The 143,026-nt window shown below is 53.1% G+C and overlaps 1 protein-coding gene across 1 annotated transcript; it reads left to right on the top strand.

The window, feature by feature from the left end:
* The first annotated feature begins 36,343 nt into the window (after nt 1-36,343).
* Cdh22 (cadherin 22) lies at nt 36,344-104,286 on the top strand. The gene is made up of 11 exons (XM_059259766.1): nt 36,344-36,589; nt 45,995-46,289; nt 59,866-59,985; nt 69,716-69,883; nt 72,945-73,138; nt 74,872-75,125; nt 80,858-80,994; nt 92,229-92,350; nt 92,441-92,558; nt 99,369-99,620; nt 103,575-104,286. Exons 1-11 carry the CDS (start codon nt 36,344-36,346, stop codon nt 104,108-104,110), a joined length of 2,442 nt encoding a protein of 813 aa, XP_059115749.1. The 3' UTR covers nt 104,111-104,286.
* The last annotated feature ends 38,740 nt before the right edge of the window (nt 104,287-143,026 follow it).

Here is a 143,026-nt window from a genome sequence, read left to right as displayed (position 1 = left end):
CATTCATTCTGACTGGCGGACTCCGGGGATCAGCCGATGGGGGCTGGCTGCGCGGGGCTTCTGCTGGGAAGGCATGTCACAGCACAGCGGCCACCGAAATGAAAAGCTATTAATAACGATCCCGGAACTTCACTCCCATCAGCTGTTTGTTTAAAGGTGTTCGGTACTCGGGAGCCGCCTGATTTATGTGGGCAATAACGCGCCCCGGTCGGCCCCGCGCTTTTTAAAGCAGTGCTAATGGGGTGCGACGGGGATCCCCGAGGGACGCTGGGGAGTAAGGCCGGAGGGCCAGGCCCAGTCCGCCTCTGACCTCGACTCCCCGCCCCGGGGGGTCTGGAGGCGAAAACAGGAGAAAACAGGAGAGTTCAAACCAACTGGAGCACGGCTCGTTCCTTTCTGCCTCAGTTTCCCCATTTTTGCTTTGAGTAAGAAAATGCTTGCATTGCACCGTTGGTGGGAGAAGCCTGTGAGAAGCATACAGCCAATACTTGATGAAGTGTTGGCTTCTCTCTCTGCTCTATGTGTATATGCATGTGTATGAGGTGTACACGCATGTGTGTAGACTTGTAAAGGCCACAGGTCAACCTTGTGGGGTGTGGTTCCTCCGGTGCTGTTCAGCTTGCTTTCTTGAGACATGGTCTCTCCCTGAACTGGAGCTGTCTGGGTAGGCTAGGCTCGCTAGTGAGTCCCAGAGACCCTCGTGACTCCACTTCCCCAACGTATGTATGTGTAACCCGTACCACCATGCCTGGCTTTTGTCTCGGCTGCTGGGTTTTGAACCCAGATCTTCATGTTTGTTTGGCAAGCAGTTTATCTACTAAGCCACCCACCCCCACACCCATCTCTTTTTTCTCTGTAAAAAAGAAAAAAAACAACTGTCCCCCCACCTGCCGAGCCCTCTCCTGGAAGGAGAGTCGTTCAGACCACACTCTGGTTTACCAAGCAGAGACAGCTGTATCTGATGTTGAAATGACTGAAGGCCTGGAAGTGATTCTGGGTGAGAGATGGGGTCATACCCATTTAATAGTTCTGGAAACTGAGGCTCAGGAAGAAGAGATGTGTCTCAGGCCTCCCAGCCTAAAGCCTGCTGTGGGGATGGAAGATGTGCTGTCCAGCTAAGGATGCTTCAGGCACTTAGCAGGAGCCAGACACATGTTTGTTGACTGGAAAAAAAAAAAAAGGCACCGGACCTGGATCTTTGTCTTGGAGGTCCATGGCCCCACCTGTCCTTTAATCCCAGAAGATCCAGATCCTAAACCCAGCTTCGAGTGTTTATGGGGACACCAGTCTGCTCTAGAACAGGTCTTCTCAGCCTTGGTCCTACTGATGATTGGGTTGGACAGTTTGGTGCTGGGCCTTTCCCTGTGCTTCAGGGCATCTGGCAGCATCTCTGGCCTCTTCTCACAGATGGATGTCAGCAGCAGAGTCCCAGGTATCACCAGAGGCGGTATCACCAGAGGCGCTGTCTCTACATGCGGCAGATGTTCTGAGGGTGGTAAAATCCTCCATGATTGAGGACCACAGAGGTCAGAACAATGTCCGCCCAGCAGAGGTTTGCATTGTAGTTGGAGCTATGGCCAGTGATTTGTGTGTGTCACTTAGTCAGTGACCAGAGAAGAAATGTCATGTCTCACCTTCAGCCTCTCGGGAGTACTTCCTCTTTGTCAGAACTAAACACCAGGTACCTCTGTAAATGTCACTGACCTGGTCCATAGACAGGGTAGTCAGAGGGCACACAAAGATGAGCTTCCCAGAATGCACTGCTGCTACAGTGAAGACCGAGGTTCCCACCTAGATTCTGCGGTGAAGGAGAAACCTGAAGACTCTTGTGTGGTCAGGACTGGTAGAGTGTTCTGGTGGAGGAAGGTGCAATCCAGGCAAAGATAGGAAGACAGGAACGGGGCAGGGTAAGGAGGTGGGGAAGTGGCCTGTGCGGTCCTGAGGTGGATACCCGCACCATGGGCCCTCCTTCCCATCAGACATGCTCTGTTTCTGCAGAGGACACACAGTGCCATCTGGTCTCTGTTTGTCCCCAGTTAGTCTCCTCTCACAGGACTCACTACACAGAGGTAGCAGAGAGATCGAAGCTACAGGTTCCAGTTTCAGATTGCAGCTTACAGTCCCATGACCTTGGCAAGTCACACAACCAAAGTGTGACATCCAAGGTACTTAACAGCCACCCCAGTAGAGGCATCCACCAGGGGAAACAGGTGACACATGGAGTAGTCAATGAGGCTGGCTGGAGGTGGGCTTTGTGTCTTTGCTTGCATTTTCACAGAGACTGTGTAGCCAGTAGGTCTAATGGATGGAAAGCCCCAGTAGAGCAATGTGTATACAGTAGGTATTCAATAAAGCTTCCCAGAAGACTCAGTAGGTGCCAAGCCAGAATTCTCTACACTAGGCTCCAAGCTTGGCAAGGACTTATCTGTGTAGATGGTAAGGGCTCAGTGTCCTGTAGAACTCGGGCATAGGAAGCTGAGAGGTGGTCTGGGTGTGAAACACGTCACCCACAACCAGAGTGTGCTGTGGGATGGTCTGTATGTCAAGTGTGTTGCTGATTGGTCAGTAAATAAATCACTGATTGGCCATTGGCTAGGCAGGAAGTATAGGCGGGACAAGGAAAAGAATTCTGGGAAGTGGAAGGCTGAGGGAGAGACACTGCCAGCCGCCATCAGGACAAGGAAGATGTAAGGTACCAGTAAGCCATGAGCCATGTGGCAAAGTAAAGATTAATAGAAATGGGCTAAATATAAGAGTAAGAGCTAGACAATAACAGGCCTGAGCTAATGGCCAAGCAGTTTAAATAATGTAAGAGTCTGTGTGTTTATTTTATAAGTGGGCTCTGGGACTGGCGGGACTTGATGGCGGGAGCTGGAGAAAAGTTCTCCAGCTACAAGAGTGCATGGATCACCCACTCCACAGAGGCCCAGCTGAGGCTACAGGTCCTATATCCCCATCCTCAGAATCTTCACCCTCCCCTCACCAGGGTCCTGGAGCACTGACTGTCATACACCAAGGGGGACCGGATCCATCACTCCATCCTGGCCTAGCTAACCCCCTCTCAGCGTGCTTAGGCAGCTTGTCATTACAAAATCCATTTTCTTATCTCTCCTCCCGTATCTATTTTTTCTAATTCTTACTTAACGAGCTCCCCTGAAAATAAGAAAATCATTGGAACAATTTTCTTAAGTGTGAAAGATTAGTCTGAAATCGGCATTAAAGGGACTAATTGCCTTCATTCTCCTACCTTTCCGACAGCCGTTTGTGAGCGGCGAGAGCTCATTCCTGGGAGTCCGTCAACACTGGCGTGTTCGCCTTTGCTTGGGGAGGTGCTTGTGCATGTCTGTGTGTGCGCTTGTGACAGACAGAGGCAGGACACAGGGCAGATCATCCCACAACTCTGACTCTGTGTGAAGTGACTCCCTAGGACTCTGGGTGTAGGGAGGGAAGCAGGTCAGAATCCGGTATGGGTGTTTACCAGGGCAGGGGCAGAGGCAGGCTCAAGCCAGTCCGCCTAGTCTGTCACGCTTCTAGAGGTCTGAGCTCCCAGTTGCTTACATGTTCCCCTCCACCCCCCCGGCCCTCGGTCTTTTTATCTGTCAAATGGGGGGAATATCTTGTAGCTGTGATATTAACTGCAGTGTGTGGCTGCTGTAGAAGGCAGACCCAGTGACTCCAACCCCTGGATCCTAGTTCCCAAGGGAATGCTATCATTAGCCCAGTATATGTAGATGATAAAGTGGAGGATCAGAGAGGTTAGGTAAGAAGGCCAGATCACACGGGAGTTTGGTGTCCCCAGATCACCTGGAGAGACACCCGGCTTCCCTCTGAGCCTCACTTTTTAATCGGTGCTTCTTATGGTGGCCTGGTGTGATGAGATGCTGCATTGCACTCTGAACAGAACGTGACTTGGAGAAGCAAAGGAGAGCGATGGAGAAGCTCACTTGAGGGCGGAGGGCCCTGGAAAGGGCCAAGGTAGGCTGGAGCACATGGCCAAGCCGGAACAACCCTCACAACAAGACTCCACATCTCTCACCCCAGCTCTCTTGCACCTGGCCAGGTGCCCCCCACTCCTGCCTGCCACACGGAAGGGCCTCCCTCCCGAGTGAGACCTGAGTTGCAGGGCCTGTGACAGCAGAGTGGATGGACAAACGGGGATGCCCAGCAGTGGGCGGGGATTCCAGGCTCAGCCCCACACCTGGTGTGGGGGAGGGGTGGGCTCCCCAGCTCCCGCCCACTCCCGACTCCCTTCCCCGGGGTGGGGAAACTCACTGAGGGAGGTGGATAAGCTCTGAGAAGACCACGGGAACATCTTCCATTTTCCATTTAACCACCCGATATTGAATTATAAATAATTCATACACCTGCCAAACATTTGATTAAAAGAACCCAATTCGCACTGCATTTGTCAAGGGGTAAGAATTGCATGTGGTGTTTTTATTTTAATCTGTCCTTTAACTCTTTTACGAATATTTATTTATACTTGGCTGTCAGGTTTTATTCTATTTGCCCCGATTTTATTCGGGCGGTAGCTGGCATTTCTTCCTTCCCTTTTTATTTTGTCGCCAGTGCTTGGTAGTCGTGCATTGGAGAGCCCAGAGGTAATAAATAAGAAAGTGAGACTCCTTCCCCGCTCTGCTGCACTCCCGCCCCACCCCCACCCCACCCAGTGTTTGTAGACCCCTCTGTGCCACTCGCCACCCAGTGGATCATCTGCTCCTGGGCAAAGCCTTGGTTTTTGCCAAGGCCCATTTCTGTGTCCTTCCCTCACCTCTCCATGGCCTTCTCCTTCCTCTTTGCCAAGGGCAGAGTAGGCTCTCAGTAACGTAATTTTGCATGAATAAATGAAGCAGCATCACTAAATCATCTGTGTACAGTATCTCTGAGGATAAAAGGAATATGTTGGTATTCACGGAATTCAATGACCAGAGCAGCCAGTGGACCCTGGTGCTGGAGAAGGTCTAAAGCCAGCACTGTGGGCTTCGGCGTCTTGCAAAGGTCTGCAGAAGGCATCTGCGGCGCGGCACCCACATCAGAGATGGGCAGAGGAGTTAATACCTGTGCCCAGCACACGGCAGCAGTGAGAAAACGCTATTTGATCATAAGTGGTCCCCTCCCCTCTCATCCTGACAATAGTCCACCCGCCCTCCCTGCTTCTCCCTTGAGAGAGGGCAGTTCCAGGCATGCGTGGTTTTATCCTGAATGCCAAGTGTAGGTCGGCAGATGTGTCAAGTAAGAGAAGGGGACGTTGACCGTCCCTCTTTGGCTACCTGCCTTTGCAATAACACGCACTGTTTGTCGGAGGGCTTACATGGGTCGGTTTGTGAGTTGACATAAAAACTTGTTTCTGCCAAGTGACTTGGGTGAGCTGGGAATTTACTGGAGACCAGTGTCGATGCTGTCTGAATACAAAGGTGCAGGATGTCGACACCGAGAAAGGCTGTCACAGTGACAGCAGCCAGCTGGGCGAAGGGAATCTTTATTTTCCTTACAAAACATATTCTTTTTAAATATTTTATTATTTTATTTTATTTATTATTTATTTTTTTGAGACAGAGTCTCTCTATTATGTAGATCCACCTGTCTATACCTCCAAAGCCCTAGGATTAAAGGCATGCTCCACCACACCTGGCTACAAAAACATATTCTTTGGTTTTTGGTTTTTCAAGAGAGGGTTTCTTTATATAACAGCCCTGGCTCTCCTGGAACTCACTCTGTAGACCAGGCTGGCCTCGAACTCACAGAGATCCACCTGCCTCTGCCTCCTGAGGGCTGGGATTAAAGGCATGTGCCACCACTATCTGGCTGCAAAAATATATTCTTCTACACATAGTTTCTTCTGATGCCTAGAAACCCTAGTGACCCATCAGGTATGGTGGCACATACCTGTCATATCAGCACCAGGCAGCCTGAGGTAGAAGGGCAGCCAGAGGTTTAAGGTCAGCCTGTGCTACAGAGCATCACCATTTAAATTTTAAAAGGACCCTGCTGTTCCCTGACCTCCTCTAGCTTCCCAGATAGCTGGGAAGACCAGAGTGATCTCAGAACCCTGTCTGTCACCCAAACTGTTCGCTGTGTTCCTACTCACAATCTCCTTGCTTTGGGGCTGTCTCAAAGCCCAGCTCCACGTGGTGTGTTAAAAATCATTTAAAAACATTTATTTATTTATTTGTTTATGCATTTATGTGTGGGGTATACTTGTGTCCAGAGGTCAGAGGACAATCTGAGGGAGTGTGCTCTCTCCTTCTACCATGGGGGTTCAGGGGGTCAAACTTAAGTTGTCAAGCTTGGCAATGTGTCACCCCCTACTGTCTTCACGGTAGAGTTGAAGTTGGCCTCAGGAGCCTGGCCTGGTGGTGCAGGCCTATAACCCCAGGACTCAGGAAACAGAGCCAGGACGATCACCAGAAGTTCGAGGCCAATCTGTTCTGCACAGCAAATTCTAAGCTAGCCATGGCTGCACAGCCAGATCCTGTCTCCAAACAAAACAGAGGAAAACAATAACAGGTGATCTCCCGCAAAGATCTGACCCCAGGTACCACCCTTTCTCCTGGGTGAGTATGTCACCCACCTAGACTGTGGTGGCTTTGGTCAGCATTGGCAAATCTACCACCACAGATCAGAAGTCACAAGCTAGCCTGAACACCTGCTTCATGTCAGGCACTGTAATTGGCTCAGGGATCGAGAGTGAGTCAAACCCTGCCTGGGGTGACCTGGGTTCTGGCTTACTGTCAGGGAAGTTTGAAAGAGAAGGGAGCAGGAAGCAGAGCCAAGCTGAGGAGAGAGGGGGTGGGGAGAGCTCACCATGGACCCTCTGCCCCCAGAAATCTGCACACTGGCAGGGGCACTTTCTGGTAAGTGACAGGGCTGACAGCAGGTAAGTGACAGCAGCCCCCCCGACCATGCAGCAGCCCCCCGACCATTCAGCAGCCCCCCAACAATGCAGCAGCCCCCTAGCCATGCAGCAATCTCCCCGACCATGCAGCAGCCCCCCCGACCATGCAGCAGCCCCCTAGCCATGCAGCAATCTCCCCGACCATGCAGCAGCCCCCCCCGACCATACAGCAGCCCCCCCACCATACAGCAGCCCCCCCACCATACAGCAGCCCCCCGACCATGCAGCAGCCCCCCGACCATACAGCAGCCCCCTAGCCATGCAGCAGCCCCTCGACCATGCAGCAGCCCCCGGCCATGTAGCAGCCCCCCCGACCATACAGCAGCCCCCCTGACCATGCAGCAGCCCCCCGACCATACAGCAGCCCCCTAGCCATGCAGCAGCCCCCCTGACCATACAGCAGCCCCCCTGACCATGCAGCAGCCCCCCCGACCATACAGCAGCCCCCTAGCCATGCAGCAGCCCCCCCGACCATGCAGCAGCCCCCCCGACCATGCAGCAGCCCCCCAGCCATGCAGCAGCCCCCCCGACCATGCAGGAGCCCCCCCGACCATACAGCAGCCCCCCCGACCATACAGCAGCCCCCTGACCATGCAGCGGCCCCCCCCACCATGCAGCAGCCCCCTAACCATGCAGCAGAGATGCTTGGGGCCAGATGAGGAGGACTGTGGGACTTCTGCTTAAGGACTGTAATCTCATGACGCAGCTTGGAGAACAGCTCTCTGGCCACCGTAATCCTAGAGACAAGGGGGTGAGGGGACCCTAGACAGCTTAGAAGGCCTTTCCCCTCCAAGCTTGGGCAATAGGGCAGCCCAGATAAGGAAAGGGACAGCCCCAGGTGTGAGTCTCAGCTTGTCCCCAGGACTTCAGTGTTGTCTGGGCAATCAAGTTTGCCTCCCTGTGCCCCAGATTCCTCCCTAGTCAGAAATTATTCTCTGTCCCTCAAAATGGAGAGAAACGGGGCTGGCAAGATGGCTTAGTGGGTAAAGGCATTTGTCACCAAACCGGATGACCCGCCTCCAGTTTCTGGGATTCACGTTCTGGAAGGAGAGAACTGACCCTTGAAAATTATCCTCTGAATTCCACATGTCAGCCATGCATGCACCTGTGTGCACACACACATGTGCACACTCAAATAAATGAATGCTATGTCTTTTTAAAACTGTATAAGAAATGCAAAACTGCTGGGTGGTGGTGGCGCACACCTTTAATCCCAGCACTCGGGAGACAGAGGCAGGTGAATCTCTGTGAGTTTGAGGCCAGCCTGGGCTGCAGAGTGAGTTCCAAAGCTACACAAGGAAACCTTGTCCCCCTCCCCCCCAAAAAAAATGAATACAAAACTCTAACAGGTGTGGTGGCACATAGCTACAATTGTAGCACTTGGAACAACAGAGACGGAAGGATCCTTGTGAGTTCCAGGCTGTGTAGCAAGACCCTGTCTCAAAACATCATAGAAGGAAAGCAAGGAAGGGGGCGGGGCTTGTGAACTCCGAGGAGTGGGAGGCTAGAAGCAACTTGGCCCCTTCCTCATCACCTCCCAGTCTGGCCTTGTCTCCGCTTCCCCAGGAGCTGGGGCTGTGACAAGCTTGTGTGTCATCCTGTACCATTTTTAGACTTAAGCACGCGTTCCGTGCACCCACAGCATATAAGTAGCATTGTTTTATGTTTCTTAATGTAAATGCATTCATCCTGGGTGTAGCACCGTGCAATTTGCTTTTTTTCTTCCAACGATGTTTTGAAAGCTATCTGTGTTGACGTGTTTAACTCTTCCCTCTCGGCCTTGGCGATGCGGTCCTCGTGGGGACTAGGCGTCATCCTCTGTCCACCCACCACCCCACCTACAAGGGTGTGTTTTCCTTCCCCTCCTCGTCCACGGTACTTTGGGGACTGTTGTCTGTGAATGTCATTTGTGTTCCAGTTGCCAAAACATGTCACTTTCTCCAGGCTCAGGGACATGGCTTTGTATATTGTCCTGTGTGTGCGTGTGTGTGCGTGTGTGTGTGTGTGTGCGTGTGTATGTGTGTGTGTGTCTGTGTGTGTGTGTGTCTATGTGTCTGTGTCTGTGTCTGTGTGTCTATGTGTCTGTGTATGTGTGTGTGGGGGGGGTCTGTGTGTGTGGGTCTGTGTGTGTGTGTGTGTGTGTGTGTGTGTGTGTGTCTGTGGGTCTGTGTGTGTGTGTCTGTGTCTGTGTGTGTGTGTGTGTGTGTGTCTGTGGGTCTGTGTGCACACACACACACAGTAGGGGTGGGGGTGGCACAGACTCCAAGGCATTTGTGTGGAGGTCAGAGGATGACTTACAGAAGTTGGTTCTCTGCTTCCACCATGTGTGTCCGGGACACTGAACTCAGGGCCTCAGGCTTGGTAGCAGACACCTTTGCCCAGCTCACTGGCCTGACTGACTGATTTTGAGACTGGGTCTCATGTAGCCCACACTAACCTCAAACTTACTATATACGTAACTGGGGGTGACCCTGAACTCCTGATTTTCCCCGTTTCCACCCCTCTAGTACCAATTACAGGTGTGAGCCACCGCTGGGTTTTTGCAGTCCTGGGGATCAAACTGAGAGCTTTGCGTACTCAGTAACTCTACCGGCTGAGCTACACGTCTAGTCCGTTTCCGCAGGTTTCTGAGGCCCAGAGAAGCTGCAGGGTGTACTTCCTGCCGAAAGGCATAGGAGACAGGATGGTATCTGGTCCAGTCCTTGGCGACCCTCAGCCCAGCACAGCCTCTTCCTCCACTCCAGAGAGTTTAAGACAAGAGCCTCTAGGAACACAAGCTGGGTCGTGTATGTGGAGGACACTGAAGGTCACAGTCTATGAACCAATCTGCAGCATCAGGTGCCAGCCACCTGGGCCCCATCTGTGGCCCAAGGAATTGATAGAAGGACCTAGAAACATGGGCTGAGTCAGAAGTCATCTAAAGAAGCAAAGCTGGTCACTGTCTCCCAAAAGCCACCCCCAAGAGGGGAGATCTGGAAGATGGTCTCCAGAGAGACTCAGGAACCCTGTTGCCAGCATCCTAGCCCCCAGCATCCTTGCCCCCAGCATCCTTGCCCCCAGCATCCTTGCCCCCAGGATCCTTGCCCCCAGCATCCTAGCCCCCAGCATCCTTGCCCCCAGCATCCTTGCCCCCAGCATCCTTGCCCCCAGGATCCTTGCCCCCAGCATCCTAGCCCCCAGCATCCTTGCTCCCAGGATCCTTGCCCCCAGCATCCTAGCCCCCAGCATCCTTGCTCCCAGGATCCTTGCTCCCAGCATCCTGAACCCCTTCCCATTCTCCCTCTGCCCCTGCTTGCCACTTGTGTCCTTGGCCAGTGCCTCCCACCTCAGTCTCTGGCACACTGAACATTCCTCTCCCTCTTCCCTCCAGGCCCCAAAGTCCTCTGCAGCTACATCCCCTCTCTCCTTCCTTCCCACAAAGCTTGGATTACCAAGTTGTCGTGTTTCTCTCTCCCACTCACTGCTCAGTCAGCCCACCGCCATCTGCTGTCCGCCCCACCCCCATCACAACCCTCCCAAGGTCACTGGCCTCCCTCTTGCTATCCAGGAAGGCGCTGTCCTCACCTCAGATCTTTTCCCCCCTCACCTGGGACCTGCTTGGCACGCCTCCCCGTCCCCCTCCCCCTCCCGCCTGCTTCCCTCTTCTTTATGCCCACTCCTCTGGCCTCTTCACCATCTCATCCTCTACCAGCCCTTAATCTGTTCAACATTTATTACTTAAAAACACACAAATAAGTATAGAGGAAAACAAATAAAAATGACTTGAAGTTCTGCCAACTTGTGATTCTCTCCCTGGTATGTTCAGAGTGCCCAGACAGACGTGCCCGTGTACCGCACATAACACATTGTCACTCTCTCTACAGAGAGAAAGGATGGGAGAACGGTGCCTCCCTGACCTGGCTAGAGGTGACCTCTGTTCACAGCCCTGTGTTCACTCACCAGCCTCCCTGTCTGGGCTGTCTGAGTCCTCTGTAGCAGTGGTTCTCAGCCTGTGAGTCTCAACCCTGGATCGTATATCAGATGTTTACATTACGATTCGTAGCAGTCAGTAGCAGAATTACAGTTATGAAGTAGCAACGAAGATAATTTCATGGTCGGGGGGTCACCACAACATGAGGAACTGTGCTAAAGAGTCGAAGCATGAGGAAGGTTGAGAGCCACAGATCTGCAGGGATCTTTCTAATAGCCTGTTTTGGGAATTGACCACCCTTTAATCTTGGGCTGGAGACTTCAGTCCCCCCTCATACTGGCCCTAAGCCATCTCAGCTGCGGTTGGGCAATGTCTGTGGGGGTCCACAAACCCCTTCCTGCTGGCCGTGATTTCCTGAGTTTCACTGACCACTTACTTACCTCTATCTGATCATCTGAGATGCCTGCACCTCCCCAACTGAGCACGGGCTCCCCAGCCCAGTGCAGGCTCCTGAGAGGGACCCTTTCTGTCTCCCTTGATCATCAGATTGAGTCCTGGGTACATCACTCGAGCCTGGGGCTCCACTTCCTCTATTGTAAAGTGGAGGGGACAGGAGCTGGGGGTGGCTTAGAAGTCAAGAGCATGTTTTGCTCTTGCAGAGGAGCTGAGTTTGGGTCCCAGCTCATAACCTCTGTAATCCTAGCTCCAGGGGGATCCAATGCCTCTGACCTCTTTGGGCTCCTGCACACGTGTGCACATAACCCCATACACAGACACTCATAATCAAAATAAAATCAGGCTCTTAAAAAATAAAAGTAGAGACAATGGCCCTTCTTCCCAGTGTGCTCTAGGTGGGTGGCTTGAAGGACACAGCCCTGTCCAGCTCCTGTAGCAGCCCTTCTGAGCACGTGGGCTCTGCTCACTGTGCTGGCGGTGGTTGTGCTGTTACCCAGAATCCCTCCTTCCTCCAGCCTCCCACATCAGATCCATCACAGTGACTGTCAGTTCTCCCAGCCTGGCTGACTTAACAGTCTCCCACCCAGTCTTCTTGGATCAACTCCGGCCCCTTCTAAGGGCTCTTTGACAGCTGGAGTGGTCCTTTAAAAGGTAAATCTAATCACTGTCACTCCCCTGTTGAGGCTCTCCAGGGATCACCAGTGTGCCACTAAAGCCCCAATACCCTGCTCAGGGCCCGCAGAGGTGCCATTGGAGTCACTTGTCCGCATGCAGCCAATACCTTTCCACTGGTGCCTTGCTACGTTGATGTGACGCGTTGCAATGTGCTGAGGTCCTCCGTAGCCTGGCACCGCTTGCCCCACCAGTGACATCTCTCTCCCATGCCCTGTTTGTGTCAACTGGAACAGGTATTTTACATCTCTCTAAACGAGATGCTACTTCTCTCTTGCCTCTGGCCTTTGCATATGCTGTTCCCTCTGCCTGAACTTGTTCCTTCCTCTCTATTCTTTGTTTGTTTGCTTGCTTGTTTTGTCAAGATAGGGTTTCTCGGTTCAGCCCTGGCTGTCCTGGAATTTGCTCTGTAGACCAGGCTGGCCTCAAACTCACAGAGATCTGCCTTTCTTCCTCTCTCAGTCCAGTCCCCACGTCCCCAGATGTCACTTTCCAAGAGGATTTCCTACCCCCTGCTCTCAGAGCATCCCTGGTAACATTTAGCCGACCCTGGTTTCTAAGTGATGGGGTCTGGCATCCTGGCTTTGGTTTTTACCATGCCATAGTCCCCCTCCAAACAGGCAGTTCCTCTAGAGATAAAACACTCATCCAGCCAGGGCCACTGTGTTCAGCCTCTGGCATAGAGAGCTCGGATGTCGTAGAGTCTCTCATGAATTCAAATACTCGTTGGTCACCTGTCTGTGGCAGGGACTCATCTATGTCCTAAGAGCATGTGAGTGAAAAAACAAACAAGGATTCTTATCCCAGTGACACAGTGTACCATGGAAGAGGAGCAAGGCAGATATAGAGCACAGGAAAGGGGCTGCAGAGATGCCCCCCTCTCTTCCAGAGGACCAGAGTTCAGTTCCCAGCACCCCCATCAGGTGGCTCACAACGGCCTGCAACTCCAGCTCTGAAGGATCTGAGGTCCTCTTCTGGCTTCCTTGGACACCTGCTTGTGTACACATCACACACACACACACACACACACACACACACACACACACACACACATACACACACACACACTTAAAAGCACAGTAAATATGGGAATATAGGATGGGCCGGAAGATGATCAGGGCTGCATGAGACACAGAAAAGGGCAGGATTATTGGTGGAGGCTTGGGGAGAGAGGACCTGCTCTTCTTAGAGTGTCCGGGTTACTTCTCTAAAAGACGACATTTGGACAAGGGTGTTCAAGGCGGGGTGCATTGGCATACTGCAGATACTGGGGGAAGAGCATGGAGCCAGAGGGATGGACAATGCCAAGGTCTTCAGGTGAGAACAGAGTCAGCAAGCTGGCAAAAGGAGGGAGGAGAGAAGAGGCGGGGCTGTGGTCACAAAGGTCAAAGGGCAGACCATGTAGGGCCTTGTAGACATTCTGTCTTTGATTCTGAAAGAAGCAGGGCCATTTTCCCCTGACAGCTTTACTGAGTGTAATTTACATACTATAAAATTCACCCATTGTAAGTGCACACGTAATGATGTCCAGTAAATTACTCTCCGGCACCTGCCACCGCCATCCATCAGGCTGTCTCTTTACCCCTTCCTGCCCATCACATCAGCCCCACCCCCATTACCAGTCCCAAACAACACGAATGTGCTTTCTGTCTCAGTGGAGTTGCCTTTCTGGACATTTCTAGAAAGGAGGGCTTTCAATCGGCACGGCTTTGTCCTGTCTTTTGGCTTTTCTTCCCAGTTCCCATGGGGAGCTGAGTGTGTTAGAGATGTTGCCATGTTGGCTCTCAGACGGCCCCTTCGTGGGGACAGATCACATTTGCCACACAAGCCCGTCCCCATCGCAGAGGCACGGTATGTTTCCACTGTGGCCGAGCCGGGCTGCTGTCTCTTCCTGTGGACTTGCGCTCTCTTGTCTCTGCTGTAGATCCTTTGGAGTGGAATGGCTGGATGGTATGCTAAATTCATGTTGAACTTTTCAAGACCCTGCTTTCAATGGGCCGCCATGTGGAGCCTGCTCTAAAATGAGTGGATGGAGGCCACCTTCCCTGGGCTTATTAACATGATTAAACAAATGTGCCAGGCAGAGGACAAAGGGGGCCTGGCACAGGTACCCGGGCTCATGCTTAGGTTGGCACTAAAGGCCTCATGGAGGACTTGGTCCAGGCCACCCCAGGCTTCAAACTCAGTTTGCCCAGTCCTGGAAAGGAGCGGGGAGGCCTTCCTCGCCCCCCTCCCTCCATGGGACCAATCACCAGACAGTTTCCGCGCAGCCAAAGCGTGAAAACCTCCGGTTTGGAGAAGCAGCCGCATCAGGCACGGACTGTTCGAAGCTGCGGAGCCCTCTCCCCCTAGGGAGATGACAAAATTTTCTTTGCAATTAAAATTCCTTTGAAACTGGGACCAAAGAAAACGCAGAGCAGAAAGCTTTTCAAACGGAAGGGAACGCTCCTCTGTAGCAATTACCGTGCCTGCATTCCAACAGGCTGCTTCCTCCTCCCTCCTGCCAGCGGCAGCAGGGAACTGCCTTGCCTGGGCTCTGCTTCTGCGTACACCGAGGCCCCCAGGCCCCTTTTCCTGGATGGTCCCAGCTTTTCTGCTCACTTTTAGCTTCTGCCTCCCTCCCACATAACTAGCCTCAGTGCAGGCTTTGGCTTACATGGTCCACTTCCTGTGAGACGCCCTTCCAGCCCAGTGAATGGCTCATCTGCCAAGACGCAGCTTTATCTGCGGGCTCCCTAGTCCTTCCTGCTACCACTGCCTGCCCGTGCCCCTCCCCTCTCGGCTCACAGGCCTGCCTCTCACCACTCCCCAGCTCTGTTGGAAACTTGGCCTGAGCATGACGAGAAATGCCCTTAAAAGAGCCAGGATGCCGCCAATCTAACTTCATGTCCTCCTCCGTTCAATCAACAAATAGTTATTTTATTTATTTTTTGAGACAGGGTCTCATTTAGTCCAGGCTGAACTATAACCCTCAAGGTCAGCCCCACCCCCGGACCTATTTCTGCCTGCTCGCGCCTCCCCTAAAGGTCACAGAGCTTTCCTAACTCCTACCAGTTGGGGACCAAGTGTGCAAACATGTGAACCTGTGAAGGACCTTCGAGTTTTTTTGTTTTTTAAGATAAGGTCTCATGTACCCCAGGCTGGCCTTGAACTCAGTATGTGGCTGAGGATGACCTTGATCTCCTGATCCTCCTGCCTCTACCTCCAGAGTGCTGCAGGGATCACAGATATGTATCCCTATGTCTCATGTATACAGTGCTAAGGATCAAACCCAGGGCTTCCAGCATGCTAGGCAAGCGCTCTCCCGATTGAGCTAAATCTCTAGTCCAACAAATATTTATGAAGCCATTAAAATATGCCACATGTTGTGCCCAAGCCTTAGAGATTAGCCATCTCGGTGTTTAGAAACAGAGCACCGAGGTTTGGGGACAAACCCTTCAGCCAAAAAGAGCTAAGAATGCTGGATAAAAGACAAAAGGCATCTTATTAAAGCATCAAAGAGCTGACAAGTGAGCCCTTTGTAAGGAATTACCAGGAATTATTAGGTCAAAACTGAAGGGAAAACAGAAAGCCGCGAAGTTAGAGAGCAGAGAAGCGGCGTTCGCCCTCAGGACATTGGCTGATCCCAGGAAATGTGAATTCGGTTTTTAATGATCTCACAGCTTAAGGGAACGGAAGTCCAAGTTTATGGTCTGAATGAGGAGGCAGTCGGCTGCAGACCCTCCCCAGATCCACTGGGACTCTCCAGGGCTTTGCCCTTGGGGTACAGGTGAAGCAGAAGGAAGTGGCTAAGACTCACAGAAGCCGCTCAGCCGTCCAGGGAAGCCAGGGCTTCAGTTTAAAGTGGAACCCACAGTCAAATGCGAATGCTTTTTGAAAAAGATAAATGTCACCATGGCGGGCTACAGGTTCTCTCTTAAGATAAAAATTAAAATACAGTGGTCAACACGTAGTTGAAGATAACCAGACATGTCAGAGAACAATGTGGAATGAGTTGAACAGAGGGCACAACAGACCAAACATGACACCCTCGCCTCTCCGGATACACAGTCCACAGGCAAGACAGATGTCACTCTTCTCCAGGACATTCACAGCGCTGCTGAGCCTCGGTTTCCCCCGCCTCTCAGCAGCTTTGCCGTCTGCCCTCTGGTCAACTCCATGATGCAGTGTTTTAGGTGACCCTCGGCCCCCTGCTTCCTCCCCTCTCTGTTTCCTCTCTTATGTGGCAGGCCCTGATCCTGCTCTGTTCTCCTCCGCGACCTCGGCATCCCCTCAGCATTAAATGTCACCTGCAAGCTGAAGATGCTCTGATTTATGTCCCCAGCCTTGTCCTTGGAGTTCTTTCCAGACCGTCCCTTGCACCTGCCTGTGATATGTCTCTGTAGTCACGTCCCAGGAACGTGTCAGGCATAGCCCACCCGCATGCTCGCTCCCACCACAGCTCTGCTTTTCTGATTCCCTCCTTGCTAAACGCTGCCCCTGTCCACTGTGAAGCCATAACCCTAAATCCCTGGGAATTCAGTTGGAACTGAAGCGGGAGGCAGAGACGTGCCAGGTGGTCAGGTAGAAGAATGTTCGGGAGAGAAAGTGAGGGCTCCTGTCAAGTAGAGCTCCCAGCCAGCCTTCTGGCTCAGACCACTGGACACCACTTTGGGCTTGTTAGGGTTGAGGCTTAGCAGAGGCAGCTGAGTGAGGTGGGCATGGATCGCACATTTAAACTTCAGAGTTGGGACCAAGAACACTAAGGTTGGCAACCATCATGGTGTTGAGGGTAACTGAGGCCATCTGCATGGATAGGCTCCCCCAGGAAGGAGTGAAGTGTTTCACTGGGCACCGAAGAGGCTATGGTTACAAAGGAGAGCCAGAGGCATCATGGGAGAGGCAAAGGGTGCCAGCTGTTCAGTAAGATTTCAAATACCACTGTAGACGAGGAACGTGAAGACTGGGGACAGTTATCGGACTGGGTGGCATGGCGGTCATTAATGACCTCAACATGTTGAGAGTAAGCACCTGGTTGCAATGGGTTGAAAAGAGGATGGGATATGAGGCCAGGAGACAGGGTTCTCGCCAACCCGCAGAGTTCTCCAGCCGAGAGAAGAGGTTGGTATAGGGAGATGTGTGCTTAGTTGTCGTCGACTAGAAGTTTCTGGGGCCTTTCTGATATCCAGCAGGAACTTGCCAGGAGATGGAAGGGGAAGATATTTCTCTGGCATCTGGTCTGGGTCAAGGTAAAGGGGCCACTTCTAGTGATGGCTTTTCTTGCCACCAGATCTCAGTGTAGCTCGGGGCATCATGGAGGGAGATGGGACACGTGCGACCTAGCCAGAATGACCCCGAAGCACTCGATTTCAGACAACCCGGGACTGTATCCATTATTTTTCCCATAGCTGCGACCAAATACCTGACCCAAAGCAACTTCTGGGTAGACGGGTCTATTTTGGCTCATAGTTTGAGGAGACACAGTCCATCATGGTGGGTGGGGCTTCGGGGTAGTGACTCTGTGAGGTCTGGCACATGAGGCAGCTGCTTGATCACTTCTCTGAGAATCAGGAGGCAGAGAGTAGGGATTACCTGTGTTCATCTGGCTTTCCTTTTTTCCTTTTTAATTCAGTCTGGGACCCCAGAACACCGGAAGCAGCGTCACCCATATTGATAGCGGGTGTTGAACCTCCTTCATAGGTGTGTCTCCCAGGTGATTCTAGAGTCTAGTCAAGTTGACAGTGAGGACAGCCATCACATCTGCTAAGCTGGACATCACACAGATCCATCGGTCCGATCACAAGGGCAGACAGAACACCTCTTACAGGTTCCATATGGCCCCATCTCTTCAAACCTTGTACTAGGGGGCCAGCGAGGTGTTTCAGTGGGTAGAGGTGCACACAGCCAAGCCTGACAACCTGGTTTTGATCCTTGGAATCCATACGGTGGGAGGAGGGAGCCAGTTCCCTCAAGTTGTCCTCAGACCTCCACATAATATATATATATATATATATATATATATATATATATATATATATATATATATATATATATAGTGTGTGTGTGTGTGTGTATCTGTGTCTCTGTGTGTGTCTGTGTCTGTGTGCGTGCACACGCATGGGCGTGAGTGCACATGTGCCCCCCCCACAATAAATAAATAAATAAATAAATAAATAAATAAATAAATAAATAAATAAATAAATAAAATGTAAAGAAATCTAGAGAGCCTTGTACTGGGGTCAGGGTCAAGGTTTCACTGTGTGTTCCAGAAGGGATCCTCCATCTTCACAGGTAGCCACAGGGAAAAGAAGATTCCAGAGTGCCCATCTGGCTTTTCAGAAGCCTCAGTTCAGGAGGGGAGGGCTTTGCTACAAAACTAAGAGGAGGTGACGGTCAGACAAGAGGGCATACGGGCCCAGGCAGAGACACGTGGGCTACAGAGACAGAGGCTACAGGTGGGCAGGTGTTACCCGTAAGATGCGGTCATGTTGCCAGGGAGTAGGTGGGGGACTCCTGAGTCGGGACTCACAGGGGGCCCCTCCAGGGGCTCAGAACTGGAGGTGAACCCCCTCCCAGCAGCCGCTATGATCCCCTTTCACTCTCAGACTCTGATCCTCTCTCGCCTGTGGAAAACAATAATCACAGCCCACCTGGTTCCGGCACTTGACTTTCCAGAGAATTACTTTTGTATTCGCCATCTCCTCAAGCTTTAAAAGAAAAAAGTCTTGGAGGATTTATTTTCCCCATTTTACACAGAAGAACACCAAAGCTCAGAGAGGGGAAGTGACTTTCCTTAAGTCACACAGTTGGCAGGAAGAAAGCTGGGGACCCAGCACAGCCCAGGTGTGACTCCCACATGGATCCCACCAGCCCTGTTCCTGCCTTCTCTATACCAGTGAGCAGATCTGGGGGCTCCCCAAGCATCTCAGGCAGCCCTGTGTGTGAGCTGGCTTGCCATCAACAGCATCCTCCGGAGATGGCTACCAACACCCGTGACTGCCATCCACAGCTTTAAACGCAGGAAGAAGAGGATTAAGCCGTGAACCGAGTGCCAGGCTCGGCTTGCTTTCCTGTTCCAGCCTGAGCTGGGAGATTAGAGGAGAAGAATCCTTATCTGCCAGCTTCATCGCTTGTCAGGGGGGGAAATGGAGGAACACCCCTCAGGCCTGGCACTGGCATTGTCTATCTGTCACTCCAGATGGGACCTGGCTCACAGTCTGGAGGGCCACTGGGCCCAACTGAATTGTATCCTGCAGCCTCAGGCATCCAACCTGCAGCCATGACACCCGGTAGTGGCACCCCCATCCCCCTATCCCCAGGCCCTTTGCTTGTCTGTTTGGGACACATGCAGGTCAATGAGAGGGTTCCCAGTTCTGTGATGAAACCGAGGTGCTCAGTCTAGCCTCATCTCCCCCTCAGCCTTCCCTGGGCTGATACATCCTCCCAAGAGTTCACACAAGCTATTTTCTCTGCCGTAATTCCCTTCCCACAGCTCTCTACGCTGAGCTCCTACATAATCTTCCATGACAGTTCAAATGTCACCTCATTCAGAAGCCCACAGGAACTTGTATGTGAGCAGGATGGATTGAGCTGATGCCTGGGTTAGACTCCATTTGAGAGACGGACTGGATCCTGGCCCTGCCCTCCAGAGGTCCAGAGCTGCTGTAGAATAGAAAGTTATAATCCTAGAAGTCCCCAAGAGTGTGGATGGGAGGGGACAGTCCCTTGTGGCAGAGTCTGGGTGAGGGAGCACTTAACTCAGACCAGGCCCCAGGAGAAAAGAGATGGGCCATGTTTTCTGGCATGGCATCCATTCTTGCTTCTCCCTGGCATGCGGAGCAGAGTGGCATGGACCGTGGACCCCCAGGTAGAAGCATGGCTCGAACATCAGACTGTTGTGACCTTGGCTAAGTCATTTGACCTCTGAGTGCTTCATATCCACGGCCACAGGAGCAGGAACTGCCTCGGGGTTCCGTGTGAGAATTAAGCGGCTTCTCATGTAAGATGCTCAGAGCAATGGTGTCAAGCCAATGGATGGCCGGCTTTCGGAGGCTCTTCGTCGGCAGATCCGAACCCGTTGTCACCTCACCCTGAGCCTCTCCATCGGGAAAGTGAGAGCAGCGAGAGGTTTCCAATTCTGATATTCTGGGATGCAGTGAAAGGGAAGGGGTGGTGGTGAGGGGTAGGGAGAGCGAGGTGAGATGGAGAAGCCCCTGGAACCAAGCGGGAAAGACCTGGATTGAACAAGGCAGTGCTTACCCGGAAGGCAGAGGGCCTTGATGCTGAAATAGTGTCAGCAAGGGGCAGCTGAGCCTGGTCCATCATTAGGTAGCTGTGCTAATCCTTAGAGAAAATGCTCTCACCGCCAAGGGAGTGACCTGGTCGCTGAAGGAATGTGGAAGGGGGGCGCCATCTACAATGGCTGGCCTGACCCAAGACTGCAATAACTAATTCTGGAAGAGACGGGCGCCCCGATACAGCAACTGCAGCCCCAGAGACGGGCGCCCCGATACAGCAACTGCAGCCCCAGAGACCGGTGCCCCGAAACAGCAACTGCAGCCCGAGACGGGGGCCCCGATGCAGCAACTGCAGCCCCAGAGACGGGCGCCCTAATGCAGCAACTGCAGCCCCAGAGACGGGCGCCCTAATGCAGCAACTGCAGCCCCAGAGACGGGCGCCCTAATGCAGCAACTGCAGCCCCAGAGACAGGGGCCCCGAAACAGCAACTGCAGCCCCAGAGCCAACTGCTTTTCTAAGTGGACCTCACAGTCCAACGCCCAGGTGTTCATAAATGTACTGGGGACAAGGGTGGCATCTGTGCCAATAGTGAGCAGGAAGACAGGACGCGCTGGCTGGCGCAGTGGGTCAGCGATGGTGTCCGGGTGTGCCGTGGTGCTGGGGAAGACTGGTTTAAAAAAAAAAAAAAAGTACTCATTGTGGCTAGTGTTGCTGCTATCCCACTCCTAAGTTTCTAGAAGCCCATACTCCTGGCCTTTCCTCTCCCTGCTGAGGAGGCGGGTGGCCGAACTGAAGCCTGGGGCTGCGGAGGCACCAGCCCGCAGCCTCCCCAAGGAGCCTGCCATGGTTACCAGCTGCCTGCAAGGAAAGGCTATAAATCCTGAGCAGGCTGGGGGGGAAGCCACGTGGGGGGCGGGAAGGGGGGCAGCTAAGTGGAATTGAATCTTGTTTAAGGAGGAGACCCACGCCTCCCCGGGCCTGTAATTTACTGCGAGGTTGACAAGATGAAAGCGGAATGTTCAGTGGCATAATCGCAGGGACCTCAGGGAGCTGCGGGAGATGAGCCGGGAGGCCAGTGGTGGCGGCCTGGCTTTGAGAGAGATCTGGGGCGCTGATCCTGCTGTGAGCTCAGCAGGGGCAGGCCTGGGGCTCCCTCCTCTGCTACTGGTAGGGCCTGGCTGGCTAAGCCCCGGCTCAGGCTGCGTCCTGCCTGCTGTCATCTCTAGAGCTGAGGTCCTGGGTTTGTGGCAGATTTGATTCGGTGGAATGCGCCGTGAGTCACAGCTGCAGACAGTGGGTACTGAGGCCTTGATGGGGAAATACTGCAGCCACAATGGACATCTGACCCCAGGCTGTTCATGGGGTGGGCGATTCAGTGTCTGGCAGATTCAGAAGCCAGGCCTGGCCTGGCATCAGATGCCCAGAGGCCTCCATTGGACCTGTTGTTATCAACTGGCACACAGAGTGCTCAACCTCAGGGCCCCTTTTCAGGCAGCTGACGCCCATCTTGTGTTTGTGTGTGTGTGTGTGTGTGTGTGTGTGTGTGTAGTGGAATAGGACTGTGGAAACTTCTTTTGCAGGTGGGAACACTGTCCCAAGAGGAAAGGTAGCCACAGAATCTGGGTTTGTGACTGCCAGCTCCCTCATCCAGCTCTGCCACTTTGAAGAATGGAAGAGTGAGTCCCAGAGGGTTAGGGGTGCAGTCCAGGCTGGGACAGAGCAAAGGTGTAGAGAAAGTGGGCTGGGGAGCTAAATTCTGGCTCAGGAACTGGGCCCACACTAGAGTATTGGGCACAGCTCTTCATCCCATGCCTTAGTAACTAGAGAGAAATGCTTGTCAAATTGTGTGCCAGTTCCCAAAACCATAATAGTAAATTAGGCGTGGTGACTCTTGCCTATGATCCCAGCACTCGGGAGGCAGAGGCAGGAGGATCAGAAGTTGAAGGTCATTTTTTTTCTATATTGTGAGTTTGAGGCCAGCCTGGTCTATAGAGATAACATCTCAAAAAAATAACTAAAGGGCCACCAAGGATGTGGCTTAGCACCACTTGCCACATAGCTCTGAGGACCTGCCTTTCTTCGTATCTCCAGCACCCACGGGGAAGGTCAGGCACAGTGGTGTGCGCATGCAATCCCAGCACTGGGAAAGCAGACAAGAGGTTCTCTGGGCTTAATGGCCAAGCACTCTGGTCAATCCCCAGTCTCCAGTTTTTCTGAGAGGCCCTGTCTCAAAAGAATTAAGGTGCTGGAGCAACGGCTCAGCAGTTAAGAGCACTGGCTGCTCTTGCAGAGGACCCAGGTTGAGTCCCCAGCACCCACATGACAGCTCACAACCATCTGTAACCCTAGTTCTAAGAGACCCAATGCTCTCTTCTGTCCTCCACAGGCACCGTGTGGTACACAGACACGTGTGTGAGCAAAACAGCCACACACATACAAGGAAAGCTAAAAGAATAAAGTAGAAAAGGCAGATACTGGACATCAATCTTGGGCCTCTGTGTGCACTTGAGCGTGCATGCACATGCGCAGACGCACACACGCATGTGCACCCCCATGCATATACCCATACATGTGTACAAATAAACATGTACACACAAAAAATAAGTAGGCAAATTAATCAACAGTAAGCCCTTGCCCTGCTTACAGGAGGAAGCTGGAGCATGTACCCTTGGTTCAGAGTCACGCATGCACTGGGTACTTGATGCCCAATTCCCTGCCCAGGGCTGGCTGCTCTGTGCCAAGAACTGCTACAGAACCTTCCCAAAGCAGCCAGGTTGTGTGACCAGACTTCCTCCCCCAGGTCCTGGCTTGCCCACTTCCTGGCTAGCTGTCACCCCAGTCAAGTGACTCCACCTCTCTGTGCCCCAGTTTCTAGAGGTGACCATCAACTAACTCCCTGGTGACTTGGATAGCACCGGAAGCCCTGTGGAGGTCTCAGCCCAGTAGTCAGAAAGTACACGCTTTTACTTTGAATTCATCCAATGTTCATGTCTTCTTAGCCTATGGAAAGTTCTGAAGTACTCTGTGCCCTTTAACAATGTGATTGTCACAGTCACTATATCAGATGCTCCAGGGCGGGGTGGGGGGCCTGGATTCCAAATAAGCTCTCGATATGTGGCCACCATGGTCCAGAGATAAATCCTGGGAACCAATTATGACCTTCTATTGTAAAAAAGTCCAGAGAAGGCAGAGACTGGTCCAAGGTCACCCAGCATGACGGTATCAGAGCCAAGCTCCAGTCCTACCTACCCCATCTTCCTGCCCAGGGAGCTTTCTCCTATACCGCAAAGGCACAGACGCCTTAATGTCATCGGCTTGGGTTACAGTAAAAATTAACTACCCTGAATACGAGCCTCATCATGCAGCTTCTGAGACCGGGAGGCAGGCTGACAGGAATGTGTCACATGAACCCCTGGGGTATCCAGGTGCTCCCTCCATGATTCCTAGTCCCCCTCTGCTTACACTTCTCCTTTGCCTTGGCTTGGTGAGACCCCACGCAAGGTCCACAGCAGACAGTGGTTGAGACCTTGAATGGCAGGCTAAGGCAGGAGGGGTTAGGTTCCTGTCCCCATGCCCAGCTCCCTTCTGAATTTGGCTGCAGGGTCCTTCAGGTTCTCTCGCAGTCTGGGAGACAAGTTCATCTCGAGTGAAGCTTCTTGAACAGGGACCTCTCTGTGTCCCGGGGACCCTGTTCTGATTGTAGCTACCCTACTCCAGCAGCTTCGGAAAGGAGAGAGCACCCAAGAGGAGCTGTCAGGACCCTATTGGCATGGAGGAGCTGGGACCAAGTGTATGCTCAGCAAGAGTGTGCAGGGCCCTCAGAGTAGCAGACAGGGCACAGACAGGGTACAGACAGCCAAGAAAGTGAGACAGGGGAAGAGAAAAAGGTGTGAGGGGGGGGGAGGAATAGGCAAGCCGGAAGGGAGAGCAGGAAGGAAATGAGGGAGAAGAGGAAGCCAGGAAGACCGCAGAGGGCCGGAGCAGGGAGAGGATGCACTATACAGGAGTGGAAAAGATCAGAGCAATGTATACAGTAGGAGCTCAAAAGAGTGTAAAACAAGAAAACAGCCAGCTTTGCAGGAATGCTGTAAAGTGGTCCCACACAAGCAAATCAAGGGGCTGTTCTCAAAGGCCAGGCAGCAGAACCTGTTGCTAGGTCTCAGAGGACAGAGGGCGGGGCTTCTGGGGAGGGGGTGACTTGCAGAGTTTTGATCGAAGGCGGGAATCCATTTTTCCATTTTGTAATTATTAGTTACAGCATGTGTTAATGATTTGTGCCGTTTTCAGCATCGAGACTGAAATTCAATTTTAACCGATTATGGAAAATCCAGGAGGAGGGGAGGGGGAGGGGGAGAGAAAAGGGAGACGTGATCCACTGTGAGGGGGGACAGCCTCCTGGGGCCTTGTGGCTGGCACCTCAGCGGGTCCCTGCCCCCCATCCAGCCACGTTTGTAAAATGGAATAAATATTGACACGGCCAGGATGGTATTCAATTTGTCCTGATCACTGGGCTGCGGTGAGTTCTGACAGGGCGCGGTGTAAAACAGCAGCCGGGATGTAATTTCTACTGTCAACATGATGTACAGCGAGGCTCTGCCTGCGGCACCGCATGTGGGCAGGGCGGGGGCGGGGCACGAGGCAGGTATAACCCGGACACCTGGGACAGAGGGTGAGCACGCTGGCCCTGGCAGGTGAGCAGCAGTCAGCCCCAGGAAGTGCTGTGTGTGCGCGCGCGCGTGCATGCCTGCGCATGCCTGTGTACAGTTCCGTACCCACAGAGCTCCTGGCTGACATGGAGTGTGGACACAGGCTTGGGTAACTCACTGCCAGAGAAGAGTACGGTCCAAAGTCAAGTGTGCCCTTCCCAGCAGCCATTGCAGTACCCCCTCTTGCCCGTCTTTATCGTCTTTGCAGGCCACAGCCTGTGGGAATTGCAGATCTACCACTAACTAGCTGTGTGACCTTGAGCAAGTCCTCAGCCTCTCTGAGCCACTGGCCCTCCTTTCTGTAATAGAAATCTGAAAGAGAGCTGTTTAGCGAATGCAGCGAGAGGGCGGATGTGGCCTGTCCTGCGTTGAGCTGTCACCTCTTATTATTAGCTAATTGGGTGACTCCGTGCCTGGCACGAAGGAGAGGCTCCGTGAGTGTGGCCCAGCATAATCGACACTGACTCATGCTGCCTGCCTGCTCATCTTCCCTTTCTGCAGCCATGACCTGCGGAGGTTGTTTCCCCCAGGACCTGGGCCCTGGTTCCCATGGCCTCCTTCCCAGAGTGAGAGGAGGCCGTGGGGACGATGACTGAGTTTATACGGTCACATGAGGAACAGAGAAGGTGGTGCTTGTGAGGTGCAGGATGTGCCTGGCTCTTAGTAGGTGATCAATAAATGTCAGCGAAAACAGAAAAATAAAACCGGGAAGCCGTCTTGGGCTGCCTCCTCCCACCTCCCCTCAGGTCAATCCATCATGGAGTCTGCTCTGCTCTGCTTCCTAAATATTTCAGAGCTGTCAGTTTCTCTCACCCCACAGCGGCCTCCCAGGTCTGAGCCACCTCCGCTGTCTTCCCCAGACTCCACCTCTGCCTTCCACATTGTTCCTCAACTCACAGCCACAGCCGCCTCTTTAAACACAAGCTCACTCACGTCCCTCTACGCAGGACGATTTCCCACCTTCTGGCTCTCCAGCCCAAATCCCAAGCCCTGTATCCCCTCTACACTGTGACTACTTATTTTTTTTTAAGACAGAGTGTTCTGTAGCCCAGGTTAGCCCCAAACTCACTAAGTAACTGAGGATGACCTTGAACTCCCTCTCCTCCTGCCTCCACCTTCCACACACTAGGATTATAGGTCTGCATCACCTCATCAAACTAGGGTAGTTAATTTTTATTGCAACCTGGCCACGACCTTTCAGCTCGCCACCTTGGCCTGGAATGTTCTTTAGACTGTCCCTGAGTGCATCTCATGGGCCCTGGAGAGTTGTGCCTCCGAGTCCTTTCCAGGGGACCATTCTGTAACCAGTTGGTCCACCCACAGTGAGGTTGTGTTCCTTGTATATATGCGGGGATGCCTGTGTTTTATCTGTACAGAGGTTAACCCAATTGGGAATTGTGTGTGTGTGTGTGTGTGTGTGTGTGTGTGTGTGTGTGTGTGTGTAATCAGTACATGAGTGAGTGCATGCATGTACAGGATGGGAGGCAGTCATGGGACACAGACCCAGCTCAATGGACTCCTCAGCCTCCAGTAGGGGTCTGGCATGTAGTAGCTGCTCAGTTAATATTTCCTGAGTCCATCAATGGAAGAGGCAGAGGGAAAGGAGACTGCAGCCCTGCAGTCTGGGGAAGGAGGTGGAGCAGCAACAGCCCTGCCTTTCCTGTCCTTCTTACCCTGGACCATGCAGCCAAGCAGCCGTGCCCCCTTTCTCAAGCCCTCAAATGTCCAGAGCCCTGCAATAAAGTGGGAATGGGGGGTAGAGGACAACCCCTGAGGTCTCCACAGCCAGCAAGCCAGTGCTGAAACCCAGATAAAGCCAGTTCCTGAGCCCTGGCCTCAGGAGACTGTGAGCTCCCTAGGCTAGGAGGAGACAGAGGGATTGATTGATGGACAGTCTCACTGGGCAAGATGGAAGGGCATGCCCAGCCTTAAAGATAGGAGCAAAGGCCCTGAGGCATGAGTGGAGTTGGAGGGGAGTTTCTGTCCCACCAGCAACTCCCAAATACCCAGCAACTGCTTCCCAAATTACCACACAGAAGCTTATATTAATTATAAATGTTTGGCCAATGGCTCGGGCTTATTATTAACTAGCTCCTACATTTAAATTAACTCATTCCTATTAATCTATTTATTGCCAGGTGGTCCGTGGCTTACGGGTCCTCCAGCACCCTGCTTCTTGGGCGGCTGGCAGCGTCTAAATCGACCCCGCCCCTCTTCCTCTGAGTTCTAGTTTGATTCTTCCACCTAACCTTATCCTGTCTTGCCATAGGCCAAAACAACTTTATTATCGACCAATGAGAGAAATGCATATTCACAGTATACAGAAGGACCATCCCGTAGCACATGAGCATCCTAAACAGCAATGTCAGGCTAGCTGCTATTGGTCAGTGCATCCTGCTGCCGTGACGGAACACTTAGGAAGGTCTGCTGTCAGGAGCAAAGGTCTGCCTCAGGGTCTCAAAGGCTTTTTTGGCCATGGTAGACTGGTTCAGAGTGTCACAGCAGGGAAAGGGTGGTGAACCAAAGCTACTCACTATACAGTGATAAGGAAACAACCAGGCAGACAGAAGGAAAGTCTGTCCTGCAGCAAGCTTTCTCAAATGTAGTCAGACTTTCCTTTGTGGGACCACCAGCTCCCCAGTAATATGGAGATTTATTATTAATTATGAAAGCTTGGCCTTAGCTTAGGCTTTTCCCCAACTAGCTCTTATAACTTAATTAACTTGTATTTATTAGTCTACGTTTTTGCCTCATGCCTCGGTCACCTCTCCTCTGTACTGTATGTCCGACTCCCTCTGCAGCTCCTGGCATCTCCACACACCTAGATTTCCTCTCCTCTTCCTCTCTCTTTCCCGGAAATTCTGCCTATCCTCCTCTGCCTAGCTATTGGCTGCACAGCTCTTTATTAAACCAATCAGAAGGTGCTTTAGGCAGAGACGCATCTTTATAGTGTACACAAATATTCCGTAACAATATCCTTCAAAGACCCAATGACCTGCCTTTTCCCTACAGCCCGCTGAGTGAATCTAGCAATGGTTGGTCACTAATGAGGTCAAAGCACTCATGATCCAATCATCCCCCAAGGCCCCCACCTCTGGCCACCTCCTCACTGGGGTTGGAGCCTTCCATGCATGAGCACCTAGCAGGAATTTCAGATCCAGAGCATAGCCAGCAAATCTGTACCCAGAGATGGGCACCAGGCAGTGATGACGTGTAGAGAATGTAAGTCTGGGTCCTGAGGGGGTGGCCACATGTGTAGTGGCAAACAGTCTGAGCTTTAGATGCAACAGATCAGAGTTCAAATCTAGGCTCCACAGCAAGTCAGGGTGTGACCTGGGCAAGTCACACAACCTCTCTGTGCTTCAGTTTCCTTACCTGAAAAAGCAGTGGCCACCTCCCAAGGAGCAGACAAAGCCTGTGACCTACATGGAGACAGATGAACCCAGCTTGACTCCACAGAAAGAAGCCGGGGAGGTTTTGAACTCATTGATGGTGCCCCAGAGCATGCTCCACTGCTTAGATGAGGTGTCTGAGACCCTGGGCGGCCATGCACATGTGAGGTATATTGTGTTGGAAGGTGAGGGATCCAGCTCTGGTCCCACCTCCCTGTCTTCCCATCTTTCCTCACTGGGTACATCTGGCTTTCAAGCTGAGAAGTCCAGGAAGACCCTGATCCCACAGCAGCTCCAGTGCTGGGGATGCGACCCTGCTCTGGCAACACACGTATCTAGCGCTGCCCAAGCTCATGCTCTGTGTCTAGCAAGCTTCCTGAGGGCTGCACCAGCTGGCTTCTTGTTTACAGCACTACATTGCCTTCTACCCAGGGTTCTGAGAGGGAGGCAGGCACAGGATGGTCGGCCCAGTACCCTCCATGCCTCACTGCTCCTGCCGAGGGCACTGGGACCCATCCTCCCCAAGGATGAGAACTAAGCTGGTAGAAATAATGTCCCCCAGGGAGCAGGCTGCAGCTGGACACTATGTGCTCCAGGTCCAGGATCCAGCAGGCATGGTGCCCTTGGGACTTGGATAGGGCAGACAGGTGCCAGCCTGGCAGGCAAAGTGCCCACTGGCAGCCCTGGGAGCCAGGAGGGCATGGAGAGAGGACACCAGTGAGCCTGCCATGCCAGGGGAAGGAACAAGGAAATGAATGAGTGACCATCCCTACCCTGCATCCCCCTGCCCCAAACACCAGTCCCGTCCTAGGGCTCAGGCAGCTGTCTTCCACTGTGTCAACCAAATCCTGTCTCCGCTCTCCTTGGCACAGGACCCCCAACATCCGTCACATGTGGGCCTGGCTAGCAATTGTTCACACAATGTATGAGCGAATTAATGAATAAGTGTGTGGACACTTATGTCTGGACAGTCTCTCCAAGCCTCTTTTCCAGCCGGGATACTTGGTGTGTAATAGGAGCCCTAGAGAAGTCAGCAGGTGACCAGAAGCAGGTGTTGCTGGCCCTCCAACACTACTGATCAACACCAGCTTTCTCTCCAGCATCAGCCTCCGCATCCAACCTCGTCCGCCTAAGGTCAGCACAGCCACCCCCAGTTGCAGACAAGAACAGTGAGGCTCAGAGAAACAGTGGGGTACCCAGGCCCCTCAAAGTGCAGCAACAGCCAGAAGTCAGGCCCCAGCCCGGTCAGGTGGCCTCAGGGGTGCTAAGGGTTTGATCCTACCCCTCCGGCCGGGGCTGGGAGATGACCTGGAGTCTGGAGGAGCAGTCTGATGTGACAAGCCCCAGGCTGCACATTAAGTCTCTTCTACTTTGTCCTGTCTGGAAGTCACTGTGCCCAGACTGCTCCTGGCTCCTGGGAGAATCGTCGACTGGGAGACAAACGTCAAACAGGCAGGAAAAGCCCTTGTCTGTCCGCAGGGAGACAGCCAGATGACAAAGGAGAACTGGCACTCTCGCCTTGGCAGTGGCAGTGCCAGGGTCCTGAGGAATCCAGACAGGATGTGCCGGCCACTACGGCAGAATGCGGATGGACAGAAATAGCATAGTAGCAATGGTTATGCCCAGAGTACAGGCGGAGCTCAGGACAGCCGAGTCAGAGCTCTTTTGTGCTAGGGAAGGTCACCTTCTCCCAGGCGGTGGCTGAACTCTGGAGCAAGCCTCTCCTGAGTCCCTCCCAGGCCCCAATGTGTGCTTCACTCTGGAAATGAGTGTGGTCTCTGGTGCTTGGAAGCTTGTCCTCACAATGGACAGCAAGTCTAAGATGTAGACTCAGTTAGACCGATCTAAGGGTGTTCTGGGGAAGGGAGAATGAGAATCTAGAGGAAGCAAGCACTAGACCTGGACCCCAAACCAGGGCAGGTTAACGTAGTGGTTCCACAATACCCTTAGGCACAAATTTCTCCATCTTTTCTTAGGAGAACTTTCCAAGTTGGAATAGCTCTCTTTACCACTCCAAAATGGCTGCTGTGGCTCCAGTCATCACCTCCTCACACACTCAGAAAACAAAAACTTTCTCCTTAAGACATCCCCTTTTACTAATAGAAATATTTTCCAAGAAGCTTCCCAGAAGATAGCCCTTTATATTTTATTGACCAGAATTGTGTTATAGGACACTCCGTAAACCAATTACTGGTGGGGAGGAGGAAGGGGGCTCTTACTGGTGTACACTAGTCACTGCTCACAGAGCAGAGGCTGCGCACACAAGAGTGGGTGTTGAAACAAACAGAAACAAGGAAGGACAGAAGTCAAGCCAGCGCTTCCCAGTCAGCTGCGGCTTTTTACTCCTCATCACCCTTTCTAGTCACCACAAGCCCCAGCCAGGCTGCCATGTCCACGGCCCCGGCTCCTGTCCTCAGGCTCCTCTGCCCGGTCTCTCTCTCTCTCTCTCTCTCTGTGACTTCTTGCCTTCCCTCCCACCCACGCCTGAATCCTCTGCTCCCCATGGTCTGATCTCCATGCTTTGCTGTACTTGCTTTTTATTTCTTCTAAATGCTCTCTGCCTCTCATCCCGGGGCGTCTAACCCCCAGGGCTTGGCTCACAGTCAACACTCAGTACATACTGCTGAAGAGATAAATGGGAAGCGGTACATTTCCCCAGTGCAAGGAAAATGCTGGGAGAGTGCTCTAGCACCCAGATGGGGACTTCTTAAGGGAAGGAGTGTGTCTTTATGTCACCATCATTCCAGGAATCTTGAGCTCCCTGTCTGGCTTGTTAGGGGGTGTTCGGAGAGTTTGGGGAAAAATAGATAGATGGATAATTAATGTACGTATGGCTGAATGGATGGATGGATGGATGATGGATGGATGAGTGGGTAACTCGATAGATAGATTGGATGGATGAGTGGATGGATGAATAGTTAAATGAGTAGATGAATGAATGAATGGCTGACTGGCTAAATGAGTGAATGAAAGGATGGATGGATGGATGGATGGATGGATGGATGGATGGATGGATGGATGGATGGATGGATGGACAGCTGGACGGACAGACGGATGGATGGACAGCTCTCCCCTTTGGACAGTGGTTTCCCTATGGCAACCCGGAGGCAGACCACAACCCCTTGTGTCCTTGCTGGTCCCTCCTCTCTAGCTACGCTGCCTGCTCCTTGAATCTCACCTGAATTCCTTGTGCGAAACTCAAGCTCGCCCTACAGCTGGAGCTCAGCCCTGGGCACCTGAGCCTGGTGCAGCACAGCGCTGCTTTCCGTAGGCTGCCAGCTGTCCAAACCAACGTGCTGACACGCTGCATCCAGATGCGACTGTGAGGTGGCCTCATGAGCCTCCCCCTTTCCTCATACCTCTCTTCTCACAGTCTCTTCAGCTCCACCAGAGGAAACCTCACTGTGCCGTGCAGGCCACACGCACCCCCTCTCAGACCTGTCAATACCTCCCACTGTCAAGCCATGCTTCTCAGCACCCGCTTACACTCTCATGTGCACACGTGTGTGTGTCTGTGTCAGTGTGTGCCAGCCATACTCTTGTGCTCAAACCTACCTAGGGTCCCGTCTCCCAGTAAAAACTGGAGAGATCCCACAGTTTCGGCACCCCTACCTCCATGCTCTTTGTCCCCACCTGCTGCCCGTGTTACCACACCAGGCTCCCCGATAGTCTCTCACTTCCAACATGCTTGGTCTCCAGGGCCTGTGCTCTTGCCTCTCTACCTCAGGCCAGCATACTCACAGTAGTTTTATGGCATCCCCTCTCTGCCTGAACAGATCTCTTTTCAAATAGCATCCTAATGGCAAGGCCTTCCCCAGCCACTCTGTACAAATTATCATTCAAAATGATTGATAAGTTGATAGATGACAGATAAATAGATGGATAGATGACACAGAATGCATAAATACTTCCCCAGCCCTGTTACCCTGCCTTGTTTTCTCTGTAACACTTGACCGTCATCTAATACAGTGTTCTGTTATTATAACAGAACATTGGAGACTGAATAGGTTATAAATAAAAGAGGTAGCCAGGTGCAGTGGCGCAGGACTGTGATCCCAGCACTCAAGAGGCAGAGACTGGTAGATCTGTTAGTTTGAGGCCAGCCTGGTCTACATAGTGAGTTCCTGGCTAGCCAGAGCTACAGGGTGAGACATGTCTCAAAACAAACAAAAACCTCACAACAGTTTGTTTCCATCCATGGTCCTGGAGGTTGGGAAGTCCAAGGACATGATGAAGGTGCCGTGACGGGTGAAGGGCAAGTCAGAAACAAGGATTTGGGGGTCGCTCACTTACACTGTCTCCTAAGGAACTGATCCCAGTCTCGAGATCTGTATTAATTCTTCACAATGACCTGAGCCCTCCTTTAAGTTCCCAACCCCCACAGAGGCCCTCAAAACCAAAACCAAACATGTCAGACACGTCCATTGCTCACGCCTGTCTTTCCTCTTCACAAAGCAAGGTGTCTGTTTATTTCTGCTGAGCCCAGATCAGTGACTAGCAGAGTCTCATGACCTTTGTGACATATGAGGATGCCCAGTGTGAAACCGGTGTGTATGCGCATGCACCCTGAATGGACGGATGCGCTGCACAGGCCAGGCTGAAGAGCAGGTAAAGGCAAGGCCAGCATCCACTGAGCCTGGCCAGGACTCAGTTTCTTAATCTCACTTGGGGTTAAACAGCTTCGTGCAGGAAGTTGAGCTCCACGGCCAGGGGAAGGCCGCCAACACGCACAGAGGCTCACACAGAGTCAAAGGAGAGTGGGACGGAGCCTCCACGGCTGTCCTCCCGGTCAGACAGAATGCCAGGGCAGGGTCCTGTGGGGGCCCTCGGGCAGAGCTGAAACAGGGCAGGAGGGGGGAGGTCTGGCTGCTGCAGCCCTGGCAGGCTGTGCTGAGTGCAAGGAGCTGGCAGACAGCCAGGGAAGCTGGCCGGTTGCTGGAGGGAGGGGCTGGAGGCTGAGGTACAAAGGCCCCGGTCAGAGGAAGGGAGGGTGGCCGGCAGGGTCCTGGGGTGGTCAGCTTCCTCCTGCCACGTGCACCCCGTGGGGGCTTCATCCCCCTCGAGGGGTACCCTTTCCCACTCCCTTTGTACCGAGGAGAGTCCAAGCCCCGGGTTCAAGGTTTGCTCTGGCCTGGGTAGTCTTGTGCAACTTTCAGGCAGCGCTTTGGAACTCAACTCTGAAGTAGGAGTCTGAGTGCAGGCTTCAGCAGGGTCCCGCCAAGTGCACACCCCCACCTCATGCCCAATTCCACATCCACAAAAACCCCTAGCGACTGGGCTTCAGGTGAACCTCTGCTCGCTCCAGCCTCAGGACCTTTGCACATATCGCTGCTCTGTGTCTGGCTTCCCCTCACCCTTCTAGTCTCAGCCATTCTCAGTCACTCCTCTGAGACTCTACCACCACCCCTACCCATAATTCTCCATTCCTTCCAGCCTTTCCGCCATGTTTTGTCTTCTTTCCATCCCTACTCTGAATACTCGAAATGATGCTGTGGATTGAGTCCTTTATGCTCTGCTCCCCTCCCCACATACCCGAAGGTCAGTTCCCTGAAGGCCTGGACTCTGTTTATCGCTGTGTCCCCAGCGCCCCACGAGGGAGCTGGTATCAGGGAAGTGCTGGTAAATATTTATGGAGAGAGTAAAGGAACAACCAGAAACCGTGTTCCTCTCTCCTAGTAACTGGTTCCATCCTGCTGCCTCACACAGATGTTAAAAGTGTACTGAATGAGTGAGAGAATGAATGAATGAGATTCTTTTCTGTCTCCTAGATTGCGTTCGACAGTACTGCTTGATCAATGAACGAGTGATTGACTCCCAGGGTGCTGCTCCCCCTTACGGGAGGTGTTATAAACAAAGAAATGAAAGGAGGAGGAGGCAGAGCCAGGGGCAGCCCAGTGTCTGCAAGCGCTGGGAGAGCTTCCCCCGCCCACACCCACCAAGTGGCCCCAGCCTCCCTGTAATCTCCAGTCCCCAGCACCACACACCCCTGCCCCTCCCCCCCCCCACATTGCTGCAGCGCCATGCAGCCCTGCAACTGACCGTTGGAGCCAGGGGAACAGTTCCCGAGGCAGGCACATGCAAGGAACTCATAAGCTGCAGGAAATGAAATCTTCGGAGGGCACCCCCTCCTCACCCATAACTCCAGCCTCGTTACGACCAGCCAGGCCATCATGCGAGGAGGAATCGGAGCCAGGTTCCCCAAGGCAATAGCGTAGCAGAGACAGCGGGACACCTGGGTGGTGGAAGTCATACACAGGGCACAGAATGGGTGGGCAGGGTCTATGGAGGGAGTTGCTTGCAGAGGAGCCACAGGGCCCAGATCTGGGTTAGATCTGGGCAGGGCCTGGAGGGGCAGAGGGGACAGCACATCACAGCTTGTCCCCTGTGTTCCTGTGCGCTGTGGCTGTTCACCTAGGGCCATCATCTGCAACCCTTCAGCTCACCCTGGAGACACCAGCACTGAGATCCTGGGGAGTCGCAAATGTCACCCCACCGGGAGGCAGAGCCCCAGCTCCCAGACCCCAGCACTGAGAACCTGGGGAGTCTCATCTGTCACCCCAGCTCCCAGGGCTGCAGTTCATGTCACATGATAGCATGAGACTCTCCATTGTTCAAAGGAGGTGGTTCACATTTCCCATCCCAACCACTAGAGTGCTTCCTCGTCCTCCAGATGGCCCCGCCCCTGCCCGCTGCCCAGCCACGCCCTCCGTACTGTTACTGTACCCCTTCTAAACTAGCTTGCACTCAGAACACCACCCCTTCCTTCCCAGCTGATCAGGGGCCTCTTCCTCCAGGAAGTCGCCCTGATTGCTCTCCCTCCCAAACATTCACACCCCTCAGTCTTCTGTCTGTCTTCTCCCAACACTGGCCACATACCCCTCGTGTTGTGGGATACTCTTTTCTCTTGCCCACACTGGACTATGGGCTTATCTACCTTGGTTCCTAGCAGCTAGACTCAGCCTGGCTCAGAGCTGAGGCCCGTAGAAGGAAGTTCTTGAATGGAGCTGAACTGTACCTGAAATTCTTCTCTGTACCTGAAATTCCTGGTAGAAGCCTGGCCGTCCCACCAACACCCACATTAGGCCATTATTCCTCATTACGGCTCCAGTAGGCGTGAGTGTCTCAGATCCTCCCTTGCTGAGAGCAGAATCAGAGGGAAGACTAGATGATGGATCTACAGCCAGCCTGTGCTGGGGGGTAGGGTGGGAAGGAGATGAGAAGGCTGAGCAGGGGGAGTGGAGACACCAGCTCAGGGGATGTGTCTACCCAGAGTCACTCGGGGTGCTCCAAGCAAGACCCTCTAGGACTCCAGGAATCCCTTCCCATAAGGGCTATGGAGGTGGCAGCTGCTGACAGGCTTCCCCTGGGTCTCCTTCTGCTGGGGAGAACTAAGGAACAGCCCCAAGCCGCACTCTGGAGGCCTGGAGCTTCCAGCTCTGGGAGCTCTTCTAGAAGCTGCCTCTGTGGGGACTCCAGAGGATCCCACTGTGCTAGAGAGCTCAGCAGCAGAACGAGGCAGGCCACCACTGAGTCTGTTTGGGGGCCTGAGGGCTGGAGCAGCAGCTGGAGGAGTTGAGGGATGGGGAGCAGGGGTCTTAGGAAAAGGTTAGGGCTTGGGGGCCAGCTGGCCTACTACATGGTGGGCCATCAATGTCCCTATCATGTCTGTTCTTACAAGGGCTCGACACCCAGGTGTTTATAGTTCGTTACAGCAAGACCAGTGAAGACGATCGCAGCCTGCCCTCAGACAGAACCCTATCCCATGTTTCCTCTCTTGTCCCACAGGTTCCCGATGGATCTGGATGATGCCTAGTCCCAGAAGAACTTCAAGGTCCTTTTGCCCCCACTGACCACATCGTCTGGACACAGAGACCATGGCACAAACCCTACTCGGGAGCAGCGCCTGCGCTGTCTGTTGACTGGGTCAGGGGCCTCAGTGAGGGGGGCGCGGGCCAGGACCAGGTGTCCATGCCCCGGTGCGGCCGCGCCCCCTCCCAGTCCAGCCCAGCATCCCCGCGGCTCAGGTCACCATGTGACGCAGCAGCGCTGCGGTGCCTCCCGTCCATGCTCCGGGGCCTGGCCCGCGCCGCCAAGAATGAGGCCACAGCCCGACGGGGTGCTCCGGACAGGGGCTGCGCTATCGCCTGTGCTGCTGCTGCTGCTGCTACTACCGCTCCTGGGGCACCTGTGGGCCGCAAGCACCCCTGGCCCATCCTCCTCGTCACCGGGGACTCAGCAGGACAAACAGCTGGGCGCAGGCCGAGTGAAGCGTGGCTGGGTGTGGAACCAATTCTTCGTGGTCGAGGAGTACACAGGGACAGAACCCCTGTACGTGGGCAAGGTAAAGTGGGGCCCACTGTCCAGCCCCAACTCTGGGGACACCCATTGGTAGTCCCTGTCCCCTCTTGCTTCCAGCTATCTCCTGCCCCATGCTCCCTCCACAGGCCCCTACCTTTCCATGTTAGATGCAGTGGGGGAGCCCAGCTCATGCCCCAGTATTGTGGGGCATCCAGTAAGTTCACAGATCTGATCATGTCCAGGTGTACCGTACCGCTTTCCTGGACCTCAGTAACTTACCTGGGGTCACACCTGAATTTGAACCTGCTCTCTGCAGAGCTGGGGTCCTGTGTGGCTGTGCCTCCGCCACACTGTCACTCTCCTGGTGTCCCTTGCCCCTCTCCACAAGCTGTCTCCTCTCCTCCCTGCTCCTTCCTCCTCCTACGAGGTACCTGACACTCACTACACATCTCAATTCAAATGCTGCTTCCTTAGAGAAGCCCTCCCTGACTACACCAGGCTAGGACACACACACACACACACACACACACACACACCTGTGCACTCACCCCTGCGGTCCCTTTATCTCTCCTTCTACATGTGTTGGCTTGATTGTACAACTGACGCATGCCTCTCAACAAAGCACGTTTGCTCACCATGAGGTCCCCAGTGTCTGGTACCAATGATGGTCACACACCATTCTGTGAATAAGTGAGTGAAAGAAAAAGAATGAATGAAAGCTGCCTTCTCAAACTCTGAGCAAATGCTGGTCAACCTGACTGAAGACTGGGGCTCTGGGGCTGTAAGGAAGTGAGGACTGGTGTCCATCCTTTCCATGCCTGCTCCTCATGAGGCCTGGGTGTGCCACTGGGGACATAGTAGCATGATCCAACTCCTGTTATCTACGGCTCTCTAAGATTTTACACATCACACACACCCTGAGGTGTAAAAATCTTCACAAACCAGCCCTGGAAGCCAGTAGGCACCGATTAAATGGGATTGTTGGCTGGCTTCGTGGTGGGAAAAAAAAAAAAAAAAACCCTGAGCTGGGTTTTAGCGTAGGAGTAGGAGCTCACCAAGTTGATGAAAGGAGGCTGCAACCTATGTAGACTCAGAAGCCTGGAGATCATGGCTTGTTTGGAGATTTGCCAGAAGTGGAGCCGGTGAAGCAGAGATGGTCATGGATGAAGCATCGGATGAAGGTGGTACCTAGGGCCGGTTCTCTGGGTTTTGTTCAGGCCATCAGCTTGCCAGCACATTTTGGTTGGCAGTGGGACTCCACCTCAAGAGCACATGTGTGCTACCTGAACCTGGGATCTGGCCGGCGCAGATCTGAGGCTCGGAGACTAGCCCCAACAGTGGCAGGAGTCTCTGCTGCTCAATCGCCACCCTCCATGCATGGGCTGAAGGAGGTCCCCACGGCTGAGCAAAGCCTGGATCCGACAGACGGCACTCAGGCAGGCACAGGCCTTGCTTAGGATGGCCCAGCAACTTAGTGGCAGAGCAGAGACTGCCAACTCCCTGCCAGGCCAGCAGAGGAGGGGCAAGTACTTGGGGGTCTGGTAGCTAAGAATGCAAGCTCTGGAAGCTTATTCTGGCTAACCTGCTCCCCACATAGCCTTGAACCCCAATCTTTACACACACACAGACCTCTCTCTTCATCTGTACACAAGATCTTAGAGTCCCTGTGCCCAGCTTCTTGATTAAGAAAGAAAGCGGAGCCCACAAAGCACTCAGCCCAGGGCTTGTTTGTCTTGGTTCCTCTTTCTTACCCCCATATAAAGTATTTAATCGCCCACGCGCAAGGTAAAAAGCATTTCTCTTTTTGTAGATAGAGAAACGAAGGGCAGAGAGGGCAAGAGACCTGGAGTGGACAGGGGCATCTGCTAGGGCCTGCCCCTGCAGCTTCTTGAGTGTTGGAAGGCCAGAGGACGACTTTGGCTGTCACACTTTAAAACTGTCTGCCTCCTTTGTTACAGGGTCTTTCACTGGTCTGGAACTTATGAAGGAGCCTGGGCTGGCTGATTAGTGAGCCCCAGAGATCCGCCTTCCCCTGCTTCCCCTGGCCTGGGATTACAAGAGCATAGTACCATGCCTGGCTTTTTATTCGAATTCTGGGATCAAGCTCAGAACCTTATGCTGCTTGGCAAACACCTCACCAAGCTGTTGTTGTAGTTTCTAATGCCCCAGGGAGACAAGGCTAGCCCGAGGCTGAGGGTCCAGACCTGGAAGGCTTAGACAAAAACTTTGGCCTGAGGTCCCCAAAGAGGCCCCAGAGGACTCAAATGTCGGCTTAAAGCCAGATAGGGTGACTGGCCCAGGTAGTCAATGGCCCAACAGCTGGATTCTCTGCAAGGGGCACCCAGCCAGCCACTCAGACTCTAAAACCAGGAAATGGAGCCAGTTAAATAGGAAGTGGAACCACTAACTGGCTGTTTGCGTCTTTGCGTGGCCAGTTTTTTTGGGTCTCAACAGCATGAGTAAACCTCATGCTGTCACCTTGAACCACAGTTTGTTGTCAAAAGGGGCCCCTAATAAATCCTTTCATTGTAAAAAGGGGGAAACTGAGGCCCGGGGATGGAGAAATTTGTGCCAAGACCAAATGACAACACAGATATAGGATCAGGCAAGCCACAGGTATCCAGACGCCACTTCAAGTCTAGAATTCATGTTAAGCATCTGCTGTGATACAGCACTGTGCTGGCCCATCCACTGGACAGGTCTCCATCACCACTGTGGATTGCCAGCCTCCTCCATGCCCTTTGCATAGAGCTCAGCCCCGCTGCTGCCAAGGCCACCTCCCGAAGGTGCTATGCAGGGAACAAGGAGAAGGTTCCATAGCTTGGAAACACTTGTCTGGAGCCTTCTCATGGAGGGAGACCGGTGAGTGACCAGTGAGCGGACTGGAACCAGATTCAGGAACCCAGGTTCTAATAACCCCTGTGTTCGGTCCCAAGCACATCTTAGCTTCCCATCACTCACTGGAGGGAAGCTGTCAATCCTGAGAAGGTGAGCTTGCTTGGGTTGGTTTTTTTTTTGTTTTTTTGGTTTTTTTTTTTTGTTTTTTTTTTGAGCCACCTGTCCCTAGCCAGCCAAACCCACGCATACAGTACTCGAGGGTGTGCACACACACGTGTGTGCGTTCCCGTCATGCCACACCCCTCGATCTGCCAGGAGAAAGGACTTCTCCATGGTTCCAGTGAAATCGCTGCTTTCTGGTCCCCCACCCCAGGGAGTCACTCTGAGCATCAGTCCTTGTCGAATTCTAAAGGTAGCTTAGCAACAGAAGCAGGCAGTGAACCCCGTGTGCCCAACGGTAGCCGACTTCACAACCGCCTTCTCCATCACTCACCGCCAGGCTCCTGTCAGCACCCACAGGAACCACCAGGCCCTGCAGTCGTTAGCTTGTCTCTGAGGCCCCCCCAATAGCTCCCTGCGCAGCCCTGCCCGGTCGGCATCCCAGCCACCTCCTCTCACCTTCTCAAACACGCCCCCCCAAAGCAACCTCCCAGCATTTCCATAAAATCTGGGTACTTTGACTAATCCCCTTTCTGAACTGTAATTTCCCCCGAGGCTCCTGTCAGTCGAATGTGGATTTTGTAGGATTTTACATTTAAAAAAAAAAAAAAGACAGAATTATGGGGTCAGCACTTATGACCAACTCCTGTGGGCGGTGAGATCTATTTTAGATATACGGCAGGATTAGAGTAGGGAGGAGAGTGGATTTAATTAAGTTGCTAATATTTAAAGAAAATTGATGAACTCTTGGTTTACGAGTTGTGCCTGCATGAGCAGACCCCTTGCATTTGTGGGGGGGGGGGGGCAGGAGGCTCTTTATTTGATTTGCTTTCTGTTTAAATCCTAGACTCGTTCTATTTGCATAGCCTCGCTGTCCGTTTAATTGTCTTTAATAAGGAAACCCTACCTCTGCTCGCATTTAATTTTGATTTAATTAGGAGGAAGTAATTAATGGCCCCGTAAATCCCATTTGCAGCCCCCTGGGATGAGGCACCATCGTGCTCATGTTTTTGTTGTTTATGATAGAGGGCTAGGGGTTGGGGATGAGGTGGCATGGGGGTTCCTCCTCAGAAACAGGCCACTCTGGGTATGGTAGTAAGAACAGGTACATCATGTCACACTGGCTTTGTAACTGCCCTCTGTGAGCTGTGTAGCTTCAGGTAGGATGTACACCTTCTCTGGGCCTCAGTTTGCCTCTCTGTATAATAGGAGAGAATAGAATATACTGGGGAGTTCATGGGAGGAGGATGTAGCAGGCAGAGGTCATGCTGAAGTCTTTGGTATTGTGTGCTTAGAGCACCCTAAGAGGCCTGTCACTATCCTCCCCCTGAGACAGAGGTGAGAAAACTCTCTTCTTCCCCTTGGAAGTGGGTGACTCTTGAACTTCAGGCTCGAATGTGGCACCTTGATAGGAATATGGAAGAGAAGGCAGACAGATCCAGAAATTCCGGGCAGGTAGGAAATTCTAGAGACAGTGCGTGTCCTTAGTCACATGTTCAATGTGTTTCCTGTCAAGCCCTGTGTTGGGCACCACTGTGAAGAGGAGAATGAACTCTCCTCTGTGCCCTCCAGGAGATTTTGATCTCACACTTTGTGTGCATGTGTGCACTGAAGCATACACACTCACTCACAAGCGTGCACACTCAGCTCTTCCACGCTCCCACATCCGCAGGAACCATTACTGTCTTAGCGCACAGCCAGCCTGAAGAGCTCAGGCCCAGCAAATCAACCTCTCCAGTGCCCCAGGCCACAGTGCCTGGGACACCCAAGCACAACACTGAAAAGCTGCAGGGGGGAGTGTGGCAGGGAGAGATCTGTGCATGGAGGGGAGGGCCTGGGCTCTTCCACCACGTGGGCCACGTCTGATAGGGCTTCCTGGAGGTGCTTTGGACTGAAAAGGCACTGGAAGATGATGGCCTCTAGGCCTCCAATGAGTAGCGATATCTGTGGTTGATCCTTGTGTAGGAAGGTGGGGAGGGTGAGTTAGATGACCCTCCCCCAGTCCTTCCTGAGTTCAGAGACAGGAAAGGGATGTTGATCCACAGTAAGAACCTACTGTGGCCGGGCGGCTAGTGGCGCACGCCTTTAATCCCGGCACTCATGAGGCAGAGCCAGGCGGATCTCTGTGAGTTCGAGGCCAGCCTGGTCTACAGAGTGAGATCCAGGACAGGCACCAAAACTACACAGAGAAACCCTGTCTCGAAAAACCAAAAAAGAAAAAAAGGAAAAAAAAAGAACCTACTGTGTGCTGTGAGCTTGCTTATGTTATCTTATGAATCTGCAGGACCTGTTGGTAGCAATGGCAGTCCCATGTGGTTACAGATGAGAAAGCCGAGGCTCTGAAAAGGGCCGCCACTCACCGGGCCAGTCAGTAGCAGGCTGGAGGCAAAGCTGGAGCTGGTGTGCGCTGCTCCTGACTTCACACCCATCATCCTTTCCGATGTGTGATTTTAGGTCTTTTTCCAGATGGTAGAACTGAGACTCAGGGAGAACTGCAGGGCAAAGACTGGCTTCGGAGACGCAGCCAGTGGCTCCTCCCCTTGCTCCCCATCCTCTACGGGGATATTGTGAGCTGACTGATTGACCTCCCTGAGGCTGCTGGAAGACAGATCAGCACTCATGAGTTCCGTGGACCCGGGCCCACCTTGGTGTCTTCACTTGGAGCATGCAAAGACATCTGCATGCTGTGTGCTGAGAGCCTGCAGCAGGAGCAGTACAGTAGACGCTCTATAAATGAGAGCACCGTACCCCCACCCCCAGCTGCAATGGATCTTGAATCTTGGGGATTAAACTGTCTTCTAGGGCTGAGCCAGGACATAGCCCTGCCCAGCTCCACAGCTCTGAGCTCTTAGCTCCTCCCTCTCTGGGCTGATTGGCAGTCTGACCCTGTAGTCCCCGGGGAACAGCTACTGGTCCCCAATGTGAGGGCTAGGTCACACTTCACAGAACATTGATGACATCAATGCTGGGCTCCACTCGCTCCTCCCCACTCCTCATTGGGAGTGGGAAGGAGGTCTAAGGGAAAATATCAGGGTGCTGGGCTATTATACCAACACTGGGTTTGGGGAGTGGGAGAAACAGGAAGATTGTGAGTTCAAGGTCATCCTCAGGTACTTAGTGAGTTTGAGGCTAACCTGGGCTACCTGAGACCATATCTCAAAATAAAAAATAAAAAAAGAAAGAAAGAAGAAAAGTAAAACGTCAAGGGATCTGAGACCTTGTACATCACAACGCTCCAGGATACAGAGAGGGAAGGAGGACACTGTGGCCAGGGGCTTGGGTCATTGCCAACATGTGTTCATTTAATCTTTTTTCCTTTATTCACTTAATTTTTGTGTGTATTGGTATTTGGCCCAAATGTATGTCTGTGTGAGGGAGTTGGATCCATTGGAACTAGAGTTACAGTTGTGGGCTGCCATGTGGTTGCTGGGAATTGAGCCTCGGTCTTTGGGAGGAGCAGCCAATACTCTTAACCACTGAGCCATCTCTCCAGACCCGAGTTCGGTTTGTGTAATCTTTACTGTGCCAGGTAAAGAGGCTTGAATGCCTCAGATGGGGAATCAGGACTCAGAAGGGCAAAATGAACCCACCATAGCTCCAACACCAAGCTTAGCTTCCACATTGGGCCACGTGACCGAGATCACATCTGTCTGTGTGCACTGTCTCCTCATCCGAGACATGCAATAGCCATTTTTATGGGGCTCTGATGGACACCATTGAAGATGATTCTCCCACAGTCTCATCTCTTCTATCACGCTGCTCTCAAGTGTTTGCTGGTCAAATAAGCAGATGCCGAGTCAAATGGGAAGTGGACAGAGGCACCCTAAGAGAGGTCCTATCCCCTTTTTCCCACTGTATCTCCCCAAGGAAAGGTCATAAAAGAGTACATACAAACAGAAACAGATCCCCCTCATCCCAGGAGCTGCCAATGATTCAGGGCCGACATCTGAGATAATTTTATTGGGGGCATTAAACTGAGTTATGAGGTTTTTACAATCCAGCCACTTATGAGAAATCTATTAACAGTAACTGGACAGGAAGAAGGAGCCCAGGACGGGCATTAATTGGGGCAATCTATAACAGGACGGGGACCCGGAAAGGTTCCACCAGACGCCTCCATTTACTCCCGGCAATTTCTGCTGAGAATCAGCAGAGTCGCCAAAAAGAGAGAGATGCCCATTAATCGGCTAATGAAATATGAAAATGTTTATGGGCCATTCAATCTTCCAAATGGCACTTCTATGATCCACCTTTCAGACACGAAGTTCTACCACAGAATTTACACCCCGGCTCCTCCTGCGTGGCTGGGTGGGCCCTCTTCTTGATGAGTTTTCTGGCACCTGTTATGAGGATGAGGGGGCTGAAGTCTGCCACAGCTGGGCCTCAAAAGTGCCGTAGGGACTGTCTCCTTTATGCTCCATCTCCACGGAGGCTTGGAGAGGAGCAGCAGCTAAAATCCAGATGGGTTTTCTTCTGCTCAGGGCTGCTTGGAGATTTGTGCATTGGAGGATGAAGCCTTAGGTGTTTCTGTTTGCAAGAGAACAGGCTCTTGCTGGTTCCTACCCCAAGAGATGCCAGTGCAGTGGAAACAGCCCAGGGTCTGGTGCCTCACAGTACCAGAGGAAAATCCTGGTTATAAATAGTGAATGCTTAGTGTAATGTAATCATGGCTTCTGTGTGTCAGATACTTAATGTGTCTCAGGCAGGGCTAAGTTTTAGCTAGTACCAACAGGTATATTTGTAGTGGTTGCTAAAAAAGTGAAAAGCTTCCATACCTTCCCTAAATAGTCCCTCTCTGCTCCCATCTCCCAGCCTCTTGGACCTCTTAGTGATGCAGTGTCACAGGGGACATGCATCGCTCAGTGGGACCTGGTTCCAGCCCTGGTCCTCGGGCAGCATCCTGCCTCCTGTGCTACTGGTGCTGGGCAGCTGGCGAGGGCCTTAGGGCACTGTCCACCCAGCTCCTTTGGGAGGACATGCCATGCTACAGATGCAGTGGCATGCTCAGAGATGTGCAGTGATTTATGTAAGACACACAGGAGATAATGCTGGAGTCAAGGCCAGTCTCTGCCTTCCTCTGGAGACCTCTGAGAGGCTTTAGAATGGAGTGGGGGAGCACAGGGAGGCAGCACAGCGCAGGAAGCCAGGTGGCTTCCCAGTGATCTGGCCTCCCTAGGAAAATGGGGGGGGGGAGCAAAACTTGCTGGAATGGGGTTTGTTCTCATCTTTTTTGTTCTTATCTAGAGTCCTAATCTAGATAAATGTGCTCCTTACCCTGCACAATGCCTGGTGGGCGCAGGTGTCTCTGCAATCTCATCCCCCCTCCCACTCCTGGTCCCCACAAAATGACAAGTCACGGGCCCACCTTCCATTTCCAGAGACCTGTAATGAAGCCAGGGGAGACTAACTCGCAAAGTGGGTCACTGAGCAGCTCAGGGCTTGTGAACTGGGAAGCCCCACCCCAGAACGGGTGAGCCAGGGCCACACTGTAAAAGCTGCCGGTGTCACTTACGTGCACATGGAGGTCTGAAAAGTGCAAGAACGGTGATCCTGCAAGGCTGAACGCGAGGACGATGACGATGATGATGATGACAATGACGATGATGATGATGATGATGGCTTGATGCACTCAGAGACCCTGGAGGGGACCCAGCAAAGCTTCCCAGGCCGGGTGGCAAGTGAGCAGAGCCTTGCCCGGCGGATGGATTTTCAGTAGGCAGAAAAACAAGGACGAGTGTTCAAGACAGGAGCTCCAGGACTAGAGGGTGGCTCAGAGGGTAAAGTGCTTGTCTTGCGAGCAAGTGTGAGGACATGAGTGTGATTCCTCGGAACCCACATTTGAAAAGAGCCCATGATGGTGGCCTGTGCTTGTAATCCCAGAGTTGGGGGGCTAGAACAAAGAGATCCCTGGGGCTTGCTGGTCAGCCATGGTCTCAAAAATAAAGTAAAACCACTGTGGATGACACCTAAGGATGTCTTCTGACATCTTCTTCCACAAGCCTTGACATGTGCACGCGCGCGCGTGCGCGCGCGCACACACACACACACACACACACACACACACACACGGGCATATACATGAGCACACAGTTAGAGCTGCAGGGCTAAGCAAGCTGCTGTCCCAGACTTCATTTTAAAGGCAACAGGAACTATGGGAGTGTTTTGAACACGGGTAGGGTGGGGCAGTGGTTATCATCTAAAGCTGATGGTTTTGGAGGCCTAGGGAAGGTGGATTGTGGGGTGCAGTCAGGGTAGGGTGAATCCCAGGTGAAGAGTTCATGGAGGATATAAAGCTCAGATGGGCACAGACATAGCTTCTGGGCCTCTCTGTGTTCAGTTGAAGGAGAGATGTGCTTAGGAACAGGCCCCCGTGGGACTCTGGGAGGGGCAGTGTCAGAGAAGAGCCTCCACCTTCCCCAGTACCCACCCTGCCTTCCTCCTACCTCCTCAGATCCACTCTGATTCTGATGAAGGTGATGGGACCATCAAGTACACCATCTCTGGCGAGGGTGCGGGGACCATCTTCCTGATTGATGAGCTGACAGGTGACATCCATGCCACCGAGCGCCTGGACCGGGAGCAGAAAACCTTCTACACACTCCGGGCTCAAGCCAGGGATCGCGCCACCAACCGCCTGCTGGAGCCCGAATCGGAGTTCATCATCAAAGTGCAGGACATCAACGACAGTGAGCCACGCTTCCTACATGGCCCCTACATTGGCAGTGTGGCTGAGCTGTCACCTACAGGTGGGCTGGGGGGGACGGGTGAGGCCTGGGGTGGGGATGCGCCAAGCATGAGCTGATTGGGAGGGACAGGAGAGACAGAGTGGCTGTCCCTAGGGCACAGAGGACAGACAGGAGCAGGGCACATTCCCAGTGATGTAGCTGGGCAAAGCCCACACTTGACCTCAGCTGCACCCGCACACCCAGGCCCCATGTGGACACGGCCTGTCTGTGGACTCAGTGACAGCTGAATGCTCAGATACAGCTGCACACCCAAACCCAGTTGTGCATGCAAGCTCAGCTAGGCACGTGCACACGGTATGCTCAGAGACACAACCCCATGTGCCAGGTGTGTTTGACATGGTCGCAGCTCTCCCTCAGAGTTCAGCTGCACACAGACGCAGCCCCTGCACAACTGCTGCATCTTCTCCAGCCTAAAATGGCAACAGCCAGGCCAGCACAGATCCCAACACAGTCTCACACCTGCACATAGCCACCCACCACAGGCACAGGAAACAGCCCTCAAGCAAAGCAAGCTACTGGACAAGCTCAGCCACCACCATGAACACAGGGGTAACCTCAGCAGGTGTCACCTTGCTAGGGCATCATCTAGGTGTAGCTAGGGACACATCTGGGTGTAGTTTGGGACAGCTTCATTCATTTGACTGGGATGCCCCAGCTTAGAGGCCCTGCTGCCTGGGCACTCCAGCCCACATGAGGCACCGAGAGAATCAATTACTCTTTGCTGAGTGTGGCTGCAAACACCCAGGGGCACTACACACACCCAACCTGTGTGGGTAACAAAAGGAAACACACAACTGCCTGTAGATGTGAGACAGCCCTGTTCAGAACACATCTGAATGGAACAGTGTGCCCAGACTAAACACAGCATGCCTCTGCCCCACCCGCTCATGGGTGGGATCTCAGACAGCCCTCTGAACACCAAGGTTCCACTTAGCCCAGGCTCCTAAGTCTCTAGTGGACACTGACTGAGTCAGGGCTTGTGGGTCCCAAGCTGCCACCCCTTCCTCACCATATTAGCCAAAGAAGTCTGCAAGGCAGGCAGGCAGAGAGCAGCATCCTAGGTCCTAGGCTATCGTCTCCTGGAGATGCAAGCTAGCTTGACCTTTCTCTGGCTCTCCCACCCTTTGGCTGCACATTGGAAGCTGAAACACTTAGGTATTTGGGGGAGGGCCTATCAGCCCGGTGTATCCAGGTTGGGCCAAATTTGGCTCAATAAGCAGATCACTGGTATTCAAAGGAGAATGTAGACCAGAGAAAATGTGGGGAGTGGGGGGCACCAAGAAATAGTGGGAAAATAGAGCAGAAGAGGAGTGAGCTCTGCATATACACAGGTACATTGTGTGTGTGTGTGAAGTGTACAAGCTTGCTAACTGAGTGACGTATTAAAACCCATGCATTCCTATGACCGTCCATGTATTTGTTGACATATAGTATTCATTTAAAAGAAATTTGTTGAGTACCTACTATGTGCTTGCCATGGCATGGGAGACATAGCTATGTATAGACAGACCATATATTCACAAATAGCATGTTCTGGCTAGAAATGACAGACACTAATAAGCAGAAGAATGACTGGTACAGTGAAGCCTCTCAGAGGTGATGCTGAAGCAGTGAAGTGAGAAGATGGGCATTGTGGGAGATGAGCACAGAGAGCAGAATGTGCAAAGGCCCTGGGGTCATTTTCCCTGAGTATCACACAGCCATCTAGATAACAGTTACGGCTTGACCTTTGATTCTGCACATGCTAGTCAGGCCATGATGGGTCCCCTTCAGAAGAATGACAGGGTCTAGCTTACTTTTAACATGATCTCAAGGCTGTCCCAGGGAGAAGTGACAGGCACGGGGAGGGCAAAGCCAGGAGCCAGTTGCTCTAAATGGGAATGCTGCAGTTATCAAGATGAGGCCTGGCAGTGGCTCCACTCAAGGTGGCATTAGAAGGGATGAAATGAGGTCGCTGGTGGATGTGTTTTGAAAGCTAGGCTGAAGGCGTTTGCTAATGGATTGGATGTAAGAGGGAGAACTCGAGGCTTACATTTGGGATTTTGACCTGAGTGGTGAACTTGATGGAATTTCCATTTCCTGAGCTGGAAGAACAGCTCTGGGAGATGAAAGGAAAGTGGGAGTTTGGTTTCTGGTGTGCTCAGATGGAAAGACTCGTCCAGAAGCACAGCAAAGACGCTTAAACTGCCAGTCGAATAAACCGATTCACCGGGGAGCTCTGGGCTGGGAAAATACCCAGGAGGCTGGCAGTGGCAAAGATCCAGGACCTTCCAGAGTTGCCAAGAGCTTTGACATGAACTGTGGAAATGGAGAAACTGGGGGTCAGGGAGCGGTGGCATGTCCAAGGTCACCAGCAAGCCAGAGGCGGTGGCTCAAATCCCTGACTCGCCGGGCCCAGCAGCCCTCCCTGCTAAATTGTGGGCCCAAGAGGACATGGTCTTGTCTACCTTTTCCCAAAACTGACTTGTGGTTTGTTTTTTTGTTAAAAACTTATATATATATATATATATATATATATATATATATATATATATATATATATCATGTGCAGGTGCATGCAAGCCATGGGTATGTGTGGAGGTCATCATTTGGGGAGTTTGTTCTTTCCTTTCACTGTGGTTCTAAGGATTGAGCTCAGGTGGGCAGACCCGATGACAAGCATCTTTATCATCTACTGCACCTTTTCTGGCTCAGCCTTTCACATTGCCTTAAGGCAGGCTCTCCGCTGTTTCTACTGCTGTGCTGTGTACTCCCGGCTAGCTGGCCCTGAGCTCCTGTCCTTGTCTCCTATCTTGCTGTAGAAGTGCTTGGGTTCCAGCTGTCTGCTATCACATCCTGCTTTTATGTTGGTCCAGGACTTAAATTCAGGTCACCAGGCTTGCCTGCCCTGTACTTACACCTACTCAGCCATCTCTCTGACTTGCACGCTTAGGCACAGAAAAGACCAGAAAGCTGGAGAGAGCTGATGCTATACAGCTAAGTGACTTTCAGGGGAGCCTTAGGAGAGTCCTGTCTGCGGTACTGCAGAGAAGGGCTGGGTCTGGGGCAGGCGGAAGAAGCAGGCCACATTTGCCACGCTGGCTCTGCCATCCCCACCTCACTCTCACCTGACTAATTAGCATGCCAGGTCTGTGTCAGCACCCCGCTGAACAGATGGGAGCCCCAGGACCCAGAGGGAAGAGAAAGTACGTTGGGTTCTGTAGCCAGTGAGTACTGCAACTGATCCCTGCCTTGGGCTTCCAGGCTGTCGGAGAGGGGAGGGTCTTGCTTCACAGACGGGGACACTGAACTCGGGAAAAGGACAAGAGTGCATCTCAGGTCCCACAGAGTGTAGGAGGCACTGGCCTGAGTCCCAGCCTGAACTCACATAGCACTCAGAAGAAAGGGTGACTCACCCTGGACAAGCTGGGGAACCAAGGAGGGGGCGGAAAAAGGCAGAAATTAAATTAGTTGATTTATTTGAGTAACTTTTTGAAGAAGTGGATCTGGGCACTGGGTGCTCACGGAGACTCCAGGCGGCTTTGAAAATCAGTCACAATTAACTGAGCCTCCTGATCCGGGCTGAGCAGGGCGGGGCCGACAAGCCGCAGCAGTGGATCGGGCAGCTTCTGAGATCAGAGGGAGCAGGGACGCAGCTTGTGACATGAAAGGCAGCTGTGCTCGCAAATTAAACCACTCAGAGCTTAAAAGAGAAGGGAAGTGCGCCGGGGGCCAGTGAACCACGCTTCTGAGGAGGGGCATGCCAGCCCACGCTGGGGCCAGTGCAGCGAAGCAAGTCCTCAGCAGTTGGCAGGCCTGATACCCCGTGACCTTGAGCAAGCCCCTGTCCTCCTCCTGAGGTCAGAGTTACCTGCTGAGCATTGGGGCCAGGGGTCCTTCACACCACAGGCACATGCCAGGCACTGTGTCTTGCACTGAGGATCGCCAGAAGGTCACACAGTGGGTAAGGGAGTGACGGGAACAGGACTGGCTAGAATTTGGTAGAAATTCTTCTCCTTTTTAGATGTATGCTGGGGTGTCTATGTACGTGTGTGCACGTTCGAGAGTGTGAGTGTGCTCTGTGTGTGACAGAGAGCATGGGTGCAGGTCAGAGGGCATCCTCCAGTGCTGGTCTTTGCCATCCAGCTTGTCTTTTGTTTGCCACTGTATGGCCAGCCTAGCTGGCTTGTGAGCTTCTGATGAGTCTCCTGCCTCCATTCCCCATCTCGCTATGTGAGCACAGGGACTACAAGTGTGCACTGTCTCATCCAGCTCTACATAGGTCTGGGGATTAGAACTCAGGTCCTCACATTTGCCCAGCAGGCGCCTCAGCCACAGAGCCGGCTCCCCAGCCCTGGAAATTCTCTTTTTATGAGAGTGTTGAATCATGCACTGAAGGAAGGGAACTGCATGGATGGAGCAGGGTTTTTCACCTCTGGTGTGTACCCTAATTACCTAAAGAGCTAGTTAACACAGGCTGCCACATCTATCCCCCCAGGGCTCCTTTCTTTCTTCTCTCTTTGCAGTGCTGGGAATCAAACTCAGCTCATGCACGCTAGGTAAGCACTCTACTGCGGAGCTCCACCCTAGCCACACCCCCAGGGTTTCCCATCCAGCAAGCCTGACTGTTAGAAATGAAAACAAATTCCCAGGAGCTGCTGCTGGGTTGGGTACCTCGCTTGAACTGCCACCACATTCAAAGGACATTGTAGGCACAAGGCACTATGGGTGCAAAGACCCTGGGACACATTGTGTTCAAGGATTCCTGGAAGAAGAGACGGGGAGGCGGCGGACAATGCTTGGGTACCTCAGAAAAAGGGTCATAAGATGAAGTACATAGGACTTTGTGGCTGCTGGAAGGTTTTCAGTGGCAGCTGAGCGAGATGGGGACAGAGATGTGACATGACCCAGTGCATATTTTAAAAGAATGATCTGGCTATTTGTTAATAGACCACAGAGGCAAGAATGGAGAGGGAGGTTAGCGAAGGCTCTGGCTGGGCAGGTGAGAGGCGATGGCAAGGATGGCGAAGAAGAAGAATGCTGGTATTTCAGAGGCAGAGCCCATGGGGGTCAGTGCAGGACTGGATGCTGGGGAGAGAGGCAGGAGCTCGGAGCAGCTCAGGATTGGAGCTTCCACGGAAGGGGGAACAAACTGGAACAGCGTTCACTCTCACTCTCTGGCAGGTTAGGACTGGGGTGTCCACCGTAAACCTAGGTAGAGATGCGTGAGGGACACCTGGCTCTGAGTCTGTAATGGAGAATCCCCTGAAGACGCGTCAGCAGAGGAAGGGATGAAAGCTTGGGACTTCAGGAAGTTGGCAAACAGTGAGTCAGGAAGCACTGACCTCTGCAATCTTTCAATGTAGGGGGTCCAGGATCTTCCTCTGGGGCATCAGGCTTACCTCTGCAATATTTCAATGTAGGGGGCCCAGGGTCTTCCTCTGGGACATCAGACTTACCTCTGTGATCTTTCAATGTAGGTGGTCCAGGGTCTTTCTCTGGGGCATCAGGCTTACCTCTGTGATCTTTCAATGGAGGGGGCCCAGGTTGTAGGGGTGTCACAACCTGGCTCAGATACAGTGAGAGGATTCATGTATCTTCCTCTTCCTGGGCTTGCAGGCCCAGCTCCGCTTCTTCAGTCATTGATACCAACTGTATGCAAGATACTACACTTGGCACCATTGAAAACACAGAGCCTCAGCCAAGTGGTGGTGGCACACACCTTTAGTCTTAGCAGTCGGAGGCAGAGGCAAACAGATCTGAGTTCAAGGCCAGCTTGATCTACAGAGAGAGTTCCAGGACAGCCAGGGCTACACAGAGAAACCCTGTCTGGGGTGGAAGGGGAGAGAAAGAAAGAAAACGCCTAGATCCAATCTGTGTTTATTAGCCACTGCTTTATTCTCGGCCCTGCAGGAAATGCAAAGAACAATGAAACCCACCGGTGTTTATTAGCACCCACTACATGCATGGCGTCCAGCGTACTTGACTCTGAGAGCCTTCAGTGAGTCATCCAAGGACAAGGACGTAGCTAATGTTTGCTGGAATTTACTCTGTATTGAGGCCCGCAGACAGAAAACAAGCAGACACTTTGGATCCCAGTGCCCATTTCACACACTGCACATAAACAACACCATCCCAACCTCAGCCTAGGGACGAGTCAGTTTTGTCTCCTGCAACTACCTCGATCAATTGGTAGTGACTGGAGAGTCTGAAGGTTTCATCTGGGCTCAGCAGAAAGGAATGCCACAATAGATTAGTGATGTCTGCTGTGAGGGTAGGGCGGGAGCCATGGTGTACATCACACAGTACTGGTGTGGCTGGACCATAGGATTGGGGTTCAACCAAGTGTGGACATTACAGACCTCTGCCACAGTCCCATTCCCTCGGCTCCAGGTCCCCTGTGAGCTGCATCTCTAATGGGTGGAAGGAGGCTGTTTTGCAGTACAACCAGCACTTCTTGGGATATTCAGTAAATAATAGCTATCGGCTAACACTGCTTTCACAGAGTGATTCGCCTTTATCCTCCAATCCCGGGAATAAGCAGGGCAGGTGTTACTGTCTTCATTCTGCTGACGAGGAAGTAAATGCAATGAGAGATAAAGTAACTTGTCTGAGGCGCCACAGTCAGGCCGGAGACAGAACTTGGAACCAGAACTCTTTGTTTCTGGGCTCAGCATCCATGGCTTTCTTCAGGGGAACAGACATGACCCTTCCTTGCCCAGTACTTTGCAGCTTGAAATCTCTCTCACATCCCCAATCTCACTTCATCCTCCATGGGCTCTCTCCTAAGTGCTGACACCCCCGTTTTGCACCCAAGGAACCCGAGGCCCAAGTGCAGAATGGAAATAAAAGCATGAGGACATGCGGCCTATCTCCCAAATCTGGGGCCTGAGGGGGTGGCAACCGAGAGGAAAAGAGGAAGGCAAGAGACGGGATGGATCCCAAGAGTATCATTTGCAGGAGGCAGCAAGCAGTAAGCGGGTAGTTTCCGACTGTCCCATCTGCAGCCAGAGAGAGTGTGGCTCAGCAACCCTCGGGCCCACGCCAGGAATCAATCGCTGGCCTCGGCAGAGACGACTTCTAAAGATGTTTTTAATTAAAGTCCAGGAAGATCTATATGTGCCACATCTTCTTGCCTAGCAACAGCACTAGCTCTTGCTCCCCTGCTGGAGGGCAATGGAGCGGGAGGTTTCTGGTGGGGACAGGGGGCAGAGAGGAGGCCCGGCTCTTCGAAGTCGACTCCCAAGGACTGCAGGTAATCTGGACAGAGAGGAGCATGCCCAGGCACACCTTGTCTATCCCACCAACAAGCTACTCAAAGGCTGGCAAGACAGCCCAGCAGGTAAGGCGCTTGCTATGGAGGCCCTGATGACCCAAGCTTTAGCTCTGGGATCCATGTAAAGGCAGAAGGAGAAGACCAACTCCACAAGGTTGTCCTTTGGTCTTCACAGGCACACATGCCATGGCACACATGGATCCCCCCAACGCACACCACACACACATAATAAAATGAATAAAATTCAAAACTAAAGCTAAATAAGTAAAACGAAAACAACCCATTCAAGCATGCGCACTGCTCCTTTGCTGGGTCCTGGGCCAACATGGCACCCAGTGCAAAGCTGATAAAGCCATTCTTCCCTCAGGGGTCTAATGCACAGGGGCCTTGCAGGTTGTGAGGGGATGAGTGTGGGTGAGTTACAGGAGGAGACGGCTCCGTGGGTAAAGTGCTCACAATGCAAGCATGGGGACCTGAGTTCGGGTCCCCGCCACTCATGGAAAACCCAGAAGCAGTGTTGTACCTCCCAAGTCCTGGGGACTGCAGAGACGGGCATGTCCCTGTGGCTTGCTCGTCAGCTAATCTAGCTGAATTGGTGAGCTCCAAGTTCTGGGAGAACCTTTATATCTTGTCTCACAACATAAAATGGGCAGAGGTAAAAGAAGACATTCTCTGTCACCCCCTGCCTTCCCCCGTCCACCCCATTTGCCTTCTGCCACTGGCCAGACTGTTGTCATAGATATCACATTATCAGTATCCCAAACAAACAAGGTCGCTGGACTCCATGACAATGGCCTCCCTGAGTGCCGAGAGGTCAGAAGACCTTGTGGGCTTTAATGTGGGGTATCAGGAAAGTCCTTTGCGGGGGAACGTATTAGACACACACACACAGGGTTTGCCTACATGGACAAGACTGGGACTGGGATCCACAAGGGAAGTTAGGGTGAGGGAAACAAGTCCAAAAACTGTAAACGGGTCTCTCACCTCTCAAGGCTAGACCTCACCCCTCTGTCCCTCGCTTCACACCACGCTGCCCCCTCTATTCCAGTTCCTCTCTTTCTGTGACTCCAGCGTTTCTGTGCTCCACTTTCTGTCCCTAAGTATCTGTCCCTCTTCTCTCCACCCTGACCCACTTCCCCGCCCCTCCTCTCCTGTGTCACCTCCCCTGTTGCTGGTCTCTGAACTGGCCTCCTTCTCCTCCTCCGTCCTGTAACCTCCTCTTCGCTTGCAGCCAAATCCCCCGCGTCCCCTGTGGATCGTTCATCTACATTAGGGCGCCCCAGCTGGGCAGCTAGAAGCAAGGTCAAGACCAGCCCAGCCAGCCCACATTATAAGTGATGATCCGAGAGGGAGCTGAGAGGAGGCAGGGGTGGGGGCGGAGTTGGAGAGGGGGCTTGCTTCCTGCGTAACCTGAGTGTTCCCAGGGACTCGACAAGTGGTTTTTAAATTTTAATAGAAAGCGTTCCACATGGCGCTGGTAGCAGCAGGGGGTGGGATTCTGTTTTTATAAATGTTGGAGAAGCTAAATGTGAGCCCAGGGTATCCCCAGGCCCAGCAGGGTAGCAGAGGAGGTAAAAAGAAGCTGCGAGATGACAATTAGAAACATCTTCATAATAATGACACTTGGTTGCCTCAGCCAGGGGAGGACTCTGAGCTTTGCCAAAGCACTTAATCTCTTTAATCTCATTAAGGGGTCTCCACAGCCTTGGATGCATGAGGGATAAAATATTATGGACTCTTTACAGATGGGGAACCTCTGGGTGGGGTTCCTGCGGCCACATGTGGGACCTAGGGAAGGACTGGAGTGAGAGTTTACCTCTGCTGCCTTCCGGCTCCGCCCCACATAGCATCACCTTCTCCAGGAGCCTGCTGGGGCCTCCTGTACCCCATGGACAGCCTGTATTAAGAGACTAGATGGGATGGATGATGTCAGAGCTATCGGGGTAAATCAGAGATGAATCACAGGCGAGTCCCCTCTCTCTGGTGTTGATGTCCAGGAGTCTCCTACTCAGGGCCAAGAACATAGCTCTAAGTGCCTCCTGGCTATCCAGAGAACAGAAAATGAAGCACACACTACACATTCGGCCCACTGGCCTCTTAAATCCATCACCTCTAAACCCCAGAGTCTCAGATTACACAGAGGGAAACAGGCCAAACAGAGGGAGGACTTGCTTGGCATGTAAGGGTGAAGACACACTGGGATGTAACCCAGAACTGTGATGCCAGAGCCTACCTACATTCCCTGGAAGTGTGAGGGACATCATCCCTTAGAAGGTGCCACTTCTCTGGTTGACCTCAGCTGGGAGGGTCTTTAAGGATGTAGGGGCACAAGGCAGGCTTGCTGTCCTTTCTGATGTCACCTTCAGTGCAGGTGCAGTGTGTCTGGAGGGTGACATCCTGGCCAGGAAGGTCTAGGTTGGAATCGCTCCCTACTGTGTACTGGAGAAATGACCTCAGGATGTCATTGAGCCCTTCTGTTACTCAGTTTCTTTACTGGTTCAGTTAGGGGCCAGATCCACAGTGCATCCATTCTGAGCCTTGCAGGGAGCTAATAAAAAAATGCCCTTGCCTGGGCTCCACCCGCAGAGTTCTATTTAATTGGTCAGGGACGAGGCTCAGCGTCAGTTTTATTTTAAAGCTCCCAGAGGATTCGAATGTGCGGCCAGGCTGAGCACCATCGGAATCTGTGCTCTCTAGGGACCGGACTTCCCATATTTAACATTCTGCATGGATACATGAGCCCTGAGATCCCGTTTATCCAAGAATCAGGCAGGTGGCCTCTCCTAGTGCTGTCTTGACTTAGGCTCTTAAGCAGCTCTCAAGCAGGAGGACCAAGGCAGCACCTTGGACGACAGCAGCCCTCCCATCCATATCTCTCTCTCTCTCTCTCTCTCTCTCTCTCTCTCTCTCTCTCTCTCTCTCTCTCTCTCTCTCTCTCTCTCTCTCTCTCTCTCTCTCTCTCTCTCTCTCTCTCTCTCTCCAGCCCAGCCCATCTAGGACAGGTTGACTTGAAAAACCTGGATTAAGGATTTCCTCTCCTGTGTTCCTCTCTTCTCCCCTTCCTTATACTTTCCCAGAATCTTCCCTCTTTCATTTACCTATTTATCTCAACTTCTATCAATCCCTTCCTTCTACTTGGATGGCAGAACACATGAGTTTTGACATCAGATCCACCCTTCATTTAAATCCTGCCTCACCAACACGCAGGCCCCTTGAACTTGGATTGCGCTGTCCTTGGTGCTGAACACGGGACCGTGTTGATAGGATCCCAACAGGGCAGAAAGCGCTCTTGATTCCTGCCTCTCAAGTGGGGAAACAGAGATACTAAGAGATAAAGAGGTCTGTCACCTAACAGCCTCAGCTTCCTCATCCGAGAAGTGGACTGTCTGTGTGTTTGTTTCTTGAGATAGGACCTCATTCTGTAGCCTACCCTGGTCTCAAGCTTAGGGTAACTTCCGGTCTTGGCCCCTTGGATGCTAGGATCACTGGTGTTAGTAATCTGGCCCTGGAGATCTTCACAGGTCTAACCACAAGGCTTTTGTGTGGTTTTCATTTGATGGTGTAAGTAAAGGGCTCACAGCACAGTAGGTGGTATGAAGCAATTATTCTGTATGTGTAACACCATCACTGTTGTTGAGTAATAATTCTGACCATGCGTTTCCACTCATGAGAGCTACACACTGACTTTTAGAAATTCTGGGGGCCATTTGACACCACGTTGGTGACTTGATGTTGGGCCACGGTGTGAGCGCTTACACAAAGGCCAGGAAGCGAGATTTGTTCCCCACTCACCCCTGCATCTGTGTCAGAGTTAACATGAGGTCGAAAAAATGGAAGCATGATGGTCATGGCAAGCTGCTTGGCAGAAGCTATGGCCAACTGACCTTGGGGACAACCCCAAGGTAATCTTACTGCTGCCTCCAGCCTGGTACCCTTCTTTCTGCTAATTCTGGGGGGGGGGGGGCTTTTGACTGTTGGAAAGGGAGGTGTGGTCTAAGAAAGCCATTTCTTCAGGGCCTGGGGGAGCCGTGGTGAATCACTGGCCCTTCACCGTCCTCATGTGTTGGCATTAACTGTAATGGCTACCATAAAGAATCCCGGATTGGGGAAATGATTCCAGCATCCCTGAGGGAGTCCCTGGGATGCAGTCAGGGAGAGAGAGAGTGAGCTCAGCCATATCCCCAGGGAGTCACTCAGCCCAGCATTGTGACTTGTCTGTGGGATGGAAGGAACCGGCAGGGAAGAGACAGGGAGACTCTGCCTCGTAACAGTTACCACAGCCCTATCTATTTATCGAGCACCCATCTCGAGCCTGACACTTGGTGCACCCCCCCCCCACTCCAGTGCCTCGGTGAGGGAGGCCTGGCTGCACCACTGTACACAGCTGAGGGGGGCCTCCTGAGACTGCCACCTGCAGTCCCACAGTTCTAACCTCTGCTGGGTGCTGTTCTTGGTTCTGAGATAAAATGATTTATATTCCCAACATGATCTCAGGAGCTTGGGAGGGTGTTGAGGCACAAAGGAGTTCATGGCATGTCTCACATCAAGGTCCATCGGTGGTTATGGCTCAGCACACCAGACCACTTTCCCCAAAGTCACTGTGCCTGTGCTGACACTAGTACCCAAAAGGGCTTTGATAGTGTAGTCATGTGTTCAAATCCCACCATGTCTTCTCTCTGTACGCTCAGACAAATTTTTCCTGTCTGGCCCATTTCCTCACCTGTAACATCGGAGGTCCACCGTGCGTCTCTGAGATGCCGTACGGACTTAGATGGTATAAGAGGCTTGTGACTCCAGGTATGCGGTAGGTGTATAACAGGAAGTCGTTACTTCCCTCCTCTGTAACCAGGGCTGTGCCCTTGGCCCTGAGTTGGCAACCCGTGGTCATTATCAACCCCTGGGAAGGGCTTGTGCTCTCCGGGCAACTCAGATGTGGTTGGCATGGAGCTGTAGCCGACAAAGAGAGGCGCATTGCAGGGCCCACTCAGGAGGCTTTGGCTGGGAGGGGGACCCAGAGAGGAAAATGAGAAATGCAAAGGAGTGAAAAATAAATACATGTGTCTGTCTGGAATGATGGAAGGCCCCGGGCTGGAGGCGGGAGAGGCGGGCAACGGGCTGGGCTCAGCAGAATTGCTGTACTAGCACTTCCAGACTCCTTCATTAGCCAAGCAGTGAACTGGCCTAACCTCCCAGCAGGCTGCCTGCTGGCCCAGAGAGCCCAGCTCAGCCTCAGGAGGCTCTCAACCAGGCCCCTAGCAGGGCATCCAGCTGAGAACATCACCCAGATGTAGGGTTTCTGTCGTGTCCTCTTTGGTTCATGTCCTGAGCCCCCAAAACTCTCTCTAGATCTTCCACCTCCCCCCACCCTTTTTTTTTTCTGGAAAGGTTCCCATGGTATTTCCACTGCCCCTCCCCCACTGGTCCAGCCTCACGTCCCAAGCCCTGCTTTCGTCAAATTGAACATGATGTCAAATTAGAGCCATCTCTGGGACAGGCCGGGAGAAGCTCCCAGTTTAATGAGGCAGCGTCGAAAATCAATAACTTAATTGCCGCTGTTTGATGGACTTTTATCCAATTTATGCTCTCCCCAGCAGCCTACGTGCAGAGCATGAGGAAAAGTGTGTGTGGCTTGAGGGGGGCGGTGCTGTCTGGGCACCAGGGGGAGGGGCAAGGGGGCATCGTGGCCTACGGCTAACCGCTTTCCAAAGGGAAGCTGGCCACTGCCATCCTCCTGCCCGGGGGCCAGCCTCTGAGGTCCAGTGAGCTGCCTGTGCTTCTGCCCTCTCTGCGGCTGCAGAGAGAAGGAAGACAGGGTGGCAGAGTCCTGAACGAAGCCAGAGGGGCTGGAGTGACTAAAAGCCCCCAGGGGCCTGCTTTCTAGTCCCAGCTCTGACTGTGCCTCATAACTATGTAGATAATGACTGTCCCCCCTGCCTCTGCCTTTGAGGGACTGCCCTTAGCTGCACAGTACTGGGAATATCAAATCCACCCTCTCATTTGCCCTGCGGGCCAAGGACTGGCATTCTGCCCATTTTGGAGGAGAAACTGAGATTCCCTTGCTAGTCCTACATCTGGGAACCAAGGGGTACTTAAATCCAGATATGACTCCATGGTCACTTGTGTCCCTAGGAAGGCCATGGAGTCAGGAAGTAGGTTGGGCCTTCGTGTAAGGACAGGGCTGTGAAGTGGCTGGCCGATAACCTCCAATAGATCCCCAAAGGGTCGCCCCTCATGGTTTCCCTAGGGTGGGGAGGGGACAGGGCCACAAAGTTCCAGGTGACCGCTGTATGACCATTGTCTTGCTTGGTCCCCCGGGCCCAGGCACGTCTGTGATGCAGGTGATGGCCTCCGATGCGGATGACCCCACTTACGGCAGCAGCGCCCGGCTGGTGTACAGTGTGCTAGACGGCGAGCATCACTTCACAGTGGACCCCAAGACAGGTGAGGGGTGGGGCTGGGCCACGGGGCTGGGCCAGAGAGGTGGAGCCCATGGCAGATCACCACACCTGCTGACCCAGCAGCTCTGAGGAAGCACAGAGCATGTGCAGGCAGGCATCTTGGGTTCCAGGAGACTCTGGGGATGTGGGAGGGTGGGCAGCCACACAAGAAGAGGAGAGAATATGGGAAAGTGGGTGGGGTCTCCTGTAAGAAGAGGAGGAAAAAGGAAAGGCAAGAAGTGCAGCTGTCTATACCCTATAAGGACCTCACGTGTCTGAGCTTGGCCGCCTTGTCCTTGGGACTAAACCGACCCGGGTGTGTTATGGGGTAACAAGTGAGTTCTTGGAGGAGCTCCTTTAAGTGTGTGTTAAGCTCTGCTCCCATGGCAGCTGCTGATGTGACAGAAAGATGAAGTGACACTTCCTTATTTACCCCTCACACGTGCATGCACCACCGAACAACAGCACAGCACCCACCGACCACTCTGAGCTTAGACGGTGATGAGTCTCTGAGGTGCCTGGGACAGTGCCAGTGACGACAGAGGCTCAGAGAGGCAGATGACTAAGCTGAGGTCACACAGCCAGGGAGAGCTGCTGACATTGATTCCAACAGGACATTTCACTGTCCCGGGATAAGAGGAAGATGACAGATCAGCCTCAGGGCAGCTATCAGATGCCATGTGTGGCCCGGGGGACTGTAGGGGTGGAATAGGCATTTACTGGGACAATTAGGATTTGAAGTATCCAACAACAAAGCATCAGATGGAGAGGTGAGGGAAGGCACCCAGGGAGAGGGCATGGTACAGGTAAAAGCTAGGGATGGGGACATGGGCAGGCAACGTGTCCAGGCTGGCAGGGCTCAGGAGCTCAAGTTGATTCTAAGGGCAGCGTGTGTGGGTGTGTGTGATGGATCTGGCTTTGGTTTTTGTTCACGTGTTTGTTTTGTTTGGCTTGGGGAGGAGAGGGAGGAATCTAGTCTATGAGCTCAGTTTAATTGTGTTCTCTTACACATAACATCTTCATTATTCTTACCTCCTTGCAAAAGCAGTACATTTCAGGAAAACATTCAAACATTAAAGAAATGCTAAGGAGAAAGTGCCCCACTCCCTGGCCCCAGCCGCCGCAGCCCCACAGGTAGTGAGCGGCTGGTGTGTGCAGCCTGGGCAATCTCAGACTCCTTCACTTGAAAAACATTAAGTCATTTTGAAAATAGATAGAACATCTCAGGGTTCAAAATTCAAAAAGTTCAAATGAGTATTTAGCAGCAATCCTTCACCTCATCTGGTCCCCAAGCCACCTTGCCTGTGTCCCCAAGGCAACCAATGTAATTTTCTTGTGGATATTTGCAGAGCTGTGCTATGCATGTGCAAGGAAACAGGGCATGTGTTTATCTTCTTTGCTTTGCATGGAAGGTAGTTATAAACACACCGTACACATAGCTTGCTGCTTTTGCTTAACAATACATCTTGAAGATGGTTCCGTATCAGTCCACAAAGAGCGCCCTCATTCTTTTATTTAATGCCTGTTATGGATATACTGAAATTTATTTCACTCGTCCCCTCCTGATGGACACGTACCCTCTTTCCAATCATTTGCTACAATGAACAGTGCTTCCACGAATAACCTCACACATGCATCATTTTCTGCCAGTGTGAGTGTATCTGCAGGGTAATTTTCAGGAAGTAGAAATGCTGGGTCACAGGACACATGCATTTGGAATCTCAACAGATAATGCCTAGAGGTACCAGATTACACTCCCCTCCCCTAGAATGCCGTGCCCGGGGCCCCTCCTCCTCACCGACACTGTGGGTTCATTGATGACTTCTGAGCAGGGAAGTGACATGTACAGGTTTTCATTTTAACAAGATCCCTTGGGTGGCAGCAAGTGAGCTTGGCTCGGAGACAGGAATTAGAGGCAGAGATGCGCCAGAGCCCAGGTGTCAGACAAAAGTCAGAAGCTGGTACTTGCCCAACACCTACTCAGACTCCTTAACACCTGGCTAGTTGGAAGGCCGGAGTTGATGAAGGATTGGGAGCGAGTGTGTGTTAAGATACAGAAGAGAAAGGGTACAGTGAGTTCCTACAAGGGGCAGACACTAGGCAGCCTGGAGCCCCGAATCCTCCCTTAACCTACTCTCCCATAGTCGTGAAGGTCAGGGCTGCCTCCCACAGAAACAGGATGAAGTGAGTTAAGAGCCATCTTCAGTAGAGGGACTGACCAATGTGTCCCAGGGTCTGGAGCAGAGCTAAAGAACCCAACCTTAGGGACTGGAGAGACAATGTAACAATTAAAGGCACTGGCTTATCTTCCAGAGGATCCAAGTTCAGTTCCCAGCACCAGATGGACACTTACAACTATCTATAACTCCAGTTCCAGGGGATCTGACGCCATCTTCTGGCCTCCACAGGGACTGCATGCACATGGTGCACATACTCATGGGCAAGCATTCATACATATAAAAACATACAAGTATTTTAAGATGATAATTCAGCTTTAACTGTGCCAAAGTTATGAGGGAAGAGAAGGAAAAAAAAACTTCTAGAAGTTTCAGCTGTCCATCTAAATTATGGACATGGAGCTCTGAAAATGGTCGAGGCTTCTGAAGTCTTCTGTGACTATAGGAGAGTAGGGTAAGGGAGGAATCAGGGGCTCATCCCTCATGATGTCTGCCCCTTGTAGGAACCCACCGCACCCCCTTTCTCTCTCTTCAGCGTCTTCAGCTCTAGTGCACACACCTCACCCTGTACTCATGAGCTTGTGGGAATGCGGGGTGAGACCTCTTTGGTTCATTCAGATACTGATGGAGTGGTCACTACAGGCCTGGCTGTGCACTAGGCACTGGGGGGACAGCAGCAGGGTCATCCAAGGTTGCATTTCTGGGGCTTCTAACAGAGAAAGAAATGCAGAAAATAAGTGGACTGACCGAAGCGGCGTGTCGGGCAGCAATGGCTTCCAGCAAGGAGTGTAAAGGATTAGATGGAGATGTCGGAATTGGAGCCCAGAACCAGATGAGGCGAGGGTCATGGGGATGTCTAGGGATAAGCAGTGAGGTCATAAGGACAAGGAGTGTCTGTTGTGTTCAACACAGGCCTTGGTACACGGATCTCTAGGAGTTTGAGGCCAGCCTAAGCTGTGTAGTCAAAGGCAAGAGTAAGATTATGTTTGTTTGCAGGGGGGAGGCTGGGGGGTTAGGAGGGCCAGGACTGAATCTTGGGAGGTGGCAAGGACAGGTAGGTGACAGGTTAGAGCGTAATGAGAGTGAAGAGGCTTCCTCTTTCTTAGGGGCAACCCCCAAGCTCAGAAGGGGTGTGACAGGTGAGAATCCAAAGGTCCAATAAAACAGAAACAGTTTATTGGAAGCCAGAAAGGGGGCTCGTTTCAAGGCAGGTGGAAGAGTCCCAGTGGAATCCTTGTTTGAATCTCAACTTCTGGGTCTGAAAGGGTCCACGCTGGCATTTCCCAGGATGCATTGGGTCTTCCCTCTGTACCCCAGCATCACCGCCACAGTCACCCTGGCACCACTGCCAGCCCCAGCCCGTTTCCCCAGCCAGGAATATTCTGCCGATGCGGGGCTATATTTAGCTGCTACTGCGAGGTACAGTCTGTTCTTGCTGCGCAGCTAGCAGGGAGCAGAGCCGCAACGAGGCCTGAGGGGAAGGTGTGAGGAAGGGAGGGAGGAGGGGCCGCGCCACGGGGCCAAGTGCCAGAGGAGGAATTAACTTGTGTGTTTTAAAGGCCAGGCCTGCCAGCCAGCCCCCCACAGGGGCGACAGGGGATGGCATTTGGAGGCTAATGAGGCGTCACACAGGCTCCAGGGCCCCCCTCTGCAGCATCTGGGAGGAGATAGAGGGTTGGAGAAGACAACAGCTGAGACTGGGGGCACTGGGCAGCCGTGGCCAGTTATAACTGCCAGCCCCTGTCATGATCTTGGCTAAAAATTCGCACCTGTGCCAGGGACGGGCACTGGGCCTAGAGGGGACAAAACTTGGACTTGTTACGCATCTGCTGTGCGCTGGATCCTGGGGTCAGGGTGGTGAACCCGGCTCCTCTTCTACCCTCACAGATTTCTGCTCTGACAGAGAAACTGGAAACAGCCATCGGGGTGAAGGGGGACAGGCAGGAGGCAGAGAAGGCCACTCAGGCAGTCCAAGTGCTAACTGAGCACTTCATCCCAAGCCTGTAGATACCCTTGCACTGACACAAGATCAGCTGGACCTTTGCCTGGGGCTTGTCCATGGGGGTGCCCAACCCAGGATGCAAAGAAAAAGATGTGTGGGAGTCTCTAAAACGTGAGGCCTGGGCCTGAAGAGATGGCTCCGTGGGTAAAGTGTTAGCCATGCAAGCTTGAGGCCCCTGAGTTCAGATTCCTAGAACCATGGAAAGCCAGGTGTATGTGTGTGTGTGTGTGTGTGTGTGTGTGTGTGTGTGTGTGTGACCTCAGCAGTCCCATAGTGAGGTAAGAGGCAGAGACAGGAGAACTCCCAGAAGCTTGGGGTACAAAGCAGTGAACGAGTGACTCTGTCTTAAGCAAGATGGAAGGCAAGAATGGACACTCAGTTGTCCTCTGCCCTAACAGGTGCACTGTGGCAGGTGCAATACCCGCACCCCCCAAGCACACTCCTTAGTTACTGTGATAAAACACCATGACCAAGGCAACTCACGAAGGTTTATTTGGGCTAATGGTTCCAGGCGGATAGGCTCCACAATGGCCGAGCAGAGACATGGCTGCAGGAACAGCTGAGAACTAACATTTCATATCACAGTCAGAAAGTAAAGAAAGCATACTCAAAATGGTGAGAATCTTTGGAAATCTCGAAGTCCACCATTTGTGACACACCTCCTAATTCCTCCCCAAACAGCCACCAACTGGGGACCAAGTAGTCAAATGCCTGAGACTTATGAAGAACATCTCATTCAAACACACACACACACACACACACACACACACACACACAAATAATTTTTAAAAAGTGAGACATGGTCTCATCTATGCCTCAGCAAACCCCAGAGCAAGTATTGTCATCTCTTTTCCTCTTGCTATGATAAAATGCCTGAAAGAAAGAAAGAAAGAAAGAAAGAAAGAAAGAAAGAAAGAAAGAAAGAAAGAAAGAAAGAAAGAAAGAAGAAAGAGAGAGAGAGGGGAGAGGAAGAAAGGAAGAAGGAAGGAAGGAAGGAAGAGGAAGGAAGGAAGGAAGGAAGGGGAAGGAAGGAAGGGGAAAAGAAAGGAAAGGAAAGGAAGGAAGGAAGATGAAAATGCCAGAAAGGGTTAATTTCCATTCACAGTCCATCGCTGCAGGAAATTGAGGCAGCAGGAGCTTGAAGTGGCTGGTCACATTGCATCCTCAGTCTGTAACCGGAGAAGGATGAAAGTAAGCTAGTGCTCCTCCTCTCCCTCTGCAGTCCAGGAATGGTCCCACCCATCATTAAGATGGGTTTTCATAGCTCAATTAACATAATCAAGATAATCCTCCACAGGTGTACCCAGAGACCTGCCTCCTAGGTAATTCTGGATCCTGGCAAGAAGCTGTCACAGTGGATAGCTTCATTTTACAGAATGGGGAACAGACTCAGACTGACCCAAGAACTTGCCCAAAGTCAGGGTGTGCAAACAGTGGAAAGAATAGCCACGCCTGTGTCTGTCTGGCCCAAGTTGATCCTTTTTACACTCCTCATGTCCAATGCTGAGTGTTCCCCAGCATATCACAGACCCTCCGTGAGCGTAAGTGAATAAATGAATAAATGAATGAATAAGATCATGGCCCGATCTGGGAATTACCTCCATACGCCCTCCTCCCTGCGCACTGCCACTGAGGACATTCATCTCTTGGCATCTGACAGGGCTTGGCTCCAAGACTGCAAGGCTGTTGGAGCATAAGGTGGCGTGGTGCTGGCATGTCACCTCACGCATCCTTTCATGTACCCTAAGTCATCCCTGGAGGCTGATGGCACTGCACATGAAGCGGATGTAGGAAATCGGTGTCTCACTCTCTTGTTCGGGGGGAATGGCATTGAGGGGAGAGCGCTATGCGTGCGGCACAGGCGCAATCATCTCCTTCCTGTTTTCCATATGTAGTTGGCTGTATCCGAGGATGAACCTGCGAATTTAAAATGTGCTAATGCAGATACAGAGGGCTCGCTGTGGTGTGCCTTGTTTCCCCCCTCACGCCTCCCCTCTCCCCACTATCCTGCTAACTACTGAGATGTGGAGTCCACTTCCACACCCTTGATTCTGGTGGTTTACTTTAGCCCAACAGAAAGTGATAGAAATATGTTATGTAGATTCCATGATCCGTTCTTAAGAGGTCTTTACCTTTTTTAACATTTATTTGTGTATTCATTGTGTGTGTGCACACGTGTGTAAGCATACATGCAGAGGGTAATGTGTGTGTGTGTGTGATACTCGGTTCTCTTTCTACCATGTGGGAACAGAACCCAGGTCATCAGGCTCACAGGTGGGCTCCTTTACCTGCTGAGTCACCCCCGACAGCCCTCAGCCTTCAACTTCTGATCTAGAACACAGTCCCGAGAGCTCACAGAAGGATGCCAGCCTACTGGAGGGAGAGGGAGCTCACGTGTCCCCACAGACAGAGGGAGGCTGAGGTCATCTTGGACTCTCAGCCAAACTGACCCTCAGTTAGATACAGCTACATGAATTAGCTCAGGAATGGCTCAGCTAATCGGATTTCTCTATCAGTTACCTAAGGCTGTACCAAGATAAGCCCAAACTTTGTGGATCAATGGTTTATTCTCTGTCGCAGTTGTGTGGGCTAGCTGAGCAGCTCTTTCTTGGGGGTCATTCACGGAACAGCCCTTGACTGTCGGGCAGCTGAGGGCTGACTCAGCTGGCAGACCTAGACCTCTCACCAAGTCCCTTACATTTCTGGGTTGCTTCAGCATGCAGGGGCTTCGGATTCCCAGAGAAAAGACCCCTGCACTCAAGACTTTACACTCCTCTGACTTGTCCCTAAGCCAGAGCACACCACATGCCCAAGGCCATATTCAGTGAGCAGGAATTATCCAAGGGTTGTGGAAACTGGGATGTGTTTTATCAGAGACTATCTCCATAGCAACTTCACATGGTGTGTGACTCCAGACAGTGTCCAGAGGCCACATGGCCCCTGTTTCCCACTCCTCCAGGAGCCCAGAGGCTCCTGAACCACATGCTCTATGAGATATTATGTCCCCAGTCTCTCTGGAGTGGGGACAACAGAGAAGCTAGCTGCATGAGGCCTCCCACCTCACCTGCTCAGATAGAGCCAGACTTCTGCTCCAGTCCCCACTCGGAGCTGGGGATGAAGAGCTTTGAGATACATGGTGGCCCTAAATCCTGCTACCAGACTGTCATTCAGTGTATCCCTAGATGTAAAGTGTCTGGCTACTCAGCTCCCTGCCAGACATAGTGGCACATAGCTGTAGTCCAGCACTTGGGAGGTGGAGGCAGGAGGATCAGAAGTTCAAGGCCAACCTGAGGTACCTGAGACCCTCTCTCAAAACAACAACAGAGTTAGCTTTCTCCCTTGCTTTCCTGCCTTGGACCTCACCTGTAAGCCTGGAGGCCACTATGCCTGTCTGCCATTTGTCCTTACTCCCGGAGCTGGCATTAGCCACTTGGTTGGCTCCGACAAGTGTTGCCCTTATCTCTTCCCTCTCTGTCTCCCTCTCTCTTCTCTCTGGACAAGGCACTTTCCCTGCTTCTCTTCTCTCCTTTTCTGTCTCAAGAGGTCTCCCCTCCCCAAATGTCTCTCTTCCCTAGTCTCTTCTGCTTCCTCCAGGTCTCTGTCTCTTTCTCAGGGTCCATGGCTTCTCTCTCTCTCTCTCTCTCTCTCTCTCTCTCTCTCTCTCTCTCTCTCTCTCTCTTTCTCTCTGTGTGTGTGTGTATCTGTGTGTGTCTCTCTCTGTGTCTCTCTCTCTTTCTGTGTGTCTCTCTCTGTTTCTCTGTGTGTGTCTCTGTGTGTGTGTCTCTCTCTGTCTCTCTCTGTATGTCTCTGTGTCTCTGTGTCTCTCTGTCTGTCTCTCTCTGTGTGTGTCTCTGTGTCTATCTGTCTGTCTGTCCGTCTCTCTCCCCTCCCTTCCTCTCTTCCTTCTTCCCCTCATGTTCTTTCCTTCCTCTCCCCGCAATTACAAAAGTGGACCACCCCGAGTACTGCCTACTCTGGGCACACAATACACACCACGCACACAATGCACACACAAACACACACACCACCCCACAGCCTCTCCTCCTGTCCCATCACCTTTACTGGAATCCAGGGACTTGGGGACATCAGGAGTTGGAGCACAGGTTTTATGGGGCGCATCCTGGGGCTGCTGGTGCATGACTCCACCTGGTGCTCAGGCCCAGGCGCCACCTGTCACCACCTGTGCTTGGCAGGTGGGAAGGGGTGTCAGGAGAGGCTCTGAATGCCTCATCAATTCCCCCTCCTGACCAGGTTTCTTACACTGACAGGAAATGAGGCCTGGCCATCTTCTCTGCAGAGTTAACCTTCAGCATTACCATTTCGGCTACCATGGGCAGCTTGGAAGATGGTCCCAGCCCTTCTCTGTGGCCTGGACAGAGAACCCAGGCTTGGGGTATTGGAGAGGGCTGGGGGATGGGCAGGGGTGCATGTGAACAGATGTGTGTAACTGCAGTCCATATGTGTGAGGCATGCACCTGTGCATGAATGGAGTATGACCCTCAGTGACTGTTGCCTATGTGTTAAACACCCTGAGAAGTTGCTTGGTACCAAGTTCTGCAGGTCACTAACAAGCCAGGCAGATGTCCTGCTCAACACATACCAGATCCTGGGGGAAACAGACCCATGGTGGGACTGGCTACTCGGGGCAGATTCCCAGGGGCAGATCTGGTCCACAGGTCTCCTCTCAGCAAAGCAAATGGTCTTCTGTATGTGGAAGTTTGTGCACATGTGTGGCACAGTGTTAGTCTGTAGGTGTGTAGAGGCGTGTGTGTGTGTGTGTGTGTGTGTGTGTGTGTGAGAGAGAGAGAGAGAGAGAGAGAGAGAGAGAGAGAGAAAGGGTTCAGAGAACTCACCTGTCTGTCCGTGATTGTGCACTGTGGGAATATGTGTGAGAGGTCTGTGTGCAAGTGTGCTCTGGCTGATGAGCTCTGTGGGTCCCAATGGCCAAACGTCTTAATTTACTTTTCTATTACTGTGACAAAACATCATGACCAAGGCAGTCTATGAAAGAAAGCATTTAACCGGGCATGGTGGGTGCACACCTTTAATCCCAGCACTCAGGAGGCAGAGGCCAGCCTGGTCTGCACAGTGAGTTCCAGGCTAGCCGGGTCTACACAGAGAGACCCTGTCAAACAATCTCCACCACAAGCATTTAACTGGGGGCTCACAGCTCCAAATGGTTAAAACCCATGACCATCATGGTAAGGACCGTGGCAGCAGGCAGGCAGTTATGGTACTGAAACAGTAGCTGAGAGCTCATCTGATTGACAAGCAGAGGCAGAGCTAACCTCAAAGCCCACCCCCAGTAACACGCCTCCTCCAACAAGACCACGCCTCCTCCAACAAGGCCACACCCCTTAATGCTTCCCCAACAGTTCCACCAACTGTGGACTGAACATGAAAATATATAATCTTTGGGAGCCATTCTCGTTCAAACCACCGTGCCACACGTGTCTTTTGCACCCATGGCTCTCCCTTGACCCTCGGTACACAGCCCAGCATGGCTGAGCCCTGCCAGAGTCTGCCACCATGGCCCCATTCTCCCTCACCCACAGGTGTGATCCGGACAGCTGTACCTGACCTCGACCGTGAGAGCCAGGAACGCTATGAGGTGGTTATCCAAGCCACAGACATGGCAGGCCAGCTGGGTGGCCTCTCGGGCTCCACTACAGTCACCATCGTGGTTACTGACGTCAATGACAACCCGCCCCGCTTCCCACAGAGTAAGTGGGGTTATGTGCATGTCTGTCTGCATGAGAGCCTGCTGGTCCAGCTTCCCTTAGAGCTTCCTGCCTGAAGGGGACCGTCACCCAGGTGCTCCTCCAAGCCTGCCTCCCACAGAGGGAAACCCCTGCCAATCTGGTTTTGCAGACAGAAAAACTGCTGTAGCCTCCCCACCTGAGAAGCCCTGCTCACCCTCTGGCCATTCATTTGCCCTCTTGCTGGCCCTTCAGGGCCCCCTAGCTACTGCTAGATCCCCGACCCAAGCTTTTAAAGAGGTGTTGAAGGCTCACCGGGGTCTAGATAGAAGGGGGCAGCTACTGCACCCAGGCAGAGGGACACCCATATTTAAGCCCAGGAAAGCTGATGTGAGATCAAGGTCTCCCTCCTCCTGGAGCCTGGAGGCTAGCAGTCTGTGCCGATGAATTGGGAGGCTTGCCTCTTCTGGCACAAGTCAGGATGGGCGGCTTCTCTGGATCTGGCCCCCACCTGCCTATCAGCCTGACTAGCAGGGCTGTCCCGGCTCAGGCCCAGCCACCACAGGGAAGCTGCAGCTGCAGCTGGCAGAGACTAAATGCCGCCGGGAGCCAGCTGATTCCTATCAGGCGAGTCATTACCCGAGGTCCACTGCTCTCATATTAGGCCCCGCCACAGGGGACTGACCCCCATAAGATAAGTGAACACAATCCCTTAGCTGAGCTCAAGCAGTCTACCACCTCAGCCGTTCAGCACAGAGTGTGCCCCAGCACAGGCTGCAGACAGGGGGCCGGGCCAGGCAGGCCCCAGCACAGGCTACAGACAGGGGGCCAGGGGCAGGCAGGCCCAGCACAGGCTACAGACAGGGGGCCAGAGGCAGGCAGGCCCCAGCACAGGCTGCAGACAGGGGGCCGGGCCAGGCAGGCCCCAGCACAGGCTACAGACAGGGGCCCAGGGACAGGCAGGCCCAGCACAGGCTACAGACAGGGGGCCGGAGGCAGGCAGGCCCCAGCACAGGCTACTGACAGGGGGCCAGGGGCAGGCAGGCCCCAACGCTCCTGTTCCAGAAGGGAAAGCTCCAGGCCAGCCAATAAACAGTACCAGGCTCGGGGCAGCAGGCTCTACATGAGGGTCAGAGCAGAGGAGGCCCAGCCAGAAAGGCTGCTTGACGCATTCCTCTCTCCCTCCTCTTCCTTCTATCTCCCTTCCTCCCTCCTCCCCTCCCTTTCTTCCTTCTTCTCTTCTCTCCCTCCCTCATTTCTTTTCTGTGACTATAGAGGACAGAAGGGCAAAAAATAGAAAAGCCCAAAGCCGGCACTCGGCCCCACCAGCAGGACCCAGAATCCCCCGTGTGCCTTTCTCAGCCACAGCATCTTCCTTCTCCACCAGCACCAGCCACCACTCTGCCTGTCACCATCATTTCTGTGCTTTTCTGAGACTCTGCCCTCCTCTCTACCAAGCACCATAGTCTACTCCCGCCCCTTTGTGAACCTCAAATAAGTGAAACCATATGATATACACTGCTATGTGCCTTTGACTTTCAAAATTACACTCCTATTCTCAGGCTGTTTCTTCTAACTGTTCCTTTTCCTTGCTGTATAGTATTCCCACATATCTATCCTGCTGAATACTTGGCTTGTTTCTAGATGAGGGAGCTGTTGTGAACTTGGAACCTAGTTGCCTGTGTCTCCAAGTGCTCTTCTGCAAACATTTCTCTAGTATTGCTAAGAAGTGTTTCCTCATGAAGAAATGTGCTTGTCCTTTGTACCACGTCCCCACCAACACTGAGTGTAGTTAGACTCTTTAATCTAGGAGCTCCTGGAGACTGCCCACTTGTAACTTCAGCTGGCTTTTATTTAGTCGCTCACCACTCCTTAACACAGCCCACCCACGAGACAACCTCCTGTGCCTGGTGAATGAGCACCACGACCCTTGTCTCCCACAGCTCACGTTCAGCCCAGAGGAGAGATTGAGAGATGGGCAGTAGTACCTGCTAGGATGTTCTTGGGTGCCCCAGAAGGGGCGGGCGGAAGCAGCTGAAGATATAGGAAGGGTCCCCAAAGGGCAAAGTGGGGAAAGAAGGGGAGAGCCAGTACAGGCAAGCCCTGAGTTGTGCCTTCTGGGCCATCCAGCAGGGAGGAACCACAGCAGGGGTGTGACGGGCTGGCTGCAGGGCTGAGGGACTTCCCATGTCTACCCCAAGGGCAGCAGGGAGATATCAGAGCAAGGATCCTCTCAAGGCTGCTGTGTGGTATGAGAAAGAGGCAGCCACTGCACACAAGGTCTCCCGGGCATTCAAGGCACCAACGGCAAACTCCCAAATGTCACCTGGGCTGACCCCTCATTCAGCAAGCCACTCTTACCTTGACCTTGGTTCTGGTCAGATAGGAGGATGCTACTAGTGTGTCATCTGTCCCCCTTCAGTCACCAGGCCATTTTTGCCAGAGAGTGCCCGCTTCAGGGTGTTCACACCTGTCATCCCCTCTAGAACGTGTTTTCCCAGCTGTCTGCTGCTTTGGGCTCATCCCCTCACCCCTTTATCGGTGAGGCTCTGTCCTCTCCCACCATACACTGTCTGGGTCATCAGAGGTGCTTCTCAGAGGTGACATGATGCCGTCAGTGTGAGATGCCACAGCCAGTCATTTCCATGCGGTCCAGGGCACAGTTCCTCACATCTCACAGGTAGCAGCATATGTGTTGTCATAGTAACCACTGCTTGAGGAATGTGTTCTTCCCATTTCACAGATGAGGGAACTGAAGCTCAGAGGTACAGGTCAAAACCAGCTCCAGAGCCTCAACCCTCGTGATAAACCTCTTCTGTCCCCCTTGCTGGGCAGGTGGAGAAACAGGCCTCAAGGATGGCAGGGATGTCCCCATAGTGTCAACCAAGAACCCTGGGGGTGGAATGAAAGACTTCCAATCACATGGCCTCTGCCCTTCAGAAGACAGGCCCATTGCAGTCTGAAATTCCCACCTGGCCAGGGCAGCACCCCTGCAGATACAAATCTCCCAGGCATACCCAGGCCCCTCCTCCTCTCCCCAGCGCTGGCAGAAACCAGGGTCAACCTCCTGGCATGTCCCCCACAGAGATGTACCAGTTCAGCATACAGGAGTCAGCACCCATCGGCACGGCTGTGGGCCGAGTGAAGGCCGAGGACTCGGATGTGGGCGAGAACACAGACATGACTTACCACCTGAGAGAAGAAAGCGGCAGTGGAGGAGATGCATTCAAGGTCACCACGGACAGCGACACTCAGGAGGCCATCATAGTAGTTCAGAAGGTGAGGCTGCGGTGGGCAGGGTGGGAAGGCAGGTGCCTGGGCCAGCCGTGGCAGCGAGGGGCTCTGGAGCGAGGGGCTCTCGCTTTCTCCACCTCCGGGGTTGAGGACTCGATGTCTCATTGAGAGAGGATAAGCGATCTACCCAAGGTTGCGCAGCTGTTTGTGAATTCAGATTCGAGCCCATGCTCCTAAACATCGTTATGGCCTACTTCAGCACAGCCCTGGCCCTTCACGGGTCATTTCCTTTAATCCCCATGTTTCTGTCTAAAAGGAAGGTCATCCGCATATTGACTAGTGAGAAAGGGGCTTCCACATGTGGAAGAGACAGTATTGGGATTCGAACCCAAGCCTTTCCCCCACTACATCCAGCCGTTGTGCTTTCCCGTGGCTGACCCGGGAAGCTCAGCCTGGCAGACCCAGTGCTCCTGAGAGGATGGGAAGGAGGTCTCAGAACAAAGCAGCGACCTGTCTACCAGGACTTGGCCATGACTGTGACGACTCAGGGTGCCAAGCTTTGAGGACTACGCCCTCGATCCCCTGTCTGAGTCCACACGTTGCTGCAGGCCTCTGTGTGCCCCAAGCAAGGGGTTCAGTACCCTGCCAAGGTCACTCAACTGGGACAGCCCTGTAGGAACACAAGCTCGGGATTCTAGCTGCAGAATCTAATCAATTTTCAGTCTTTTGATCCCCGTGTGCCCCAGCTATGAGACTGTCCCGGGTCATAGATGGGAAATCAGAGGCCTAGAGCAGCCGAGCAGCCCACAGCACTCCATAGTTTCCTAGCAGTCCAAAGCATCAGGATTCACCCCAGCAAGCTGGTTTTCTCTCTTCCTCAGGGATGCCTCATCCCCAAGATCTGCAGTGTGGTGGCTCCAGTAGGCGCCTGAGGTGTCTGTGGAGTCAGCAATGGCTCCAGAGCCTGGCAGAGCCCCGCCTGATGAATGGCCTGGCTGTAGAAGCCATCGTTCATTCCTAGGGCAGCGCCCAGCTGCATCCCAATTGCTCAGGCAACAAGACAGGGAAAAAAGGTAATCTGTGCTGTTAGGGAAGGGACCCCGTATGCCAGGCAGACATAGGCTTAGGGACTCCAGAAAGCCCCGCCCCCACATCACATGACCATAGTATCTAAAGCTCTGCCCTTGATTTCATCTGTTTAGGAAGGCTAGAGCCGAGCTCAGTCAAGGTGCTCTCCCCTTAGGGAACTTCATTCACTCCCCCAAAGCCAAAAGGGTCCATCTGACTGTCCACAGTCAGCTCACGGCTGGCTGCAGACAGCCAGGGCTGGAACCCAGGGCTGAGGCCTGCAGATCTTTGTTTTCGTTTCTCTCTCCTGGCTTCAGGAGCCCCAACAGCCTGGCTTTGATTCTTGGCTGTTCCAGGGGCCACCTGCTCAGGGTGTCGCTGTGCCCTGCTGGTCCCATTTCCTCATGGGTAAAAGGAGATCGCTGCCATATTGGTCCTACAGGTGGCTATTAAATGGAGTGACTGATGAAAACATACTGAGTGGGGAGGCAAGCAACCTGGGGATTAGGGCCTTTTAAAGTGGTGCCTGTGTGTTTCCAGGCAAAAACAGTCCCCTAGGAGCCCCCTTTACACCGGAAAGGGCTGGTCTGGGCCTCTGACAGCCAACTCTATGGTGGGCTGAGCCAACTGTGACCAGTTGTGTGCCCCTTCTTGACAATGCCATCAGCCCCCCAGGCCCGTCACTGACCGGCCTTCTCTGCCTCCCCCAGCGCCTGGACTTCGAGTCTCAGCAGGTGCACACGGTGGTGCTGGAAGCCCTCAACAAGTTTGTGGACCCTCGCTTCGCCGACCTGGGCACATTCCGAGACCAAGCAATCGTGCGCGTGGCCGTGACTGACGTGGACGAGCCCCCCGAGTTCCGGCCACCCTCCGGCCTCCTGGAGGTGCAGGAGGACGCGCAGGTGGGCTCCCTGGTCGGCGTGGTGACGGCGCGGGACCCCGACGCCGCCAACCGGCCCGTCCGGTGAGACCCCCGCCCGGGGCCACGCCTGCTGCCTGCTGTCCTGACATGCACAACCCCAGCAGACTGAAGGCAGAGGGGAGGGGGGATCCTGGGAGCCAGAGAGCCCAGGAAGAAAAAAAAAGGGCAGTTCCGGGCAAGGCAGGGACAAAGCCAGTGCCCAGCGTGCCAGAGTCCCGGTTCCTCCCTCACCAGCCCACCTCAGGCCTCAGTGGACAACCCCTCACCATGTTCAGAAGGAGCAAAACCAAGCAAAACAGGCCCCTGTTTCCTTAAGGCATCCCTTCTACAAGGCTTCTCTGTCCTTTAGGCCACATGTGTTCTCTCCTCCACCACCACGCCCCTCTCTCTGTCTGTCTGTCTCTCATCCATCTATAAGTCTCGACCTTAAAATGTAGCCAGAGTTCACGCTCTGAACTCCCTAGCTGTGGTCACAGCCTGGCTCAGGCCAGCATGTCGCCTGGCTAGCGCTCCCAGCCTCTGTCCTCAACAGAAGACAGCCAGGTCTTGCTCCAGTGTGGAGGTAACCCTGGCCTCCTCTGCTCCTCACCCTCCTCTTGAATTCAGTCAGACTTCACCTTGACCCTCAACCTGACCCTGAACGTCCCAGAAACCTCCAGGCCTTCCCCGACATGCTCCCCTCCTCTTGACTCTGTGGGTTCCAGCTCCTCTCAGCCCCTTCTCAGGGCCTATGCTGTGGCTGCCCCTGGGCCCAGATCTCTAGCCTCTCTCTCCCTTTGCTCAACAGTATCCCTCTCTAAAAGCTTTCCTTGGCCCCTGCCCCCAATGCCACCCCATGCCACCCTGCCCCAGCCCCTCCCACCCCCCCTCTGTATTCCTCCTCCACACAGCTCACTTCCCAACTTCTGATTTCCTGATGTCCGTGATTACCGATCCTTGTTTGCCCCCATTGAACCAGTACCCAGAGGATGGAAACCTCTACCAGCTCACAGGCCCAGCACCCCTGCACACTCCCTTGGAGCACTGAGGCTCATGGGCCCAGCACCCCTGCACACTCCCTGAACAGTAGAGAATGAAGTAGACCCGAAACAAGACAGAGAAAAGAGACGAGGAGACCAGCCCTGAAAGAGAGGTGAAGAGCCTGGAAAGAGAAGGCTGAGGGACCTGCCAGGCAACAAGGACAAGAGGGACTCTAGAGAGAGGGTGGGTAGATCAAGAGCCAGGCTCAGACCTGGCTGAGGCAGAGGCAGGGCAGTGATGGGGGACGCTGCGGGGACTTGTGAACTGCGGACTTTAGAGAGGCCCTGGTTGGAAAACTCAGACAGAAGAGAGGGGATGGCGGTTGTGGTAGACATGGACACCGAGAAAGGGCTGGGTGGGAGGATTAGCTGGTGTCAGATGGACATGGAAGAGGTTCTTCCCCAACTCCCTGCTACACAGTTAATGGGCCAAGCTGAGCTCTGCGGGGACTGAGGACAAGGGAGTTTAAAGACTGTGGTGTGCAGTACCAGACACTCTGCCATCATCCGTCTTGACAGGCCTCTTAGAATTGTGCAGGGCCCAGCCTGTACAACCTTACATGCCAGCCCTAGCCAACAAGATACAAAGATCCCATCTCACTTAGCTGCCATAGTCTGTCAGACTGAGAGAAAGCCTCGAGGACATGGGAAGAATTCTTGGAACTGGCAGGAATGGACCTGAGCCGGGCTCCATTCCGGGCAGAGGAAGGTTTGTGCAGATGTCAGGAGCCTGAGGCAATAGTTTTCAGAAAGGGGTAAGGCACCAGGGCCTCCCAGGTGGGATAGGAGCTCACCTTCCAGGCTGAAGCCTGGGATGTGGCCACAGCCCTTTGTCTCCCGCCATCAGGCACAGCCTTTAAATACTGTTTGGCCTCTGGCTGGCCCCAGTGTCACCCGGGTTTCTCAGAAAACTGGAGACCCGAGCAGGTTGGCTTCCGCAGGCATCACGGGGTGGGGCAGGATGAGGGGCGGTCTGTCGGGTCATGTTCCTGTCAGCAGCTCCCTCCTCTCTGTTTCCACTCCCTCTCCTCTTCTTTCATCCCTGCTGAAGGGACAGACTTTGAAATCAGTGCCTCACCCTCCTTCATCTCCCTGTGCCCGGCCCCTTCCCTGGTGCTCCTCAGATGTGGAAGAGCCTGCAGGGAGCTTGAGAAAGCTCCAATTTAGCACCGCAAACATTCGCTCGGCTTCCTGGCTTCCCTTGCACAGCTCAGAGCCAGGCCTGGGGACGTGCTGGGACTCAACCAAGGGCAGTTCCAGGGCAGAGCTCCCTGACTGTGGGGCACAGACCCGGGAAGCAAGGCCAGTGCTGGACCGTGTGCAGCCGAGAAGGGTCTGCAGGCCACCTAAGAGTCACTGTTGCATGCGCTAAGACCGGCTCCCGTCCATATCAGCAGTTATTAAGTGTTGATACAGGCTATGGAGAGGATGCAGTAAGAGGGTCCGGGGGATTTGAGGTCACAGGGGGTCACTTTGCATTGAGTGGTCAGACTCCTGGGGGGGGGGTGAACAGAAGGCAGGATGACATAGCCAGAGTGTGGACATGTCGGGAGGGCATTCCAAGGAGCAGGAACAGCAAGGGTCCTGAGACAGGCGAACAGGGAGCCAATGTGCCGCTAGAATGGAGAAATGAAATAGGTTCCCGGGAGAGCGCCTGGCACAGTGGGCTGAGTGTGGCTCCAAGGAGGGAAGTGACCTGTCTGGGAACAGAGGGCCTGGTCACAGACCAGGGTGGAGCCAAGGATGCTCAAGTCTTTGCTGTTCCAACTTCAGCATAGTGTCACACACACATGCCCACTACAGTCACACCACAGACATACATTCCTGCCCACAGCTCAGACCAGACACATGGCTGTGCACATGCACATAAGGTGTGCCCGCTTCCCCCTTCCCTTGCCTGCCAGGCAGTTCTTGCCACACAGGGAGCCCTTCCCTCCCACTCACTCACTGGCTCCCAAGGCTAGAAGCCAGACAGCCAGGGCTGAGGCCCGTCCCCTACGTCTTAACTGGCTAATGGTCCCTACAGTGTCCCCACCTGTGGCCTTGGGTACAGCTGCCTATTCTTGGGCTCCAGCCTCTGCCATCCCCTCTAAGGAAAAAAAAGACTAGAGGGGTGGAGAGAAAGGTGAAAAGAATGGGGAAGAAGAGGAGGAAGAGAAATGGGGAGAGGAAAACAGGAGAGGGAAGAGGAGAGGCACTGGATCTTAGGGGCGCTGACTTCATCAAAGGATTACTCCATTGGTGAGCCCACAGCTAAATGGGTTGTTGGAAACCATGAACCCACGTACACACTTTTTTGTTTTGTTTTGGTTTTCAAGACAGGGTTTCTCCGTGTAGTTTTGGTGCCTGTCCTGGATCTCACTCTGTAGACCAGGCTGGCCTTGAACTCACAGAAATCCGCCTGGCTCTGCCTCCCAAGTGCTGGGATTAAAGGCATACACCACCACTGCCCGGCATGTACACTTTTAAAACTCCACTCTGCCCATTGCACATCCCTCTACAGTTTGTCACAAGCCTTCACCCCACCCCACCCTCAACAGCAAACATGAAATAACATCTCCTCAGTCCTGTCTCCCTCAGCACCCTTACCTCCACCCCTCCACCCTGCAAAGGGGGTGTGGCTCTCCAGGATCCTTTCAACTGAGCAAGCACCTAGATGAGTCTTGTTCCACCTCTTTCCCATGCAAATACCTGGCAGGGTCAGGCTGGGGGCCAAGGGGACCCAAGGCTCCAGGCATTGAGGCTTTCTTTGGTTAGTTCAACAAGCCCCAAAGAACTCTGGGTCTGGAGTCCCACCTCTGGGTGTAGAGTCTAACTCTACAGCAGAGAAATTATGCACCCCTAGTTGGGAGGGTCATAGAGGATCCACATGGCATCTTAATGTAAATAAAGACAGGCCCCCTGAGAAGATGCACTCAAGGCTGGGACTCATGACCTGGCTAGTAGAATAGTGTCCTGTGCACAACACAGCCACACTCAGCTGAGTTTATCCTGGGAGCCTCGGTGACCTCACCTGTAAGGTGAGGGTGATGACCGAAGAGCGTGGTGTCTGGCAGAGTCCCGTTCTCTTACAACCCTGAACAGCCCAGAGAAGGCATTTGCTTGATGTTCAGGTCATGAAGGTCCTAGCAGGGGATGGCTGGGAAGTGTAATCTCAGAGCTGTCCAATGCATGCCAGGAAAAGGGGGTCAGCTGGAGTCTGAACTTCCAGGTATCACCCCTGGCTAGCCAGGGGCAAGAGGCAGTACACTCAGCAATCCAGGGCAGGAAGAGATGATGCCTGGGGAGTGGGGAGATGGCTCAGTGGGTAAGAGCACTTGTTGAAAAAGCCTGAGGGCCTGAGTTCAAATCCTCAGCACCCATGTAAAAAGACATGTGTGGCCATGCACACCAGCACGGCAAAGCAGCAAGCTCCAGGTATAAAGTTTGTCAGAAGGGAAAAAGATAAAGAGTGATAGAGGATACCTGATGGTCCCCATGAGCACAGGCGCACCCAAGTGAATACATGAACACATGGGGACACACACACACACACACACACACTTTAAAAATTCCACTCTGCCCATGGCAAATCCCTCGAGTCTGCCACATGCCTTCACCCCACTCCCAACAGCAAATAGGAAATCACTTCCCCCCACTTCACCCAATCCGTACCAGGGTGCCAGGTGGCTCTGAATTAGATATATAAACAGCCTAAGGAGATGGAAGACTGGTTCAAGGTCACGTAGGGTGAACGAGTGACAGGAAATGCCAGCATGGTGTGCTCAGACCCTTACCGTTGCTATTATCCCTGTGGGAGAGATGGGGAAACTGAGGTCCTAAGAGGTTTGATCCTGCATGCAGCCCAGGCCTCTCCAAAGGCCGTCTCTCAAGGCTTTGAACCCTGCAGGCATCGCTTCCCCCAGGCCTCAGTTTCCCTCTCTAGGACTGAGGGAAGAGCAGAGGCCAGAGCTTTCCTCCCTGCCTGGCTGCTTTGTCCTGGCTGTACAATGCGCCTTTGCCTGCATGCCAGGCCTTTGTCTGTGCGTAGCCACGGCACCCCGCCTGTGTTATCAGTGCAGAAAGTGGCGGCGGCGGCGGCGGCGGGCGCTGGCGGGGCCTCTCTGGGCCTCTGCCGCCTGAGACATGTGTTGGACACGGGCCTTTCAGGCCTGGAGCCGAAGCACAAAGGCCGGGGAAGAAGGCGGAACAAAGGGCTTTTTCACGCGGCAACTGAAAAGCTGCAGATTAGCAAGTGTGCTGTTCAGGCAGGAGGAGCAGGGGCAGCCACAGACCCACCCTCCCAGGCCAGGCTCAGCTGCCCTGGGTCTGGGGACCACCTGGCCTCCAGAAGCATCCTAACCTGCCTCTACCCCGTCTCCTGCACAAAATTCTCAGAACCCCAACTCCTGGTCGCTCTCCCCACCTGCAGCCCAGCCATTTTATATTCTTAGATTTTCCCTGAACAGTCAGTTCACAGGCACCTCTGCCAACCCTAAAGCCCCCTCGTCTCCCTCTCACTGCGAAGCCCATTTCTGAGGCTTCCTTTTTAGGAAAGCAAAGAGAGAGACATCTGTGACTCTGTCCCGGGGATGTGGTCTTCAGCCCTCTCCACTGACCCCTGAGATCCAGCAGTCACCAGCTCCAGGGAGATGATAAGCTCTGTGTCTCTAGGGGGTGGTCCCTCTCTTGGAGTAGGGTGGAGTTGGGGGATCATGGGCTTGGGCTCCTGACACTGGGGCACATTTGATCAGCCCAACCCTGTCCCCCACTCAGGTACGCCATTGACCGTGACTCGGATTTGGAGCAGATCTTCGACATTGATGCAGACACCGGCGCCATCGTGACTGGCAAGGGGCTGGACCGTGAAACCGCCGGCTGGCACAACATTACCGTGCTGGCCATGGAAGCAGGTGAGTTGGGCCGTGTGAGTGGAGGAGCAAACGTGAATAGGCAGCGGCCGGGTCAGAGCAAAGGCTGAACTGTCAGTCAAGACACATGGGGGAGGAGACAGGGGTTGAGGCTACTTGAGTAGAGATGTGGGCAGAATCAGATCTCCAGGAAGGAAGGTCTAGTAGAGCCCTCTAAGCCCCACAAGAAAGGGCTGGTATAGAGGCCAACTTTCTTCCCTCATTCACTGAACCTCTGCTACAGGCCAAGCTCCAGTCCAGGGTCTCAGAAAGAAGGGACGGTACCTGTCCTCATAGGAGGCCAGCCACAAACTGAAAAAAGGTGACATGGTACAAAGGAGCCATAAGCCAAGGGGAATAAAGAGAGGTGGCAGTGTTTCTCTGGGGCAAAGGCTACTCTGGGAAGGTCTGTTCACAAAGACCTCAGGACGATCAGGACACCTTGCCCTTATCGAGGGGAGACAGTTCAGGCCGGGGGAATAGACTGGGCAAAGGCTCCTGGGTGGGTGATAGCTGCCCGGAATGTTAGAGGAATTGTGATAAGCCAAACTAGTTGGAAGGAGGCAGAGTGGTCCACCACTGGTGGGAAGGGGCTGGACTTTACTCATCCTAAGGTTGGAATGGAGAGGGCTTTGAGCATTAGAGGGACGCTGTCTGGAGTAGACAGGGGTTGAGAGGAAGTAGGGAGCTTGGTCAGATGCAGTGGTGTTGGGGGAGGGGTGATAGCCCAGCCTGGGCCAGGAAGCACGTGGGAATGCTGCAGCCCCAAAGGCAGGGGGCTGATGGAGCAAGGTCAAAGGCTTATGGTACAGATGTCAAAAACACTGAAGGAGCCTGTCGGTGGTGGCACATGCCTTTAATCCCAGCACTCGGGAGGCAGAGGCAGGTGGATCTTTGTGAGTTCAAGGCTAGCCTGGGCTACAGAGTGAGTTCCAGGAAAGGCACAAAGATACACAGAGAAATCCTGTCTCAAGAAACCACACACACACACACACACACACACACACACACACACACACACACACAAAAAAAAAAAAAAAAAAAAAAAAAAACTAAAGGAATTTGGCTCTGCTGGGGAGAAGTTTCTGGAAGTAGGGGCCTAGTTTGGAGCCACTGGGTGGGTGGGGGTTGAGCCGAGGAAGGAAAGGATGATCCTGAAATATAGAAGTCTGCATAAGTAAGGCTGTGGAAGTAGGAAGCAGAGGGAAGGGACTCATGGAACACCAGGAGTGGGCAGAGCCAGCCAGTGCCTGCCAGGTCTCCTCAGCTTCGCTCTCCAGTGTCGCCTGTCACCTCTGCAAACCGCTAGAAAGCATCTTGAGTGATGCAGGAGATCGCTGAGTCTCAGCCTTAGGGCAGCTCAAGCCGACCCCTATCCCGAAACCCTCCTGCTGGCCTCCCCGCCCCCTGTGCCCCGCCTTCCCTTCCTCCTCCCACTTCGGAGGCCCCGCTGGCCCGTGGCAGGGCCGAGGAAGTCCCTAGGCTGAAGTCCTCTTCGTCTCTTTCAACTGCAGTTTAAAGGCAAACACAAAGCGGGCTCAGCCCTCAGTGCGGCGTCTGGGAGCCTTTGAATCCACTCCTCCTCCGCTTGGAAGAGAGAACAAAGGTGGCTGGAGAGGAAGTAGCGCTGGACTGGGGGTGGGGGGGAGTTCCTCCACCTTCTGAGCCTCCCTCGCCTGCTCCAAGGCAGCTGTCACTGAGGCTGTGCACACAGGGAAGGCAGAGGCCTGACTGACAGACAGAGGTGCCTCCTCCTTGGCCCACCGATTGTCACCTGTCTGACATCCTGCCACTAGCAAGTCCCTCCTTGAGTTAAGCCCAGCGCTCTCACCTTGGGTCTCCCTGCCACATGCTCATCAGGGCCTGTAGCTGTCTGACTTCCCTCTCTGCCCTCACTACATCCCACCCAGCTGACCATGGGGCGGGGGTGAGACTCTGGGAGAAGTCGGCTACCAGCCGGGCTTGAGATGCCCCTCTGAGCTTCAATCCACAGTATCTGCCCACTCCTCACCTCTATACTAACTAATAAAGGGATCGCTTCACTTCTTAGTGCAGAGAAATCAGTCAGTGTTAGCAAGCCCGCATTCACTGCTTCCCTAAACACCTTGACCATGCACTTGGCTTCCTTCCCACTGGAGTCTGGTCCCTTTACAGTGATGAGGTCACTGGATCTCCACGTCTAAGGAGTGTTGGTTCTACAGCTGGCCCCAGTGTGGAGATGAGGAAACAGACTCAGGTGAAATCCTTTATGCAAATTCCCAGTCTGGCCTGGCCTGGTGCAGAGCTGAGCTCTCCCTGTGTTGTGCCCTGGTCATATTCCCTTGGTCTGGGGCTGGGGAGTTGGTCCAGTGTACAAAGTTCCTGCTGAGCTCAGACCCCCAGTTTCTACATAGAGACGAACATGATGATGTAGTCCCAGCACCAGGGGGTGGAGGCAGGCAAATTCCTGGAGTTACCGGCCAGCCAATCTAGACGGCAAACCCTAGGTTCAACAGTAGATCCTGTTTCAAAATCAAAGGGCCGACAAGGTGCCTCAGTGGGTAAGACACGTGCCTTTAAGCCTGACAACCTGAGTTCAGTCCCTGAGACCCACATGGTAGGAGGTGAGAACCGACTCCTGCAATTGTCCTCTGACCACACTTGTGCACGTGCACACGCTCACACACACACACACACACACATGTAATCAAAAGTAAAGTAGGAAGCTAGGGAGGTGGCTCCGTGGGAAGAGTGCTCGCCTTGCAATCACGAGGACCAGAGTTCAAATCTCCAGCGCCAACATAAATGCCAGGCAGGTATGGCAGTCCACGAGTAATCCCAGTTGCTCACGAGGAAGAGACAAGGAATCTTCAGGGCGAGCTGGCCAGCTAGACTAGCCAAACTGGCCAACTCTGGGTTCAAGTGAGGGTCCCTGCCTTGACATATAAGCAGAGAGTTGTAGAGAAGACATTGACGTCAACCTCCAGCAAGACATGCACACGCACGCACAATCTGTGGCAAATAACCCCTACCCGCACCACACCGCCTTCGAGCCGTCTCTAATGAAGATAGAGTTACCATATCTATTTCACAAATGAGGAAACTAAGGCCCCAAACCACAGAGCGAGTCCGTGCCAGCCCAGGGTGACCCAATCCTCCACACCAGAAGTCTGCCTAAACCCCAGGAGTGGAACCACCCCACTGGCTCCACCCCCAGGCCCTGTGTCCTCCTGCTGAGGTGTCTGCCTGGCTCCCTCAGAAGCAAAGGGAATGAGCCAGGGGTCCCACAGCCCCACCTGCTCCCAGGCGGAACAAACAAGAGGGGGTGAGGATCAGAGGGGAAATATTTATACACGCTGCAGCGCTCTGTGGGCCCCTCGGAGGATGTCGCCCTCAGCCAGAGCAGCCGCCTGTCACGCTGGATTACCTCAAAGGCTTGGGCCCACTTAGTATGCTGGCTCCTCTCTCCCGAACCTCTGAGTCATCCATCCTGCCCATGCAGACGCGCCTTCCACTGACATTATCTTTAACGTTTTGTAATCATGAAATATTAATGACCAATATTGAATTTAAAGTACAATTTGTGTCTGGATCCTTCGGTGGAAAGGGCAGTTGTAAAGGGATAGTCTTGGGGGGGGACTTGGAGAGCCAAGGATGGGGTAGAGGGGGCTGGAGGTGAGGATGCACGCAGCAGGCTCCACCAGGGTCACCAGCTCATGCCTGGCCAGTAAGGAAGGTGGCTGGCTGTCCACGACAAGGAGTTGCCCAAATCAGTTGGAATTTTCCCACAAGGGTCACCCTGGGCCAAGTCACATCTCACAGCACCCCGAGTTTTCCTTCACACAGATGAGTTTGTGTACAGATCTGGAGACTGATGACTGTCAGCAAACTGAGCCCCCTTCAAGGGCAGGCTCTGGTTTGCACCCTGTGGCCAGGTACTGGGCGGGTGTAGGTAAACACGAGGGCAGGAAGGAATGGGCCTATACATGCAACTGGGAGAATGGGACGTTGACATGAGAAAAGGTTCCCTTTGTGTGGTCCTCGGCTCTGAGCTGGCAGGTCGCTCCTCTGCTCTCCCTGTGTTCCCTTCTTGAAGCTGGCGGTGACTTCCTGCCCTTTTGGAGGGCACAGGGACAGAGGCTGCAGAAGGTAGTGGCCTCTGTCTATTTAAAAGCATTGGTCAGCCAGGCGGTGGTGGCGCATGCCTTTAATCCCAGCACTCGGGAGGCAGAGCCAGGCGGATCTCTGTGAGTTCAAGGCCAGCCTGGGCTACCAAGTGAGTCCCAGGAAAGGCGCAAAGCTACACAGAGAAACCCTGTCTCGAAAAACCAAAAAAAAATAAAATAAAATAAAATAAAAAAGCATTGGTCAGCATCACATATAAAACAACCCCCACCCCCGGGTTTGGGAATCACATTTGTCCGGTTCTGGTAAGGTGCCTGACAGACACTTAGCAAGTATCATTCGTAGCCATGGAGGAATCTGAGGCAGGGGGATGTTAGAGATGATGGCCCAGTTCCACCATACTCCATCCATTTCACACGAGGAAATGGAAGCCCAGGAAGGAGCGGCTGACTTCCTGACTCTCTGCCTGTGCTCCTTGGAGCACTGTGGAGGGAGGAGAGGTCATAGTGGCCTCCAAGGCTTCCTCCAGGGAGTCCTCCTGTGTCCACCCAGCCACCCATGGTGGATCCCTTGCTGAACAGGTTTGGTGGTGGCTGTTCCCAGGAAGGGGGGGGGGGCAGGGGAGGGCTAGGGTGGGGCAAGAGAGCACCAAGAAGCTAGCGTGCAGATGAGGTCCTTTGGAGAGATCTGAGGGACAGAAGGGACTCCAAGGTGGGTCTCTGGTAGAGGAAGGCTTTTGAAGAGCTGAGATTTTTATCTCCCTGAGCCACAGCTGAGCAGTTTAGCAACCCCTCTGAGAACAGAGATGCACATGGCTAGAGCAGGGAGCTGCGGCGGGAGTGCAGAGGCAAGACCCTGTAGGAAGGTTCTTGAATGTCCCCTATGCGGCCAGATGCTGGGGTAATAGGGAGCTAGAGCAGGTCTCTGAGGAGAAGAGTACTACGATCAGATGTAGGGTGTTCATGGTTTCCTTGGCCTGGAGGAGGGTAGGCAGAAGGGCACAGAACAGCCTAGAGCTAATGATAACTCATGCTAACTTCACGTGGAGCCAAGGTGGGCCACCTGGCTGGATGGTAGGATCTGCTTTGAGAGGCACTAACTTCCTGTCCTCAGAGGTGTGTAAACCATTACTGAGCTGAGTGGTGCCTCCGGGATCCTGAGCTCTTAGCAGATACAGGGCCAGAGACCGTGATGTCTACAGAGTCTCAGTAGGATAGCCCACTCTGCCCCAAGGGAAGGAAAGCTTCTCCCAGGGCCCAGATCCCAGAGATACTGTTTTCACGGCTTCACCGCATCCCTCCACTCAGAGGAGTCAGTCCCACAACAAAGGCACAGCCCATACTCTGCACATTGGAGCCAAGCACATGACCGAAGTCCTTGAGAGAGGCAGAGAAGGGTGCCTGAGCCTCCTGTCCCCACAAAAAGGACATAGGAACAGGGCAAGAAGTGCCAGGAGGCCACTCCAGGCTGTCTCCACACCCTTTGCTGGATCCTCTTCTGCTCCCCACCCTCCTCCTCCTCCCATGCCTGCCTGGGCTGTGGGTAATTGGGAAGATCAATCTTTCTGCCCAGCTGGCTGGCTCTAATCAGAGCCTAGGGTAGGGATGCAATCTAATTCCCTGGGGAGGAGGGTAGGGCTGGGCCGGGGGCTGTCAGGGAGAGGGTCCCTCCACTCTGCTCCCCTCCCCTGTCCACCACACTAAGTGAGTGCAAAGATGATCTCTCCCCTGGGTCCCTCTCCACTTCCCGCTCTCAAAGCCTTGCCTCGTTTCTCTCTCTGGGTTCCTCTTTCTCTGTGGTGCCGAGGAGAGTCACAGCATCCGACCCACTAATTTTGCTGATGTGATATCGGTTTTCCTGCTCCTTCCATGGGTCCGTGGAGGGGTGCAGCCACATCATGCCCCAGTCCCTTCTCAGAGTCTTTTCTGAGCAGTCCATAGGCGTGGATGCCACAGACAGGGAGATGCCTCACCGCACACAACTTTATTAATCATCTATTACGGCATGCAGCATTAAACAAAATTTCTACTTACACAGATGAATGAGGGCGGCAAAAATGGGGTGTGGGCTCTATAAGGCACTTGCTTTGAGAGCACAGACCTGAGTCCAATCCCCAGAACCCATATAAAAGTGCTAGGCATGGTGGGAAATTCTTGTAACCTCAGAGCTGAGGTGGAAGAGACAGGAGAACCCCTGGGATTCACTGGCTAGCCAGCATAGCCTAATCAGCAAGTCCCAGTGAGAGACCCTGTCCCCAAAGAGGTAGATGGCATTCCTGAGAATGGCACCTGATGTTGTTCTCAGGCCTCCAAGTAAACGTTCACACATGCACCTGCACTCGGATAGACAGACAGACAGACAGACAGACAGACACACACACACACACACACACACACACACACACACACACACGGTACCCAGTAAAAGCCATGCTAGCGAGCATCCCAGGAAGCCATGTGCACAAGGTGGTGAGGGCAAACATCAAGCCATCAGGAAGGAACTGAAGGGCAGACCCAGGGCAGAGGGAGGAAGATAAATGGAAGGAGAGTCAAGGCCAGGGAGGGGCTGGCTGTCTAACTCATGCCACGAGACCTTGTAAGAGAGAGTACGGGGCTTGGGCTGAGGGCAGTCAAGGAGAGCTGCCTGGAGGAGGCAGGGCCTTTGGGGCTTAGAAGGGTTCTGGCATCTGAGGAGTTAAAAGACTCTGTTAGCTAGAAACTCTCCCTCTGAAACCAGGCCCCCTCATCCAGACCGGCTCTGTCAGTTCTGCCATGAGACCCCAGGGAGGAGGCCTCACCTCTCTGAGCCTGTTTTCTCATCCACAAAACAGCATTGACTCAAGTTCCTACCTCGTCCACAGTTGACAGGATGAAGCGGGGAGGCACAGACCCTTGACAGGGGCTTGATGTGTGTCTTCTGCCTTTCTCAGGGGAAGGTGACACATCCTTCTGCTCACTAGGCCACGCCTGTGTCCTCTTCCCTTCCCACTGGCCCCATCCATCTCTGCTTCCTGCTCAGTTGGGTCTAAATGCCCCATGAGTGACTCTCTTCCTTGTAAGAGATCTGAAGCCTCCCACACACTCTGACCCCAGGGCCTTTGCATATGCCCATCAGTCTCCCCAGAGCAATCTCCCTCCCACCTTCCCCTTCCCCTGGTTACTTCCCAGTTGGATCTGGGTAGAAATGTCACTTGCTCCATGGGAAAAGTCCCCACACCCACTGGGGCAGGACTTCTTGCTGCGCACTCTCAGTCCCTGAGCCTTTCAATTCTTGTCACAGTCTGGAGTGGTGTCTGTCTCTACCCCTACACCAAAGGACCATGTTGTTCTTGTTCGTTCCTGTGTCCTTGGTACAAAGGAGACTCCCGTTCCACAGTCGTCAGCAAAAACCACAAGCCTCCATTCCAAAATGTCCAATCTCACCCCAGCTGCTTGCTGTGCTTAGGGAACCTCAGGGCACCAGGATGGTGAGAGACTGCCCAGCAGCGACTCTCCCGGAACCTTCCTTCCCAGCCTCTTCCGACCCCTGGGGCTCCACCTGCCACCTCCCCAGATGCTTGCCCGAGCCAACCGAGAAGGAGGCACCAGGCCAGAGCACGTTTAATTTTAATTTAGGAATCGGTTAAGGCTGCAGGCCCGCTCAGCTCTGGGCTGTCAATCAGCCTTCCTCAAGGCTGCATCAATTAGTTTAAAAATATTGAATGTAATTTTGCCTGACACAACATATTGCAGCTACTGCAAAATATAATTTATTTTAGAAGAAGAAATAATTAAACTAATTTGCATGTCAGTCAGCTGAACTGAGATGGCAATGGGGGGGAGGGCCGTGGGGGACCTGGCCCCTGGAGGGGGCACCTGCCACTGGGCACTGGGTGAGGTCTGCTGTGCCCGAGTCTGAGCAGCTGCCATTGGATCGAAAAGACCCAGGCAGCAGGAGAGCCAGACATTGCATCTGGACCACACACTTAGAGTTGGGAGGCTTGGGGACAACTCCAGGGATGTTCCCGACCCTCCCCTCAGTTTCCCCATCTACAAAACAGGTTTGATATCACGTTTTCATGGGTTGTATGGAAACCCATGTGATGTCATAGACAGGAAAGGATGCTGTAAACTGGAAAGAGGTCAAAGTTGAACACTGCTGAGCGCTTTGCTTTGCCGCAGACCCCTGGAAAGTGCTACAGGCAGGCCTTATGGTTATCATTAGTTATGAGTGACGCGAACTGACCAGGCCAGAGACCTGCCATTCACCCCAAGGCAGAGTTTGGAGCTGGGTACGCAATGAACCTCCTTGGGCCATGCCAACCTTCAGCACTGGTGTTTTTTAAGGCTTCCCGAGTGACTTTCCCGGGATGAGAACATTGTCTAATGTTGAGGGCATGGGGGCCAGTCAGGAGCAATGATGATTCCAGACCAGCCCCCATTCCCTGGAACAAACATTACAGGTAGCAACCTGGGCAACTTGGAGGCACACCTCTCAAGTAGCTGCCCACCTCTTAGATCTGAGACCCTCACTTAGGCAAAAGGACTCAGGGCTCCTATGTGTGACATGTTGAAAGAGAAGGCCAGGTGTAACCCACAGCCATGCTGTGACAAGGGACTCCTGGTAGTAGAACCTGGGTAAAAGATGTCTGCCCTTCATGAAAGGGCTGCCATGCTCCCAGGTCTTTCCCACCTCTCCTCTGGCCCCACACCCCTACTACAGAGGCAGGCTGCCAGAGAGGATACTCAGGCCCTTATTAGCTCCACCATCAGCTGGGAGGCAGACACCCGCCTGCCTCCCCCTCCCCCACCCACCCTCCAGAAGCACCCCATCTGTCTGTGGAGGTTCTCTGGCAACATGTTCTTAAAAATAACGGCTCGCTCGGCATCCCCAGTCACGACTCCCCTCCCTCAGTCCCGGAAGAACCCCCCTAATTGCTGAGGTGGCAGATCTGGATAAACTGAGGAGATAACATGGCCTGGCTGAGGGGAACTCCAGAAGGGGGTCAGCAGTGCTAATGTAGGAGTCTTCCTCCCTCCCCGGCTTCCCCAGAGGTGCCCACCTGCCTTCCCACCTCCAGTTCCGTCACCTCTCCAGCAGCTGCCTCAGCATCCAGCGGTCTCTGAGTTCAGAGCAGATGGGTCCACTCCCTCCAAAACTCATGGGGTGCCTGGCTGCCTGGGAACTCCCAGACTGCCCCCAAAATAGCTCCCTGCCAACCCAGCTGGAGACTCCCACCATCGAGGCATCTGCTTAGAACTGGGGTTCCATTTCCTCTCCTGGGGGGTGCACCTGCAGTGAGTAGCAGGTAGACAAGGTCGGTGGTGAGCAGGCTAGCTGAGGATGGGTTAACAGCAGAGAGGCCAGGATGGGGCAGCCAGCTCTTGGATGTCTGGTTACTTACTAGATACCTGTGTGCCAGTCTTTTGTGCTGTGTGCACAGTTCCAAGCACTTTGTAGCTGTTAACGCTTAGCAGATCTGTTCTGCAAGCAAGCGAGAAAACAAGCATAGAGAAATCAAGTCACTTGGTTGAGATCACAAAGCTCCTAAGCGGCAGAGGTGGGCTCAGTCTTAACCACCACGCCCTGCCCACTCTGCAGGTATAGAAACTGATGTCAGGGTCTTGCCTAAGCTCAAGGTCTGGGTCAGGGGTTCAACCATGCCTGAAACTCAGGCCTCTTTGCCATCCCTTCATATTCCATTCATTTTGACTGTGAGGGGCAAACTGTTCTTTGCCCTAAGACAGAGACCCAGAGCTAAGTAAGACAGGGGCTTGACTTTATAGGCATCCTGTTTGCTGGCCAAATTTGCCTCCTTGGACTCATCTGGCCCTGCAGGTGTGCTGAGAGCAGCAATTTGGGGGTTCAGTCACCAGCTGACCCATCGTCTAACCATGCCCACGTATTTCGGTTTCTCCTTCACGGTCCGGGGACACAAATGGTAGTAGGCCGCAGCATCTCCAAGGGCAGCCGGATGATGGACATGTGTGCTCTGGGAGCATTCAGTGCTCTCTAGGTGACAGGGCAGAGAGAGTAGTGGAGGGGACATGGCGTTGGAGGCAGAGGCTTGTCTGAGGGTGCCACTGGTGATTGTGGTGGAGGTGACAGTGGTATTAATGGGCTGGTCGTGGTTGTGGCTACTCTGGAGATGGTGCTAGCGCAGCTGATGACAGAAGTTAGAATATTGGTGATGTGATGGTAGAGGGACAGGGGCCATGAGGGTGATGGTCTTAGTACTTAGGGTGACGGGGGATAATGAGGGTGGAGCTAATGGACGTGGTGATAGTGATCTACTAGGATGATGGAGACAGTGGTGAGGATGCTACTGTCCATTACCTGCTAGAGTCAGGGTTGCCAGTAGTCGTGGTGGTGGCTTAGTAGCATTAGTGATACGGTAATGGTGGTGGTGGCTGTAACAGTAGTGATGACCCAGATTGTGGTGGTGCCCCTAGTGGTGGTGGTGGTGGTGGCGAGTGGTGCTGTTGTTCATGGCCACAGAGGTTGTGGTGGTAATGGCAGTGGGGTTGATGCTAATATTAATAATGGGGATGGGGATGGTGGACATGGTGAAGACTATGGTGAAGGTGGAGAGGAGGATGGTGAAGACGGTTATGGTGATGGTGATGACAAAGATGGAGTGGCAATAGTGGAAATGGTCATGGTGATATAGTGATGGTAGAGATGGGTGTGGTGGAGATGGGCCTGGTGGAGGATGGTGGTGGAGATGAGGTGGGTGTGGTGGAGATGGGGTGGGTGTGGTGGAGATGGGCCTGGTGGAGGATGGTGGTGGAGATGAGGTGGGTGTGGTGGAGATGGGGTGGGTGTGGTGGAGATGGGCCTGGTGGAGAGATGGATGGTGGAGGGGATGGTGGTGGAGATGGGATAGGTGTGGAGATGGGCATAATGGAGAGATGGATAATGGAGAGGATGGTGATGAGATGGTGGTGGGGATGGGAATGGTGGAGATGGTGTTGGCAAAGGGTGGATTTGGATAGGGATCATGGTGTGATTGCTCAATCCCAGATGTCCCTGTGCTGGTCCTCGTCCCCATTTGGATAATGCAGTGTCTGTCAGTGTGGCCCCACTGCCCAATTTTCCAGAAGTAGACAGTTGTCTAATCTCATCTCTGAAGCTTGCCTTCACTCTTCTTACAGACAATCATGCTCAGCTATCACGAGCCTCCCTACGGATCCGAATCCTGGATGTGAATGACAATCCCCCAGAGCTGGCTACACCCTACGAGGCAGCTGTGTGTGAGGATGCCAAGCCAGGCCAGGTACCCAGAGGGACTGGGGATCAGGGCTACTGTCATGCCAGAGCCCCCTACTCCACTTCATTATGTAACCTGCCCCTCCCCACCCTACAGCTTATCCAGACCATCAGTGTGGTGGACAGAGATGAACCCCAGGGCGGTCACCGCTTCTATTTCCGCCTGGTACCAGAAGCACCCAGCAGCCCTCATTTTTCTCTGCTGGACATCCAAGGTGAGCTACCTGTAAGCCACCACCCTTAGGGTGACAGAGGGGGCCTGCATATTACCTTCCTCCTCTGTAGAAACTAAGACTCCATGAGAGCCAGAGCTGGGTCTAAGATCACAGAGTATAAGCCAGGTCACTGCTGACACCCAGCCACTGGCCAAGCCCTGAGGAACCAGGGTGTGGGTTGGCAGAGTGAAGAGATGCATCCCAAGAGCAGAGAATGTCAGTTGGAACGACCCTAAAAGGGCATCCAGAGGAGCAGTAGGGTAGGCATTGGAGGACAGTCCCTGAGCCAAGTGACAGAGGAAGGCAGCATTGTACACATGTGGTTCAAAGTGCCCCCAACTCAAGTCCCCTGTGGCATCCTCACAGACACAGTGGAGGGCGATTTTCCCACCCCTCCACATTTCAGTTGTCTCAGAAGGAGAAGTCCCTTCCCAGAGTTCTGCAGAGTCCTTCAGGGTTCATGCTTACTGAGCCTTTCTGGTTCAGTTCACATTTACACTTGAGGGTTTCGTATCCACACCCATGGGATACACACACACACACACATACACACACACACACACAAACACACACACACACAAACACACACACACACACACACACACACACACACACACACGCACACTCCTGTCTCTATATAGTAAAGATGTTCCATGACTCCATTTTCCCCCTGCAGAAGCAAATTGCCCACGTGCCTGAGCTGAGTCTTTCATGATACCCCACTCCATCCCCCACGGTCCTCATCAAATTGACATTGAAATCTTTAAAAACAAAACTGAGGGAGGCAGATGTCAATGGACAGGAGTGAGAACCCCAGGAGGCAGTCCACGCTCAGCTAAGGCTCTCCATGACTTCCTGGCAACTATCTAGCCCTCTCTAAGCCTCAGTTTCATTATCTGAAAATGGGGCTAATACACACCACCTCAAGTGGTTGAGTACCCGCGAGGGAGGAGGGCTACCGGGGTAGACTGCAGACCCCGAACTCTCACTTTCTGCTTTTAGTCTCTTAAGCACCACTGAGGTATAGTTCCTACTTGGCAAGCTCTGCTCTGGGCCCTGGAAATACAATGACAGATGGAAGAGAATCTCCGCCCTCATGGAGTTCATATTCTATTGAAGCAAGACAGAAATTAAACAAATCAATAATATGTCAGACATGATGAGTGGCCAGGGAGGGAGGGACCACATAGCCTTGTTTCTCAAGAGGCTGGGCCTTTCTCTGTTCGTCATAGGACTTTGGGTGCCCAGGGCAATACTGGTACCTTGCAGGTGTTCAATAAAATGTGTGGCATGAAGCTGAAAACGAAAGGTTGTATGGGAGGGCCTCTCTGAAGGGATCTATAATGCATAGGCAAATGAAATGGGTGGGGAGACCGCTCAGTAGGTGAACCGCCTGATGTGCAAGAAGACCTCAGTTCAAATCCCTAGTACCCATGTAAGCTGGGCACGGTAACATGTTTCTATAACCCTGTCGCTGGGAGGCAAGGACAGGAGGATCCTGGGAACTTGCCCCCAGCTAGCCTAGTCTAATCTGTGAGTTCCAGGCCAACAACACCCCACCAAAAACTAAGGTGAAAAAAGGTCAAGGAAGACACATGACACCGACCTCTGCCTCTCACACACACGCAGGTACACCGCAGGTACGTTCTCATGCAGTATACACCACACACACATGCACTTACACATACACAAATCAATAGAAACTAAAAGCAACCAGGGAGCGAGCCATGCAGATACCCGGAGTGAACACTGTCTGGTGGCGGAAGTAGCAAGTTTCAAACAAGTGGAAAACAGGACCAGAAAGGGATAAGTCAAGAGGCATGGGGTGGGGGTGGGGTCAGACCATGTTGATTCCTTCTGGTCCTGGAACAGGCCTGGGCTCGCTCCCAAGTGTTTCAGACCCTACCCCTACAGGGAGAAGCCTTAAGGCCATATTAAGAATCTTTACTATCCAGTGCCTCCACTCTGACAACTGACCCCAGGCAATGATGACCCTGGACCCTGGAGCCCCAGCTGTGTCTGGCATTAGCCCCTCTACTGAGGGCAGGGGCATGGCTGTGAGAAAATCTAAGGCTGTAGGAGGAACTGCAGCTCAGAGCCATGGCTATTTAAATCTTTTTGGAAGTAATTCAACAACCAATACAGTTCAGCCCACACATCCCTCCCTTGGTACCCTGAGCTGGTGCCCACGAACACAGTCAGTCCTGTACCTGCCTCTTCAAGTTCAAGGGTCCTCACAACTCTGGGGCCTGTGCCTCCATCCCTGCTGTTTCTCCTAGTTTAGGGACCTCCGGAGCTCCCTTTTGGAGTTGTGTAGAGGTAGTGTAAGCTTTGGAGACAGGGTAACCTTAGCCTGATGAGGTCAGAGCAGCCGTGGAAAGTCTCTTCCTCCAGCCCTTCAGCCCTTCCCTCACTGTGCCAACCCCCCACCTCCTCGCCATATAAATATCTTAGGTGACAAGCGGCTACCCCAACCCATCTGCTTCTTTGTACAAATGTGTAGCCAGTTTGGAAATGTGATTTATAAATATTGCTTTTGCAGCCAGGGATTGACGCTGATGGATGTCGGGCCAGATGGATGGATGCTACTCCCGGGCACGGGTCCCGCCTAGAAGGGTGGGGCGGGCCTGGGGTGGTCAGTGGCTTCCCAGAGGAAGGCAACCGGATGGGGTCAGGACAATTTCCCAGGAGTCCCCTTCCACCGGGTGGAGGTATGGCCGGGCTCTGAGTGCTCAGAACATCTGGCTGCATAGTGGGAGACAGCAGCCCTGAGACTGCATCTCTGTCTTGCTTGGCAATTGGAGGCTGGGCCAGGGCCAGCCGCTCATTTCTCAAATCTGTCCACTTCTCTCTGCTGCCACTACCGCTATTGTCTCACACAAAACACACCAACGCTTCCAACCTGTAGTCCATGTCAATGCCTGTATTTTCCATTATAAGTGTCCTTGGCTACCGGGCAGGTTCAAGCCAGGACAGAAACCACGTCGATCTTATTCACAGCCATGTCTCCAGGGGCTAGAATAATCCTGACATATAGAGAGTGCTCAGTTCAGATTTGCTGTGAAATGAATGGATGATATATCCCTGGGTCACTTCTTGGGTTTAAAGCCCACGAATCAATGGCCTCCTGTTGCTTCTCAGAAAATAGCTCAAGTTCCTTACGAAAACCGGCCTGCTAAACTTCCCTGGATGGACTTCTGCCTCCCTCCAGCCACAGGCTATGCTCTAGCCTCAGCACCAGCACACCGGCTCTTCTCATTTCTGGACCTGTCCACCTAGGATGAACTTGCACTTGGACATCCATTACTTCTCCCTGAGCTCCCAAGCACTGTCAGGTCCTCTCACATGTCCTCCTCCACTGGCCCTTCCCAGTCTTCCCATGTAATCCTAGACAGAGCTGTGGGCTCCTTCAATTAGTGTTTGTCTCTTACATTAGCATCTGAGCTCTCTGATCCAGGCAACAGCTGATGTAGCTCTCCATTGTTTCCCCTCAGCAGCCAGCAGGCAGCCTGGCTGGCAGCCTTTAATGAAGAGCTGCAGAAGAAAGAGAGAAGAAGGGAAAGAGGAAAGGGAGGGAGAGAGGGAGGGAGAGAAAGAAGGAAGGAAATGGATTGGTAGGTGGAAAATGAGGAAAGATGAATGAACAAGTGGAAGTTGATGGATGGTGGAAGGAGGATGGATGGATAGCGAGGAATACATGGGTAGATGGAGGATGCATGAATGGGTGGACAGGCAATTGATGGCGGAAGGAGGATGGATGCATAGGGAGGAATACATGGGTAGATGGAGGATACATGAATGAGTGGACAGGTAAATGATGAAGAGTGGATGGGTAGGTGGAGCACAGAGGGTGGATGAATAAATGAATGGTGGGTGGGTGAATGCTGGAGGGTAGAGAGATCATAGATGGAAGATGGTGACTAGAGGATGAATGGATGGATGCTGGAAGGTGGACAAATGTACGAAAACTAGAAAATTGATGGGTAGATAGATCTGTGGATGGATAGTAGAGGGTGATGGATGATGGGAAGTGGATGTATGTATGAAGTCTAGAGAATGGATGGGTAGATGGATGGACAATGGGTGGATGATGGAAAGTGGAAGGCGGGTGTATATAATGAGAGCTAGAGAATGGATGGGTAGATAGATCTATAGATGGATGATGGAGGGTGGATGAATTGATGGATGAATGGATGAGTGGATGAATGAATAGATAAAGGATGGATGGATAGACAGATGGATGATGAAGAAACAAGCCACTACTCTTATTTTAAAGTGGTGTGTGTGTGTGTGTGTGTGTGTGTGTGTGTGTGTGTACATGAATGCAAGTGCTGGTGGAGGCCAGAGGCATGCGATCCCCTGGAGCTGGAGTTACAGCCGTTGTGAGGTACCCAATATGGGTGCCAGGAACCCTGCCCTCCACAAGAGCAATATATGTACTCCCAGCAGCTGAGCCATCACTCCAACCCCATAGTCACTTCTTTAAAAGATTTTTAATGGCATTTATCAATTTTGTGTCCTGAGTGGGATGGGGGAGGCATGCCACATGACCTTCAGAGGTCACAGGATAACTTGTGTGAGTGGCTTCTCTCCATCCACCATGTGGGTCCTAGGGGTAGAGCCGAGGTCATCAAGCTTGGTGTGAGTTCTACTATCTCCTGAGCCACCATGCCACTTCTTGTTGAGCCTTAGTTTCCACATCCACCAGGGGAGACCCTGCTCCAGCCACGGTTAGAAGAGCTGAGTGTGTGTTTCAAATGCCCACAGGCTGATATCTGAGAAGCATCCAGCTGGCGCTGATGCAGCCCCATCCACATCCTCTTCTCTGCCCTCTACACTTGAGCCTCCTTTCTTCCCTGGCAGGACACAGTGTTTTCTTAGCCTGAGCTGCCTCAACCTTTCACAGGAGGCTCCTGAGGCCAAGCCAGAACTTGAGGAGCGGACGCACGGCCGCCACTTAGCCCAAGAGTGTGGTCCCTTCAAACTTTGTTCCCTGAGACTGGCATAGGGCCAGGCTCCAGCTGGCCAGGAGTGGAGAAACAGGCACACATTTGCTTCTTACAAGGTGACAAGTGCCAAAACAGAACTGTGCATGGGCCCGAGTCATCAAAGCATGGCGTTGGAGCCGTAAATCCCTCCTTCCCAGGGAAGTGGAGAAAGGAGGCCATGAGAAGAGGTGATATCTAGCTGAAACATGATGGATGAGGAATTTTCCCAAGCAAGAAGGCAGAGAGGATGTCCCAGATAGCAGAGACTTGCAGATCAAGGCAGGGACATCCGGACAGGGAGCAGGTGTGGGGTGCGGCACATGGGAGAACTGTTAACCAGCATTTATGAGGAATTGTTGTATGCTGGGAACGATTCTATTCCATCCTCACTGCTAGGTGAGACTCTGGTTCTGTTTACTGATGAGGACATTGAGGACCGAGCGAGCTAGTGCATGGTGCATACGGTGTTATTAACGTTTGCACGAAAACGTTCAAATGTGATAACAGTGGGTAGAATAAGACACTGAGCCTCATGGTCCATCTTGTCACATCTGGACCTCTGCCCACCTCCTATGTGTGTCCAAGGTCATGAATCAGTCTTTCCAAGGGCTCTTTCCTCATCATTGTGTCCATGGTAAAGAAGACCAGACTTGGGAAACTATTAGGAAGCAGGAACTATCGAGAAGGAGCGGCAGGGGGGAGACTGGCTCTGCCCTGGGCTCAGATTTCCTTCCAAACTAGCCCCAGGAAGATCTTAATTTGCCTCTCCACACAAGCATAGGTTTCCTAGAGCTACCTGGGACCCACAACACTGAGAAAGGACTCTGGGCTCCGAAGGTCTCTGGTGAGAACCCACACTGGCAACAAGGTTAAGGAGAGCTGGGCCTGGCAGGCGAGCAGTAGGTCGGCAACAGAGATGGAGTGTCAATTCTGGGGCTCTGAGCCCTTCAGACCCCCACACTGTGCAGGACTGAGAGGTGCCCCCCAGAAAGCAAGGGCCAATACTGCCTGGCACATGTGGGACAGATGTGGAGGAGGCAAGAAAAGGAGAGGAAGTGGGTGCCAGCTGCCACTCAGCCTATGCTACAAGACCATCTGCCCTTTGCCAGTTTTTCCTGGTCTAAAGCAAGATGAGGCTGGGCAATAGGCACCACTGTGTAGTTCAACCCTCCCTCCGATCACCTGTGTAAAAAGGAAAACTGAGGCTCTACGGTCCCCTCATCTGGTCATGAAGGCTGTGTCCCAACCCTGGAAGCTCGGCTTCTTAATGAGACCCCATGCTCCAGAACTTCTGAGTAACATGGAGGGCAGAAAGACCCCTCAGCCACAGGCACGTGCCAGCCAAGGTTGTCAGCCACCTCTGATGACCTTGGATTTGTCAAGGTCCAGCAAACCACAACCAAAGACCAGAAGACTCCTGAAAGCAGAGTGTATTTGAAATGGGAGTAGAATCTGAAACAAGGCAAGCTGTTGAGATCAATGGGGAAAAAAAATTGGCATAGCCAAGGCCAGGACCTTGGTCCAGCTGGGGACAGAATCTCGGATTAGCTGGGAATAGTACCTTGGCACAGTTGGGAGCAAAAAAATCTTAGAATTGATGAAAACACTTAAGACAGCTGGGAACCGAATCCAGGGACAGCTGAGGACATCCGTGGGCTCTGTGAGCTAGAGGATCTTCAGCAGCTGGGGCAGAATTGGGGATTTAAGGGGACAGGATCCTTGGAGAGGTGGCAGTTTGGGTGTAAAGAGGCAGATCTCAAGGTGGCATCAGGATGTGGCTGGCCCAGCCCTGAGTCACACACTGGTCATTTCTTCCGAGCAGATAACACAGCTGCCGTGCACACACAGCACGTGGGCTTCAACCGGCAAGAGCAGGATGTGTTCCTCCTTCCCATCCTTGTTGTGGACAGCGGGCCACCCACACTGAGCAGCACGGGCACCCTCACCATCCGCATCTGTGGCTGTGACAGCTCCGGCACCATCCAGTCCTGCAACACCACGGCCTTTGTCGTGGCTGCCTCCCTCAGCCCCGGCGCGCTCATCGCTCTCTTGGTCTGTGTCCTCATTCTGGTCGGTGAGTCCAAGAGCATCCCACCATTGCTGGACCCGGGTACCCTGCCCAGATAGACCACAGCCTGGGAAAGGAGCCTCGGTCTCCCCTACCTAAAGATAGGCTGGCTAGAACCATCTCTACTTCCTGTGGGAAGTCTCTGAAGTGCAGATAGTGGCCTGCTTGGGACAGAGTTCATGCAGTGCCCCTCACACAGCTCAAGACTCCCTAGTGTTTAAAACCACATGTACAGCCCAGGCCAATGGCTCATTCCTGTAATCTCAGCACTTGGAAAGTTGAGGCAGGAGGATTGCTGTAAGTTAGAGGCTAGACTGGGCTATGTTGTAAGTTCCAGACCAACCTGGACTACAGAATGACACCCCTTATCAATAAAAACAAACAGGGAGCTGAGGTGTGGTCTAATTGGTAGAGTGCTTGCCCAGCATACACGAAGCCCTGGGTTCAATCCCTGATACTGCATAAATCGAGAATGATGGTGCAGGGCTGTGATCTCAACACCTCAGAAGTCAAGGGACAAGAGTATTAGAAGTTAGTCATCTTTGACTATACAGGGAGTTCAAGACAAACCTATTGGACATGAAACCTTGCTTCAAAGAGGTCGGGGACCAAGCATATTTTTAAAATTCTCTTGTCTAGTGCCCTTCTTAGTTCTCCATAGAGAGAAGCATGGCTGCATGGCCAGGTGTATCAACCCATTTCTCAGATGAAGAAACTGAGGTTCACAGAGGTTATGTGGCTTGGCTAAGGTGACACAGGTTAGGTCTCCTCAGTCTGTGTCTCCACCTCTAACTCTGCCACCTGCCATGGAATAAAACTGGGGACAGCACCTTAGGGCACTTGGGACATCTTTAGACATTGGGGACACTGGTACTGGAAGCCACTTGAACCCCAGTATCCCTGGTGAGAAGAGATGTGAACAGCCACCCAAGTGCAGGACTGTAGACGGAACAGCCCGAGCTGGGAGTTCTCTGCAGACCGTGCTCACCAGCCCTGCCCGGTGCCCCAGATGGCAACCCCCTTGTGCTGCCCACCCTCCAGTGACCTACTCTGCCCCTTCAGATCCCTGCAGAGGCTCTGGACAGACCCTGCCTAGCCAGGAGTGCAGCCCCTCCCTCCCCACCACAGCCCACGGCTCAGAAACCCTTTTTCCAGAGGGTGCACTTTACAGCGGTTTCATTTTCCGAAGCAGTGCAAACAAATTTCTGCCTAATTGCCCACAAACGAAGAAAGTGCACATCAGTGCTCTAAAGGTGACGGGCGGAATCTCTGATCAGGTCTGGCACATCTGTCGCCGCCGCCCGCAATCCCCGCCATCTGCTCTCGTGGGCATCCCCTCCACAGCTCCGGGTCTCCAGCTCCAAACGTTGTCCATCCATCTTCTCCACTTCTCTCTTGACACCATCCTTCCCTCCAGCCCTCCCTCAAGGCCTGTCTCCAGCCCCCGCTCCCTCCCCTGTGGTAAGCTACCATGTTAGGTGGTGAGCTCATACCCTGTGCTGTGGCCCTCACAGCTGGCTCTGGCCACAGGCCTGGCTGCATCTGTCTGGGCTGCAAGAAAATTCTAAACCCTGCCACAGTGCTTAGCGTGTGTCTGTCCATCCATGTATCCATCCATCTATCCACTATTATTTATTTACAAATCCATCTAGTGAATCCTTTTCAAGTGTTCACTGTTTCCACAATAGGGTTCATTACTGAGCAAGAGGTTTTGTTTGTTTGTTTGTTTGTTTGCTTGTTTGGGGTTTTTTGTTTTGTTTTATTTTTGTTTTTCGAGACAGGGTTTCTCTGTGTAGCTTTGGAGCCTGTCCTGGATCTCACTCTGTAGACCAGGCTGGCCTCGAACTCACAGAGATCCACCTGCCTCTGCCTCTGAGTGCTGGGATTAAAGGTGTATGCCACTACCACCTGGCTAAGAGATTTTTTTTTAATTCATTCTTGGGGCTGGAGAGATGGCTGAGCAGTTAAGAACACTGGCTGCTCTTCCAGAGGACCCTGGATTCCATTCTCAGCACCCACATGGCAGCTCACAAACCATCTGTAACTGCAGGTGCAGGGGATCTGACCCCGCTTCTGATCGACCAGCACTAAACACATACTGCACAGACATACAGGCAAGCAAAGCACCCATACACACAAAATAAACCGAATTAAAATTTTTTCTTTATTTCATACATGTATACAATGTATCTGGGTTGTATCCACCCACAACCCCCCAGACCTCCCCTACATGTCCCCTTCCCGCCCTCAGGTCCTCTTTGTGTCTCCTCTATAATAGCCCACTGAGTCCCGTGAGTGCCGCCTGCATGTGTGGCCATCCACTGGGGCCTGGGCAGCCTGCTAGGGACCAGACCCCTGAGGAAAAATGACTCTTCCTCTCTCAGCTCCAGCCAGCTTTAGGGCTAAGGGTGGGACCTTGCTGGCCCCTCCCCTGTCCTTGCTGGAATGTGGACTGGCTTGATCTTGTGCACAGCTGTTGTGACTGTGACAGCCAAGTCCAGAAGATAGCTCTGCACACCTCCCGCCCTCCAGCTCCTACATTCTCTCCTCCCCCTTTTCCATCACGTTCCCTGAGCCCTGGTGCAGGGAGAGGGGTTAGTGGGAAAGAGATTATTTCTTTCAACTTTGGGTGTGCGAAGTTTGAGGTTCTCTTGGTCAGCCAGGAGGACTGGCAATTGGTTGAATCTGGATTTCAGAGGAGAGGTCCAGGCTGGGGCCAGAGATACTGGAGTTGTTAGAGGGAAGTTAAAGCCACAGGCCTGCAGGACAGTGCCAAGTGAGGGAGAGTTATGGAGGAGCAGGTCCTGGGAAGACTGCTAGGGAGCTGGGGAAGCAGGGAGTGGGGGCTGTTTGGAGGACAGATGCGGTGGGAGGAAGAGAAGAGGAACGTGAAGTCTTGGAGGCCAGATGAAGGAGGACAAGAAGCGTAGAGAATCAGTCATTCACTCCCTCTCACAGTCAGGTCTGCAGGCAACTCCTTGTTCATTCATTCATTCGTTCATTCATTCATTCACTCAGCAAGCACACATCCAATTCTTTTTTTTTTTTTTTTTTTTTTTTTTTTTTGGTTTTTCGAGACAGGGTTTCTCTGTGTAGCTTTGCGCCTTTCCTGGAACTCGCTTTGGAGACCAGGCTGGCCTCGAACTCACAGAGATCCGCCTGGCTCTGCCTCCCAAGTGCTGGGATTAAAGGCGTGCGCCACCACCGCCCGGCTTCACATCCAATTCTTGTACCATACCAGACACTAAGCCGGGGGACGTTTTCAGGTCCCAGAGGATATTTATTGGGGTTAACTTGGCGGACCTGGGCTGTGGTAGGCCGTCCTTCTTTAGTTGAGATGAGGAAAGGGAAGACCTCAGAAGCAGATCTAGGACCCACTGAGACCTTCCTTCCATGGGGCTTGGAGCTGGGTCACTGGACCTGGCTAGAGCTCTTGGGGACAGAACCCTGGGGGTCCTGACTGAGACACTGAATGGGAAGCAGAGAATTCTGGGATGGACAGAGGCGGGCACGGACAGAAGACAGGTAGGTGCCTTCAACCTTACAGCGTCTAGAGCCGAGGATGGCTGGCCCTCAAATCGGGTGTAAATCCACAGCTCTGCTGGACAACCCCAGTCCCACTAGCCCTATAAATACAATTTGCATACCTCCTGAGATGAATAACTCACCACCTACCTGGAGGGCAGCTCAGTTCTCACCACTATAAGAAACAGGAAACCGGGGTTGGGGATTTAGCTCAGTGGTAGAGTGCTTGCCTAGCAAGCGCAAGGCCCTGGGTTCGGTCCTCAGCTCTGAAAAAAAAGAAAGAAAGAAAGAAATGGGAAACCTAGGGAACTTTTAGGGATGACGAAGCTCTGCTGTCGGATCGGGGGATGGAGGGAGGCCAGGCAGTGTCCTATGCTGAGCTCAGCTCTCACTCTGTCTCCCTGTTCCCTCCCCCCACCCCACCCCACCCCGTAGTGCTGGCTCTGCTAATCCTCACCCTCAGGCGTCACCACAAGAGCCACCTGAGCTCGGACGTGGATGAGGACATGCGGGACAACGTGATCAAATACAACGACGAGGGCGGCGGCGAGCAGGACACCGAGGCCTATGACATGTCAGCGCTGCGGAGCCTCTACGATTTCGGGGAGCTCAAGGGTGGCGACGCGGGCGGGGGAGCGGCCAGTCCCCCGCAGGCTGCTTCCTCCTCCGAGCGCCACTCGCTGCCACGGGGCCCGTCGAGCCCGGAGCCGGACTTCTCGGTGTTCAGGGACTTCATCAGCCGCAAGGTGGCGCTGGCGGACGCGGACCTGTCGGTGCCGCCCTACGACGCCTTCCAGACCTACGCGTTCGAGGGCGCGGGCTCGCCCGCTGCCTCGCTCAGCTCGCTGCACAGCGGCTCCACCGGCTCCGAGCAGGACTTCGCTTTTCTCCGCGCCTGGGGCCCGCGCTTCCGACCGCTGGCCGCGCTCTACGCCGGCCACCGTGGGGACGACGAGGCCCCGGCTTCCTAGCCCCAACCGGGCCAGTCCGGCAGCGCGGCCCGACGGGAGGGGACCTGCATGGCTCCCGCGCCGCGACGCGCCCCCAAGGGGTGAAGCTTGCGAGGACTCAGGGGTGCGGGATGGTGACCAACGTCAGGAGAAGGGAGGAGAACCCGGCCTGCGCAGCCCTGGGGTTGGAAGGGACCGCGGAGGGAGAACCCCCGTGCTGGGAAAGGACCTGGGAAGAGAAAGCGGAGGAGGGCGCTGCTGCCGTGCCCACCCCAAGGCTTTCTGACATTCAAGTAAGGATGAAGGAAGGGCTGGTCATTTACTAAGCACCTACTGTGTGCTGGGAGCTACCCAGAGACCGACTGCATTGCTGTAGAAACTATGAGGTGGCGTTCCAAAGGTGCCAAGAGAGGAAAGCCCCCCAGAGAAGTGGTTGTGACCTGCCCGGGGACACGCAGACAGTGAGTGGTGAAGCGTCTGGCACTGACCAGCTGCCTGGACAAGTCACCTCATTTCTCTGGGCCCCAGTTTCCTCATCTGTCAAATGAGGTTAATAACAGCACCTACCTCGAAGATTTGAGAGGATGGAAAGGGTTCAGGTGTCAAGTCATTGGGCAGTGCCTGGCACAGAGTAGGTGTTCAATAAATGCTCGCCTTTGTTACTAGTCTCATCCTTGTGGTTGCTGGAGGCCCGTGTGTCTGAGCTCACTCCCTCACCCTCTGCCTCCTCCCAACATCTCCAAGGGAAGAGGAATTGGTCCCAGCTGTCAGCCCCTGGTCCTCCTCTGAGGGGAAACAGATGTGCCTAACAACTGCAGAATCGTCCTGCTCCTTGGGCTACATCAGCATGAGCCCCCCGGCAAGGATGCTAAAACAAGATGAGCTTGGGCGGAGAGAAAAGGTTGTGCACGGTGGTGATGTTACCCGTCTGGTGCGGGAGCTGGGGTCCTTCCCTCCAACTTAAGGTTCTCCTGGCCTGGGCACAGTGGCCCGGACTCGTAATCCCAGCAGCACTTGGGAGGGAAAAGCAAGAGGATCAGAAGTTCAAAGACACCCCCAGCTACTTCATAAGTCTGAGGCAGCCTGGGCTACATGAGACCCTGTTTATAAGATAATGGCTGTCTTCTGTCCTCCTTCCCAGCCCCTCTGGGGTAACTCAGTGATTACCCACGGGCCTGGCATGGATTCCAGCTCCCGATATCTGGCAACCCTTCATCCAGGCCGTCTGCTGGGGTTTGTGGATGCTGAAAAGGAGGTAGTGGATGCCGAGCTCTGATCTCAGCGCCTCCCTGACATGTAAGGGGTACTCAGTAAATGTTCCTTGCTTACCTTGTCACCCTCCCAGGGAACTCCCGCTCCTTCTTTCCACGCCAAAAAGGTCCACCGCGGTGATATAGAGGTAGCTGGTGTGCCCTGAATGCCACCACACACCCCACCGTAATTCAGAGACCAGGAAACAGGCTCACAACAACAACATGCCCAAAGTTACACAGATAGGTAGTTTTTTATTATTATCATCATCATTATCATTATTGTTATTTTATTAGGGGTACATTAGTGTGTGTGTGTGTGTGTGTGTGTGTGTGTGTGTGTGTGTGTGTATGTACCACATCCCACATGGAAAGAAGACAATTTTCAGGAGTTGGTTCTCTCCTTCCATGGTTGGTTCCAGGACCCAGTTCAGGTGGCCAAGCTCTTTCACCCCGTAAGCCATCTCGCTGGCCCCAGTAAGTAGTTCCTGCCTTCCTGTAGCTCAAGGCCCGAGAGGCAAAGACAGAGGCCGCTTGCGATAACACCTTTGATGAAGGAGACTGAACAGTGAAGCCCTGGGAGTACGGGAGAGAAAGAAGATAATTCCTGGGGCCTGCTGGGTCTTGAAGCATGAGCATGAGATGGATGAGGTGGCCAGGCAAGCGGGGGCCTCCCAAGAGGCATGACAGCATCTGCAAAGGCTGGGTTGGGTAGGTGGCAGCACAAGGCTGCTTCCAGCAAAGCAGGTGGTTCCCTGAGCTGGCTCACCAGGAGGAGGAGGAGGCTGAGTCGGGGAAGGCTGTGGAAAGATCTTGAAGGCTGGACTAAGGAACCTGTGGCTTTGCTCATCTTGAACCTTGGTGAAGGAGGCCCAGCCTGCAAGAGCTGGGATTCACACCAGGCCCATGTGCAACCATTGATTCACCTAGGGGACTGGGAGGGAGTTCAGGAGGCCACTACTGTCTTACAATCATAGCTATATAGACATTGATCCATGTTCTGAGGACCACCGTGGTGGCTGATGGTAGGGACATGGGTGGTGAATGAGGTAGGGGACGTGGGAGTCACATTCTTGCTACAAGGGACCCTCAGCCCCCAACTCCTGTAGTTAATACAGCAAATGAGCATTTGAGGTCCCAGCTCTCACAGAGCCCAGAGACAGCTCTGAGGCTGCTCATTGTCATGTCCTTTGCCAAGAGGAAAACTGAGACTAGGGGGGAACAAGGTGACTTTCAAGGTCACCCAGCTATTAAGAGCTGGGGCAAGGCAGGGCTCACCCCAAGCCTGTTCTGTACACACACACACACACACACACACACACACACACACACACACACAGTTGCCTTGACTGATTCCGATCCCCCCAAGCAGGGAGATGACCTATTCAGAAGGATACAATGTCACGGGCCCAAACTCTCCGCATGACCTGGGAAGGTCACAGAGTGAAAAGGCTGCTTTGTCTGCTGTGTGACTTTGAACAACCTGTTCGTTCTCTCTGCACCCCCATTCTCTTACCCATCAGAGCAAGCGCACAAGTTGTTCGAACAGCGACTCCACGAGTTGATGGTGAGGTCAGAATGCCATCTTAATATCCAGCATTGAACACTTGCCCAGAGTTAGCTCGTAACCAATGGATAACCTCGGTGTATAGACAAGGAAACCGAGACGCAAAGAGAAGACGATGACTCGGTCCAAGTCGAACAGGGTTAAAAGAAGTGGAGACGGTCACGCTTAACGATGGGTGCTCTGGTGTGGTGCCACCCGGTCCGCAGCCCTGGGGCAAGGCACACTGTCAACCCTCAGCATGTGCTGGCCTCTCTGAATGTCACCACCCACGTACCACTGCCAACCTACCCAGTCTGTGGTCCTCAAGCCTCTGGCAATTTCTGCTGGCTCTGGGGTGGGGCTACAAGGAAAGGCTCCCCGCTGCCCCAGATCCTGCCTAGTTCTTGCTTCCCCGAGACACTAAGGCATCCATGTGTTCGGTCCCTTCCCGGGTTCTAAACAGTGCCCACTCACACCCTCTGAGCGTCTCTGATGAGCTGGGGTGACTGTAAAAGATCATGGGGTACATAGCCTTCAATGGTTGGTCTCACAAGGTCCCCAGGAATCTCAAACTGTCTACCTGTTTTAGGCAGAGAATAGTGCCACCAATCAAGTGCCAGGCACCAAAAAGGCACAGCCAGCTCTGCCTGGGAGCTCAGAGATGAAGGCCTTTTGTTCATAATGTCTGCCCTCTGCACAAGGCCACTAGGAAAATGAAAGACAAACAAAATCCCCTCGTGTTACCATCCACCTTGTCACCAGTGTCACCGTAAGAGAAAATGGGAGGTCTCCAATGAAAAATCAGGCTGAGTGACAGTGATGTACTGGCCATGGCGACGGCAGCACACTTATGTAGCACTTGCTGCATGCCTGACTAATTAAGCAACACCATATGATAAATATGAATCCATATGAGACTAATTCTGTTCCATGTCTAGCTCTTCACATACCTGTGGCCTGTTCCATTTAAAAGTATGGCTCTTTTGAGCCCCTGTTTTACAAAGCTGATATAAGGAACCCCAAGTTCACAGATGCAGAGGCCTTTGCTCAAGTGCACAAAGCCCGGGCAGCCCATGTAGTTCAGTCAGTAGGGTGTTCACCTGGCATGCACCAAGTTCTAAGTTCTATCCCCAACACTGCATGAACCAGACGTGGGAGCACAGGCCTGTAAACCCAGCACTCAGGAGGTAGAGGCAGGGGGATCAGAAGTTCAAGGTCATTCTTGGCTACACAATAAGTTCAAGACCAGACTGTGCTATATGGGAACTTGTCTCAAAAGAACAAAAAAAAAAAAAGGAAAGGAAGGAAGGAAGGAAGGAAGGAAGGAAGGAAGGAAGGAAGGAAGGAGACAGTGTGGGCCTGGGACTGTTACAAACACCCACCCACGCCCACCCAGCCATAGTTCTGCACAGGAACCAGACAAGGTGGGACACAGAGAGGATAGAGAAGCAGCCGAGGACAGAAGATGATACTCCAGAAAGAGGACGGGTCTGGGAACAAGATGGAGGCGGTATAGGCTGGTCCACCACCATCCACCACTGGTCTGAATCTCTGGTCTATACCAATGCGTCCTCACGTGGCCGTGGACACAAAGCAGAGAGAGAGGAAGGCAGCCTGAGCGGCACGGGTCAAGATCCAATGCCTGCCTCCCTGACTCAGGCAACTCAAAGAGCCGGCTGCTGTCACAGGGGGCGGCTGGGTACCCGCATCCGTCAGCCAGCCGTCATCACCGCCCACCCCCGGGTCACGAATCAGCAGCTCCACTTACCTCCTGCCAGCCAGCGTGCTCCAGCCAGCTCTGTCACTAGCCTCTGAGCATTTTGCAAATGTGGCCCTGTCAGCCCTGGGTTGAAGTGGGAGTTCACGCTCCAGTGGTTGCAGGAGAATGCCGGCACAGGATGCGCTCACACTGCGCAACCTAAGACATGTTTCCGCCTGTGTCTGCCATGCAGAGATGCATGTGCACCGCTGAGCACACAGAGGATATCTTGTTGGTCTGCAAATGCAATCACAGGCCAGCATGTTATGTATGCAATGGAGGCAAGCATTCATGTGTGCATCTATGTTTGCATACAAGGCATGCAATGTATCCACAAACATTCTCATGCACGTGTGCACGTATGTGCCACCGGTTCTCTTCAGTGAGTGAATATATTTTCCCGTTCAGGCCACACCCATGCACATATGTGTCACCTCCATAAGCTCCCACTCCAAGGCATGTGTATGTTGTCACGTGAATGGATAGCTCCATGTGACACTCAGAATACCTGTGTCCACTTGTCTGTGTGCACAAGAAAGCATGTGCAGGTTTGGGAAGTCAGTCACAGGCTGCAAAAGCCACCTCACAGTGTCAGTTGTTGTATTGATGTATGCAGTGAGCATCATGCATGTGTCATGCATGCACCTGATCACATACATGTCCTCCGGGTACTCAGGACACTAGGCACCTACACACCCAGTCCCACATACCATGAGTCTCTGCCACCCTGTTGCATGTCCCTTATTTTCAGACACCTCATCCTCACATACACAAGCTCCTCTGCCCACGTGCACTTTCAGAGGTGGCCACAGTTCATCCATAGCTAAGACCCTCAGCTCCTGCTCCCAAGCGAGTGTGCTGTGGGCAGACTCGTGCCTCCGTGGCCCACGTGCCACACACCTCAGAGGCAGATCCCTGGCACATGGGTGCTCCCAGCCCCCCCCCCCACCCCACCCCCGAGCGTAGCCTGCCCCAGGCCCAGATTGTCAGGTGTGCCTGGGACAGCAGGAATGGCGCCCACACACAAGAATCACCACTCACGCAGAACTGCATCTGCCGCGGCCGCCTCATCCGCTGTGCAAATGATGATTAAATGTTATTGTGTGAGAGAAAGCAGCAAGGAGGGACTCATTAGCTTCATTGTCAGGAAGGGCTCCACAGGCTCACCAGCTCCTCACTCTAGGGCTGGCTTAACCCGATGTGTGCTGGGGGTGCCTGGGTCTCACATGGGATAGATGACAGAGACCGAGATCCCAGCTCTGGATCCTCATGGACTACAGAGAGCACTGTAAAAGGAGTCCTGAGGCTCAAGAAGCAACTCTCACCTTGTCCTTATTTGCTGTATGGCTCTACACCAATCCACTCCTCAGTAACTCCTCACCCCTACCATGACCCCAGGAACACAGAGGTTCAGTTGCCATGGGCCTTCTGGAAACACAGGCTTCCCAGATGCATCCCAGATGGGGAAAGGTTCAAAGTCTGTGAGCTAGTGAGTGCTTGTTTGGGAGGCAAATGCCTGTACAGGCTGCCAAGGTCTGGTCAGGAGCCTTTTACAAAGGATGGGGTGGGGGTGGGGCGTTGAAAGGCGTGTGCACGGATGCGTGCATGCCTGTGTGTTGACAATGGCAGGCACCAGTGAGCCCTGGCAAACACAAATGGCTTGTCTAGGCTTGGTATCTATACATTGTACTTGGGACAGTCTCAGGCAGAAACATTTGCTCCTCGTTTCTCTGAGATTCACATTACACCGGAGCCGCATGGCCCCCTTTGTGAAATCTACTGATGGTACACAAATGTGCACTTTTAGAAAGATCACTGCTACTGTGTCCAGGGAAAATTAGAAGGAGGTGTGTGTAAGGAGGATGAGAGGACCTAACAGCCTTGCCCTCTTCCTTAATCAGAAAAAATCCTTAATTTTTAGCCAGTCACATGAATATCTATTAACCAAGATCATTACTCCCCAGCCTCCATCACAGCCATATTTCCTACAGGCAGAGTCACAACCAATACAATCTATGCAAAATTGGCAGGTGGCGATTTCTGACCGTTGTCTCCAGACTGCTGACCCACGCTTTTTGCCTCTTTTTGTCTATTCCTCCCTCCTTTCTGCCGACTGAGCACAGTTGACAGACCAAAGCTCCAGCAGCCACTTTGGTTCACGAGGACAAAGAGCACATGCTGTGATTAGCCAGACAGAAGAGACTTGGTTCTTCCGAACCTCAGACCAGCCTTCCCATCTCCGGACGTGGTAAACAGGAGAGAGAAATCAACCTCCAACTTGCTGAAGTCACTGTTGTTTTGGTAGTCTGTCCCAAACAGCCACAGGAGGCTGACACAATGATCTCAGAGACACGTGTTGAGGCTTAGATGGAGTCAGCAGCAGTGAGTCTGAGAAACCTTTGGAAGACCCAGAGGAATCTGCGGTTGATTGGATGTGGGGACCGCCAGAAGAGGAGGTCAAAGGCTGAGTGACAAGGGCGGGAACCCAGGACAAGCTCCCACGTGGGTCAGACAAAGTCAGGTTAGTTTGGTTGAGTTAAGTTTGAGGGGCTGCTGGCCGAGAACACGGGACTTGAAAGTTGAGTGCTGGAGCTCAGCAGAGGGGCCGGAAAAGGTAAACGCTGCCCGCCATGTCCCACCAGCACTGTGTGTGAGAGAAGGGACAGTGGAGGGTGAGATCACAGGCTCCGTGCTTTCAGGGACTCCAGGGTCAGGTGAAGGGAGAAGAGATATTTGGACATCAGCTTCTCTTTGCTGGCATAGTAAGTGAAAAACAATGGCAGCAGTCAGGATGCAGATGAGGAGGTTTGGTGTGTGGGGAAGAGTGGTGTGTGGGGAAGGGTGGTGTGTGGGGAAGGGTGGTGTGTGGGGAAGGGTGGTGTGTGGGGAAGAGTGGTGTGTGGGGAAGAGTGGTGTGTGGGGAAGGGTGGTGTGTGGGGAAGGGTGGTGTGTGGGGAAGGGTGGTGTGTGGGGAAGGGTGGGTGACACAGATCTCCTCTTTCAGAGTCTGAAGCCCTGGGGCTCCTCATTCCAGGTGAGACTCTCAGAGGCACTAGCTGCTTGCAGGAGAGCATTCTGGGGGAGGAAGAAAGTGAGGCAGGAAGACATGCTTGCCTTGGAAGAGAAGTCAGGGTTTGCCTGGTGCCCTGGAGAAAGTTAGCCTGGCTATTGTGAAGCCCGGAGAGGGATGACCCCGCCAGGAGGAAGCAGAGGCACCAAAGCCTCCAGTCAGGGAGTTGGGAACTGCCATCTAGGTGCGGCGGCCACCGTGGCACAGACCTCTGTGGAATGGGTCTTCCAGGTGAGAAGTGAGCTGAGGGCAAGGCACGCTTCTTGGTCCCTGGACACTTTCACTAGGCTGGCCTAACAAAGCCAGTGACTGAAAAAAAGGAAGTCCTCATGGCCCTGTCCTGGAGGTTTAGTGGCCTGGAATCCAGGACTATGAGAAGAGCCGGCCCAGGCTTCAGGGCTAGCTTGCTGACAGCCTCTTCCTGGGCCTCTTCCTTCACATTCCTGGACACACCTGAAACACATACGATAACCACACACATATACATCATACAACACACACTACACACATATATACCGTATACCACACACATACACACACACCCCACATATATATACCACACATAGATACATCACACATACACACACCACATCACACACATATACCACACAAACCCCACACATATTCATCACACACCACATACATACATACCACATTCACATACCACATATACCACACACACATAGGCCACATACACACAAACAGAAACATATCACATACACATACACTACACATACCACATATACCACAAAACACACACACCATACACATACACACCATATAGCACCACACACACACCACATTATATATATATATATATATATCATATACATATACACCACACACATACCACATATATACACACTACACAAACACATACACAACATACACACAACATGCACACACATGCACACAAACATCACACAGACACACTCATAGTGGATAGTTCACTAATAGCTGTTAGTGAACACACACACACACACATACCACATACCTCACACACATGCACACACCACATATATCACATTCCCGCTCCAAGGAGTTACATGTCCCCTTCCTGACTCTGTAGGCACCTGTGCACACATATGCACATGTACATGCACACCCGCAAATACGTTACTAAAATAAATATTTTTAAAGAATTTTTAATGGCTGGGGATGTAGTTCAGTAGGAGAGTGCTTGTCTAGCATACATAAAGCCCTGGGCTTGATCCCCAGCACCCACAAGCCAAACACGGCATTCATGTCTGAACCTAAGATGTGTACTCATTCATGCACACACACAGGTGTCCTGAGAGTGTATACACACACAATCATGCACCACACTCACAGGCAATGACACAGAGAAGGCAGGAAGCCGTGCACACAGAGACAGGGAAGGATGCCCATGTCAGATCACGTATAGCTGCAGAGACCGCACCCACCCCCAGCCTTATGGAGGGACAGAGGGCTAGTGGGAATGTGTACATACCATCCCACAGGACCTCCAGCACATGTAAAATCCCAGGTGCACAGTCACATCCTGAGACAGACAGTACACCCACACAGCACCTGCCTGGTCCTTCCCCGGGTGTCTATCCTGAGGTGTCTTAGCTTTATGGACCCCAGAACTCAGTGGTGAGAAAGAGGAGGAAAAGACACCAGGACGCCAGAGCACAGGTCACATTAGCGCACAGAACCCTGAGGCCCACTGTGGGTCTCCACCTGAACCCATGTTCCCTCCTGCAGAGCTGGAGGGAGCCCCGCCTCCTGGCCAGCCTGCTGATTTCCCAGGAGAGAGGGCTGTGGCCCACCTGTCAGTCCTGCTGTTTGTCACCGTCACCGCGCACTGACATTCAGAGCAGGCGCCGAGATGATCGCATTTAGCTGTAATGTGCCACAGACTGCACTGACATTTGGAAACTATTCCACCTCGGGACCCATTCGACTTCTAGCTTTTTTCTGGAAGGGAACAGAGGCAGTGGAAGGGGGGGGCGGCAACCGGGGCCTCCAACGTCTGTCTGTCCCCAGACTACAGGACCTGAGAACCCCAGAGACCCCCCACTCTCGAGACCCAGGAGCTCTGACCAGCCTGTCTACGTTCACCTGAGAGGAGCAGGAATGAGGGGGACCCAAGGTGGAGATGCAGACTCAGGAAAGGGGGTTTTTCCTCAGGAGGAGCTAAAGGAGTCCCTGGCCTGTCATGAGTCACGTTTGTCCATTGATGGACTCGGATCTCAGAGATGAAGCAAGTTGTTCAATGGTTTGAGACTAACTCCACCTACCTGGCTTTAGAATCTCTGAACATTCCCTGATGGGTTGGGGAGGGGGTAGACGCTGAGCCCTCATGGGACCATGCTCAGCCTTTTGTCCTCCCTCCCCCACCCCACCCCACCCCTGCCCACCTTTCCCTAGGTGGGACCAGCACTCCCAGGAAAATGCAGAGCACCGACTTCCTGGGCAGGAGGCTGAGAAACTGCTCTGAATCTTGGAGTTGAGAACGGTGGCGGACAGGGGGTGGCATGTACGGAATCCACGTGGCCAAATGCATTGAGAACCCACTGATGCCTCTGAGCAAACAGTGTCCGCCTGTGTGATAGCTGTGGAGAGAAGGGTTTGGATGGAAAGCCTCTTTGCAGTGACCCAGCCCTCTCTGAGGTGGTGCCCAGCCTGTGAACTGGGTGGCAGGGCTGCCCAAGGAAGCCAATGGCAGGCAGAGGTGTTGCCTGCCTGCTCTCTAGAAGGGCATCCTAGAGGCTGCTGATAGGGTGGGAGTTCAGAAGAGGGGGGAGGGAGTGAGGGAAGGGCGATCTGAAGGCAGGGGACGATGACATGTCCCCGGCTTGCTCAAGAGGTAGGGCGGCTGTCTGGAGCTCTTAAGAGTTGATTAATCTCCTTAAATAACTCTGAGTCCAACTTCCCAAAAGGCAAAAGAAAGTTCGTTTAATCTACTTGAAATGATTCCTGATCTTCTCAGGGTGGCAATCAATAGGAGCACGTGCACACGCTCCTTATGAGTAATTCTCGGTAATTACAAGAAAGAGGGTTTTGTGGTGAAAAAAAATGACATTCTGGCCTCAGAGCAAAATCCCCAGGGAAGGGGATCAATTGGTCCCCGGCAGGGAGCCATCCTTGCCATTGGGCTAGGCTGTGGGGCCACCACTCTTGAGTCATAGGATGGGCCAAGGGGTTACCCAAGGTCCATCTGCCTGAAAGAGTCCAAACTGCAGAAGCCACTAAGGGTCCCTAGTCCCCCAAAGTCCATAGCGATGTCAGCAGAGCACAACTTATGCCCAGCACTAGTAGCCTTGGGGATTGATCACATGATGTACACATGAGACCTCGGAAGCACATTTCTGTGTGTTCCCATCGTGCTTAGCTCCACTCCTCTGCTGTAACTCACTAGAGATGGTTTAGAGGACACGTAAGTGACCACCACCACAGTCTCCTGACAATGCTCCCCTGTATTTACAGGTGTTCCATGGTGTCTGGCCCCAAAGCCTGGCTCAGCATCCCCACTGATGCTCCACGCACAGAGACACTGTCTGTGACTAGCCCTGCACTACCATGGTGGCTGCACACACAGGGCTCTGGAAGCATCTAAGGAGAGGAGGAAGGAGTGAGGGCGATGGTCTTTGAAAGGCAGGAAGTTCTTTGCTGTCCTACCCACCACCTGGTCCTGGGAGCCTGACCCAGAGCCTGGCAAGAGAGTCTTTGTAGATACACAGTGGGTGTGTGCATGCATGTGTGGGCACCTGGGGGAGGGGGGGACGCACATAGATGACGTTTGCAAGTAAGAAAACATTACCTGGTGGCAGTGGTTCTGCCAGTCTATGACACCAGGGATTCAACCCCAAGGCTGCAGACCCTGAACTACACCCCTTAAGAAGGAAGAGGCACCCGCTGCTAACCCTCCCCTGGTGTTCTGGGCTGGACGGCTTCAGCCACTTGGCCCTTCGCGGTTGAGCACAATGAAGGCAGCAGATGCAGAATCACTCTTTCTTCTTCTCCTTCTCTCCAGCCCAAATACAACTTTCTAGACTGTCTCCAGGTCCTAGAGGGGAAGCTATTAACTGATTACACACACACACACACACACACACACACACACACACACACACACACCCCACACAGTCAGCCACTGCATGGTCACTGTGGAATCAATTGCTGCCATCAATATAGTCTGCCGATGTCAGGGGGTCCAGCCCAGCCAAGGCCCCTGGCTGAGCTGCCCACCCAGCACCCACAGCAGGTCCCCCTCGCCATGGATTTATTTTGACATTCATCCAATAGCCACTGTGTGTCCCTCACTCACTGGAACCCTCTGACCCACGTCCATTGTGGGAGTCACCCCAGTCACAAAGAGCTGAGGGAGGACAGTGAGGGACATACGGATAGTCACTCGAACCTCACGGCAACGCTGTAGCAGGCAGGGTGGCCTCACGCCAGGTTTGGCTCCCGTGGGCACTGTCCGTGGTCCCTGAATCCGTCTCAGCCATGGATGGCACTGCTCCCAGGCAGCTCAGAGTAGGAGCAGCTGCCCTGCAGAGGGGGTGACCACCTGGTGTCGGGGAGCAAGCCCCATATCGGAGATATATAACCTCTGACCTCTGCAAGTCAGCTGGCCACCTCAGAGAAGCCCCACGCCTGAGGGATGTGACTTCAGTGTGAAAATGGCGGGAATAAAGGCGGGGCTTTGGAACTTTTATTTTGGGCCCATTGCCCAAAAATAAAAAGTGACTCTTAAGGCAGGCGAGGCCTGAGCCTCGCCTTTGCCAGCCCACACCCCCATCATCGCAACCCTAGCTCTACGACCATGTCCTGCCTGGAGCCTTGGCTCTGCAATGTGATCGAATCGATCCATGGTGCCGGTCTCAGCCACTCAGACACCATATTTATGACGTCTGTCATCTGTGAGCAGCACTTGGGCTGTTACTTACTCGTGTTTTTCTTCTTCCAGCAGACTTCTTTTTATCCTAATTTTATTTTGAAAGCAAAGCTTACAGCAGCCGGTAAGTGCGGAAATCCGTTCGAAGAGGCATCCACGATGATGCCAGCACACGCAGGTAAAGCACAGCCATTAATGCTTGGCTGGCAAGGAAGCCTGCCGAAGGCTTTCACCTCTGCAGAGGCCCTCACAGGGAGACAGTGGTCAGGTGTCCCCAGGGCTAACACGCCTAGCCAATGTACCCCTGCTGCCCAAGAGCCGAGGATTGTTTTTGGATTCCATCCCCTTCTTTATTCTGTGTGTGTGTGTGTGTGTGTGTGTGTGTGTGTGTGTGTGTGTGTACTTGTACAGGCAAGAGATGTTGGCCATCTTCTTCCATCATTCTCCGGCTTACTTTAAAATGATTTTCCTATTTATTTTGTTGGGGGTGGGGCATTGCCACACCATACATGTGGAGGTCAAAGGACAACTTTCAGAGGTTGGTTCTCTCCTTCCACCACGTGGGTTCCAGGGATCAAACTCAGGTCATCAGGTTTGGAGGCAGTTACCTTTCCCCACTGAGCCATCTTGCAGGCCTCATGCCTGTGAGCCCCAGGACCTTCTGCTTCCGCAGCACTGAGGTCACGGGTGTGTGGACTGAACTCAAGTCCTCGTGATTACATGGCAAACCCTCTACCCACCAGGCCAGTCTGGTGGCTGTGTGTCCCTGACTGAACATCTTCTCTTCCCTGTGACTCAGCTGGACGGATGATCTCAAAGGATGCGCCAAGCCCTGATACTGGAGAATTCCGGCATCCGAAAGGCAAGGACCACTTTATCTTGAAGAAGATCAACAAGTTTTTCCTACACAGGACCCAGAGTAAATATTTGGGGCTCTGAGGGCCAGGCAACTGGTATCCACCATCCATCCATGTCACTGTGTGTGAACACAGCCATAGCCACAGAACAGCAAGGCATGAGCAGCTGTGACTGTGTTCTAGCAAAACTTTATGGATAGGACAGGTGAGGGCTGGCCCTTGGGAGAGACTTGGCCCACCACTAGTCTGGGTCTAGGAAGATGAGAAGGCCTCAGATCGTGGAACTTCCCATAAGCCTCTGGGACTGCCACAGGTAACAGAGTTGCAATGATGGTCCCCTCCTTGTAAGGCCAGTCTCCTTCCAAGTAGCTGCCCTTCCCTAGCCACTGATCTCTCTCCTTGGTGTTCTAGAAGCTTCCTAGGCAGAGATGTGAGCCGTTATCTGAGATGAGAGTGGAGAACTCCAAGCGGGCCACATCCCTCACTGCTTGGTGAGCGGCTCACAGGTTCTGACTTGAAGTCTTGAAATCCCACCCCCACCCCCGAAACCCCCAGCAAAGCCTCTTCACTGCTGGACCTGCTTCAGCACATAGAGAACAGGACAGCTCTGCACCCACCTGGCAAGGTTAATTGCAAGGGTTAACAAGCTAATCTCTGCAAAGTGCCCAGCAAGGGCCTAGCGCATCTCAGCTCCCAGCGCCTCGTCTGTTATCATTATGGACAACGGTGTCGATGGTCACGGTCCACCCTCTCAACCTCATCCCATCCATGACCTCAGCAACCCACAGAGTGGGCTGCACAGATCGCAACCATCGATTTCTCGGGAAGCAGCTTTAAGGGGGTGGTGACTCTTTTCCTTTTTAGTTTGATTGTAAATCTCAATTTGTCCTGAGTGCTTTAAAAAAGCAAGAGAGATGGAAAGGTAAACGGAGTCCTCCCTGACACCTAGTGTTCCTGCTCACCCTGTCGGCCTCCTGCCCAGCCCACCTCAGCCACAGAGCTTGTCTGGCTGTGCAGGGAAAGTATCAGGAGGCCTATGTCCTGCTGGTATCTCTGGGCCCTGCCCCCTGCCACACACACACACACACACACACACACACACACACGCACACACACGTCTTTGTGAGACTCATCAGCCTTATTCAGGATCTCACTGGGCCTCCTCCTTCCTACTCCCTGCCTTGAATCCAGCTCAGTATCTCACAGGGTCCCCCAGTCCTGGCACATCCTGTAAGTCTTGGACACAACACCCCTTAAGCTCTTTGGTTCCTGTATCTTCTACAAAATGGGTCAGGAGGTACAGTCTCCCCAGGCTGCAGGAGGACCCTTGGGGGTAACCAAGGCATGTGAGCTCTGCTTGTTTGGGTGACTTGGGACCTCAAGTGCTTACTGCCAGGCTGAGGAGGAACCAGTCACCCTCCCTAGCTGCTAGGTCCAGGTGAAGCAGGCCTCAAGGCCTCCCTGGTTGGCGCTTCAAGCTCAGACTCTGGAAATGTTGCAGCTGCCACTCAGCTACAACCCAGCTGGGACCCACTGACAGCGTCTTGATTTCAGCCCAAGCGCTTTTCCAGACGGGCTGCTAATTAGGGCTAATGGGCAGCTCTCCCTGCTGGCTCCAGCTGCTACTCCCGCCCTCTCCATTAAAGACAGGAGGAGAGAGAGGGTCGTGGGCAGCTCTCCTGGACACCCCTGGCAGCTCAGTCTTCCGGGTTAAACCATGCCCTCCCAAGCCTCTTGACAGGTGACTTTCACCATTGCCTTCTCACCTGACTGAAGCCTGGCATGCCTGAATTGGCAGCTTGAACCACTTCTAGCTGTTTGACTTTGGGCAAATAACTTAACCTCTCTGGATTCAGATGTCTGCACTTATTAAACAACACCAACCTCAAAGAGGGGTGAAGTGAGACTCTGAACACAGAAGCCGTTCTGATGCACAGCCGCGAAGGCGTTGTGAGCCTGGATCTCCCCACTTGGGCCTCTCTACAGGAGAGCTCAGGACATGGCAGCAGCTGCCTTCATAGTGAATGAACAACAAGCAGGCAGGGGAAGCCACTGCCCTCGTATAACCCAATCTCAGGCTGCTTCCCAGGGCTCCTTCTGGATCGCTGGACTGTCTTCACTGGGTCCAAGATGCCAAGCAGCTCATGCTCCAGAAGGGGTCTGCACAGAGGAGAGTCCCAGAATCCGCTACCCCACTAGGACCACCTCAATCAAAGTGGCATAGAAGGTCAGGCGGGCAGCCCTGGGATGTTCTCCACCCAGAATCTGACCCGACCCCAGCCAGGAGTGCTGCCAGCCCTGCCGCTCCCCATCCAGAAGGAAAGCAGGACCCTCCGGGGGCTTGTGAGTCAGAGCACACCACAGCCCACAGTGAAGGAAGGCACAGGTTAGGCAGGCAGGCTCCCTGGAGGAGGTGAGGCCTCACTAGAGACACAGAAAACAAGGTAGGACAAGCCAAGCAAAGGGAAAGAGGTGAGCAGAACAGTCTATACAAGACTCACAAGCACTTTTCCGTGAAGGCTGAGAGTGCCCGGACACAAAGGAGCTGGGACAATGGGGGGGGGGGGGGCGTTAGAGGAAAACAGAGACTGGGCAGTAAAAGTGCACATGAAGAGAAGTAGATGTTATCCCAAAGAACTAGGGATCTGGAGACAGTAATACTATCCTAAAGAACTAGGGAGCCATGGGAGGTTGTATGCAGTAAGATCTAGGGTCTTGAGGACTAGCCTGAGTAGGGCGTGGAACAGAAGACAGGGGTTGGAGTCACGTGACATGGATTTGCCTGCTGTGGGTGCTGTGTCCGGTGCTGGGAGAAGCCGCAGTAAGTGGCGCAAAGCTGTTCATCCTGGAAAGTTATGCTGTAGGGGGAGAGAAAATAGGCCTGAAAGACTCATAAGTATAAATAAGTGATCAGAGTCACTGGTGTGATGAACAGCGGAGCCGGATGACCACAAAGCAGAGGGGGTGTGTTCACCGGAGGGTGGGTGGGTGGGTGACACTGACTTTAAAGTTGGAAGGAAAGGAAGTGCTGGTTAAGCCACACCTGGGTGTTCACACCTGTAACCTCAGCACTTGGAAGACTGAGACAGGAGGATTGCCGTGAGTTTGAAGTCAGCCTGGGGCTACATCGTGAGTTCTAGGGCAGCCTGGGCTACAGTGTCTCAAAAATGAAGGGAACTGTTGAAATATCTCAGCAGGTCAAGGTCACTCGCTGACAGCTGGTCAACCTGAGTTCGATTCCCAGGACTCACGCGACAGAAGGAGAAAACCATGCCCCACAAGTTGTCCTCTGACCTCTCTGTGCACTGTGGCGTAAGCGCACACAAATAAATAAACAAATGCAGTTTTGAAAGAAGAGAGAAAAGAAAGAAGAGAGAAAAGGGAGAAGATGAAAGAAACCAGAAAGAAGAGAGAAACTGGATAAGAAGGTGGGAGGAAAAAACGAAAAGGAAGGCAGGCCAGTGAGCAAGAGAGCTGGCTAAGAGAACACAAAACTTTAAACAGTTGGAACAAGGACCTGAGATGCGGGGAGCTTGGCTGAGGTCTAGTGTGGCTGAGGCATACCAGCCAAGGGCAAGAGAGCCAGGAGACCAAGCTGGAGGAGCAGCCAGAATCCAGCCCAAGAGAAGGGAGCCTGACGCTGAGCCCTGGCAGGTCAAGGGTACTGAGGTGTAGCGTCAGGTCCCAAGCACTGGCCCTGCCTGAGTAAGCAGAGCACAGTAAAGACACTGGATCTGAGGGGACAGGGGGTACGAGAGCCACAGCGAGCAAAGAAGACAGCAAATCTGGCCCAGCCCGATAGACCGGCCTCCCCAGGGGCTAGACCCCCAGATAATAGTCACTGGGGAGGTGGGCCAGGCAAAGGCAGTCCATCAAAATGTGTATTTGCATATTTGCTTAATAAAATCAAGTTCTGGATGTACGCAGATGGATAATTAATTGCCCGTCACAGTCTCTCTCCCCTCCCTCCCCTCCTCCCCACATTAGCACTGTGGCCACATCACTTTCTTCTACATCCTTACCACTGAGTCAGCAGATTCCTGTCTCTTCCAGGGGGGAGGCCAGCCCAATAAATATGTGCTTATTAAGTGTGAGCTGTGGCCAGTCAGGCCTGTCCTGCTGCAATCTTGGCCAGTTCCGCCTGGGGGATTTATGCGGTACCTAGGGCCACGTTAGCTATTTATTTTCGCAAAGAAATTAAATTAGATAGTTTGATAGCTTTCAATGTAATTATGAAAGATATTTACATGCGAGATTTATGAGAAAGGGGTCATTAGGCACCCAGACCCCAAGGATTGCCATTAGTTGGGGCTCCCTTATATCCTCCCAAGCTACCACAGGAGGTGGAGAAGACTCTCCAGAAGGGAGTTCTGAGAGTAGGAATCCAGTCAATAGTGCTCAGACCCCTGAATGGCAGCGATGATGTGTGTGTGTTGGTAACACACTTGGAGCAAGCTGAGATAGGAAGAACCAAGAGGTAGGAGCGTGCACTGGACACATGAGCCTCAATTTCCCCATTTGTCACAATGCCTCTCTCATCTTTACAGTTCTGAGAATCAAATGAGATACTATAAACACAAGGGGCCCTCCTAAGATGCCTTTACTGAGCACTTACTGTATACCAGGACCTGTTCCATTACCAAATGCCACCCTTACTGTGACTGTTCTAAGTACTTCTCAATCCAGCTTCCTGCATTTAAGAGGTGAGAAAAAAAGGGAGTCAAGTACATTGTAACCTGGCAACCACGCGTGAAACCAGGCCACTGGCTGAGCCCAGAAACTGTGACCCTAACTTCCAGAGTGCGAGGCTTTTTCCCTTGCACGTCCCAGGTGGAGAGGCCTGCTGAGTCCACCGTAGTGAGGGGCACAAAATGGGCAAGGCAGCAGCACTGGGTCCTACAAAGCTGAGCCAGGGCTGGAAGACCTGGGCCCCACCCGCGCCTGCTGCCGCTGTTCACTCATGGCTCACACACACACACACACACACACACTCACCTCCCCACGGACAGGATAATTAGCAATGCCTGATTAGTGCTGATTGAGGCCCCCCCACAGGGCGGAGGAGGGAGCTCTGGGGTGCTGCTGGCCCCTCTCACCTGCTCAGTCTTCACATGCTGGGCCCTCACACGCAAGGCAGGCTACCAGGGTAGAAGGAAGTGGGTGCCTATTGCCTGAGTCCCCGGGGACGAAGACTCCAGGGCGAGGGGAAAGGGGGTCTATGACTAGGAAACAGGCTGAGTTGAGGAGGCTTTGCAGGAGAGATCACCTGGAATCTAATTCAGGCTCTATCGAGTTGTGTGGCCTTGGGAGAGTTACTTGTGCCTCTTGGAGCCTCAGTTTCTTCATCTACAAAATGGAAAGATGACAGTGTCTTCCTCCTGGATTGTCAGTGAGGTTAAAACAAGACCCTACAGGTAGCATCTCATCGGAAGTGGGCACACTGGAAACATTGCTCAGTTATGCAAAGCCTGGAGCAAAAAGAATGTTCCTGACTCCGTGTGTGTGTGTGTGTGTGTGTGTGTGTGTGTGTGTGTGTGTGTGTGTAGTAAACGTGTGCATGTTTTCACATATGTGGGTGCACATGTGTGGCAGTGCACACACCTATGGAGGCCCAAAGTTGATTTGGGATGTCTTTCTCCATCAACCTTCACTTTATTGATGCTGTGTCTCTCACCTGAGCTGAGCCAGGGGATCCGCCGGCCCTCCTGTCTCTATCTCCCCAGTGCTGGGATTACAGGCACCTCGTGAATCCCAGGCGGAGAGGCCTGCTGTGTCCACAGCAGTGAGGGCCATGAGTGGAAGAAGGCCCGGCTTTTATGTCACGTCTAAGGATCTGAACTTTGACCCTTACACTTGCTCTGCCAGCCCTTTATCCACTGAGCCATCTCCAAAGCCTCACCAACCTGTGTGTTTTCAGACAAGTTCTCTCACTGGGATCTGGAGCTTGTGGCCAGCTAGCCAGCGAGCCCCAGGGGTCCTCCTGCTCCTGACACCATGCAGGCTTTCCTTTTTTACTAGGTTCTGGGGATCTCTTCATGCTCGCATGGCCCCCAATGGCTTTCTCTTTTTTTGCTAGGTGGGGAGGAAAGGCTTACATTTCCATATCACTGTTCATCATCAAAGGAAGTCAGGACAGGAACTCAAGCAGGAAAGGAATCTGGAGGCAGGAGCTGATGCAGAGCCCATGAGGGGAGCTGCTTGCTGGCTTGCTCATCATGGCTTGCTCAGCCTGCTTTCTTTCTTTTTTTTTTTTTTTTAGATTTATTTATTTATTTATTTATTTATTTATTATGTATACAGAACAAGGTGTCAGATCTCATTACAGATGGTTGTGAGCCACCATGTGGTTGCTGGGAATTGAACTCGGGTCCTCTGGAAGAGCAGTCAGTGCTTTAACCTCTGAGCCATCTCTTCAGCCCCCTCAGCCTGCTTTCTTATAGGACCCAGGACCACCAGCCCAGGGGTAGCACCACCCTCAATGGGCTGGGCCCTCCCACATCTATCACTAATTAAGAAACTTCTAATTAGAAGTTCTAAACCAGAGCCCGTGGCTGGTGGATGCATTAGAAAATTCATAGCTGAGAGACAATGGGGAGACCTTTCTTCCCACCTTGTGAGAACCCCATCGTGGAGATGGGTGCCGCAGGAAACACAGCACTCTGGACACTCAGACCCAGGGGAATCCAGTTCCCAGGCAGCACGGGTCAAAAATTCTGCTTGGGCCCCTGGAAGCTGCAGGAACAGGGAGAGAGCCAGCAGGGGTTGGTGGCCCTGCTGTCCAGGCCTGGGGAGGGACCAGAAACCAGGCTAAGTGGAGCACAGAGCGTTTAATGGAGGTAGCTCAGCTAATCAGAGGATCCGAGAAAGAAGCCAGACATGAGCCAATTAAAATGCCAGCCGCTGTGAGTTCCCCGATTTAATTTTCCACAAATTAGCTTAAAAGGGGGCATGGAAATGAAGATGTTAGATTTTTTTAAGAGCCAAGAAGGAAAATCCTTTGAGGGTTGTATGGCTTGTTTCTCTATTAAAAATAAAATCAGGGTGAGTGATATGGCTCAGCAGTAAAGGGGCTTGCTGCTCAAGCCTAAAGACTCAAGTTCAAGCCCCAGGTCCCACTTGGTAAAAAGAGAAAACTGATTCCTAGATGTTTTCTGGCCGCCACATGCACACACACACACACACACACACACACACACACACACACACGTAAAGTAAATAAAGAAAATGTCTTACTCTCAACTGGGGACTTGGAAAGCTTTCAGGATCCACCCCTCTGGACATGACACCCAGGGTCTACTCACTGGGGTGCAGACATGGTTACACCTTTCTAGTGTGAGGCACCATTATTTCCAGAGTCACAACTTACCATGGACCCCACAGTCCCTTGGATCAGCATCTCTGCTCCTGTTTCCACTAACTTCAGGCTCAGAGAGACAGAGCGATCTGTCTGAGGTCACACAGCTAAGGAAGAACGGAGTCTGACTCAAACGTTCAGAACTGTCACCACCACCACCACCACCACCACCACCACCACCACCACCACCACCCCACAGCTCTCAGGTTCTTATTCAGCTCCAAACTCTGGCCCAGGGAACCTACAGAATTGGGGACCAGGAGACAGGCTGGTTCCAGCCTGCACCACGTCCTGCAAAGCGAGCCAGGTCATTAGATTGTTAGCATTCAGAGGCCCTGCAAATGTCCTAGCCTTCACCCAGGCCAGGGTCATCCCCAGCCTGGCTCCTCCTCCGCCCTAGTAGTGATTTCTGACTCTCCCCCAATGCCCACCTACATGCTTCCAGGGGCCCTGTCTCGGTTTGCCCTTCAACCAAGGCTGGAGCCCAGCACATTCATCACTGTCTCCTGGCAAAGGCCAGATGATGTTCACATCCCCCAGTGACTGGCCCTGGCACCCAGGGTCTTTGATCTCACCACCATGCCCTCCATTCCTTGCCCGCACCTCCACCTTCCAATCTACTGGAAGTAATTCATTCTGACAGCGTGGAACGTCCACAGCAATGCCTGCCTTGGTCTTCTACACAGGCAGTGGCCTCTCGGAGCCCAAACCCAGACCTCCCTGTAGATGCTGGCGGAGAACATCTTCTGCCCTTCTGGGCTGTGTGTCCTTGGATGAGTGACTTCACCTTTCTGTACTCCCTCTTCCTGTCTGCAGAGTGCACAAGACAAAAAGTTAGCTTGAGCCAGGGTGTGGTAGCACGGGCCTTTAATCCAGCACTCGGGAGGCAGAGGCAGGCAGATCTCTGAGTTCGAGGCCAGCCTGGTCTATAAAGCGAGTTCCAGGACAGCCAGGGCAGCATAGAGAAACTCTGTCTCGAAAAAGACACACACACACACACACACACACACACACACACACACACATACACACACACACACACACACACACACACACATACACACACAGGTACACACGCGCCACAAGTTTTAGCTTGAAAGGAGATAGAGAAGGTTCACTGGGACCTTGACAGGCCATCTGGGGCACTCAGAGGATGGTCAGTGTCACTCTTTCCTCAGACCCCAATAAGGAGGGACACAGATGGGCGGAGATGAGAGCAAATGAGACAAGACAAGATGAAACTTCCTTAATGAAGGAAGGAGCCGCCTCAGTGGGGTGAATGGGGGTCAGGAAGACAGTGACAGGACAATACAGTGAACGGGCAGGCGGCTGAGACAGTCACCATAAGTGCATGTCACTGCTTCTCTGGTTTCACACAGCTCGGAATGACACAAGACGTTTCTCAACAGCATCTCACTGCCTTCCTGGTCTAGGGAAGGGGCCCAGAGTCACAGGGTTGATGGACGAGGACTGGCAGGCAAGGGTTAACCAACCTGATTCCCAGGCTGGGGTGAGGAAGCCGTGTGCTTCCTTCCTCACAGTCGTCCTCGTACTGGGTGGAAGCCAGCCTTGGAGCAGGGTGTGCTTCTCCATCTGAGGGTGGCCACACATCTGACGGTGACCTTCTGTATCTGAAGGTGTGTCCTCTAACCTCCTGGTAGCCACAACTGAGGTGTTCAGTCCAGAGGGCTAGAGTCTAGTTTCAGGAGATGTCTTCATCCAGAGCTGTTCCAAGCTCACGCCAAAGCCCGCCCTGAGAAACATCTGCCCGTGGACTCTGAACTTAAAGCAAGCGCTGTGTGGTCTCCACGTCCCAGATTCTTCAGACCTGAGTCAGCACCACAGCACGTGCCTAGAATCGCAGCATTCAGGAGGCTGAGGCAGGAGGATGGCTCCAGGCAAGGCTGGGCTGCCCAGTGAGACCCAGACTCAAAAACAACAAAAGCCCCAAGCCAGTCACCAGCTCTCAGTGTGGCCAAGGCTGAGAGATGGCAGGATGCCTGGAATGTGGGGTGCCCATCAGTGAACCCCCAGTGTCTGTGAGCCTAAATGTCACGGTCATGTCAGTCTGGACGTGAACACCGAGACCAGGGTTGGGGACTGACCTTGGTGGGTGCTGAAACACAACCAGACTTTGGGAGCAGCAAGGACCACGTGTAGGGGAGCCCATGAAGACCAGCCTGCTGTCTTCTACCTGTCTTTCCTCCCTCCCCCAACGCACCCATTGGTCTTACACACAGGTTGCCCCACCCCCACCCCAGCTACCTCGCTAACTCCAGGGGAGCAACTGAACCCCAAGCTTCAACAGCTCCACATTCCTCCCCAGGGCTCAGAGGATCCAGCATTGAGCCCACCCCACCCCCACCTCTTCACCGGGCAAATCCTCCCCAAACCACCCTGAGGGCGGGAAAGGGAAAGGCGGTTCTGATCCTGGATCCCAGGGAGCTGAGGCCTTATCTCCCTGCAAGCACTTTGCATCTCTCCCCGCAGTGTGCGGCCACATCGCAGCGTTCCAGCCCGCGGCTCCCCGCCATCTGCAGAGAGAAATCCAGTTAGACCTTGTATAATAAGTTCCTGACAATCTTGCTGAGGACGCTGGGTCATAAAAGTCTGCTGGTTTTATCGCCGGTAACAGACACGGAGTGAAATTAAGTTGTCTTATCAAATTTAGATAATATATATCCCTCTAGAGTAGAAGGCGCTTCGTGGGGCTTCCGTAGTATGAGCCCAGGAGGGGACAGGCAGCCAAGAAGTTCCTGGGCACATGGTAGGGGGTGGGGGCAGCCCAGAGAACCCCAAAGCCTGATTGGCAGAACAGCAGGGTGACGGTGATGGCGTTCCAGAGGTCAGACAGCCAGGCCTGGACTGCGTCCATGTTGGCTGAAAATGCAGCGCATGCTTCATTCACTCAATATCCTCCTCTGTAAAGTGGGCATAGCAATCGTGCCTGCTTCTGGGAGATTTAAATGAGATGCTATTTGCATGGGCAAACACACATGTGTAGACATACAAATAGAGCAATAGAGTTCACAAGCATATACATGTAAACATTGATGCACGCACACTCATAAAAACATGCAAAAACAGATTCACACTCATACGCTAATACACACATGCATGTGTGCATACACATGCATTCATACATTGCACATATACATACTCATGAACTCACATCCACATTTATACAACCACATATGCCTGTGCATTTGTATACACATGCATGCACATGCCCCATGCACACACAGGCACACACACAGGCACACGCACACACACACACACACACACACACACACACACACACACACACACCTAGGTACTCCCCACCTACATTCCTATACACACACAAGCACACACCTGCACATTTCCAGTCATACACATGGGTACACACCATGCCCAGACCCTCATACCCATGTGCCCTACTCACACTCATATGCACACTCACATACAGGTTCATATACACACACTGATATACACATACTCATACACACAAATGCACATATGCATACACATGCATTCACACAGGCTCCCATTCACACTCATGCATGTTCATGTATAAACATGGATGCACATACGTGCATGCACACACAGGCATTAACGCACACTGATGCTTGCTCTGTGTCAGGCCTGAGTCACACACACTAACTCATTTATTGTTGTGATAGCCCTGGAGAGCAGTTACCGAGAGCAAGCCTAGGCAAGGAGGCAGGGACTTGCTCAAAGTCACGCAGGAAGGACATGGTAAGTAGGACTTAGACATTGCTGGTGTGACTCTTGTCTCCCGTGTTCTCCCATGTTCCCCCAGAAATTACCTAGATGAAGAAAGGCGGGCACAAAGGGCAGGGCTGACCCGGCTGAGCCCCTTCCAGCTGGGCAAGGGCCGTGAAGGGCAGGAGACATGCGTGACTCGTCCTGACTCTGGCGCTAGGTGAATGTTGCCAACCCCCGGGTCGTCATGTTTCCTCTCCCATTACATGGGAGCCACTGGCGCCCATTCGAGGTGAGTCAGAAGCCCCCTCTGGGCACCTGCGGTAACCCCGTGCGTTTGGCGCACCCCGCTAACGCTCTATTAGACAAAAAAAAAAAGAAAAAAACCCTTTTCGGGTCCAGCGACCCCAGGTCTGCAAAGGAATTCATGTCCCTTTGTGCCACACACAACCTGAACAACTGTCCACGGAAACCCTTCCAGGCTGGCATGAGCCTGACGTCACGCGTGTTTGCTGAGCGTCCGTCTGTCCATCCACGTTGGCCTCTCTCCCACCGTCTTGCTCACTCTCAGGCAGTCACGTGGAGTCCCTGGAGAGTGATTGGTGGAAGGGCTGCCAGCTGGATGTGATGCAGCCATGTTGCTGATGGGGAAGTTTTCAGACATAAGAGGGACAGACAGGGTCAGGCGTAATTGGTAAATATTTGTCTATCTAATCAGAGGGTCTTTTAATTAGCAATTTCATCCTTGCAACTGGTTCCCCCCCCTTTCCACGGGAAGTCAATTAAATACAACAGATGGAGGAGAACATGGGGGTTTCCCTGTCTCCCGCTGTCCCATCTCACCCCTTCCCCAGCTGCAACCCCACCTCATTGGTGGAGCAGACTGACAGTCGTCACCAGAGAGTGGATCGAAAGGTCTGAAAACCAGAGTGGGGTCCCTGACCCTCTAGGGGCCTCCTGGTCTCCCCGCCCGTCTCTCTTCCTGGACAGTCTTGTCCCCACACCCAGGCCTGTGACTCCAAGGCCCCAAGACCTTTGTCAGCCAGGCACTCCTCTTCCTACTGTCTGAAAACATATGTGGAACTTGTAGCTTTTGCCTCCTTGGCTTGCCCTGTAGATCTGCTGAAATGCCGTGCCCTGTACTGTGTTCTCTCCGGCTGACTTCAGTAAACCTTTGTACGCTCATCCTTTAAATGTAAAGAGCATGTTCTAGTGGAGCGCGCACTAGGCCCAGGGGCACGGGGATGAAGCTGCCGGGCCTGACTTTAAATAACTCAGTTAAGCACAAGAGACAGGCAGGTAAATCCAGGCATTCGATAAGTGTTTATCCAGCGTCTACATGAGCCAGGCGCTGCTCTGGCAGATGGGAACGCAGCGGTGAACAGCACCAAGGCAATATCACTTCTGCTACCAGGAAGTGAAGAAGCAGATGAACTGGACAATCAGGGAAGGGGGATCAGTGGCTGGAAAACAGGTGACTGCGGTAAGAGATGTCCCAGGGCAGGAAACACCTGCAGTCCCTGGGTCCCCACCACCATAGTCTCTCTCCTCTAGCTGCCCACATCCTAGGCCACACCCCCTTATGACTCCTCCTCACTGGGCCCTCCTCCTCTAGCTAACTACCCAGCTGCAGGGGAGTCTCTTTCTGGGGATGTTTCTCCAGACTCTCCTGCTATGTTCTCACAGTCCAGGCCTCCTCTCCAGACTTATTTGCTCGGTTCTCCTCTGGCCACCCTCAGGTTGTCCCCCAGCCAAGAGCTCAGATCACGTCTACCCTGCCTCATCATCTGTTGCAAAGTGCCCGTGTCAACCCATGTGTGGCACAGGGCACCTCCCCAGCTGATCCCACCTGCATTGACTGAGCAGGATAAAACCAGGTAGGGAAAGGAGGAGGAACATTCCAGGCAGGGGCAGCTGGAAGATTCTGAGGCTGTTCAGAGTCAGCCAGGAAGCTGGAGTTAAACAGAAAACCAGTTACCTGTAAGCCACCAACCCAGACACTTGCCAGAGATCCATGTGTCCCCATGCTGTGGGGTAGTGTAGAGCAAAAAGCCAGGGCTGGAGAGATGACTCAGTGGTTAAGAGCACTGGCTGCTCTTCCAGGGGACTCTGGTTCAATTTCCAGCACCCACATGCTGATTCGTAACTGTCTATAACTCCAGTTGCAAGGGATCTGGTGCCCTCTACTGGTCTCCACAGGCACTGCTCACACATGGTGCACAAGCGTGCAAGCAAAACGCCTATCTACCTCATCCAGCATGGCTTAGTCACGAAACCTGACTGGGACAGCCAGGGAATGAGACACACATACAGAAAAGGTGGGATCTGGTGAGCTGTGCTTGCTCTGATGAACCTCAGCTTCTTTATTGTGTGCAGTACAGAGGGGAGGCATTGGCTAGTTCCAGCAAGAGGAGTCAGCAGCAGGGCAGCCTCAGCCGTAAAAACGCAGCAGGAGGAAACTGTGCGTGCTAGTTTTTGCACACACTGCCAACATTTGCACTAGGACCAGACGAAGGCTTTGCCATCCCTCCAAGCGTGACCTGGGGGTGGGGCGTGGCGGGGGGAGGGGCGTGAGGAGGTTTGCCAATTTCCCGTGGGTCTGACACATTAGTCCTTGACATGGTCAGGCCCCTGTAAACAGCACACATTAACTCAGGATTTTGTCTACTCTTTACGCATTCACTCAAGGCTTCCTCAGCTCCCCACACCTATTCACGTAAAATAAAACTAAATAAGTCTCTTTAAAAGAAAGAAATAAAATGGCCACCATCCTTCCACTTTTTCCGAATAACATTCTCATACGGATATAGATTTTTATTTTTCTTGGTTATTCACCTAGGGGAGAATTTCCAGGTCATAAGCTAAACACTCATGTTTAACTCTCTGAGAAACTGCCAAACCTTTCTCAAGATAGCTAAGCTATTTGATAACCCTACCAGCCACGCACATGCATTTCAATTTCTCCCCTAATCTACCAACACTCGCTATTGTCTGCCTTTTTAATTTTGACCATTTTAGTGAAGTGTTCTGCACTTGCTCTTGGAAGTGGCGCCTTGTGGCTCTGATTGCATGGTCTTTTCATGTTCTTATTAGAAGTTTGTGTGTCTTCGTTACAGAAGTGGCCATCAAATTCTCTCTCTCTCTTTTTTTTTTTTTTTTCCAGTTTTTGATTGTCAAGTTATAAAAACTCTTTATATGTTCTGGATGTGAGGGTGTTTGGTTTTTTTGTTTGCTTGCTTTTGTTTTTTGTTTGTTTGTTTGTTTTTGGTTTTTTGAGACAGGATTTCTTTGTGTAGCCCTGACTGTCCCGGAACTTTCTCTGTAGACCAGGCTGGCCTCGAACTCACAGAGATCCGCCTGTCTCTGCCTCCTAAATGCTGGGATTAAAGGCGTGCGCCACCACTGCCCAGCCTGGATATGAGTTTTTTTCCTAAGATTTCTTTATTTTTATGTGTATAAATATGTTGCCTACATGTATGTCTGTGTACTACGTGTGTACAGTGCCTGCAGAAGCCAGAAGAAGGTGTCAGATTGCTTGGAACTGGAGTTACAGACAGTTGTGAGCCACCATGTTGATGCTGGGAATCAAACCCTCGTCCTCTCTCTCTCTCTCTCTCTCTCTCTCTCTCTCTCTCTCTCTCTCTCTGGAGAGGAGAGTAGAAAAGCCTTGATTTTCTGCCCAGGCTGGTTTTGAACTCTTGATTCTCTCATCTCCACTTCCCACGTGCGGGCACTACGGCAGTCTATCAGCAAGCCTGGCTTGCTTTATTCCTCAAAGGAAACAAATGCATCACTAAATAAAATAGGGCTCTTTCCTAACACCTGCCACACACACACAAGGTTGGAAAAGTAAACACAACTCACCCTTTCTATACACAGCTACTCCATCAAGACGTCCTCTGGCCCCGACACCGTCCTTGGCACAGAGGACGCAGTGATGAATGAGAGGCTGACATTCCCACTTACACGGCATTTCTAATTACAGAGAAATCAAAAAGCAAAGAAGGACAATGCCATGCTCCATACAGAGCTGGGAGGGCATCTGGGAGAGACGACACCTCCTGGGTGGTCAGGGAGGACTTTGAGAGAACTGTCCATCATGCAGCTGGAGGAAAGGAAGTGCAATGTGTGCCAAGATCGCCAGCAAGGGGTTCTGCTTTCAGGAACAAGATGGAGCCGAGCTCTCTGTGCTCAGGGGACACGGGGGCCATGGCAAGAGCAGAGTGGTCACCGGAACAGTCCCATGGGATGAAAGAAAACACCAGTCACTTAGGGCCTTGTATACTGGAACAAAGAGGCTCAGATTTGCTGTAAGCCCCAGGGAAGGCCCTTTGAGGGTTTTAAGCTGTAGGGTGACATAATCTTATTAAGGCCTTTAAAAACCCCTCTGGCCACAGTGAGGCCAAGCGAGGAGGAAGCAGGAGTCCTGCATGGTATAGGCCAGCTCAGACCAATGTGATGATGATAAGAGTCCGTGTCAAAGGGGCTTTGAGAAAAGCTGGACAGACAGCGGGAAGGTTGGATGGGGAGGCCAGGAAGGAAGAAGTGGGCATCATCGAAGACGGAGCAGAAGCAGGGGAGCACAAGGCACACATTAGGACATTTAGTTCCAAGATACCTGTCGGATACCTGCACGAAGAGGTCGAGAAGATGGCTAGGGGGCCAGTGGAGAGATGCCTGAATGTACATAAGGGTGGAAAAGTGAAGACTTCATAAAGTTGCCCTCTGACCTCCACATGTATGTGTGCACGCACACACATGATAACAAATAAATAAATAAATAAAATTTTTAAAAAGAAGGTCACCAGACGGTGGTGGTACACACCTTTAATCCCAGCACTCAGGAGGCAGAGGCAGGCGGATCTCTGTGAGTTTGAGGCCAGCCTGGTCTACAGAGTGAGTTCCAGGACAGCTAGGGCTGCACAGAGAAACCCTGTCTCCAAAAACAAAACAAAACAAAAAATAACAATAACGAGGAGGAGGAGAAGGCCACCGCTGGAGTCAGGTGTGAGGGTGCTGGCCAGTAAACCCAGCTCTCAGGAGCCAGAGGCAACAGGATTTGGAGGCAGCCAGACCCTGCTTAAACAGGAAAAGGGCTCTGGAAGGCTGGGTCCACAGAGATGTTCTGGGAAGGGCAGGTGGTGTTCAAGCCTTGGGGCCAGCTGGAATCCCAGGTGAGAAGCAGGAGGGGGGGGGGGCTGAGAGACTGAAGGCGTCTCCAGCTGTGGAGGGACGGAGGGCAGAGGAAGGCAACCGGAAAAACTGAGTTTTGAAACGAATCTGTGTTGTTGAGTCCACGGTTACTCTGCTGGTGACCCTGAGCTTGGCTGACCCACTTCTCTTGAAGTGTGAAAGACAGGCCAGCCCTGCACCACACTGTCCTCTGAGCACTGAGAGAAAACAGTCAAGTCCCCCAGGGAGCTCAGATATGCCACCTGAAGTTCCTGTAGCCTCCAGGGGCTTCTCTGGCCACAGGCAACGGGGGTCAACTAAAGGCTGCAGGGAGAGGGCAAAGGATGGGGAGGGGCGGGGCAGAGGATGGGGAGGGGCGGGGCAGAGGATGGGGAGGGGCGGGGCAGAGGACGGGGAGGGGCGGGGCAGAGGATGGGGAGGGGCGGGGCGGGCAATGGGGAGGGGCGGGGCAGAGGATGGTGAGGGGCGGGGCAGAGGATGGGGAGGGGAGGGGCAGAGGATGGGGAGGGGAGGGGCAGAGGACGGGGAGGGGCGGGGCAGAGGATGGGGAGGGGAGGGGCAGAGGATGGGGAGGGGAGGGGCAGAGGATGGGGAGGGGCGGGGCAGAGGGGGAAGGAGAGGATAGTGTGGTATGTGATAAGAGACAGAGGTGTGGGGACTGGAGAGGTGGCTCAGTGGTTAAGAGCACTGGCTGATCCTGCAGAGGACCAGGGTTGGGTTCTCAGCATCCACATGATGCCTCACAACCATCTGTAACTCCAGTTTCAGGGGATCATACGCCCTCTTCTGACTTCCAAGGGCAATGCATGCACATGACACACGTGCATACATGTAAGCAAAACACCCATCCGCATAAAAGTAAAATAAATAAATCTAAAAAGAAAGAGGGAGTCTGGTCTCTGGAGGGTCCCCTGAAGTCCCACTACACCCTTCCGGCCTCAGCCAGAGAGACAAACAACCACTTTCTCTCTGGTGTCCCTTCTCTGACCCTCCAAGACCCCTCCCGACCGCTTCCTTAACAGACAAGGCTGGACCTAACCAAGAGCTGTTCATCACCATGCAAGCACAGAGAAGCCTAGTGAATGGCTTAAAGTCACACAGCAGTCAGTGGTAGAGCTAGGATTCAAACCTGCAGCTCTGACTCAAGCCCTCTTGCTAAGGATGGAGGGAATGGACTCCAGCCTCTACCCGGCAAGGAAGCCCTTGATCAGTAAGCTACTCCTTGCTTATCTCCACCGACAGGTGATTCACCCCCTGTCAATCTGCTGTGTTGGCTGGGTGGGTCTGTTCCCTTTCTTTCTACTCTACCCAGACCCTCTGACTTCTGCCCACTGGTGGTGGGGAAGGAGGCCTAGGGAGCAGCAGGGTCCAGAGGAAGGCTGAGGTCAGCAGGCTGGGGGCTGCAGCTGTGTGGCCTTCAGCAAGCCGCCACGCATCTTTTGGCCCCTCACTGGGAGTCTGGCCCCTGATAGTAGCAGCGTCTCCAAGGTGCTGGAGGGGGGATTGTGCCACAGGTGGGAGAACCCCCCACTTAGGATTGGTAGATGTTCACGCTGTACCCTGCCACGTCCTTCCCCTCAAGTCCCCTCCTTCGACTTCCCCTCTGCCTCCTGAGCTCTGGGCTGCTGCACCCCTGAGGTGCAGGTAAGCCCCTCCACACCTGATGCCTCCTAATCAGGATGCCAGGGCCCACAGGCGACCCCGGCTCCCCACAGGGCCCCATGAGGCTTCTAGCTAATTCCTTCCTCAATCAGAAGCTCTTGTGGCCTCTCTGCTGATTACCCCTTTGTTCCCTGCGGGGCTGGTTCCTCTGGAATATGCCCAGACCCACCCAGTTCTCCCCTGGGACTAGGAACATGGTCATCCCGCCCACCAGGTGTGTGTGCCCTGGGCCTCTAGGTGGGAGCGCATAAGCATACAAATCCATCAGGAGTGTGTAGAGGCATACATGCACACATGCCTGCTCAAGAAACACACACTCAGGCAATTCCAGCAACATAAGAGACTCACTAAAGAGACATATCAACACACAGAAGCAGCAAGCTGGGAACTTCTGTGCATGCTCCAGTAAAGGACACACACACTCACCAGGAGACACACACACTCCTGAAAACAAGATTTCACACACTACCCAGGGACATGCACACACAGACAGGCACACAGACATGAATGCATAGACACCCACAAACATACACACATACTCAGAAAAAGCACACATACACACACACACATATACATACATATACAAACATATATACATGCACACAGACAGACAGACAACCATACACACATACACAGACATACAAAAATATACATACATACATAGATACACACAAACATTCAAATACAAGCACACACACACACACACACACACACACACACACACACACACACGCTCCAACACCTGCTAAACCATAGCCAGGGCTTCTGGCCTCTGCCCCTCCCTCTTCTCCTTGGATGAGCTGGTTGATGCCCAAGGCCCTGGGCCTGGACGAGAGCAGATAACACAGAAAATCTCATTTCCAGAGCTTCCGTGCCTGGCTCCCACCCCCACCCGAGAGAGCCGGGGGGGGGCTGCAGTCAGATACCTCCCGACTCAGCATTCAACAGCGGTGGGTGCTGATGACCTGGTCCCTAACAGCTCCCAAAGCCACAGCGACTTCCTGGAGAGGGAGAACATCAGGGTCCTGAGGCCAGCAACTTCGGGGGTGGGGTGGGGGAGTGTCCCCACCCAGTGATCCCGCAGAGCTTGGGAGCCTGGTATACCTCGCCACATCTCTGCCGCTAGGCTTGGCCTTGCTTGGGAAGGTGAATGATCCATCCCAACCAGCTCTCAGCTTTGTGCCTGGCAGAAAGGGCCCCCTAGAAACTGGTGGGTAGAAGGTCAGGCAGGCAGACTTGGTGTTCTGGGCTTGGCAAATGAGGGCTTTGGCTCTGGACTTACCTCTGATTCAGTAGCCAAAAGCCAGGCTCCAGGGACCCACATGAGGAGATGCAGGGCTTCGACCTTTACACAGCCCTTATCCTGCCCTGAGACTGGTGCTTGGTTGTTATACACCTGCCCCATGCTCTCTACACCACATGATGGTTCTGTCCCTGGCACTTCCTCATTCCCAGAAATTGAAGAATTAACGCTAAACCCAGCTGGGGCTCTCCAAGGACCACACTCCGCCCCCCACCCCACCCCCCGCACTCTCCCAGAGGCCATTGATGACTGATTAGCTGATGGCCATGATTTTAGGAGATGGTTACAGATGAGCATCACCCAGGAGCCTGGTCCTGACCCTGTCCCCTCCCTAACTTCCCTTCCCCTGGTTCAAGAACTCTGCTGGGACGTACAGGTGACTCGGGACTCTATCACAGTGCAAGGATCCTATGTTGAGCCCTTGAGATTACAGCCCCATTGACTCCAGGGCTCCAGGGAGAATTGAAGGCCCAGACACAGATCTGCCCCAGGCACAAACCTCTGAGGGAAGGTTACAGCCAAGCTCCTTCTCTGGACTCCAGAGGAGTGGCAGGTGTGGCTTCCCACCTAGATCCCAGCATCCTCTGCCGCCGACCCTCTGCTGCCCCACCTGCCTATCTCTCCATCATCTGCATGGATTTATTTCATGATAATTTCATTTTATCCCTGGCTCCAGAAAGATGGATTGGCTAGCAAGGTGACGGAATCAACACCGGACTCATAAATCTGCTGCCCCTCTGTGAAGCTCCCATGACGCCCCCCACACTTGATGGGGCAGGGGTGAAATGATGAGGCGACAGTCCATCTCTGTCTGCCACCTGCACGGGGGGCGGGGTGGGGGTGGGGGAGCAGCTGGAAAGCCAGGAAAGGAGAGGCTCCCCTGCCTAAAGCTCAGAGGGCAGTGGACACCTCTGTTACCAACTAACCCAGAGTTTTTATCACTTGGCTGGCAGGACATACCTTCCTGCCCCTCCCTCGCCCCTAGCTACAAGGAGAGGGAGCCAGCAGCTGAGTGGGCACTGGAGCGGCCTGGGGGACGAGACAGCTCTTCCTTTCTCTAGATGGTGAACAGGAGGCATCCCATTGCACTAGAACAGGGGATCTGTGGACAGCCAGCTCCTCTCAGGAGGAAACACGTGCACACAAACCCACATGCACGCGCGCACACAGGCACACACGCGGCCATCTGACAAGCGTGCACACACAGAACAGTAGCACGCTCACGTTAACACCTGCTACAGTCAGGCTCAATCACAGACATGGAGCGCCATCAGAAGAACAGAGAAACTAGGCCTCCACTGAAGCTCAGAAACGGTATACACACACGTTCTTCTGTGTGGCCGGGGGCCACTTGCTCAACCTCTCTGAACTGACCTTACTCTCCTGCTAGAATGACCACACATAGCCAAAGGATGGCTGGTAAGACTGAATGAGGTAATGTGAGAGATGTTCCTGGAACAGAACTGGTTTCTAGAATCATGGTTACTGATCCTATCACACCCAGCACTCCCCCACCCTCTCTCAATTCTGTAAACCCCCACCCCCAAGCCTGATTCATCTCTCTTCCATATCTATGCAGTCCCCAGGGACTTCCAAGTGCAGCCCAGAGCCCCTCAGGTTTGCGGCCCCACCTCCCTGGCTGCATGAGGCTCCTTCCCTGCTCCCTGTGAGGCTGCTCCTCACAGTCCCAAGTCAGGCCAGAGCCTGAGGTCATTTGGAATGTATTAGATGAGAGAATGGATTCCGTGAGTCCCATGACGTTGGAGCAGAGATCCCAATGGGGTGGTCAAGTCTTCACCCAGAGAGGCTAGATCATTCTAGGGCCAGGAGCTGCAGCTAGCCAGAACTGAGCCCCAGCTCGGTCCTAATGGAATGAGCCAGGGTCTTCTTTCTTCTAGATGACGGAGCTCTCCAGTATGGCAGACTTCGGACCTTCAGCATAGAGTCTGCACTTGGCAGTGACGGGGACTAAAGAGGCATCCTCCTCAGAGTCAGCTGGGTCCCCTGGTACCAGCAACACCCCCAGTGCCACACACTTCAAACACCAGCTTTTGCCTGTGGCCAGCCCAGGCTATCCACACACACATTAACCCTTTCCTGGGGTCCTCCATACTGGAATCCCTTCCCCTCCAGACCCCCGAAATCCTCCTGGAGACAGAGACGGGAAGGGGCTTCTCTGCCTGCCCTTCCTTCATCACTCCTGCCCTAATTAGTATTCCGAGGAGAGCCCTCTCGGCAGGCCCCAGGACTTGTTTGCCAGCCGGCCAGTTCCCTGTCTCCCCAGTTCAGAATGAGTAATTCCGTCCCTCCCAGGCCCATTTAAGGGAGTGAATAATTAGTTACATTCAATTAGGCCTCTTGCTGCTACAGTGGCTCCTGCCTGCCTCACTTGGGGGGACAGGCTAGCTAATGAGACAGCACACGTCTGACACAGGGGAGCGGGTGTTAAACACAGCCGACCCCCTCGGCCCTCGGTGGGGTGCAGAGGGCTTGTTGAAGGAAACAACCAGGGCCAGAGATGTCAGGGATGGAGGCAGGAGAGGAGTAGAGGGGATGGATGGAAATGGAAGACATGAGGAGAGAGAGAGAATGAAAACGCACCCAGGAGGCTCCAGAGGGGGACCAGGAGAGGAGAGAAGTGTGTCTTGCAACCTTCATGTGCCCAGCAACACGGGGGTTCCCCGGGGAGTCGGGAGCGATTAAAACGTGCTGTCAATCTATGTGTTTATGGGCATGGAGAGACGGCTGGTGTATCCCACCAAGCAAAGACGGCTGCTTACAAAACAGTGCATATAATAATATCTCAAGTTTAAAAACTATTTCTGGCACAAAAAAGCAATTCTGAAAGGCCCATACTTTATGATTGGCAGGATGGTGGGAGGCTTACAGGTGGCCCTGTTTTCCTGGCCCTGTTTATTGCTTGGATGGGGGTGTGATGCGGGAGTACGACTTTTATAATTAGCCAAAACAATAACACTTGTTCGAAAGAGAACCCGGGTGAGGCAGAGGAGCTGGAGATGAAGGAGGTGGGCAGGAAGTGGGAAGGATGGAGCAGAGGACCAGACAGTCCCTGGAGGGAGGGGGAGGGAGGCCTGGGATGAGGAGGAGGCAGGGGGTGGGCTGAGTGCCAAAGCCCCTGCAGGGCCAGTCTGCAGAGGGGGGAGGGAGGCAGGCAGGAGGCCTGGTGACCAAGAAGAGAGCATGGGGAGAAAGGATGGCCCCCAGCCCACTGGCCCTGGGGCAGAATCTACTGGTTGATCTTTCTAGAACCCCTATTTTACCACACCGCTAGTTAAGGGAAGTCTCCTTCAGGAACTGCCTCCCCACCCCAAACTGTAGCATGATTCCCCCACCCCTCGTTTGAAATTAAAACTGCATCTCCCTACCCCTGCAGATGGGTTGGTAATTTTCTATGCCCGACTGACTCCAGGGGAGAGCAATCCTCCGGGGCACAGCCTTTAATAACTTCTGCTGCCCAAGGAACCACTGCAAGGCCTGAGTCTGCAAGAGGGTATCTGCATGCACACGCCTGCAGATTGCCCACCTCGGGGTCCATTGTGCCTAGTCAGCCTACCCAAAAGTGGTACCTAAGCCTTGGGCCCAGGTCGCCATGCACTAGTACAGACTAAGCCCTCAGGGTTCCATCCAACCTCCTGGATAGCAGAGGATGGAGACAACATGCTCAGAACATTCTACCTGACCTGGCTCAGGTTCCTATTAGACTTCATACACACACGCGCGCGCGCGCACACACACGACTGTACACAGTGAGATTCCCAGTCTTTCCATCCCACATCCTCTGTATCATGATCTCTTTGGCAATTACCAAGATCTTTTTAATTATGGAATTAGCTGCATTTGCGTGTTGGGAAACCAAACATAACTCTCATTCCTCCTGGGATGCTCTGGGAAGAGCCAATAGAGTTTGCCCCAGAGGAGGGATCCTGACCCAAGTAGCCTCATCCTCTCTGGTCTCCAGCCCTACCTCCCTACTGGTTGGTTGCCCAGCTCAGACTCCATCTGCCCCAGGCAAGCACTGTCAGAATGGGAGTGAACTTAGACCCAGATCTCAGCTCTAACAAGTTGTTTGACCTCTAAGCCCCATCTGTGAAATGGGTGCAGTAAGAGACCACACCTCCCACTGAGAGGTCAGTCTGAAACTGCCGAGTGAATGCATCAGGGGACAGACCTCGTCTCCAAAGCATGGGTCCTGTGCAGAGCCAGTTCAAAGCAGAGCCAGCGTCCGCCCAGGACTGCCAAGCAGCAACCAAGGACTTTAGGATGTTACCTTGCCGCCACCTGCTGGCCACTGCCAGCCTCACAGCCACCCCTCCATCAGCCACCAGAGGAGCAGCCCTAACTAACACAAGGGAAAGAGGCTGGTCCTCCCTACAATATTCAGGCTGAGCAGGACCCTTAGGGAACCAGTCTTTCATCAGGGATATGTGACAGATGTCCACACTTCAGAGGAACCCCCGGTATGGCACACAGCTTGTGGCCAAGCTGTGTTACAACCAGAGCTTGCTCATCTCTTCCCTCTGGTAGGGATTCTAAGAGATACAAAAGCTACATTCCAATGCTTGGTTCTGCAGACTTTCAGAGGAAACTTCCAGAAGCGGACCAGAGACAGGAATGGAGGCAGGTAGTGGTGTCAGAGCGTTGAGCCAGGGAGCAGTAGAGGGGAGTCAAACCTAGAAAGCAGCACACAGGAAGCAGCAGACACCCCTTGGGGCTGGGATGCAGCTCAGCTGACATAGTACTTCCCTGACACACATGAAGCCCAGGGTTCAGACTGTAGAAGTACATTAAATTGGACGTGGTGGCACATGCATATAAACGCAGCACCGGATGATCAGAAGTCCAAATCCATCCTCTGCTATGTGGTGAGTTTCAGGCCAGCCTGGGCCATATAAGACCCTGTCTCAACTTGGTTGGACTGAGAGTATGTGTTCCCAGACACTAACTCTCCCAGCTGTCCCCAGCCTGGCCTACAGCCACAGCAGGCAAGTATTCAGGACAGGGGAAGCCCCAGGCATCGATCCCGAAGCCAACAGGAAACCCACTGCCTAGTCAGCAGTGTGAGCGCCAAGGGCAGCTGTTCTCCAAGTATGTTCTCTGATCCCGTAGCATCAGGACCACCTGGGGAACTTGCTAGAAATGCAAATTCTTGATCTTAGTCCCAGATCTGAACCAGAAACATGGGAGGTAGGGCCCAGCAATCTGTCACTCTGCAAACCTCACAGTTGGTCACCGTGTCCCCTCGAATCCAAGAACCTCTAACCTAGAGGAGAGCAACCATCACCTGCCATAAGGATGTGGCAGCTGTCCTCCATCAGGAAAAGAAACTGGGAAGTGAATGAAGAGTGGCAGTGACTCACCCAAGGTTACTTGGATAACAGGTGGCAGATGGGTCTTTTGCCTCTATCCAACACACGTGCGCGTACACACACACACACACACACACACACACACACACACACACACCCCACACCACCACCATGGTCAGTGCCACTAACATTTGAGCTCTAGGCAGGGAAAGAGGATTAGGTCCCAGAGTTCCCCTCCCCCATCTGCTTTCTAAACTGGAGCTTCCACCTGGTGCCTCCAAATGGTCCTGGAAGCTCTTCCAGGAAGACTGCCAAAGCCAGGTGTCCTTCTCTTGGCTTTCAGCGGCACCCCCCATCCCCAGCCGCCATCAGGACCAGCCATTGCCATCCCCACCCTCCAAGTAGTGGGAACTCCAGGGGGATCCACAACTGTCTGAGGCCCATGAGTTAAACCTCAATGGGAATCTGCAGGAGTCTTTCTGAGGTGCTTCCTGGGCATGGCTCTTCCTCGCCCCCCTCCCCTTGTCCCCCAGCCTCCTCGGCTCCCACTCCATCTGCTGCTCCTCCTGGCTAGGCTCCTCCTCAGTTGGCACAGCAGGAAAAGAGAACAGGATGGTCTATTTTTATCCTGAGATGCTGTCGTGGGGCAAGAGAGGGCGCCATCTGACTAGGAAGCATCGGGAAGATCAGAAGGCAGTGGGGACCTAAGGGTCTCCCTGGAAACTGTTGTCCAGGGTGGCTAGGTTCTGGTACGCAGAGAGGCAGATCTCGGAGCAGCTTGGAATCGAGAGTGAAGGCTCATGGGCCACTGCACACCACTGTGTCACCATTGGCAAATAGCTCCCCCTCTCTGTACCCATTCCCGCCCCTGTAAAACGGGGAGGGATACAGACCCTGCGTGCCCTGGAAGGCTGCTTCTGTGAACCTGAAGCCTTGCAAATTCACTGCTGAATGTGAGCACACAGGCAAATTCCCTGGAGGCACAGCAGTCTGGGGACACTTTTTTTTCCTCCCCTGAGGCTGGGTTTCTCTGTGTAGCCCTGG

The sequence above is a fragment of the Peromyscus eremicus genome, chromosome 4 (assembly GCF_949786415.1).
Source record: "Peromyscus eremicus chromosome 4, PerEre_H2_v1, whole genome shotgun sequence".
Taxonomy (NCBI): Eukaryota; Metazoa; Chordata; class Mammalia; order Rodentia; family Cricetidae; genus Peromyscus; species Peromyscus eremicus.
The sequence above is the reverse complement of the archived record's forward strand: the minus strand, read 5'-3'. Positions and strand labels throughout refer to the sequence as shown.

Excerpts from the sequence above, each read along its gene's own strand:
- Cdh22 (XM_059259766.1), top strand. The coding sequence starts at position 36,344 with ATGAGGCCACAGCCCGACGGGGTGCTCCGGACAGGGGCTGCGCTATCG. Across the intron at positions 59,986-69,715 it reads CACAGTGGACCCCAAGACAG|GTGTGATCCGGACAGCTGTA; the intron begins GTGAGGGGTGGG and ends CCTCACCCACAG. Across the intron at positions 69,884-72,944 it reads CCCGCCCCGCTTCCCACAGA|AGATGTACCAGTTCAGCATA; the intron begins GTAAGTGGGGTT and ends TGTCCCCCACAG.